General features: G+C 41.2%; 2 protein-coding genes across 5 annotated transcripts; one reads left to right on the top strand and one right to left on the bottom strand.

Annotated features, from left to right (window-relative positions):
- Positions 1-1,321: 1,321 nt before the first annotated feature.
- GTPBP8 (GTP binding protein 8) lies at positions 1,322-94,475 on the bottom strand. 4 transcript variants are annotated; one of them, XM_016200216.2, is made up of 6 exons: positions 94,137-94,475; positions 90,544-90,642; positions 88,587-88,717; positions 87,526-87,625; positions 85,534-85,652; positions 1,322-1,616 (listed from the first exon to the last, which is right to left on the bottom strand). In XM_016200216.2, exons 1-6 carry the CDS (start codon positions 94,473-94,475, stop codon positions 1,604-1,606), a joined length of 801 nt encoding a protein of 266 aa, XP_016055702.2. In that variant the 3' UTR covers positions 1,322-1,603. The 4 variants fall into 4 exon arrangements, with proteins under 4 accessions (XP_016055702.2, XP_087674288.1, XP_016055704.2 ...); XM_087818162.1 differs by lacking the exon at positions 1,322-1,616 and adding an exon at positions 78,822-80,486; XM_016200218.2 differs by lacking the exon at positions 1,322-1,616 and adding an exon at positions 78,822-80,455.
- On the top strand, positions 63,016-77,632 carry RMP64 (ribonuclease MRP subunit p64). Its single transcript, XM_087818160.1, has 9 exons — positions 63,016-63,130; positions 65,266-65,420; positions 68,629-68,708; positions 69,088-69,219; positions 69,653-69,730; positions 71,282-71,643; positions 71,957-72,018; positions 73,691-73,950; positions 75,991-77,632. The coding sequence occupies exons 1-9, from the start codon at positions 63,028-63,030 to the stop codon at positions 76,451-76,453; spliced, it is 1,695 nt and encodes a 564-aa protein (XP_087674286.1). The 5' UTR covers positions 63,016-63,027; the 3' UTR covers positions 76,454-77,632.
- Positions 94,476-121,896: the final 27,421 nt, after the last annotated feature.

Here is a 121,896-nt window from a genome sequence, read left to right as displayed (position 1 = left end):
TTTTTGACACTGGCAACCTCACGACTCATTTACTGCATCACTTACCATATGAAGAAGCCACCTCCCTCCCACACACCTCCTAGCCCGCTGTGAATGGGGACCACCCTACGAAGACCACTGTCCCACCCTTTGAAGACCACTCTTCCAGCTGCAGGCTGACTTTTACTAGAATTTTACAGCAGGACAGTCCCTATCTTGGCCGTCTGTTCAACTCTGCCAACATACACACCATGCCCAACGTGGGCCAGTTGTGCTAAACACCTCCAGTTTCTTCCAATGGAAGATGCCACCAAAGCTGTAAGTAATCTTGGAGGTAGGGGGTGAACTGCACAGGGCTGACAGGTCTACGAGGCTGTTTCTTCTCAGGAAAGAGAGCTGAGTGGGTGATGATGAAGGGGTCTGGAGGTTTTTGAATAATTCACACTAGGAGAACTATCAGGAAGCAACAGAGCCCCCAGAAGGATTTTCTCTACAAAGAGATTCCCAATAGTTTAATAGCTGCGACAGCTTTCTTTGCTCTGCTCTCAAGCCTGGCAAGAGCTTGGGCTCCCGCTGTGACAGTGGGGAAGAGAGATCTGAGGGGCCAGACTCAGCTCACCAGCAGACCCTGTGTGAGGATTTTAAAGTTCTCCATTCCAGGATGGTGCCTGAAGTGATCGAACACCAGGAAGTCTCACATGGACTAGAAAATCGGGACCGTAGATTAGAAAGTATTGACGAAGGGAGAGGAAGTGGGTTTGGTCCCACGTCAGGGGTGCTGTTCAGGGGAACATCAGGACTGGGGCTAAGATCAAGAGCCTCTTGGTGGAATGACAAGGGCCACCTAATTCATAGGTAAGAACAAATCACAAGTAGGGAGAGTAGCACCGCAAAGGAAATAGCTGAGCCCAAGAGAAAGAAATACCTTCTCCATGATTTTTCCTCCAATTAATTGTGGCTACAGAGATCATATTTTAAAAGAAGAAACCATGCCTGTCATCTATTGGTCGTGACAATGTAACAATTGTTAACCCCACATCTCTTACCCATTCCTTGTGAAGAAATAACTGAACACAATAAGCTGTACTCTTTGCTTGTAGGATTCTTCTTTTCATTTGTACCCTAGACTTTTCAGCCAAAAACATTTGCCCTAAAGTTATATAGTAAATATCTGAGCTGAAGATTGCACAAAAGACTGCTGACAGCTCCAGCTCCTTTTTTTGAAAGACAATGCCCATTAGTTGAAATGCTAATATATAATCATGTATGTGGATTTACTCTGACTTGTCTTCAGAAAAATGCAATTTATTATAGTGCAGGGCAGCAGAAGGTCACATGGAGAAAAACGTGTGAAATCAAAACAAAAACCAGCAATAATTTCATGCTGTGAGTCATCCTAATACTATTTTTCAGCATCTGACGAAGAAACAGTGTGGCATTTAAATTAGCGTGCAAGGGGGAGCATCGTGCCCCTGCTTCCCAGAAGGTTACTAGTGGTTGTTGGCATCCTAATTGCTCCCCTCCTTTTGGCACTTACCTGTGGAAAGATAAGGAAAATCTGCCCATTCTCACCATCAGCTCAAGGTCAGTGACCACACACTTGCTGGTGAAGTTGGCCTGGCGACTACAGCAGCGTACTGTAGATATAAAAAACAACCACAGAAACACAACCTCAGTTTCCCCACTTATAAAATGGGGTATGCATCATCTCGACCTGCTTTACTAGAAAGATGTGGGATACTAAAAACAAAAACAAAACAAAACAACCCCCAAAGCCTAGTTAGATGTTCCACAGAAAGGCATGGCGCAAAGTACTGCAACTGCTACAATATGCTTAAAACTAAAGTATCTCCAGGACCCTAAATGATTTTATGCAGAAACTCATGCAGAAATTTCATTTTGAGCCTCATCGAAGTGCTTTTTAGTTATTAAGTGGAAAAGAATCTTAATTAAAAAGAAATTCAACTATAAGCATTCCTAGAGCATGGCCTAAAAGGCAGTGTTAAAATGAGGCTCTTTTTCAATCAGATCAGCTATCATCGAATTCCTCAGGTGCTTTGTCTTTGCCTCTTGGTCTTCCTCTTCTGGAAACCTGTAATCCCTTCAGCCTCTCTGTGTGCGTGTGTGTGTGTGTGTGTGTGTGTGTGTGTGAGAGAGAGAGAGAGAGAGAGAGAGAGAGAGAGAGAGAGAGAGCGTGCACTCAGGTCCCAGGGAGAATGCAGAAGCTGTGCCTGGATTGCCAACTCAGGCTGTGATTTCCTTTGTCCCTACTGCTGGAGCCTCCTTGGCTGATTAAGTCCTAGGCTTCTCCCAGTTTTGTTGGCCATGAATGGAGCCTCTCCAGTGCTCACTGGAGTGCAATCCCATTGATGCTTCCTCCGCCTGCCGCCCTTCCTCTCCCAGCCCAGCTGAGCTGATGGATTAATCCTGCTGTGTGCTCATAAACCTCACAGGCAAAATGCAAACTGGGGTAGCAAACAAGGGCCAAGGTTGGAAGGGACCACAGAGACCTTCCCTCTAGACTCAAACTACTCATTCTGCTTAATTGGGGTTAATTGAGGCCCAGGACAGAGCAGTCAGGAGCCGAGGGAGAGGGCAAGCCTAGACTTTCAGGGTTTTCTGCTCTTCCCACCGCAGGCATTCTCCGAGGGAAGCCTGTAAAAGCTCTGCTGCTCCTGCTATGGGACAATGCACTGTAAACACAGAATAACCGCCATGAACAGTACCAACATATCCAGCTGCATTTTTACAGCCAAGGGAGGGACCTGGTAATCAAAATCATAGATCTTTGTTTGTATGATAGAGTTGTACACCTGAAATTTATATGATGTTATTAACTGCTGTTACCCTAATAAATTTAATTTTAAAGATAAAATAAAATCATAGATCTTTGTTGGGAGAAACCAAGGGGTCTAGAGTACTTTCTAAGAGTCAGAAAGCTACCTGTTAGCTACTGATTGATCTGCCTATGATTTTTATTTTCCTGCCATATCCCCCATCTTCAGGTATATGCCCCAAACCCTTGAGTCTGTAGATTATCTACCCACAGATTCCTTCTCAGAGACTCTGGCTTCTGACAATTTTCCTGTTTAGAGGCAACACTTTATAGCATTTATTACTTTCTGTCATCATATTATATATTTCTTTGAATGTCTCTTCTCACTTAGCATCCTTAGGACAAAGACTTTGTTCTGTTCACTGATGTGTCCCTCTCCAGCACTTATAATGCTACGTACTTTATGGTAAGCACTAATTTGTGTGTGTGTGTGGAATGAATGAATGTATGAATGAAAACTATCTTCCTATGCACTAGCTCTGGGAAGGAAAAAACAGAGTGTACCCTTGGTTGGATGGGGAGGGAACATCTTTGCTTCCAGTCTCTCCCCAGCTCCACCTTCACCCCTCATCCCCAGAACTCCAGTCACTGTCTCCTGGTTTCCTTTCCTTCTCCTCAAAATAATCTGGTTCATCATCTTCAAGTCAGAATATAAATATTGATAACCATTTAAGAGTAACACCTTCCAGGGAACATTTTAGAAAAACTCTAAACTTAAGCCAAAGGGATGAGTCCCTAAAGTAGAATTATAGGTACTGGCCAAAAGACGGAAGAGGGATAAGAGGTAGTGGACCTTCAGGGAGCCTGTTATAATCCAGCGCATCCACAACTTTTGGATGCTACTGGCCACTGAAGTGGAATTCCAGAGAACCTTCGACACTGACCATGGAATCGTGTCCAGAGAGTTGCCAAATCTCATCAGCAATTAGACAGTATTGGAAAGGATTGGAGAAAAACAGGTCACTCATACAGTGATGTTCTCAGTGTAAATTAGCAAAACCTTTAAAAAATGCATTTTGGCAATACATAATGAGACCCCAAAAATATTTAAACCATTTGATCTTACTCTTGTGAATTTATCCTAAGAAAATAATCAAGAATAGGAGAAAAGCTTTACATTCAAAAAGTGCATTGTCATATTATTTCTAGTAGCTAAAATTTTGGGTGAAAAACCTAAATGACAAATAACCATGAGAAAAAAAAAAGCAACGTAAATGACATAACAAGGACAGATTTGAGTTACAGTGTGTCTGATCTATTTACTAGCTGTGATAACTTGGGTACATTATTCAACATCTCCAAGTTTCACTTTCCTTGCCTGTAAAATTCCTTCCCTATAATAACAGTGCCTGATTTGTGAAGCTGTAAGGACGAAATGAGATCACTGCAGATAAAGTACCCAGCACAACGCCAGGTACAGTTATCTCCTCTGCTCCTCTCTTCCTCCTTCTTCCCTACCCCCTGCTATTATTATTATTATTATTATTATTATTATTATTATTATTATTATTATAGGAGGCATTATATTTTTGTGGAATGAATTATGGATCAAACACCTAATCCTCCAACAGTCTAGTTAAATGACTATTACAGCAGCCATATTATAGCCCAAAGTCCCGCTACGAGTATACATCTTATCAGCACGGGCTTGGGATTTGATTCCAAACAGGCAGGCCTAGAAGATATCTTTGTCCAGGGATTGCCTCACATATTCATCCTTAATTAATCAAAAAAGAACTTGGTTTTGAAGAACAAGACAGCTGATCCCCCTTTTCCAGCTGTTTTGCTGGGTACATTCTATGGAGGGGAGAGATTATGGGAGGAGTGGGAAAGGCAGGATGTGAGGAGGGTCCACTTAATGAGATAGCTTCTTCTGTAGCTTCTCAGCTGCTTCTGAACTTGAACTTGTTCTGAGCCATGGAACCCCTGAAAAAGCTCTTATCTTCTCCCCTCCTCCCCTCCTCTCAACCCCCAACTGAGTCCTCACACCTGATATTTTTGCTGGTTGCGCAGATCTCGAAGCTCTCAAAGAGCAGGGATGCCTAACTGGGGAAACTCTCAGAGCCATCATTAATGACCATCCTGATCTTGGACCTCAAAAAAAAAAAAAAAAAATACACACATTGGCTCAATGTGCACAGCTTCATCATTTTCCCCACTCCCACTTCCCCTTGTGTTTACCTACCGCAGATTAGGCTCCAAATCTGGGATTTTTCTCTTTGTAACTATTCATGGGGTGGTAATTTGATCTTTTTGGCTCCTTGTCTATTTGTTTTATTGTTGGAGAAGTGTGTGTGTGTGTACACGCACGTGCTGGTGAATATTTTACAGGGAAGTTCCTGGGGCTGCCCCCTGGTGCTTGGGAATGGATGCCCATGGAATTGTGTGGGGGTACACAATTCTTGGATAAAGTTTGTGTATCTTGAGCTTTAAGTATCTGTTCACATTTGTATATCTGAGTATTTGGACATATTTGTATCAACTTTTATGTTAGCCAAAAAGAACAGCCTGCCAAGAGAAGCAAATGTTTCCTGCAATGATATAACTCCAAGAGTGAATGAAAGAGGGGATGATGATATACACAGATTAAAATTACACACCATACACTTTCTAGATTATGTAAACTGAATGGTGTGTAATTTCCTACATTATATAAAACAGGCAGGGTCCTATTGTGATCGTCATGGGCCCTAACTACTTCTGACTTCGAGTATGCCTTCCTCCACATAAAAGCATTAAAAATTATCCTTTATAACTCCATTGGTATATAGTATATTCATTTTTTTCTTCAGATTTTATGACACATTAAAACATTTTTGCGAGCTCTTAAAAGGATGGTGGCTTCCTGGCCCTGTGCCTGATGTGTCCAGTGGATGTCCGCAAGGCACTGGGACTCGGCTGTGGCAAGAGACTGGTGAAGGGGCCCCAAGGCCCTCCCAGCAAAAGCTCCACAGCTGCAGCGCTTCATTTCCACGTACCGTGAGCTTAAGGATTTCTTATATCAAATCTATGATGGACATTTATTTACCAGCGGGAATAAGATACTGTAGTGGTAAGAAGCATGGTTCATGTACTCAGTTGGACTTAGAAGTGAATTCCAACTCTTCCACTTACTAGCTATGTGACCTTGAGTGATCATTTAACCTCTCCCAGCCTCAGTTTCCTCATCTATAGTATGTGGAAAATAACACCTTCCTTATAGTGTTGTGAGAATTTACAGAGACGATGGATGTAAAATGCCAGTGCCTTGCACTTATACTTTACTTCTTATTTCTGGTTTGGAACTTTTGCGTAATATGAGTTTAGTCACCAGGCTCAAAGTTTGATTAAATCTTGGGGTAGATATGCACCCAGGCGAGTAAGAGTCAGGTGTTCCTGGTGGGAAATGTCTCTTGATGCTGTGAGGTACACTGACTGGTTCTTCTCTGTCAGCTAGGTGCTGCACATGCAATGCCTCATTTGATCTTCTGAGTAATGCTGCAAGATAGTTACTATAACCTTCATTTTTACAGATGAGGAAACTGAACCTCAGAGCAGTTAGGCAACTTCCTCCAAATCAGCCTGATGGGATTCAAATCTATATCATTCCGGTGCCAAAAGCTGAGTATGCTTTTTCCACTAATTAGGATCACAATCCAGTATCTGCAATTTCCACATCTAAAAAAGAGCTCTAAAAATCACAGAATGTTTTTTCCTTCAAAATTCTTCTGGTAAAACACTTGGTGTGAACTGATGAGGCTAGTCATACCATTCATTCATCTTGGTTAGTGTGATTAAAGTTAGGGCTTCCCTGTGCACTTTTTTCTGATATAACATGCTATTACTTAAAGTTTAAAAAAGAAGCAATAAGCCCAGAGTAGAGCACTCCCCCACCAGCCCTAGCAGTGCAGGGCCCCATGTGTCCTTGAGATGACCCTGTGGAGGGAGTGAAGGCAAGCATGTCGGAACTCTGAGCCATAATCCTGCAGCTAAGACAAAGCGATATTCCATGTGGGCTGATACTGAATTTCCAATCCAGGTCCCAGCAAAGCTGATGAGAACTGGCTAAGCAGCTTTTCCCAATAAGCAAACTTGGGCCATAGCAGAGTAAAATAAATCTCCCAACTTGGCTATGGAGGGGAGAAGATTGAATCCTGCTGCTGACAAAGGGGCTCACTGGGACTGCTCATGGAAAAGGCAAGAGTGAAAGAGCCGGCCAAGTCTCCTTTGTTTAGGGTAACAAAGTGTTTGCATTACATGAGACAGCATATATGTATGTGTGTATGTGCGTGTCTAGTTGAGTACCTCTCAGTACCAATTCCCACCCTGCCCTTTACAATACTGGGATAGACAGAGGTATTGGATGTTCATACTAGAACTATACTGGTCCAGGAGAGAGAGACAGAAGAGATTCTAACTCTAAGGATGAGAGCCTAGGGCTGAAATCTCTCTCCCTGGAATTTTCCGCCATAGTGAGTGATGTGTTTTATCTCTTTCTTCCTGATGAGCTGAAACTCAGCCAAAAATATAGCCTCTCCAGGTCTCCGAGATTTGGAATCCCAACGTAAATGTGACATGGGAAGGGGCTGATGGGTTTGAAAATGGAGATTGCTGGTGGAAACTACCAGACTGTCATCTGTGAGGCCCAGGAAGGGCTGGTCGCCCTTAGGGAACTTTCAGAAGTGAATCTGGTGAGGCCGGCACACATGCACATGCACTAACAGTCCTTACAGGCGGTGGCTGTAAGGAGGAGGGTCTGCAGACCTCATCCAGTGCAAAGAAAACCAAGTGGGGAGCGATCAGTTAGCCATCAAAGCTCTCAAAGCAACCCCCAACTCATATCTCAGTTCTCTGCCCTTATTCAAGAAATGGCCGAGGAGAGACCTTTGGCTTCTCCCTGTTTGGGTGATGTCATTTCCGTGCTTGGCCTTTGCCTTAGTGAAATGATGGGATCCATCCCTCACATAGCGCTTTTCAGACAGGAACAAAGCCTAATCTAACGTACTCTTGGGCTTTGCAAAAGTACACTGTGTACCTCGTCTTTTATTTCTGGCATTGTCTCAGTTGAGGAAGGGGAGAGATTGGGAGAGGAGGTTCATATAAAAGGGGGTAGCATCGAGTACGGGTGTTTGATTACTCATTAGGTTCTCTGTCCCTTAGATGAAAAGGTACAAAGAACAGCCCATCATTTCCAACATCTTGAAGCTCAGAGGTGCTGGGAGGCCATCAGGGGCAATTACTAGTGATGTACTAGAATATTCACATTTCGAGAATTACACATTTGAAAAGAGCCCTGGACATCATCAAATACTACTCCTTTAATTAAGGGATGAGAACACTGGTGCCCAGAGAGGCTAAGGGACATTCTGAAATGACTGAAACCACACAGTTCATCTAAATGGTCACAGAGGCATCTTGGCATAGTCCAGACTCTGGTACCACTCGCTATACACCTATGTTTTGATAAAAGGGAAGAGAATCCATTCACGCAAACTTCTCTTTTCTCACATGTCAAACGAGGAAGCTGGATAATGCCAAGTGTTGGCAGAGATATGGGCACAGAGGACGCTTATGCTCTGCTAGTGGACAATGGATAGTGTAGCCATTCTGGAAAGCAATCTGGCTCTCCTTTGTCAAATTAATATTTACATACCTGTGAGCCAGCAACTTTACTCCCAGATATACTATCCCAGTGAAATGCTTACAATAGCCCACAGGGGATGTATACAAGGGTGCTTATTCCAGCACTGCCATGGTATCGGGGAGTGGACAGGTGAAGCGCGGTGGAGACCTGCCCACCCTGGAGTGCCGGGGGCAATAAGGAGCCACAGAGAGAATGAGTACATGGCGATGCATGGTCTTAAACTGGTACTCCAGGGGGGAAAGTATAAAACAGAACGTGTTAAACACCAAATTTCATCGAATTTAAATACCACTTACTGTACTATGCACCATTACTTTACGTTTTGACTCAAAAAGTAAACATTCTGCCCATTAAACTATGGCATACAATTGATTGCGAAATGGATCCTCACGCCAGAGATTAAAATGTGAAATCCAATTATGCAAATAAAAATACACACAGAGTGATATTTATGGCAAGAATATATTCAAATATACATTAAACACATTGCTTATGGGGTGTAGTGGTGAAATGGGAGTGGCGACGGGGATAGAGGGGAATAAACAAATGAATATAGGAGCTTTGCACAATGCCAAGAAGATAAAGTGGTTAACTCTGAGCAATGGTGGATAAAAATGTGAAAAGGTGGGATAACACCAGTGATGGGCTTGAAGTGAGGACTACTGAGAAGACCCAGGCGCAGTTCACAGCATGGAACAGAGTTCACGAGTTGTTTCTATTCTCTCTTCACCTTTGTATTTTTTAAGGGTTTTTAAACTGATTTTTAGAGAGAAAGGAAGAGGGAGAGGGAGAGAGAAGCATGATGTGAGAGTGAAACAGTGGTCAGCTGCCTCCTGCACCCTCACAGGGGCCCGAGCCCGAAGCCCAGGCATGTGCCCTGACGGGAACGGAGCTGGCAGCCTTTCGGTGCACGGGACAACGGGCGGCCAAACGAGCCACACAGGCCAGGGCTCATCCTTGTATTTGAGGATGCTGCCCAGGACAGGAGTTGAAGGGGAAGGGTCACTGTCCTGAGTGTCATTTATTCCTTAAATACAGTAACCCTGACTTTGCTTCACATTCCGGCTCCAGCACACTGTCAATAAATGTGGCAACCAGCAATCTTTTGCTTTTCCGACACCAGAAGTCCATTTTATTATCTGCTTATAGGAAGATTTAAAGCACAGCGACAGAGATAACGACGGCAATGATGATGGAGATAAACGAAATGCAGACTGAGGGTTGCCAGAGGGGAGGGGAGTTGGAGGGCTGAGTAAAAAGCGAGGGGATTGAGAAGTTCCGATTGGCGTCACAGAATAGTCACAGGGATGCGACGTACAGCGCAGGGGACACAGTCAGTAACACTGTAATGACCATGTGTGGTGTCAGGGGGCACTGGAAATATCGGGGGAACATTTTGTAAAGTATATGATGGTCTAACCACTACGCTGTACACCTGAAACTAATACAAAATAATATTGAATGTAAAATAAATAAATAAATAAACAAACATACATTTGATTAAATGAAAGGGGAAAAAAACCCAAAAAAATACCATAAAAAGTGCAAAATCTTAAAAAAAAAAAAAAAAAAGGCAGTGTTTCAGGAAAACTTATTTTCCAGAAGTTCTTTGAACAATTTTCCAATTTCTTTGGAGGAGCAATATGAAATCAACCCAGTAAGCAAATAACATACAGATTCTGCTGGGAGCCTCTGGGAAATGGATTAACTTCTTGGAAGAGGCTCACACATCCCCACGAACACGGTCAGCCTGAAAACACGGGGCGTTTTGTTGAAGGAGCATTAAGGAAGGCAAACCATAATGCTTAAGCTACTCCGGGGAAGAGCGAGGACTAGTGAGGTGCAATAAAAAGTATACAAATTGCGGCTTTGGAAATGTCTTCCCGGGAGATTGGGAAGGGGTACAAAACTCTCAGTGAGCCAGGTAGGTTCCTAATGAATAGCTGAGCTGTCTCCCTCACCAAATGAGTAAAGGCTCCTTAGTCTAAGGGGAAAAAATTGATCTTGGTCTTTAAATTAGGCAACAGCAAAGTAAACGTTTTAATAAAAATGATTAAGGTGAGCCACACTGCGAGCTTGCTGACACTGGAGACAGCACCCGTGCCCATGCTGGCCACTGTGAGAAGGACCCTGAAATCACTGTCTTTTCTTATGGCAAAGAGCACAACTCTGGACCTCCTGCACCAATGGGGGTTTAATAATAAAACACTGCCACCCACAGTGTCTGAAAGCCCAAATATGCTATTAAAAGGTATAAGACACAGGGGATGAGTGTGGGATCCAGGCCTCTGTTCCCTCTCAAGGGGACAGGGGTTGGGGAAAGAAGCTATTGTATCTCTAAGTTTCTGGATGCCTCTTTCTTTCCCTTCCTTTGCCTTTCTCTTGAATTTCAGCTCAATGGCTCTTTCCCTCTGTGTGAGGATTTTCCAGAGTCCTTCTGAGCTCAAGAGTTTTATTATTTAATATCTGAGGCACAGCTGATAAGAATCTTTCTCTCCATCTCCTAGATTCACAAAGTCTTGTTGGAAAGGGTAAAGGAAAAGCTGTTTCCCTTCACATTTCTAGACCAAAGACATTTGGAGGAAATTAACTAGGATTTAAATCCAAAAAATGACCATATTTTTGGCTTTGTGTTGTTTTCCCCTCACTATAAGGACAGTAACAGCTGGTTCTTGAGTGGACAGTCCAGCTAGTGGGCAACTCCGCTTTTCAGGTGAATATTCTGGGTGGGCTGAAAAGTGGGCCAAATCCAGGTAATTCATGATTTACCTGTTCACCCTTAGTTTTCCAGACTTGGAGAATCTTGAAGCTGGGAAGGGCCTCACAGATAATCTGGTCAGCTATTCCCAATTTAGGGTCCTTGAGCAGGTAGGGGATCCTCAAAGGCATAAAAAAAAGTGTTTAAAAGCTTTTCTTCAATAACTTTAAAAGTCTATAAGGAAACATACATTTAACTTTCAACAAACTTCCCAACTGATGACAATGCCAAGAAATGCAGTTGTTAGCACTGAGAGCTTACGCAGATTTGCGGCTCTGGTTGGCAGATGATGACACTGCAAAAATATAGGAATGGAGCCTTATTGGTGACAAAATTGGAAACCCAAGATGTAGGTTAAATCTCACTTTGTAGGTTTGGTAACTGAGATTCTCAGTGAGTTGTGAAAAGTTGTATTGAATTCAGAAACTCCTCGGGCAATAAACTAGCTCTCTCTGTCCTTCAGTTCAAGTAAAGCCTCTGAATGAATAAATATTTTAATGTTTGTTTGTTTAGTACAAGATTATGTTTGAGTAAGTAGCATTTCAGCTTTTCACATGTTTACTCTGCTCAGAATACGATGCTGGAGAAGGAACTTGAAGTATAAGATGGCCTGCTTTTTCCAACTTTCCTTGGAGACCCAGGGTCTGGCCCAAACCTTACAATGAGATGAAGACAGGTATGGACTCATTCCCTTTTTATTTTATAGGAATAGAGCAGATACCAACCCCAAACGTGAAATCCTGTTTGTCTGGCAGTCTTTACTGATGCACTGAATAGTGCTTAAGATTTAGAAGTTTCCTTTGCCAGTATTAAACAAGCAACTGAAGTAAGCTCTACATGAAATACTCTGAGAACTGTGCTGTGTATAAGTCAACCACACAATCTCACAAAATAGAAGTGTCCATAGAAAGCAATAATTCCAGTACTGGGAAGGTGTCTATGCTGGTAGAGGCATGTGTGGGGAAACATTCTGCGTGGATAGGGAGCTTGAAAGGGCAGGTGAATTTATTGATAGATTTCGTTCTTCTTCATCCCATCTGGCAAATCATTTCTGTTTATCTGGATGCTTCATAAAAGGCACTTGATGGTCAACATACATTAAGAGTAGGTAATACTGCCATTGATTCCCTAGAATTTCTTTGCTGAGCCTCAGTAGCTGGACCATGCAAAGAGGTCCGCGTCAGGACTGCTAGAGCATGAGAAGTTTACACAGTTCAAGAGAAAACTGAGCCCCTCTTATTTAGCCCCTTCATTTCTGTGAGATCTAACCATCCTTGGTCTCACTTAGATTTCAAGAGAACTGAAAAATCCAAGAAGAACTTGAAAGAGACTTTTCAAGGTCATTATTTTGTCCTTAAGTTCTGAGACAGAGCAAAGGGATGGAAAAAGGATTAGAAGAGAAATGCTTTTTAAATTTATTTTATTGAGCTATAATTCACATACTGTAAAATTCACCATTTTAAAGTATACAATTTAGTGGGTTTTAGCACATTCACAAGGTTGTACAACCATCACCACTATCTAATTGCAGATCATTTCACACACACACACACACACACACACACACACACACACACCCCACCCCAAAAAGAAAACCTGTAGCCATTAGCAGTGTTGTTGGATGGCTTGTATGTAGGCCTGCCTCAGGTATGCAACATTGCTAATTCATTTGTTCATTCATTCAACAAACACTTATTAAGCATTGACCAAGCTCTAGGCATGGGGTAATTTAGCCCTACCCCTTGCAGCAGAGCTACGTACCCAGCCACAAGATGTCGAACATTATCTTAGGGAGCACAGTGTCCTTTAGGGTTACAGTCAAGTCCGCAGGTGTGAGGCTGTGGCAGCTAGGCGTGGGTGGTGAGGGCTGTGAGGGGGGATTGTGATTGACAGCAACTATACAGAGGGGTTATATGTTCTGCAGGAAGGTTTGCTCTGCTGCTTAGGTTCCTTTTAAATGCTCACAGGCTCCTGGCTTTTAGAACCATTACCTCCCTGAAGGAGCTGTTGGCCAGCAAACCAAACCCTGCGCATTCCCAGCCACCTAGGCCTCTCGCCACTGTCCACATTTCCTGCTCAGTCTCCGTCCAGCTGCAAAACTTCTCCCCATCTTTGACAATTTCCATTTTCTTTCACTTAGTTTTCATTTGCATATCTCTTCCCAATTATTTCCCCTATAAATCCCTTTGACTTTTATCATTTCTTTTTTCTTTCACTTTTCTTCCTTTTTACAAGGCTTCCCCCTCCACCCAAAGTACCCAGCAGGCTTGGGTGAGAGAGTTGCCACGGGAGTTTCTCAGAGGTGAGAAAGAATGTCTTTGCGCCATACACACTCACATTCAGAGAAGGCGTGAGCTTGGTGGTCTCTCCTTTCCTGCAGTGCCATCATTTATAATTACATCAATATAAAATAATATTTATTAAGCTCTTACCTTGAGCCAGACACTGTACTAAACTCTTCACAGCTTTATCTTATTTATTCCTACACATCAATCCAATAAGGTCGGTGCCGTCAGGCTCTCTAGTTTACAGAATGGAAGCCCAGTCTTGGAGTGGTTATTTGTTTAATACCATAAGTGAGGACCTGGTAGAAAGTCACCCAAAGCCAGCTCTGTTTGAGAAGCCTAAGTTGTGACTTTATAAAGCCTTACTTTCTAGGTTTCTATCTTCCCTCCAACCCACCTCCCACCGAAGCCAGCTCCCTCTTGCTTCCTGAAGGGGACGTGCAGTGGAGTTGGCCTCTTTCCAGCATTTGTGAGCTGGAGGATGCTTGGCAGGGGCTGAGCCCTGAGCTCCATGGAGCATTGTAACTGCTGGTACTAGGGCAATAAAATCTTAACGGTCTCCAGAAAAGACGCTGTAAATTCTTCAGAGTCCCACTTTGGGTGTAAAGGTTCACGCCTCCCCCCTCCTCTTCTCTCCACCCCCACCCGGAGGAACTCCCCAGGGTTTCATGAAAGGGGCCATGCATTAAAACAAGGCACAGAAATCCCAGCAGCCTCCAGCTGCAGCCAGGGCTGTGTTTTGTATAAGAAATGTCCTTAAAAGAAAAAAACCCTCAAAACTTAGGAATCAACTTTGTTCAGGATCATAGACACACAGCTTATGCTTTGGGGAGCAGTATAGAGAAAAAAGCGCAGAGGAAATGGCCAAAGAGGGCAACAGAGGGCAAACGAAGAATAACCCTGAACATGTAAGAATGGGCAGAAGAAACTGTGTGAAAACAACACCCGACAGGTTGTGGGATTTTTCTTCCCTGGATTACTTTAATATTTTTACCTGGGCCCTGACACACCAGCTGTGGTCTTTTTGAAAAATGCATTTGGCTGCTGGGAACTGAGCTGGGACATAAGTATCAGCAGAGGCCGGAGAGGGAATGAAAGTTCATTTCTTCCTTCAGGGAGCAAGAGAACAGATCTCAGGAGCAGCTGGGGGGCTGAGGCATGGAGAGTAACAGCGGGGTCCCTTTTAGAGTCCCCTTTCTGCCCCAGACAGACAACTAACTGGCTCACATCTAGAGAAAGTGTGAAAGTGGGACAGTGACCTAGGAAAGTGACCACTGGGACAGATAGCTTGGTGTGACCTAAATCCCAGCATCATACGAGCAAAGTTGCTTTGACTCCTGTCCCCCAGGGAGAGGCAGTCCAAAGGGGAAGAGGAGGGCTGAAGGGCTGAGCCCAGATCCAAAATATATGAGCTCATGTCAAGGATGGGTGAAAGCCAGGGGGCCTGGGGCTTGATAAGCACAACAAAAGGGTTTATGTGTCTAGTGTGATAAAACCCAAATGTATTTGTCCAAATCCTGCTTCTTTCCTAGTCTCTAAACCCCTGTGCATTTCACAGGAAATTAAATCTGTGTTTGTCAGATTCCTTTACCCTTCCTTCGTTGAAGGGAGGATCGGTTGGAGTTGGTTTATGTACTAGACTCTGCTAGGATTTGTTTCTGTAACGAACTTCTAATGCTTTTCTGATCAAGAGTGAAGTACAATGAAGTACAGTGGTAGGGCCAGCAGCCACTAGGTCAATCCTTCACCGGCCAGCAGAAGTGTGTGTGTGAGTGTGCGTGTGTGTGTGTGTGAGTGTGTGCGTGTGTACGCACAGGGATGTATATGCGGGGAAAGGAGAGGTATCAGAGTGGATAATTTGCATTACAACTGTGTGCTGAACCCCTAATCTCACATTTGAGCCACAAGTTTAAAGAGACTTTGGGAGTTGACTTGTTCTCCTTTTTTCCGGTGTCATTTTGGGAGGAATGTGTCTTTCTTTAAAAATTTCAGTACTTCAGGCTCCTTTCCCAAGTCAGACTAGACTTCCTCTCCAAGACGTCTGGAGGCCTTACTGAAGACTAATGTGTTTAATCCTGCTGCACTTAGCCAGCAGCAAAGAGAAGCTCTTCTATTTTCCTCTGTCTTTCCTTGAGGGGAGGAATTAGGTCCTATGCATTTCTGCCTCTCAGTCTATAGCAGAGTGCCTGGCATCCAGGAGGCGCTCATTACTGTTTGTAGGAGGGAAGCAGGAATCTTTAAGGAGCACTTTAGCCACCCCCATGAGCTCCTCCTTGTGCCTCCTCTCAATATGTTCTCTCCGAAGCCCCAGACTTCTCTCCTTTTTTCCCTGATACCTTTTTAAAAATTACCTTTATACAGATGACTTCTAAATTCCCTTGGTCTCACCCCTGCAGACTGCTTCCTCCATCTCCATCTCCTGGCTCCTTGGGAACCTTTGTGTGGGAGGAGAGTACGGGGGAAAGACACCCTGTTGGTATTTCAGAGCAGTGTGGCTGAGACTGCTCCTCCGTGACCTTCTCCGGGCGGCTTCCCTCTTTGCCCGAGTCTAGAGCAGGAGCCTCAGACTTCTCTGCTGCTCTCGTCTGGTGACAGAGTGGGGCAGTGCCGTCTGCTTAAGTCCCAGGGTTAAATGAGGTTGGGGGCACCCCTGGGCGCTGGGATCTGGGGAGGAGCTGGGCATGGGGGAGGGAAGGCATCTGAGGTTGTTAGGTCTGAGACGCGGTCTGGGGCAGGGCTTTGTAAACAATGCTGTTGTACAGGCGTTATGATTACTGGTGAGCATCCCATAGTTTGGTTAGACTCCAGGCTGCAGTCCCTCCAAAGTGCCTTTTCTCCCAATCCCAAACTCACAATAGTGTGAGGCATATTTGTCTCCGTTTCCTGTATAGAGAGCTGAGTCCAACCTCTTTCTTAACCACAAACTGCTTGACCCTAAGAAGCTGCTTCTTGCCAAGCCTCCAGCGTCCAGTCCTTAACTTACCCCGTGGTTCTCTAACTTTAGCACTCCATCAGGGTTCACAATCACGTGGAGGGCTTGTTAAAACATAGGGTGCTGAGTACCCCCTCACTTGGCACCCCAAGTTTTTGTTCAGTAGTTCTGGGGCGAGGCCTGAGATTTTGCATTTCTAACGAGCTCTCAGGTGATGCTGACGCCGGGAAGGGGGGAGGGCGGACAAATCTGACCAACTGGCCCACTCCTTAGAAACCACTCATCCAAGGTTTCTCTCAAAGTAAGTGCTGCCATTGATTGAACTTGATTTCTGCTCAGCTCTTTAGTTGCTTTATCTCACTTAATCCTCACGACCACCCTGTGAAGTCGGCCCTGTTCATATTCCCACTTTTAAAGAGGAAGAAACTGAGGCACAGAGTGGTTTTATATTTCACCCAGTGTAAGTGGTGAGGCTGTTTCAGAGCTGGGCAGTGTTACTCTGTCGCTTGTGTATTTAATCACCCTGCCATACTGCCTTAAGGGCCCAAGCTTCCCCCCCCCCGCCCCCCCATGGACTTCTTCTACCTTAGAAACGGGGTTTTGCAAACAAGGTGCCCTTTCATTCTGAAACCCCCGCCTCAATTCCTCTTTGCTCTGGCTAAGTACAGCAGGAGCAAACACACATTTAATCTCCATTAAGGCCTTCAGACTTTTTGGAGAGGAAGTAGAGTCTGACTTGGGAAAGAAGCCTGAAGTACTGAAATTTTTAAAGAAAGGCAGTTTTACTGCCTCCAATAACAGGGCAATACAAATGAGTGACTGAGCATTTCCAAGAATTCCTCTTAGCCTTTTAAAATAAAATAAATACATATGGCTCATTTGCATACAGACAACTGTATTAAAGAGCAAGAACTGATTACTTACTTGAGTTCTGGTTAAAAATACATTAGAATGTTGCAGCTGATTTCTTAGAGGCGCCATATGGATTAATAACCAATATTTTGATACATGCAGCCTTTAAGATCATCCCATCCATCAGGAGGATTGCTTTGCATTTGCTTCTAGATTCGGGTTTTGGTGTCTGGCAAAACCCACAAACATGAAATTGTTATGTGAAGGCAAAATGTGACGCATCCTGGGCAGGGCTAGGATTTGATTTTAAATAAAAATAGCTCAAACATCTTGGTGCTTTGCCTCAGCAGGGGTTCTGACACAGAGTTTGTAGAAGTTACAGACTTTCCCAGAGATTCTACTATATAATGTGTCAGGAGGAGGTCTGGGAATCTGCAATATATATAATCTCAAATTTTATTTTGTTCTTTTTTTTAACTTATTTTTTTCTACCTATGCAATTCAAATGCACCACACTGTGAGAAACTGCCAGGTTGTGGGAGGAAATGGGGACCTGGGAGGTTCTCAGACACTTCTGTGGTTCCAACCTGCCCATTAGACCCACTTGCAGCTCTATTAAAAAATACCAACTCCTCACGCTCCACGAAAGACCAGTTAAGGCAGAAATTTTAGGAGTGGATATTGACATTAACAAACAAACAAACAAAACAAAGCACTCCCTGGGTGATTGTAACGTCGGGGAGCAATGTTGAAAAACCACTGGTAACCTGATTTGGAGCAACACTATCCAGGGTATATTTTGGCTGAGGGTAAAATAGAAAAGTGGAGGACAGGATATGCTGTGTGGGTGGATGGGTGTGTATCTTTTCTAGATCAGGGTAAACTCCTGTTATAAAAGACCCTAATTTAGGAAACAGGTGCTGCCCAGGTAGAAAGCCTCAGCTGGTCCTTCCTACGCGACGATCCATTCTCTGCCCGGCCGGTGGTGCAGGGCCCCTGCCCAGGGCCTCTGCGCGCCGCTTGCTTCAGGTGCCTTGGGCAGCGCCTGCTGCTCCCCTCTGCTAGGCCCTGCCCGCACTTGGGCCTCAGGCTGGGCTGCTCTCAGGCTGCTCAGGTCTGGCAGCCACACAAACCCCTGCAGCCAGTGGTTTCTGAATATATCCCTTCAGCTTCAGCCCAGGGGCTCTGGCTTTTCTGTTTGTTTTCTTTTTTCTTTCTTATTTAAGAAGCTCAAGAGAACTTAAAAGCAGACCCTTGAAAGCTAAGCATTTCTAATCACATAAAGGTGTCTCTGCAGGACCTGGGCTGAAGAGGGCTTGTTTGGGGGCTTTCATCTTCCTGTGTAACCCCTTCCTTCTTCAAACAATCTTTCTGGGCTCTTATCCACCCAGCTTCTTTGCTGTATACACACCCCCATCAAGCCCAGGTTGGGGGCCGAGAGGGAAAGGGAGCAGAGGGGTTGGCCCAGGGCCTGAGGGGGCAGGGAGGAGGCAGTCGGCCCCCATGCTGGGCCCAGGGAGACTTTGTGAGAAAGCCCCTCTCCATCTGCAGCCCGGCCCGGTGGGAGTCAATTAATTCTGAATAACCTAAACCGACAGAGGTATTTGCATTCACAACCTGACTGATGACCGTATAAAATTGATTTATGAATTAAAGTGCTTCCCCTCCCTTTATCCCGATTCAGGCTGTAATTGATTATACGTGCTGCAGCGAAATTAAATGAAAGAAAATTAAAAAGAAAAGAAAAAGGAAAGTGAAAATAAAGAGAGACCCTTGCTTGGCGATCCAGCATTCTCAGGGCTCCCCAGGATTAGCCGTTCTATTCATCACTTATCATTTTTTTATTTAAAAAGTTACTTCCCCCTTTGTTTGTCTTCACCCCACCCTGCCCCCAACTCTGTTATCGCCAGTATGCTCCTCTCCGGCCTCCTCCCACTTGCTGATCCTTCGGGATGCAAGGGGCCATTACCCTCATTTTCCCTGGATAGGGTGGGAGAGAAGCAAAGAGGGGCTCCAGGTAGCACTCACTGTACCCACAAAAATTTGAGGAGTGAGCTAAGGTGTCTTTGATCTCTGCCTCTCCTTTCTGTGACTCATTTTGTCTCTTTCCTCATTGCCCCCCGCTCCACATGCACACAATCAAAATTTCCTTGCAGGAAAATCTCATTAATAAGTTCTCAGAAGGAAAACATTATGATAAACTTTAAAAATAAAATCCTCACCCATGGATATTTGAGAGAGGACGAGAGAGAGAGGGAGAGAGAGAGACAGAAGGAGAGACATCGATGTGAGAGAAACATTGATCAGTTGTCTCCTCTACATACCTGACCCGAGGTCGAACTCAAAGCCTAGGTGTGTGCCCTGAGCAGGAAGCAAACCCACAGGCTTTTTGGTGCACAGATCAATGCTCCAACCAGACAAGCCACCCAGCCAGGGCAATGATAAACTTCCTAATGCTTCATTCCTCTCAGCAGAAATTCACCAAAGAATAGTCTTCAGAAAAAGGAATACAACTCTGAGTGTGAAATTTCAAGCTATTACGTAGGGGACAACCGTTTTCTTGCAGGAAGGGGGGTCTTACATAGGGAAGGAGGGGAGCTGAATTCAAATTATCTACACAGTGTAAGGACAGACTTTGGAAACAGACCAAGACTCTGACAATTAGTTAAGTGTCCTCGAGGGAGTCACTTAACCTTTCTTGCTTTCCTAGATTCCTGTTTCAGAGATAACTGCCTAAACTTGAATAATGTATGTAAATCCCCCTGAAGTATGGCAAATGCTGCGCAAACATTGGAGCCTGCTTGCTTATGCTGCTGGTTTCATTGCCAAACCAGATCTTGAGAACAGACTACCTTCTTTACAGCTGTCTCCTCCGAGATCCTGGCTCATAAAATACTTCGTAGCTAAACCATCGCCTCAGTCCACCCTCCCCGCTTCCTCACCTTTCCCCTCCCACCACAGGTCTGCCAAGATTCCATCCCCAGCTCCTGCTACTTCTGTTCCTGCCTCAATTGCTGTCTTAAAAAGTCCACCTCCTGCTGTCCCACTTTCACTGTTTTGACAGGTACAGTAGCGACTCCCCTCCTCTAACATGTTAATGTGCAGTTTTAAGGGTAATTGCATATTAAGTGCTTTTGGCCACATCTCACAGACAGTTAAATAAAGTGGGGAGAGGTTGCTTGGGCCTATCAGGAAGAAGCCACTCTGCTGACACCCAGAATGATGCTCGCATTCCCCAACGGAGTTCTTCTGGGTGTGGAGTTTGAACTCCCAAAGAATTGCCACAAAACAAACAAACAAACAAACCCCCCTCCCCCAAAGCTGAACCCTCTTCAGGGAATGTTCAAGAGGTAAGTCATGTGACAAAAAATTTTCTAATATACATTCAGGCAGCTCTAAGTGGAGCTAACCTGGAAAGGAAGCTTTGCTAGCAGAAGCCCCCCACATTCACAGGGGGAAAAACCCAAATACATTTTAAGCATTTATGTAAGTCAAGAGGATAGCCAATTAACACAGAGAAGGAACTAATGGAAGAAATCTAAGTGAAACAAAGAACTTGATGACTAATTCCTTGAGGCTGAAACAGGATTTAAAAACACAGGTGGGCCCTGGCTGGTCTGGCTCAGCAGATAGATTCCTGGTCAAGGGTGCTTACCTCTATTGCAGGTTCAATCCCCAGCCCTTTGGGGCCCTGCAGGAGGCAACCTATCTATGTTTCTGTCTCTCTCTCCCCCCCTCTCTCCCTGCCTTTCTCTCTAAAAATTAATGGAAAAAATATCCTTGGGAGAAGATTAAAAACAACACACACACAAAACCACAGTGGGACAGAATGGTATTAAGAAAAGGGTGTTAAGAAGAGTGTCTAGCTAGGTGGGGATTAGCTTTAGAAGATGAAAGCGGTCTGTCTGTGGCATGTGGCTAGAAATGGCATCTCCAAGTGACTTCTAGGAGAGTAGTACAAGTTCCAAGGCCGGAGGATAGAGCCCCTAGCCGAGGCTCCCTCTGCTTCCCCATGGGGCCATCTGAGAGCTCATCTTGCCCTGGTCTAGGATCAGCCATCAAGCAATATGGAGGTAACTATAACCCTCACCTCTGCCCAGAAACAGAGGTGAGGAATCAGTTACCAGGGCCTTGGCGCCAGCTAGCGAAGAAGCCAGAGGGGAAGTGTGGGGATAGGGAACGTTAGGAGGCTTGCTTCCGCCGCTCAACTTCAAGATGAGAAAAGCATGCACACGGGTGTTTATAGTGGCTTTGTTCATGCCTGCTAAGGCTTGGAGGCAACCAAGGTGTCCTTCGGTGGGCGAATGGATAAACAAACTGTGGTACATCAGACAACAGAAAATTACTCAGTGATGAAAAGAAATGAGTTATCAAGCCACGAAAAGACATGGAGGAACTGTAAATACATATTGCCAAGTGACAGAAGCCAATATGAAGACACCACATTCTGCACAATTCCAACTACATGACATTCAGGAAAAGGCAAAACGAAGGGGATGGTAAAAACAACTCTGATTAGCATAGATGAGACTGATGAATGTCAGAGGGATGGAGGAGGGTGGGTGGGTGGAGGGGGAGAGAATAACCGAAGAATTTATGTGCATATATACACAACCCAAGGACATGGACAATGGTGGGGAGAGGGACTGGGGAGGGGGAAGGAATGGGGTGGAACGAGTCATTGGGGAGAAAAAGGGACATCTGTAATATTTTAAACAATAATAAAATTAAAAAAAAAACCACAACTCTGATTGCCAGGGGTTAGAGAGCAGGGGGGATGGCTGAGGGATGAATAGGTGGGACACAGGAATTTCTTAGAAGAGTGAAAGTATTGTTTGATACTGTCATCGTGGATGGCTTTCCTTACTCATTTGTCAAAACCCATAGGATGTATAACGTAGAGTGGACCCTGACATGCATGAAGACTTTCATTAATAAATATGTATAAATATTGGCTCATTGGTTGTAAGACATGTACCACACCAATACCAAATGTCAATGACAGGAGAAAGTGTGGAGGAAGGAGGAGAGGGAAGGCGGAGGGAGAGGGAGTATATGGGAACTCTCTGTGCTTTCCATTCAATATTTTGTCATTATCGACTTTTAGCTGTTGTTAGAAAGATCCTACATAAATGTCCATTTATTTTATCAACCTTAATGGCAGGCAGAAGTGACCTCTGAAGACAAAAACAGCTTGCTAATATATAGAAAAAGATACAGCTTGAAATGGGCCCCAGTGGCTGTCATTGCAAAGGGGACATGGCAAGCTCAGGATAGGCCACTTGGTGTGACTCTATTCTTACTAGCAGACTCTGACTCCCCTTAAACAGTGACTTCCTCAGAGCTTTCAACGACAAAAAGAACGAAAGGTCAAAACTCGTACTTATGGTAAGGAGGGCAATCTGCAGAGCACGGATGAAGAGTTGTTGAAACCACAAAAATGAGATCCTGGAATCAGTTTTGTCGTAATAGCTCAATCAAACATTCCTGGCAAGTCCCTCAGCCACATCAATGCTTTCCTTTGGACATCTCCGCCTCTGGGGTTGCATGGGTTTGCTTTCAATGCCCAGAGCAGATGTTTCTCCTGGACTCTTCTCTACAAACATAACAGAGAACGCCTCTTCTTTTGTTGAGAAAACCCAATCTTACTTCTGGTCTGTAACTTTAGCATCTTCCAAAATTCTAGGCAGTCCTCCGCAGATGGTCCCACTACCACACAAGGGCCCATGCTGGACTCTCACTCTCATCCCTGCTGCCATCTGGGCTCCCGTCCTTACCTAAGACTGACTTTCTACAGCCAGAATCTGGTCTCGTCTAGACCAGCTTTTCTCCTATTCTTGCTGTGACACGTTGTTGACTTGGCCCAGTTTCCCAATCAGTTCAGTGCTCTTGGACTCAGCCACCATAATTCAGGGAAATACATCATTTACATATACCACTCTCCCTAATTCCGCTCAACAAATGTGTCTGACCTACAAAATAAGACTGCAGGATTTGCAAAGAAAAAGAATAGCCCTTTTCCTTGGACCCTTGTTCTGAGCTGAGCAGTGTGTCGGTTACATGAGAACAATTCCGAGCCAAGATAATAAACGAGGGTTTGGCGGTGAGGTCCTGTCTATATATGTAAGTGCCAGGAGAGCTCAAAGAAAGTAATAGATACCTGTGGGAACGGCTTGTCAGGGAGAACTTTTGGGAAAAACGAAGGTGTAAGATCTAACTGAAAGATCGTTTGGTCTGATTATGTACTTCCCTTGATTCAGCAAAGCGCTGAAAAACAATCATGGTTTGAACCTTCAGGAAAAGATATGATCAAATAGGAAAATCCACCCCGGGTGGGGGGGAACCCACAGGAAAAAGGAAAGGAAGTAATAGCAAAAAATTTCATCAACCATGTATTTTTTAACTGAGTTATTCAGTGTACTTTCCCCACTTTATCTGATCATGAGGCTGAAACCGGGTGATTTCAGGCCACCTCCTACATATTATTATCCTTTCCTCTGTTATCTGGCCTTCACTTCCCGCGGTGTTGGAATAGGAAATTAATAGGATACAGTATAAAAACGGGAGGACCCGAAGGGGAGCTGCCAAATACAGCGTCTCAAATGAAAAGTTGTAAATGGTTTAGAGTTCAGGGCAGACTTGGAGAAGTCAGGGGTTAGGAAAGAGGAAGAAGGACCATGCTCACTATGTTTAAAAGGTAAGTCACTTTCAACTCTGCATTGTACAGGCTGGCACAGAACCGGATGCTTGGCCAATGATCTCCGAGAAACAACCATGTACTCAGAGCACGGTTTATGCTGTTAATGGCCTCTCTTTGGGAAGGAGGATGATACTTCATAGAGTATTGTGACGATTGGGTAACTGATGCATATAAAGCATTTAGATACTGCCTGGCATATGGTAAGGACTATAACTATTATCATGTGACAAAGACACACAAAAAGTAAAAAAAGCAAACAAATACCCAGTCACTCTTAAAAGTCGCTTGGTATATATTTTTAAGTGACCACATATTTATTCTTTCGAAAATAAATGATATCTAGGATGGAAATGAGACAGGTTAAAAGAATGTTAGTCTGGGTTTAATAATAAATCTATGTTTTTGTTCATATGAAGAAATAAACCTTAATAATTACATTAAAATGATCTTTGATGGAATGATATTAAGACGTCCAAAACAGGCAAATGTTCCATCTGTTTAAAAACACTACAGTTTTTCTGATTAAAGAGTGGGTTAAGGGGATAAACCAACATCACTAAAAATCTGGACTGGCTCTATTAAAAGGACCACCTTCCAACCTTGGAGCCAATGTTCCAAACCTTCTGGAAGAGTGAATTGACCAGTTCCTTGAGTTTCCCTGGTGGCCCCCATGAGTCCTTGGGTCACACCAAGGCTCTACTTGACTTGGATGGATGCCGTCACCATGTAATGGCCCCTGCTGGTCTAGCCACATGCTGGTAGATACAGGGAGAGAAAAGGGTTCCTTGACACGCTCCTCCAAGGCTATGCATTCGGCGGAGGGAAGAGCAGCGGCTGGAGAACTACGGCACCCTGACAATTTGGAAAGAACTGTGCCTGAAACCGCCTCTTTAAAGTCTGTGCCTTTAGTTCCATGACACTAAAAAGTAGGGACACACACCTCTTAATTGCCTGAGTGACGTCTCTTTCTATCCCTTCCAGCTCTCAACATCTGCCATTCTAATACATGGTGTTTCTAAGCACAGCCTCTGGTCCTCAGTTCCTCGTGGTCATCCTAGAGAGGGAGACTCTTTGCATCTTATTTCAACCCCTAATTGTCTTCTAAATAGACACATTTCACATCTCCAAAACGACTTGAACTTTGCTTATCTTATCTAGAGATATTCCCCCCAGTCCAAAGGCAAATCCTCCATAAAACAGGGCTGGACAATAGAGCAGCAAACTGGCGAGTAGAGAGTCAGCACTACCACAGGGAGAAATGCGTCTCTGCAGAAGGTCATGAAGGATTTGAGGTGAAATGCAATTTTAGGGAAAAGTAGTATGCTAAAAAAAATGTGCTAAAAATATATCCCTACTATCAAAAAGCCAAAATTAATTTTGAAAGCTGTGTGTGTGTGTGTGTGTGTGTGTGTGTGTGTGTGTGTGTGTGCGAAAAGCTGAAGGCTTATGCAAATACTATATTAGAAATGAAGAACAAATGGAGAAAGCCAAGGCCAGTAATACAAGACAAGGAAAATAAAAGTCAAAGCCATAAGTTTGTAGGTACGTAATAAGCAATTCTGGTTTTAAGAAACAACCTGGAATTTTTAAAAGTCATTTCAACATTTCCAGCTTCACGTGATAGTCATTGCAGAGGTAACTGCTTTATTTTTAATTTGAATATCTTTACTATTAAAGACTACATTCCAGAAAGGTAAGAACGTTTAGAATACAAAGATCCTGGAAGATCATTTACAGGGGGCTCTGTGGTGAATCATCCTTCAAGGTGTGATAATGGTGTATCTTTCCAATTTTCTATTTGGGCTAAACAGTCTCAGCATGTAAAATCATCATTAGTGGAAGAAGAAAAAATAAACATCCCCTATTAAAAAAAAACATGAGACTGCTCAATAAGTAAGATCTTTTGTAAAATTTAAAATTTGATTTAAACTCTGAGGATGAAGTTGTTAAAAAGTTGGCCACTTTTGATTCTGAAGTGGGTCTTTGTAGCTGTTTTTTGAACCCCTGGAATAAAGAGGGCTGATTTGCAATGGAATCTCCCGAGCTTGCAGTCATATATTACAATATGTTGTAAATCCAGAGGGTACAATATAGATTTCACAGGGGGCCCCGGGGGTTAATTGAAATTCCATCTGCTTCTTCTCTGTGGCAAACTTAGTATCCTGGGATATTAGCTCAGGATAAGATATGAAATTTACAATTTTTTATTTTTAGGCTAAAGTAGAAGTTTGCCTAAATCTGTTGCTTCCTACTTTCTACATCCTACCTTCAATGAGAAAAAAAAATAGTTTACAAGAAAGGCTTTATTTTCCCCACAGCTGCCCTTGAGAGCCCCCCCCCCCTTCTTTCCAGTGCATGCCGGGCAATGCCATGTATTCTTAGACTCCCAATGGCCCCCATTACTGTCAATTAGTTACGGAATGCTACAGGGATTCATGCCTGACAGCTCAGTAAAGGCAGGAGAAATGGGCTCAGTAGGGAGTGAGAGGCCTGATTCTTTTTTGTGCACAAGAAATACCTTTCTCAGCAAGGCTTTTAATGGCCTTCCCCTCTTTCTTTCCCTCTGCCCAAGCGCTATGCCCCCCATGATCCCAACACACATCATATACACATGTTCACACACTGAGGTGTTTGTGTGAATATTGCACAGGACTGTGAGAACTCTCAGAGCTGGGGGCTCTGCAACATCCTTAGAACCTCTGAAAATCAGAGCTTTTACATTCCCATCTATATCTTTGCTATAATCTGATTCCTAACTTCCTCTCTTCAGAAGCTTTCTTGTTCCCAAGTGCCTCGTTGCCTCTGGTTTATTAGTGTATTTGCCTTCTGCAGCTCTCCCTCCAAAAAACAAATGCACCCTCTTGGGCCACAGAGCCCGCTGCGTGTCCTGGCCGTGGCTGAGGCGGTGGGTTGTGGTTCGCATCCCCCACCACTCCCACGTCCTCCCGACTTCTTTCTCTGCCTCTTGCCTTCCTCTCCTCTGCTTTTCCACACCTCCCCCTCTTCCTCCTTCTACCCCTGCCTAGATCATTCCATTTACTCTGGAGACTTGAGGCCAGGGATTTTGTTTCACTCGTTTTTGTTCTTTCTCTTCCCTTCCTTACCTACCCCAAATATTTCTTATAACAGGACAAAGAGGCTTTGTTTTGTTCACCAACAGGTCTGCACTCCATAGAGCAGCACCTGGCATAAGCTCAGTAATATTTGCTGAGAATGAATGGGTCAAGAAGCACCTAAGGCCATCAGTGGTTTTTTTTTAAATCTTCACCAGAGGATATTTTTTCCATTGCTTTTCAGAGAGAGTGGAAGGGAGGGAGGGAGGGAGGGAGGGAGGGAGAGAGAGAAAGAGAGAGAGAAAGATATTGGCGGAGAGACACATCGATTGATTGCCTCCTGCTGGCATCCCAACTGGGGCGGAGTCTGCAACCAAGGTACATGCCCTTGACCAGAATTGAACCCAGGACCCTTCAGTCCGCAGGCCGACACTAATCACTGAGCCAAACCGGTAGGGTGGCCATCAGGGTTTTTAGGGTTAAGGAGAACCCAGCATCACACCAGAATGGTTCGCCTGCTCCTAGCCTGCTGTCTTTGCTCTTTTACATGAGTCCCAATCTTTTTTTATCATTCAAAATGAAGATCTGCTTAGGAAAAGTCTAATAGGAAAATAACAGATCCCCACAGCAAATTATAAACACAATGCTTAAAGCAATGACACTTCTCCAGATTGAGTTGAGAAAGAAGACACAGTGAAGACAGTGGAAGGTGATATCTTAGAGGGAAACACTCTCTGGGGCAACTCATGCCTGGATTATACAGCGTCCCGGTCCCTTCCTCTCCTGGAGCCTGGCCTTGTGACATGTTGAGAGGAGTCACAGGGACAGTAGCAGGAAGACACTCCCAGCCTGTCAAATCCGGAAATCTGTAGACAGGCAGAGAGAGAAGGTCCAGGAAGGGGGCAATGTGAGGATAACAAGTGGGGGCTACAGGATGGAATGTAAATCTTGGCAGGATTTCCTGTGTAAGGCTTCAGGCACCTCTTTCTGAGCTCTTACAGTCTTGGGCATTATTGGGCGAACACTGCCCAGAGCAGGACCCTGGTCTGCAAAAGGCAGGTATCTTATAGTATTGTCAACCCATCCCCACTCACATATCGCTTTAGGACTGCTGCAGATTCAGCAAGCTTCACGTTCATGCCACTTGAGATGAATTTGCAATGATGTCTGCTCACCAAGTCTGCTTTACTTCGGTGCTTTTCAAACTTTAATATGAGTATGAATCAACCAGCAAGATCATGAGAATGAGAATGAAATGACTGAGGAGTGTCCTGAGATCTCACATTTCTAATAAGCTCCCAGGTGAGAGGTGACGCCCTTACTGCTGGTCCACTGACACACTGAGTGGCAAGACAGTACTTTATCAACGTGGCAAGAAATGGAGAGCGCTTTGTAAAGATGGACTGACACTAACCTGAATTAAAGAAGCAAAAGTCGCAGTAATAAAGATTTTGATTCCTCAGACAAGGAAAAAAGATGTATTTGTGCCTATGATTCTCATATCTTCCCTTTGGGCAAATGAGTGTAGGAGGTGCTCATAAACAGTTAATTAACTCATGATTGAGATATATTAAAGCTGTCTGTCCAAGGTAAATTTCAACTTTTTCTAGCACTTGAATCAGATTTTTATTTTTATGTTTTGCTTTAAACAGTGGAGTTACTTCATCATGGAGAAAGAAATTAGCCGTTGTATGATAAATAAGGTTACTTGGAATACAACTAGCCATCTACCTTGCCTCTTTCCTAGGTAGGAAAGAAAAAGCAAAATAAAAGAGGAAGTAAGGTATATACAGTTCCATTGGTAGACAATGAATAAGATTTTGTTTGGAAAAAAGTACAACAGAATATCCCCACCTGCACATACATAGGTAATCCTAAACCACAGGGACTCAATTTCAACTTATATTTATCAATGCACAGAAAAGTCCAGATCTAAAAGAAACAGACAGTCTAGTTAGAAAGATAACATAACAAAAATTAAGCAATAATTTAAAATATAAGCTGTAATTTTACATAACTTCATAAACAGCCATGGGTTTATGGGAGTTAAAGGGAGTTCATAAAAAGAAGAGATTAATTTAGATTAAGATGGTTGAGGAAGGGATTTCTAAAAGGAAGGACTTGCATTAGAATATAAAGGAAGGTTAGGCCAGGAGAGGTGAGAACAAGAGGGATGAGTGCATCAGAAAGGACAAAACAATTATATGGATCCAAGAGAACCAAGTGTTTGGGAGCTTATGAGCAGAACAGTTTGCTGGAGTGACTCATTTGTTTAAGGAAAATAAGGTAGAGGGAGAAATGACAAAGTTGGGATTGAAGGTCTTGAATGTTAGGCTAAGAATGTTAGACTTCATTCTGTAAATAATAATAACAGAGAACTATTGAATGTTTTGAATAGAAGGGTACATTTTAACAAAGGTGTTTTAATAGGTTAATTTCGATAGTTCAAGTGTAAGGGATAAGGGGTAGAATTAGGATGGTGGCCGAGGAACTGAATATGTGGACTAGAGGGTTGATCTAAAGGAACCAGAGACTTTAATGACTGATGGAGTATTATTGTTAATGACGGGCGGTAACCTTGAGGCTTGAAGTTAGTAGAATAGAAAATAAACAGTTTTGGGGGGGATAAATTAAATTTGACATATTTTCAGTTTTAAGTAATAGTAGGACAGACAAGTGGAAACATCCAATAGACAATTGGAAGTGGAACAGTGTGACCTTGCTGAGAGGTGGTCATAACTGAAGCCTTGGAGTGAAGACATCTCCAAGGAACAGCATGCAGACACTGAATCCTGGGAAATGCTCAGATGTTCATTCTGGATGGAGAAATAGCAGTAGCAGAAGAAACTGGCACACAGAGTATTAAAGAAGTGAGAGGGACAGGGAGTATCAGGACAGAGGCAGTGGCCACGGCATAAAATACTGCAGAGAAACTCAGAGATTAGACCAAGGGAAGGCTTCAAGGCAATGGTGCCCTTCCCAGTGTGGACAGCACACAGAGGAAGGGTGGAAAGGGGGTGAGAAGAGATTAAGAATTGAGCAAGTAATAGCAAAGTAAGAACTTATGGTGGAATTCCTTTTAGATAAAAGAAAAATGAGATGGAAACTGGAGGGAAAAGTAAGAACAAGTGCTTTTGTTGGTTTTTAATTTATTAAAGCAATGGCATTGATTTCTTTGTTTATTGATTAAGGGGAAGAGAAAAAGGGGAGAGAAAAATTGATGTTATCTAAAAGTTGCAAAAGGACAGGAATTTGAGGTGGTAAAATCTCGAAGGAGACAGGCCCTCTGGTAGAGGGTGAGCCTTATAAATGGCAAATAAAACCCCCAAACAACCCTGCCTCCATATATCTGGAAGAAGAGGGATGCAGAGGTGCAGGATGCAGAGGGATGCTCCTACAGATCCCATCACCTCAATAAAGTAGCAAGTGAGATTGTTTTCAAACTCTGGGTCTGGAGGTAAAGTAAAAGAATGGAGAATGTTTGAACTAGCCAGGTGTATTAAGAAACTGGCAAAAGAATCAAAGCATTGTTAACAACAGTTGCTATGAGTGTGGATTTGGCAAGTAAGCACAAGCAGACACCTCAAGACGGTAGACAGTGGGCATGACTTAGGAAATTGGAAGCAACACAAGAGACTGGGGAAAACGAAGCTCCAGAATGCAAGGTGCTGACGAAGGCAGCAGGGACGTGGCTGCCCATTGAGTCTGCGCGGGTTGCTGCACCTCAGCTGGCATGATCCAGAAGCTGCAGCACCTCAACGTGGGGCAGATGATTAAAAGTGCTCAACAAGAGCATCCGAGAGACTATTTAAAAGCCACTGGCTGAGAATCACGGAAAGGAAAGGAACTTAGGAAGCACCATACTTTTAGCACCGGGCGTGGGCGTGTTGGGGACACAGGAGCATGAGGCAGTGTCGCTGCCCTCAAGGAGCTCTGGTGCACTTGGAGAGAGGAGACAAGCACATCGGGCCCTGGGAGCGCATCCACGCTGTGCAGCAGAGACAGGCCTTCGGATACCATGAAGAGGAGCTGGTGGGGGCAGAGCTGGCTGAGAAGAGTCCAGGGTGGCAAACGCGAGTCATTCCCTCTCCTGCCTTCCTCCCGCCCTCCCCAATATTCACAGCCAAGCCACAGGGCTGCACCCTTAAGAAGTTGGAAATGGAGCCAGGGGAAGGAGAACTGATTTTCTTATCGTGTGAGAGAGACCTGGAAGTTATACTCATCTCCCTGCTCAGAGAAAGGGTTGAAAGCAACACTCATCTTCCTTCTATGCCTGGTGTGGGGTACTCTGCTTAGCAGAGTAAGCTTTATTAAGAGAAAGAAAGGAGATTTTTGAGAGGTGAAGAGAAGTCTGTAGTCCTTTTTTTTTTAAAAAAAGTATTTACTTACTTATTCCTCCCCTCAGTTTTATTGAGATATAACTGACATATGCCAACATAAGAAACATCCAAACCTGTAGAACATTTTTATGAGTTTATTTGAGCCAAACTGACCACAAGTGCCAGGAAGCAAAAATCTCAGCAGATTGAGAAAATACTCTGGAAAATGGAAGTTTTACCACTTATTTTATACATCAGAATCAAAGGGGAAAGTAAGGGGGTTACATGAAATCCAGTGGTGATAGATTAGGGAGACAGGAGAAATCAAAGCAGAGAAATCTCTGTGACTGGATAAAAAGCAAAACAGACAGACATACACCTCTTTTACAGTGGTGGGTACAGGGCAGTTAATAACTGGCACAGCACACAGAGGTGGTATGTGGAGGAACAGGGCAGCAGCGAGGGGTCCTGTGGTCTCCTGCTCTGGTGGGAGATTGTGCCCTGAGGGGTCTGGAAAAATGGGGATTACTCTCACCTTCCAAAGGTATGTTATCATTGGTGCAAAAAGACATTAGACAGGTTCAGTTAAGGTAAAGACTGACCTTTGTCAAGGAAGATACAGGACTAGGACATGACTACCAGCCATGACTTGCTTTGCGCTAGGAAGTTTTAATTTCAGACCATCCTATGTGGTTACTTCAGGTCTGAGTTTGTAAGGCCACCATGCAGGCCTTCCCTGGGCTTGTCAGGTTTAGTATATGGCCCTTTTTCATCCACACATGTAACACTGTATTAGTTTAAGGGTACAACATAATGATTGATATATGTATATGCCGCGAAATGATTACCACAGTAACATTAGTTAACATTCATCACCTCACATAGTTGTATTTTTTTCCCTTGTGATGAGAACTTTTAAGATCTACTCTCTTAGCAACTTTAAAATACACACTACAGCACTATTAGCTACAGTCACCAAGGGCTTGATGAGGAGGCAGCCGGGAGCCACTCCACAGCTCGCAGCCATGCCTGCGTGAGGCGCATTCCTACGGGCTGCTTCTCCAGGACTCCCTCACTCCTGTCCCCACCCTTGGGGTCTCCTCCACTTCAGAGAATGCTCCTCAGACCTTTCAAGCCTGAGGAGAAATCCTGGCTCTGCTACTCACCAGCTGTGTGACCTTGGGCAAGGTGCTTAAAACAACAGTTTCATTTCCCTCCCCAATGGGGTAATAATTCTTGTAGGGGAAATGCAGGGCACTAAGCAATGGCTTGATGTTATTGTCATTTTCAGTTACTGTCTCCTACCCCTTATCATCATTTCTTGGTCACGAAAACGATCATTTCCTTCATTCATCCATACATTCAGCCTTCCCCTGGTCGGATGGATTTGGCTCAAGTCATCAACCATTTGCCTGGCACTAGACTAGGGGCTGTTATTGACTAATGCCTCTCTGATCCAACACACACACACACACACACACACACACACACACACACACCCCTAAGCCACATTCAGCTCTATTGAATCAGAATCTTGGAGAGGTGAGGCCTGGAATCTATATTTTTAAAAGCTTCCACCTCTCATTAAGAATACTGTACCTATTTAGACTTATGTACCTATGAGAATACATAACAGTATTGTTTGAAAATAGATGAAAACATAGATGAATTATTTTCTATCAGGCTATCTTCAGATAATGTAGGTGCCTCAGTGACAGACATAGGAACACATTTGAAAGGAATTTGTCCATTTGGGGACTGAACATTTCACAGAAGTCCACCATCAGAAATAATGTTTTTATTTGTTGTTTTCTGTACACTAAAACAGTCTAGAGTTCGGGCTTGGATTTGCTTTGGGTTTTTTTTTGTTTTTTTGTTTTCCTTTTGTTGAAAATATCCATCGCTCCATCGTGGATCTCCACTTTACCTGCCATCATGTGATTCATGTCTTTCCAAAGAGTCAAGAAATGTGGCACCCACTGAAGGAGGAGAGAAGGGGTGTCTAATAGAGGAAGGAGGGATTGGAGGCGAGTGTGGGTGCTGGGAGAGGAGAGGCAGAGAGCAGAGGCGGGGACTGGCCGTGAAGTGAATGTCCCATATGTTCAATTCTGGCAGGTGGGCGTTAAAGTCAGCAAGTGGGCTTTGAGGAAATAATTTTTCAGATATTTCTAATGCCTTGCTCAGTGTCCTGCACTTTTAGGGGGGTGTGTGTATGTGTGTGGTGGGGGTGGCATGGTTGTCTACTCAGAGTTGAAAATAAAAAAGCTCCCTCTATTGACTCCTGAATGGCTGAGATAAAGAGAACCACATGGGACTCATTGTCAGAAGTGAGAGCTCAGAAGCTGGCCTCCTTTCTCCCATTATTGTGCTATTCTCCTCCTTCCCCCACCCCTCCTGCCTAAAAAAACGTCCCTCCTGCCCCCACCCAACTCCATCTCTCCTCCCCATTTCCCCCCAACAGCCCAAAGACCCTCTTTTCAAGCTTCTACTGCCCAGGCCTCCTCAGTGGAGCCCAAGACCTCCATTCAGAGTCACTGGTTTGGGTAAAATCCCTTATTCACTCCCTACACACACCCCTGCCCTGAGCCGAGCCTCGGTTCAGACCTCACAGAACAGAACAAAACCAGCCCATAGAATTGATGGCCGCTGCTGGAGGAGCCCCCCCTCTCCCCCCAGGGGCTCCTGCCCAGGCCGCGCCCATTCTCGGCCGTCCCCTCCCCCCTCCCTGCGCCCAGCTCCCGCTGGGTTTCTGTAGTTAACAAGTGCACACTGTTATTATTGTGCCCCCTATCATATTTATCCCCTTTCAGAGCCGATCTGCACTTCTGTTGGAGGCAACCGACGCATCTTCTGACACTTTAGCCTGTCTGCCTGCTCGGGGGGATGACGGTCGTGGCAGCAGGGGGAACCCCTGCTTCCAGGCCGCAGCAAGCAGCACAGACGCGGGGACAAAGCCCCAGAACAAGGGGACTGGAGTGGAGAGAGAAAACATTGTAACTTGTTAGTGACCCAATGCCAAAGAGGCGAGGGGAGGAGGGCGCCAAGGAGTCTGATGACAGCTGTAGTTAGGAGCTGTATTTCCTGGCAGGGCGGCAAGGCGGCCAACGTTGTTACAATACTCAGCCAAACTTTCGTTTTCACAAGTTACCTAAATTTTAGGGAAATCAGAGAGAAACAGAGAGAATGAGAAAGCCTGAAACCCAGGGAGATTCAAAGAAGAGTATCGACAGAGAGGAAGGAAAAAAGGGAGAAAGAAAGAAAAACTTACTTTAGGTATTCTTGATGTAACACAATTGAAAGTGGCCAAAGGACTTGGCAAAGGTCTCTTGACCCCTTTTTTAATGTAAAGCTCAGGAAATGTAACCAGAGTCCCCAAGCTGCGGTGATTAAGTAAACTTCCCAGATTCTTCCGCATTCATTTCCATTAAGAGAATTTTGTGGTCATGAAATAGAAGTGATGTCTGAAAGTGTTGTTTCAATTAATGGCTGTAGAGAGTGCTGAAATATCAATGGAGAGGAACTTAAAGAAAGGGCAGCTAATTAATTTTCACTTGACCTCCCAGAGAGTGGCATTTTTATTCCAATTGTACATGTGAGGAAAGGGAGCTGGACAGCACTGTGATCCGCACAAAGCCCAAGGTGGAGCGAGGGATCAAGAACATCTGCCCCTGGGCCCGCGCCAGCTCAGGAGAAAGCCAGCCTCCATCGCGCGGTCCTGTTTCCAGGGAAGGATGCATTTAGGCTGACGGCGACATCTGAACACAAAATTCCAGCACACTCCTTTAGGAGAGCCTGTCTAGCGCAAGCGAAGGGAGAGATTAGCTTGTGGGATTAGTCATCTCCTGACTTGGTTTTCTTTCCTTATAAGACAAAAAGAGGAATCTCGTGAAAAGGCTACATAGTGGGAGATGCTCCAAGTCTTCTCTGACAATGTTCTTTCACTTTTCTAACTAATGTGCTGTATTCTTGAAAATATCATCCTTTCAAGTTGCTCCAAGCATTTACAAACATTGATCACGGCTCAGGACAGGTGTAGGTGGCATGTATTACACCCTCAGCTGTCAGGTGGAGAAACAGGTTGAGAGAAATTGAATCTCTAGTGCGAGGTTACTCAGAAACTCTGAGGTAGAACGAGGTCTAGAATTCTGCATCCCTGGGCTGAAATCCACCCACCTTCCTGTAAGAGCGAGGTCATCCGACATGTCCTTCAACAAAACTTCCAATGGCCTAATCTTATTTTTATACCCAAGCTTTCCCCTTGTCTCCTTCTTGTGTAAACTTAAAAGGTGCCCATTACACCTTTTCCCATCTCTCCTGAGATGGGAAATCTAACATTGTCACAGGTTTTACTTCAGAATATACCCTTCAACCTTTACTTTACTTCCCCATCTTACAATTTCTCCTCACACTAGGCTTGACTCACTTCTGTCTGCAGCTAGAAGCAGGATACCTGCCCCAATTTACCTTTCTCAGGATTATAGGTACCCCTACTGGTATTAGCACAAAAATATTGCTCCATGATATTTGTATAGTGTTTTGTAGTATATAAAAAGGTTTCATATAGCCTTTCGGTTAAACTTCACTACAGCCATGAGTTTTACAGATAAGAAAACTGAGTCAGGCTTAAAAAGGTTATGTGTCCAAAGTCACAAAGCTAGGGAGTTGTGTGTGTGTGGTCAGGGGTGGGGAGTTGGTGGGAGAAGATGAGAACCAGGTCTCCTAGGATTCACGTAGAGAAAATTTTAAGCTAGTGCTGGAGAGAGCAGTTGGAGAATGAATTTTCTCTGTTATACTGATGAAATTGGCAATACAGTCTCTGAAAATAATTCAGCCTCACAGAAAATCTGAGGGTTTGATAGGGTAAAGTATTTCTCAAGTCTTACCAAGGAACCTAGAATCACTACTTAAAAAATCAGAAAGACTGCAACAAAGATAAGGTAGACTTTTATTTATTTTGATGCATGAACTTGAGATTTGGGTGACGTTGAAATGTTCCACTACTTTGTGGGCATACTTTACTCAGTTAACATGTGCAAGTTTGGGGGTCAGAAATACCACCCATTGTTAGAAAAGAATGTGTGTTCTGTAGGGAGATGTTGGGTGAAGTGTTCTGAAATATTAATCAGGTCAGGTGCTCAATAGCATTGTGTTCATCTATGTCTTTACTAATTTTTTGTCTGGTTCTATCAATTGCTGAGAAAAGAGTATTAAAACCTCCACTGCGAATGTAGACATTCTTCCTTTAATTCTGTCCATTTTTACCTTGTGAATTTTGAAGCTCTGTTATAAGGTGCATACTTACTATTTTATGTCTTCCTGGTGAATAGAGTCATTTATCATTATGAGATGTCTGCCCCTCTTTATCTGGAAATACTCTTTGTCTTGAAGTCTGTTTTATCTGATATTAATACAGCCATTCCACCATTCTTATGCTTACTGCTTGCATGGTTTATCTTTTCTACCCAGTTACTTTCAACCTGTGTTGTCTACTCAGAATCAAATGCATCTAAATTCCTATTTACATAAGAGTCTTTTGTGAATTTTATTAGTTTGAATAAGATATTAAAAGCATGATCATCTCTGGGTGAATCAATAAGGGGAAATTTCTGAACCGGAAAAGTTAAAATTGGGTGCAGATGGCCCATTTGACAGAAGTGGCCAGTTCCCTTGATATCGGTTAAAACCTCCTCCCTCTTCTCATTCCGACTTCCTCCTAGTCTTTTCACACTTCCGATGGCCGTCTTTTCCCCTTCCTCTCCTGAAATTAAATATTAGGCCATGATCTTGTCACCTTCATCCATGATCATTAAGTTTTCTCACTTGGATATCCCGGTCTCTCCTCTCCAACCAAAAGGCTGAAGCAGGGACTCTCATTGAGTTCCTTCTTCTCCTGGGACTCTCCATGCTCCCTTTGTCTCCCTTTTAACCCCGTGGTTTGGTAACCTTTCTTGTGTGTCTCTTGAGATAGCTCACATTTTTCTTGCTCCTTTCTTCCTTTGTCAAATCCCTCCATAAAACTCACTTCTTGTTCTCGGTCTCCCAGTTTTTCCCTTCTTTCCAGGCACATCGACTCAGCTAGATGTCTCACTGTTTGTTCAGCGCTCTGTTTATGTCTAAATCAAACGGTCAACGCCTTGAGGCTGGGGATTCATTCCTAGAGTTCCATGCTTTGCAAAATGCCATCTGCGCTTACCACACGCTATAAATAATAAATAATCAGACCAAAGAATCAGTAAACTAGTGCCAGATCACTGATTAGCATAAGTACTCAACACATCGAGAGAGTTGCTGCTGCTGCTGCTGCTGCTGACACAAAACCTTTTTCTCCAAGGAAAACAGCAATGAAAAAGAAACTTGGAAAAGATACTTGGTCACAGTTCAATTTGGACGAGGTAGAGGACAATCTGACTGTGAGGGAAGGCTCCCAGGGCTCCTTCTCACCCTCTGTCTTTTAAAGAAACTTCCATGTGGACGGAGAGCTCTTTAGGTCTTATTCTTCCTCTGCTCCCAGCCCTTGGCACAGTGCCTGACACGAAGTAGCCATGGAACAGACATACTCTTGAACCGCTGACCTGAACCTAAAGAATTAGGGGGACATCCAGGTCTTTCCAGTGCTTAGCTATGGATTTCTTCTTGAGCCAGACATATCCAATTGCTACAGGAACTGGATTAAAATATTAAACCATATTTGATATTCATAATTTGACATTCGAACATAGAGAATTATGTGTAACAGGCTTTGATTAAGAAGGCAGATGGACACACGCACACACACACACACACACACACACAGTTGTGTGCTGCATAACAAAGTTTCTGTCGAGGGCAGACCATATATACACGGTGGTCTCATAAGATTATAGCGGAGCTGAAAAATTCCTCTTGCCCAGTGACAATGTAGCCATAGTGATGTCGTAGTGCCACACATTACTCGTTTGTGGCAGTGCTGTTGTAAAAATACTACTGCACTGCCAGTTGTATAGAAGTACAGCACAATTATAGTAGTAGTCTGTACTATCTGGGCTTGTGTAAGTGCATGCTGTGATGTTTGCACAACAAAATGACACCTAATGACACATTTCTCAGAATGCATTTCTGTCATTAAGTGGCATACGATTGTGTGTATAAGTTTCATTTGCCATACATATATGTTTATATGTATATGTTTATATATGTACAGCAAATGAAAATATATATAACACATGAAAATGAATATAGTTATATTTATAATTTCAAAATAGTTCAATGAAAAGATTTGATCTTTAAAGGGCTATATCCTCAGCTACACAGAAAACACATCACAGAGGACTTGCACTGAGGGTCCCAGTGGGTGGGGGCTGACATTTCAATGTACTGTCATTATATATTCCAGCTGTGCCTAGGCATATACCTTTCTAGTTTACTCTAGAAACACCTCTACTGTATCATCTCATATGAGGAATGGAGTTGGAGTTCTCCATAATGTTTAGGTGGTTTGGGCACTGATCTCCTCACACTCACATCCAAAGAGGTCGAGAATGAACATTCAGCACACATTTCCTGAGCTCCTTCTATAAAGCAGTTTCTTCATGAGTTAGATGGGTGCAGGCCCTTTAGAAAGACTGCAGCAGGGCCCTCAAGTCCTGCAAAACTTGGAAGGTTCTTACGATGTAGCATTACTTTGGGTGAAGTAGCTTTACCTTGGGAGCTGAAGTTGAGGCTGATGCAGACTTGACACTATGGCCAAAGTACCTTGCCTGCATCTTCTCAATTCCAAATAGAGAAAACTCCCCTCTCATCCTGAATGGACCTGCCACTAACTGGCCTAACAGACAAAAACCTTGAGGGCAGAGACAGGGCAGAAGCAAAAGAAAAGACTGAGAAAATAAAGTAGAGAGAATGTAGGGGAGAGGAGGCAGAGACAAAGTGCGGTATGCTCATGGTGTAGGGTTGGTCCAGCATGAATCTTGGCCATGCTACAGGACCCAGTGTTTGTGGGGATTTGTGTTCTCTTTCTTGGCCTGAGTGGGCTCTTGTAGCACCAGGCAATAATTAGCTAGACAAGGAGGGTTCAGATGGAAAAACAGTGGCCAATTAGGATAGTTTCAAGCCCCCAGAGAGCTGGGGCATAAGCCTCTTGTTAGGAAGTCTAGGAAGATGATTTACAATATACATTTTGGATTTCCTAAAGAGTACTCAGCTGCCACTTCATTTAGGGGGCTCTGAATCTGTGTCCTGTCTCAAGTCTAGGACTTTGCTGAAGGGCCACAAGTCTCTATTGTGGTGATTCCAGTCAGACTTCTATTGAGCAAACCTAGAGCTTTTCTGCTTTCACAAATCAAGTAAGACTTTAGTAGACTGTCCATCTATGCAGTTACAGGGACACCAATATTAGCTAGCACCAGTGATCTCTGAGGTTTAAACTGTTCTGTTTATTGTGTATGGCTCTGTTGCCCATTGAGGTAACCACATCCACCTTGTCTTTGGTCACTGTCTGCCATGTAGCCCCCTGCCGTTCCTGGACCCCCCCATCCCCACTGAATTCAGGGGGACAGTCAGATGGCAATACAGGGCAGATCCTTGATGTGCTGGAGTTCCCTTCATGAACATATTTCTTATAGTCTTGGTACTAGGAGTGTCCTCTGTGCTCTCTTGGGGGACACAGTTGGAGTGGGAAGGTCTTACAAGGTAAATCCACTCTAGCATTCAGATCTGATCAAGCCTTTGGAGACCTTCCTATGTTGCAATCTAAAACTTTTTGGTTTCAGACTCCATGGCATTCTTAGAAATTGTTGAGAACTCGAAGAGTTTTTGTTTATTTGGGTTATATCTATTGTTGCATATTGTATTAGAAATTAAAACTGGGAAGGTAAAAAATATTCCTTTGATACTACACCATGACCTGGTCTTTATAATCAGAAATTGTATCTTCTATAAAATATGGGAGATACTCTACAATATGAGTTTCCCATGCTTCTTTCTCAAAGAAATTTAGGAAATCTTTCACATCTACACCTTGTTTTTAACTCCATTTCCTTGTTAAATAGGCCTCCAATGTGGAGGACTACAAGGAAACATCTGGTTATTTTCTTTTCTTACCTTTCTCTGTCAATAAAACTCCTTACAGGCCATTGAAAGGAGAGACCAATCTTTGAAGTCAGACCGGGATGCACATTCAGGTCTGTAGTCAGTGAATTAGGGGACAGGTGGTACTGGGTTTTAATGGCGTTACCAGATCTTCCTGGTTCACTTCAGGCTATCTTGATATTAAAACTAAAATTCTGCATCCCAGGAACTCTCGCAGTCCTGGGCAAGCTGTGATGGTTGGTCAGCATACAACCCAGCAGAACTGTTATGAAGACCACATGCCATGTAAGAGTGCATCTCGCCTAATGGAGCTGCTGTCCTCAGGCAGGGTGAGTGAGTGTTAGAGGACAACTACCTAGAAAGTGTTTTCAGTTTTGCTTTGCTCTGTGTCTGCACTGTTCTACTTTATTACCAACTATGCAGAGTCACAATCTGTTCAGCAGACATATCTAGACTATGAATTGGTCTTTTAAGTCATCTCAGCAATGCAATTAATTATTAGGCACAAAGTAAGGATTCTGAAGATTGATCTGATATGATCCTTCTTCCCCTAGACTAGGCCCCCCCCCCCATGGCTCTTTAAAGGAAACCTCTGTAATCCCCTCACCGAGGAAAGTCTGCCTTGCGAAAGGAGGGCCTGATTCTCCTGTAACTTGGGTTGGAACGTTCGCTGCACTCAGAGAGGCAGAGGATCAGTCAAGCTCTGCATTCCATCCCCTCTCAGGGGACCAGCAGGGATCTGCTCTCTCACAAAGGCTTTATTTAGACTGGCTTAATAAGAACCTCGCCTCTTAAAACATAACGTGAGTTTAATGCTGATGACAGGGGTTGGATGGCAAGTGCAGAACCAAACCTTCCACTCCCTGAGAAGGTTCAGCTGGTGTCATCACAGCACGAGTTTCTCTCTGCAAGTCTGAGAGGTGCAACCCTGACATGTAGGAAACAGTTCTAGAGGGGCCTGCTTGGTCTCAGGGACTCATTCCAGCTCTGACACCTCTGCCACAGCTGCCCCGTTATGCCAGGCAGAATAAACGACTCTTGCAGAGGCCAGGCTCAGGATGATATCATCCTTTTTCCATCTGGAAAAAATCGAAATCACCATCATTTCTGATAGTTTTGTAGAGAGTGAAGGCTGTGATTTAAGAAGTTATGACTTAGGACAAAAAATAACCTTTTCCCGATTATACCAGATGGTACACACACAGCACCTTCATTATCAGCTCTTCAACTACATACACATCCCTTTTCTAAGTTGGCAGGTCCTTCCGAGTTGGAATTAATAAACTGAATTCTTCTTAAAACAATACATACTCAGTGTGCTGGGTGGGAGAGAGGGATGAGCTTCAGTTCTTCCTTTAATTCCACGCGGCCTCTCCCTACTCGTGAGTCATACTGCACGCAGCAGTAAGCAGAACAGGACTGGGAACCACCACAGTACCTGGTACGTAGTAGGGATAATGAATAAGGCCTGGTTTCTGGCGCTGGCTGTGTTGTTAACTAGCTATATGAACCCGGTGTCATTTTACCTCTTTGGCTCTATTTTCACAGCTCCAAGTGAGGAATTGGGTTGGGTAACTGTTGAGGACCCCTGCATCTCTAAAAACCAAAGCATTGTATGCTTCAGCAGCTTTTCTACCTTCTGATTTCTTTGTGCTCCCCTCTGCCTCTCCCTAGGAACCGACAGGTTGATGGGTAGGCTAATGGGATGGCCATGCTGCGGATGAGGTGAGGACGGTGATTAAGACTGGCTAGGAAAAGCCACAGTGTTCCTTTTCTCCTCTTTACTCAAGTCCTATTTTCAACTGAAGCCTCCCCAAGGCTTTGGCCTTTTCTGGATTCTGACTTCGTAGGAGCCTCCCTGTTAATTTTCATATTCTAACCCTCAGTCTATCACCTCCAGCCTTGGGAGATGGTAACTGACCGCAAAGTCCTGGGAAACTGCGTCCATAAAATCGAAGTCCTAATTGGTAGCAGTCATCTATTTTCAGTGCAGTTATGACTTTTGTGGCTCATTTCAATCTAATGATGCTTTTACAACCTGCTTGAAAATTTCCTGAATAATTAATACTCTGTTCTCATGGGCTGGTGTGAGCCAATGCCAGCATACCACTGGCCTACAATGATTATAAGTAGGAACCACACCTATTTCTTTCATCAGTCATGGTGTCAAAATAGCACAGTGCACACAGTAGGAACTCAAGTGAAGCCCTTGATTGACTGAGCCTCTTCATGCCTTGATTAGTACAATCTTCCTTACCTTCTACTATCCTCCCAAAATTCATAGGTTGAAGCCTAATCTCCAATGTGATAGTATTTGTTCGTGGGGCATTTGGAAGGTGATTAGGTCATAATGGAGGAGTCCTTGTGAATAGGGTTAGTGCCCTTTTAAAAGGGATCCTAGAAAGCTTTCTCACCCCTTTCTGCCATGTGAGGCCACAGTGAGAAGACAGCCATCTGTGAGCCAGGAAGGGGACCCTCACCAGATGCCAAATCTGTTGGCACCTTGTGATTCCATTTCCTCCAGAACTGTGAGAAATAAATTTATATTGTTTATAAGTCACCCAGTCCAAGGTATTGTTAGAGCAGCCCGAACAGACTAAAACAGTCTTCATAATCTTTCTCGTGGAAAATAATTGTAATAATTTTCCAACCTGGTCTTGGCCCCTGGCCCCAACTCATTCTTTTTATTGTGATATTCTCTTCAGGTTACCAATTAGTCTAGTTTGTTTTTATTTTGGTTCCTTTCTTCTTCTGGGACTTTGGTTGTTAACGCACACACATATGCCCATGAAAACAAAATCACCTTTAAGCTTCCCAATGTATCTTAGAAAAGAGAAGGTTTTCCTAGAGCTAAATTTAAGCAGCACAAACTCCATCTCACACTGGAGTCTTCTTGTGGTCTATGCCAAGCTGTGATTTACTCAAGGATTCCTTCTTGAACTGCCATCCATGATGATCTCTGGAGACTGACCATTAGGTCAAAGGAAGATTTTAGAAACTAACCTATGATTAGCAAATCAGATATTGACTACAGAGAGCTTTAATAATTTAAAGACCCCTCCATCTGTTGGACCTTTCTTTTAATTCTTTTTGTTTAACTTTTGCCCTGACTTTGTTGTGCAAGTTTGCTTTGCAGGGCTGTGCCAGTTGTGGCTCTGGGACAAAGTGTTCCTTTTTCCTGCAGAGATGTTTCATCTGGAGCCAGCCTTGACTTTTCTTTCAGCCATAATGTAAGCATGAAAATACTATGAAAATGAACTGCACAAATAAGGTTTTATGGCTTTCTCCAGCAACATAGGAAGCCAGGAAAGGCAATAACAGAATCCAATCATTCATCTTCCTTTCCTATTAACTTGATTTTAATTCCTCTTCCAGAATAAATATTTGACAAATTTCTTCATTAGTGTGGAGTTGGAGAAAGTACAATAACTTTGGTTCAGGTGGGTTCACACTGCTCTACCCTGGCAATTCTGGCCTGTGGGGTTTAGTGTTGGGTTTGTGATTCATACCAGGCTATACAGCAAAGACTAAATAAAGGTTGCTGAGTGGGGGTCCAAGGTTGAAGCAGCCAAGAGCAGACATCATAGGTCAAGGCTGAGGTGTGCTAGCAGAGATGGGCAAAGGACAACACTGTTTCCACTAGCCAGACTCGTTCCCAGAAATACAATCCATTCTCTGAAGTGGAAAAATATAAGACGTCCACTAAAAATAGAGTGAACCCTTCAACAAATTAAGACAAGCCATGATATTCACAGACTTCTGGGGTCAAAGTATTAGGTGGTCCTTGCAAGTCAGATTAGGGAGCAGTGGCACATCTGCACATTCCAAAGAGGACACATGAGATAATTCTGAGAGAACACAGTCAGGGCCAGTCTGAAGCAAAATTATGTGATTTATCTTGGCTTCGCCTATTTCTGTTATTCTACCATTTATCTTGCTTCTCAAGTCTTATGACTCCCCACCCTTTCCGGGAGCCTTCCAACTCCACTCATTTATTGAGACACTGAATTCTCAATAAAAATGCTTCCAGGAGAATGTCATGTGGTGAGTTTGATTGTTTGGGACTCAGATTTAGATGTAAATATTGCCTTCTTACTGCTCTGTAGTCCAATAATGTACAAACCTGCCTACATACTTAGAATCACTTGGGGAGCCTTTTAAAATATCAATCCAGCCCAGTCAGAGTGGCTCAGTTGGTTGAGCATCATGATGTGCTCCAAAAGGTTGCTGGTTCGATTCCCCGTCAGGGCACATATCTGGGTTGTGGGTTCGATCTCGGGTCAGGGCATGTATGGAAGGCAACTGACTGATGTTTCACTCTCACATTGATCTCTCTCTCTCTCTCTCTCTCTCACTCTCACTCTTCCTCTCTCTAAGCATGTCCTCTGGTGAGAATTAAAAAATAAAACAAAACAAAATATCAATCCATTCCCCTCCCTTCTCATCTTGCTCCAAGGAAGCAGGGCAGTGAGGAGAAGGGAGTGCTATGATGATGTATATGGTGGTGGGAAGCAGCCTGGCGGTTGAGCAATTACATGGGGAAGATTCAGAGGTGACAACTGAAGGAGGCAGGTGTGGGATGGGCTACCTTCAGCAAATAAGTTAATTGATTGAGCAAATATATTGAGGATTACCAGGTCCACATTTCTCACCTTCTGAGACAAGACTTTCAAACATGAAAATAGGAAAAGCTAGAAAGATCCCGAGATGTTGGACTGAAGCTAGAAGTATTGGTATAAACTCATAAATTTTTAAATACATGTACATAGATATAGAGGTAGTTATAGATATATGGAGCCATAAGAACAATAAATCCACAGATCTTGGCTTTTAAATACCTCCTCCATTAAAAGGAGCCAAGTCTCCTTAGAGGAATGGCTAATTGTAGGGCTGGGGCAAGGACAGAGCAAGATGACCCTGAATCATCTTGTGACAGAAAATAAATACTCCAAGAATGGTATGGACATGTCACTAGGACATACAAGTCCGCTCGAAGGAGCACTCGCCGCCAAGTTCAGGAACACTTAAACATCAAAGTAAATAATCAAAAAATTGGGTGGGAACACAATGAATATAACAAGACTCCGTGAGTTCACGTTGATGTAAATAAATGTATAAACAAATGAAGGAGAAGAAACTGTTCCTTGCAGGAGATGACAGCTAAGTGTGGAGGTCTGATGAGGAACAGTACTTTGGTGTAATATTAGAACATCTCCCCACAAAATACTAATAAAATACAAGGAGAATATTCTGACCTCACAGTGGACAACTTGGCAGAAGTAAATCTGGTCAGGTAAGCGGGTTAACCTCACCAACAGCGAACAGGCTGGTACGGTATTGCCTCCTAATGTGACACACTGAGAAGAGCACAGCATCCTTTCTCCAATTTTTCTGCCAAGAAGGCAAGACTTGAGTCTGAGGAAACGTCTGACTGATCCAAGTCAAGTGTCGTCTTGGCGAAGGAAAGTCTATGCTCTTTAAGACCACCAAGGACACAGAGTCAGGGAAAGGAGGGGATACTGTTCCAGAATGAAGGGGGACACTGAGACAGTGAGTGCTCCTGGAGAGGAATGAGGAAAAGGAACACTGTTGGGGTGGTGGGAGAAATCTGAATGAGGTGAGTGGATTGGAAGTTGGTGTTTCGTTGGTGTTGACTTTCAGGTTGGGGTGGTGTTGTCACGTACCACAGAAGAGTGTCCCTGTTCTGTGGAAGTAGACACAAAGTATTTAGGTGTCATGGGTCAGGATGTCAGAAAAACAACTCACTCTCTCTCTCTCTCTATATATATATATATATACACACACACACATACACACAGAGACATATATACATAAAAGCAAATAAAAAATATATACTTCTCTACATATTTATACATACAAATGTGTGTGTATATATGTATGCATATATGTGGGCCAGAGCTACTAGGATTAGCCTAAATACACAGAGCCCTAGGTGAGTAATTAAAGAAATAAAAAAATAATTTCTAATATTTTCCCCATCTTTATTTCTCTTTATTTGGATCAAACACACCATCATGGACCCATTCTACCCCCTCAGAGTACCCTAAATACCCCTCTTTGGTTGTCATGTTAGAATACAAATCCACGACCCTACACTATCATTCGTTTATACTGATATCTTAAAGATCCTTCAAAGCCACAAGTAGCATTCATCCACACAGCAAGTGTTTAATGAGCACCTACTACATGCCAGGCCCTGTTCAGGTTCTTGGGACACATCAGTGAACAAGAGGTAAGATTCTCTGCCCTGTGGTGCTTCTATGTCAGGTGATAATTTATGTGCGTGGTCTGTGACAAAAGGACAATAGCCATCTGGCTGGTGCCACCTCACCGAGTTGTGACCACGTGACAGCGGTGTTGAGATATACTGGGTTTGTTCTGACTCAAAATAGAAACTGTTCATTTTGTGCCTGCTGGCAAAACCTTCTCACAACACCAGGAAACCTGAAGAGGCTCTTTAACGACATAACCAAGTTTCCTTCATGATCTGCATGTCGTTCCTCTCCTCCTTTGGGCTGTGGGGACACATGTAGCCTTCAAAACAGTCAAACATGCCTCAGCACTGGTTCTGCACTGAACAGAGCCACATGCTCTGGTGGGTCTGGGCTGGAAGTCAGAATACCACCTTCTGATTATTGTAGCTTCCAAGTGTGAGGACACAAAGGAGGTGCACACAAACCCTCACAAATGTTTGGGCACTTCTGTCTTTCCCCCAGTGTGACTCTGCCAGACCCTGCCAACGGGGCTTAATATGCTGTCAATTCAGGAGAAGTGAGGCACCGATGCCTTGGTCCCTGGAGGAAGAAAGGCAGTGCCAAAATGCTCCCTGTCCTCCGGGTCAGCGTAGGCGGGAGCCCTGGCCGCGGCCTTGAGCCTGGCTTACCCCTGGTCGCCCTGGCACGACCCCAGCCTGACCCTGGCTGAGCCAGCCTCTCCCTGTATAAGAAATGCATGTTAGGGCGGTTGGGGCAGGGGTGAGGGTTGTTAGGTGAGAGACTGAGCTAAAGGTTTCTTATACCACAGTGTAGACATTGTGGTTTGGTTGGAATCACATTTAGGTTTATGTGCACTTGGTTTTTATGAAAAAACCCAGGACCATTTGCCCAGGAGTGAAATGAGTTGACCCAGCTTAGCCACAAATGATATTTTGGCTAGAGATAAGCTCCTGAAGGGAAGGGGGAACCTCCCTTCTCTAACTTTATTTTTATTTATTTATTTTAAAATGGATTTGAGAGGGAGAGGGAGAGGGAGAAACATGGATCGGCTGCCTCCCGAATGCCCCCTACCCGCAAAAGTGCCCTGACCGGGAATGGAACTGGCAACCTTTTGGTGCAGGGGACGACACCCAACCAACTGAGCGACACAGGCCAGGAGTCCCTTCTCTAACTTTAAAGACAGTGTGGTAAGGGAGGAGGAACACCAGGTTCCGCTGCTGCTCTGCCGACTAGGTGTGTGACTAAAGGCAGGCCACTCTGCCTCTCTGTGCCTGTTTCCTCATGTCTAAAGTGGGTTGGGGTGGAACAGATGACCTCTCAAAGTCCTTCTAGCTCCAACATTCTACAATTCTTTGCAAGCCTGTCTACATTTGTGGGGTTCGGTGCAAAATGAAAATACAGGACCCCTTGTTAAAAATTCTTAAGAATTTCAAGACAACAACAGCAGAACCTTAAACCGGGCATAGGGCACTTCTAAGCACAGGCCTGCACACCTCACCAGGTAGCGTGCCATGAAGCGGCCTTGATTCTATGGCCCCTCACCACCCTTTGCTCATTACACTCAATGGAGAATCTGTTAATACAGTGGGAAAACATGGGCTTGCAGGCAGAAAGACTTGCTCTTATTCTTGGCCCTGTGGACTAGTGTGTGATCTTGGTCACTCGCTTCACTGCCCCTTGCCTCAGTTTCCTTGTGTGTATGACACAGGGACAATCACACCCACCTGGCTGAGCACGTGGTGGGATTGAGGAAACAGCATCACCCACGGTGCAAGGTACCACAGAATCCCATTAAACTGAATTCCTTCTGAAAGCGGGTTTCACGGAGCCGTTGCTTTTTAAGGCAATGTTGTGTGCTGCTGGAGAGATGGATTCAAAACAGACTTTCTTTTTGCCAAAATATGTCACGAGTGGTTTTTTACAGTAACAGCATCTGGGGTACTCTGCTCTCTGGACCACACACTCGACGATTTAGGAAGTCATTCCATTCCCAACTGTAAATTATCTCTTGGGCCTGTTACTTTTTTCACTCAGTTCCCCATCCTCCCACTCTTTCCCCCTGCTATTCAGGACTGCAGATGGGTTTTGAGAAAAACCATTTGAGTTTCACATTTATTTCATGGCTATTATTGGACTTGTTTGCTTTTAGTTCACGTGTATCCACACGTGCAGTTTTTCCCTGCTCTCGTGTAGCCAGATGACCCGCCGCCTCTCCGTGGGTCCCTCTCTGCTCTAGTAAATACACTGGGTGGAAGTCAGATTCCACCGCGGCAGGAATTATCATTCATTCTTACACAGGGTGGGGCAAAAGTAGGTGTACAGTTGTTCATAGGGAACACAATACAATGATTAATAAATAACAATACAAGAACAAATTGTGTTTTGAGTACTCACAACTGTAAGCCTACTTTTGCCTCACCCTGTATTCCTTCCCCCCTTCCTTCCTTCCTTCCTTCCTTCCTTCCTTCCTTCCTTCCTTCCTTCCTTCCTTCCTTCCTTCCTTCCTTCCTTCCTTCCTTCCTTCCTTCCTTCCTTCTTCCCCCCTCCCCCCCTCCCTCCCTCCTTCCCTCCCTCCCTCCCTCCCTTCCTTCGCTCATCATATTTGAGCACTTAATATGTGCCGGCCATGTTGCTCTGCACTGGGAATACACAGATGGATTATGACCTTTGAGAAGCCCAAGCACAGGTGGGAGAGACAAATGAGTGAACATATAACTTGAAATACAACCAAGTAAGTACTTTTATAAGAACTGTAGGGTATAGGGTCAGGGGAGAATGACTCCCATGAGTTCAGTTTCCACCTGTGTAAGTCAGAGAAGGGGGCATTTGAGCTGGGTCTTGAAGGGTGAGTAGGAGTTTTCACGAAAAGACATGTTCATCTGAAAGGAATCCTGGAATCTGACTGCTGCTTTGCCATCCTTTACATTGTCTCTTGTCACTTCCCTGAAACATGACTTGGGACCACCCTCATGTATCTCCAGCTTCAGACTGGGTGGGCCGTGCCACAGCACCTACCCCCTTGTTCCAGCAGATCAGAATGTCTGGAAGGGAGGTCCCTTCACTCTCCTTTTCACCAGAGTTATGTGATTCTTCACTCCCCCCTCTTTTCTTCTCTCTCAGAGAAACAGGGCATTTCTCCTTCCAAAGCCATCCTACCTGCTCTAAGACGTGCTTGTAAAGTTCTTTCTCTCATAGCTTCAAAATCCCCTACTTTCCAGTTCCTTTCCCTCTGTCAACAAACAAGATCCATGCAGCCTGAAAACAAACAGGATCTTTGCAAACCCTGCTATTCCCTGGAGCTGTGGGGTACCGACCATCTTCCAGTGCACCAGCACCCGTGCTGAGGGAATGGGTTTTGGGCATGGCGTTCTCACCGCTCCTTGTCTCCTTACCTTCTGGCAGTCTGGCTGCCAGCACCCCCCCCCCACCCCCCCCCACACATTAAATCTTATCTCTCAGAAGTCAACAGACCTCCAAGTGAAGGAATCCACAGGCCCGTCTCCAGCCCCCGCTCTCACGCACTTCGGCATCACTAACGTCCTTGGAACGCCCTTCTCTCTTGGCAGTGTGCTCCCCACCCTTCCCTCTTGCCTCCCCTACTACCAGCCCCTCCTCCCTTCCCTCATCCCAGACCCCACGCCTCAGTCACCCATGCTGGCCCTTGGTCTCAGCCCTAAAACTGACTCTCACACCCTGTCTGGCTTCTTCCTCTTCTCTAAGCCTCATTCACGCCTTTCCAACGCCTCTGTGACATTGTTATTGGCGTGGTTCACTGACACCGCAGCTGCTGAGCTCATGATCTCTTCCCCAAATCTTGATAGTTTGCCGAGTGACACTGCCATCATTCCAGTGCCCAGCATTAGGATCCCAGTGACATTATCTCTTCCTACTCCTCTCCCCCTCATCCCATTTCCAGCCAGGTCCCAATCCCATGTGCTGTGGTTCTGAAACGGCTCCTGCCCCTTTGCTGCTGGCGAGGCAATGGCTTCGCCTCGCCCTTGCGCTACTGGGCTGGCCTGATAATGCGCCTCCATCTTTTCAATCCTAGATTAATTAATCTTTCTAAAACTTCCCTCTGGTGGCGTCGCAACCCCCTTCCTTCCTGAACTTACTTACATTTGCTCCGGACATTAACTGAGTGTTTTCAAATCAACCTCTAATTTTTCTATTCAACAAATTCTTGTTTGATGTCTAGTATGTGCCAGTCGCTAGATGAGGAGCTGAAGGAAAAAGAGATGAGTATTTGCCGTGAAGGGTTGGAATCCACTTTAAGGGAAGCCCGCTGGGACAGGCAGGTAACGAGGAGAGCTAGGATGCAGAAGGAACAGCCACGGGCTCGGACAGAAGGGGTCACAGCGTGTGTGCACGGGTGTGCACGCACGTGTGTGTGTCTAGGGCTGTGAAAACGCAGGTGGTGTCTGGAAAGGATTTTGACAGGGAGAAATGAGAACAGACCTTTGCCACGTGAAAACAACAATTTCAACAACAGTGTAAAGATGGGAAAATACTATGCACATTTGCAAAACAGTAAGTCAGACTTGCTGAAGCACAGAAGTTTAGTGGAGACTAAGTTTAATTTATTCTACTTGATAAGTATGAAAATCCACATATTCTTTTAGGAAATATACAGTAAGTGATATAACTTAGGACTTTGGCTTATGCTTCAATAAACATTTATATGAGTGCTGTGTACATTTGTCGGGACACACGCACACACACACACACGCTCACACACGAGACCACGCTGGGCAGGGAGGTGTGGATACACAGACCTTGCTCTTGAGGAACTCAGCCTGTTGGGAGTGGGGAGTAACTGTGCCTTTATGTGGTGAGCACTATTAGTACACGTAAGATGTGTGCAGTGCCTCTGGCAGCCAGAGGAGGGAAAGGAAATTAAGTTGGCATGGCCTGTAAGGAAAACTACACAGGTAGCCATGCCAGATAGGCAGCATTCGATTTAGGTTTTCAAGAACAAGCACGAGCTTGCTGATGAAAAGGGGGAAAGTAGAGTGTTTCAGGTAAAGGGAACAGAAAGAAAGGTGTGTGTGCATGCTGGGGAGTGTGTGTGAAGCTGTGTTCACAGAAAGGCAAGTTGTCTCATGGGCCGGAGCAGTACTTCTCAATTGGGGGGGGGGTTATACCTTGGTGGTTCTTATTGGGGGTGACTTTGTCCCCCAGGGGACATTTGTTAATGTCTCTAGACATTTTTGATTCTCATGACCTTGGGGAGGTGCTACTGGCATCTAGTGGGTGGAAGCCAGGGATGCAGCTAAATATCCTACATGGGATAGCCCCTTACAACCAAGAATTATCCCATTCAAAATGTCAATAGTGCTGAGGTTCAAAAACCCTGGGGTAGAGTATAGCAGTCCTAGAAAGAAGTGGCAGGAGATGAGACTGGAAAAGTTGATTGGTGTTAATTTGTGACAGGTCTTAAATGATATATAATACAATGGATCTTTCTAGAAAGGTACAAGTTTTATTTTTATCCATTTAATTGGTTTCCACTTAATAATATAAATGGTACTCATTTATATTTTGTTTAATAAAAAATGACAATGCTCACAAGTGACTAAAGAGCATTTCTTTACAAAATTCTATAACTAAAGCTTTTTTTTTTCCTTATGGAAAAGTATCCATTCATATTCCCTCCCTGGTTACTAGCTAGATTCCTCTGCTCTCTGCCTTCCTCCCATTCCTACCCCCACTCCTACCTTCACCCAAGGCATACAGGGTTATTCACTGTGCCTTCTGGCCAAGCTGACCCACAAAGTGCAAGGGCTGAGCTCTGGGTGAAGGTGGACTGGGTCCCTCTGAGACTGTAACCAGGAACTGATCACTTGTCCAGAACCAGAGCTAGGTACAGATTCTCAGGAAAGACTGGCTCTGGTCTAGGACTAATACTGGATGTTTGTGAACAGAAGGCTGGGGATCACTTTTTCTAAGTCGCATTCCTGTTGAAAAAGCTAAATTCATGTTAACATCATCTTAGTTCAGTACTTTCTGCCCCTGCTCTTTTGCATTATGAGTCCCTTCCCTACCCCCAGAACTGGGTGTTAGAACCACTTGATGCTTAGGAGGTAGATAATTGGCTGGAGATTACTTAGAACACAGGACTTCCTAAGCCTACTTTCAACCTTCTAAACAAAGGTATCTGCCCAGAAATCACTTCCCAGAGTATAGGGGACGAAGAAGGTTATATGGCAGACCCTTCATTCTGATCAAAGAAGACTGATTACCAAAGACTACTAGTGGTTTTCAAAACTTTGAGTTCAGGGAACAATTCCATACACTGGAATTTTTGACAGCATGCTTAAAGGGATTAAGTGGAATTCATCACCAGACTGTGATGGTGTTCAGACAGTGAAGTAAAAAGGATATTACCTACGTGCCCAAAAAGAAAGGTCACAACTTAAGGTGAACAATTCTCCCAGCCTTTTACTCAGAAAAGTATGTACCGAAGATTAGGGTTGCCAGATAAAATACAGGATGCCCGGTTAATTTAGAATTTCAGATAACGATTTTTTTAGAGTAGAAGTATATCCTATGCTAAATTCATTAATTTGAAATTCAAGTTTAACTGAGGCCCCTGTATTTTTATTTGCTAAATCTGGCGGGCCTACCCCGAGAGAGTGTGAGATGGGAATCTTCTGTGTATTCAGTCAGCATCTGTCCCTCCTGCTCCGCCGGGATGAGCAGCTCACCTCTCTGGACATGACTGTTGTTGAAGATGCATTGACATGGCCCGTTGGCCCAAGACAACTACTTCAGCTAGTGCTCAGCTGAAGAAATCATGATCTGCTTTAGCTTTAGTGTTGGGGGGGGGGGGGGGACACACTGTCTGAAGTGGACTTACTAAGAGATATTGGTCTCTGATGTGGTACATTTCTTAAGTATTTTCTTCATTTGATAAACATTCATTGAGTACCTGAACTGTTCTAGGCACTTAGGACAGAATGAGGAACAGAACAGTTTCTTGTTAGGACTAGAAATGAAACATTCCTTTTCTCATGACTCCTAGATGCTCATGGAGGTAGCTTTTCAATGTTAATGTCAACATCCTTAATTTTTACCCTAGAATGGACCTGAGTTAAATGTGACTCCACATATTGGCTTTGCCACACTTGAGTACCTTGTAACTATTTGAATACACCTGCTTTGCACTGATCATGTTTTCTTATATACTCCTGAGGCAAAATTCTTATTATGCCAGCATCTGCCATAGATTTTACAAGGACAGCAATAAATACTGGTGTAAAAAAGAAAGCGTTTAGGAGCCTGATTCTCGGAAGAACTTTTTGCTCTTTTGGCATATGTGCATGTATGTTTTTGTGAGTGGATCTGGGGGCACAGAGGATGGGTCTCTTGGAAATGTTGGGTGTACAGAGACCATCTTGTTTCTGAGTGAACCCTAATTTAAAACAATTTTTTTCTTGACCAGTTTAGTTACAAAAGCAAACACTTAAAAGATTCCAGTAACTACTTTTTGGGCAGAAAAGATGGCCGCTGCTCAGAGCTTGGTTCAGCAGCAGACACTGAAATGTGACTTGGCTCCATCCCTTGGCATAGGACTAGGGTGTTATGTTCCACTAGAGGCCTTGGTACCTTTTCAGAAACTCACCAAATCAGGCACAGACTTGCTGGCAGCCATAGTAGAGGGCTCTTACTAATCCATGCCCAGCTCTCAGGAGGTAACTGGCAAGAGAAAAGCAAGCAAAACAAGCAACCAAATCCCTATACACCTTATAAATCTGACTTGGAAATTTTGCCTCAAGGCTGTCAGAGGAGAAATAACGATTCCATTTTCTCCAAGCCCAGTTCTTGACATTTGGTCTTTAATGTAGAAAAAATACTATACATCGGATGATCTGATTATCAACTTTTTTTTTTTTTTTTTTAAGTCTAGCCACTTCCAGGGTCAGGTGGCTCTGCTCCTTGAAGACAGGCTTGGGTTATGCCACTCGTGGCCAAAGCTGGCCCTTTAGATCCTGTGACCTGCTTCCACTTCAGGGCCAGGCCTTGAAATCATGTGCATCTACTTTGCCTATGAGAAGTTTGTTTATCTGAATCTCCTCTTCCTGGGATAAGTAGATTGTCTCCATTCTGTCTGAGGTTGTGGAGCTGGGATTCCACTGGCGGGTTGGAATGTAGATTAGGTTCCTTGGTTTGGTTTGTAACTGAAGTCAGAACCGACGATTTAGAGGGTAATCTGGGTACAGCTGCTTGCTGCCCTCTGGTGGAAAAGGCGGGTATTGAATGAGCCGTGACAATTGGAGAATGACTATGATTTGGACATAACAATTATTCTACATGGCAGAAACTTGGAAACTTTTCCTAAACAAATAATTTTTCTCAGGGAAATAAGTTATAGATCGATAGCAAGTGTCATAGAAATGACTTTCACCCATTCAGGGGACTTGTGAAAGTGAGAATAACAGTTCAGATATTATCAACTCTTGATTGACCTCTGTCCTTTACATATGGAAAGATTTCTGCTCTTCTCCTCCAAACACTCTTCTCTCCTGACCAAAAGCAGTAAATAAGACAGGAGGAGTAACCATTTTATTCCTTCTCTCTGTCCCTATTTTTGGTGTTAGTGCTAGGCAATGTCTTTCCTCGAGGCAATGATTCTATCTTGTGGCTTTGCCATCCCCCTAGGGCTTCAGCCTAACTGCTGAAGGGAAAGAGAGAGTTGGAAGAGGCACAGCTGCTTCTTTACAGCACTGGTCTGGAAACGGCATCCATGGGCTAGAACTCAGTCACATATATGGTCACTTTAATTCAAGAGAGGCTGGTAAGAGTAGCCCAGCTGTGCACCAGGAATAAGAGAAGCATGTGGTTTTGTTGAACAGCTAGCAGTGTGACACAAGCTGTGTAAGCAGTTCAGGTTTGATCATGGAATTAATAAGCCATTGATGGCAAAGGAGTAAAATATTTTTCATTTTAGAAGTCATTCAATCAGCAGCAAAGAGAATGCTATGCAATGTTGGATGGATAGAAATGTTATTCAGTGAGACAAAAAGAGGCACCAGTTTTTGGGAGAAGTGCGGAAGCTGAATTCAACTTGGGACATGTTGAATACGAGGTGGTTTAGGATCACCAGGTGATGATGCAGATATATGCTCTAGTCAACTACTCTGAAGTCTAAGGCTCAGGAAAGAAACCTGAACTGAGATACAGACTTGTGAGTTTTCAATTTATGGACATAGCCATGGGATTGGGTAGAAAACACCAATATATAAGGAACAGACAGAGGAAGAGAAACTGGCAAAGGGACTGAGCGGGAACATCCCAAGAGAGAAGAAAGAGCAGCAGAGCGTGGTGTCGTAGATGCCATGGAAAGAGATTATTATTTTGAGGAGGCAGTGGTCAACAGTGTCAAAGCAAGGTAATCAATTTTATGAAAAAGAGGTTGTGGGTGAACATGCTGGCTATTCTGTCTGCCTTCTGTTTTCTCCCCTTCTCTGTCCCTGGAGGCTGAGCCCTGGAGACTTTATCGCTTGGGCTCCCTTGCCCTCTGCCTTCCAAGTGAGCTTGGCCAGTGGAAGGCAACGGCAGGTCAGAAGGCAGAAGGGGGCAGGATATTTTTCCCATTCCCTCCATGCTTTGGTGTCTGGTCTTGGGAAGCAGGTGCATTCCACTTTGTCTTTAGTTCCCACCAGGAGTCCTCTTCTCCCTGGTTCTAGTTCTCATTATTCTAGTTCCTTCTTTGTCTCTTCATTCCCAGGAATGATCACGAATTCCCACTGTCCCTGCTCTTTGAGAGCATCACCGTCACATGTTTGGTGCCTACATCACTGTAAGTAACCCCTTCTTTTGAACCATCTGGGATGGATTCTGCTTCCTACTGGCATGCTGATTGATACAATAATTTTAGCAGTAAGTTAGAAACCAAATTGCAATGGGTTGAAATCTGAGTAGGTGGTGAAGGAGGAGTTAGACTTCCAAGGAGTTGGGCTGTGGAATTAATCTCTCACTCCTTTCCCCCTGGGGAAGAGAAAGGAAAGAGATAGGACAACTACTGGAGAAACTCTGAAGTGGAGGGAGGAGTTCATTCTGTCCCAAAGTGGAAGAGACTTGTTTATGTCTAAATGCTAATAGAAAATGGCCAATAGAGAAGGGCATATTGTTGATGTTTGAGAGTAGGGGATTCATTTATTGTCTGAAGTGTATGAGAAGGCAGAAGGATTTGGGGCACAGAACACAGATGGTGGGATTTGCCTTAGGTGAGGGGTGGATCACCTTATCCACTGTAACTGGAGGAGGGATGGAGGACAGGATGGGTGGGGGGACAAGTAAGTTTGGAGGTTTGGTATTAGGAAGTTGAGAGAGTTCTTGCCTGAGGACTTCTGTGGGGTTTTTTGTTTGTTTTTTTCTGTAATCACAGAAAATTCAGAGAGTAGAATTAATATAGGGATGGGTATTTGCTAGGCAAATGTGATGGAAGTACAATGAGGTGAGGAAATTGAGAACACTGGCAAGTGGTGGCCTAAAGGAATGTAAGCTATATAGAAATAAGGTGAATGCAGAGAGGTACTGATGGGGGAACAACAGGGGTTAAGGACTGGTGATTCAGTGAGGTTTAAGATCAGATTTATAAGGAGTAATCTGAGTAAGATCTGAAAATGTAGGAAAATTTGTCAGAAGGGGAAATGTCTGAATTTCTGATTTCAGAGATGGAAGAATTTTGGATGACAAGATTTGGGATATGACTCAAGAGTGCACGACTGAAGTGCAGTGCATGTAAAGGTCCCGGGAGATGTGGACAATGACGGAGCACTTGGGATGGAGAGAAAGGAAAGTATTCGAAATCACTATTTCAATGAAGGGGAAAGTGATTGGGAAAACATCTCCCCCTGTTCTAGAAGCTGCTAGCATTTTTCTTGTTATCCTAATCTAACATCCCACTGCTACGTCCCCCTCAGAACCCTGGGCCTCATGTGATTGTGCCACATGGGAACCCTTGCCCCAGGCCTAGAGCTCAGCTTTCTCCTCCACCTCCTCTCCCATGCCATGTCAGGGGCTCACTGCTGAGAGAGTCTCAGCTCCCACTTTCCACATGGTGGGGGAACTGGTTCTGGGGATACAGCAGGGGATAAGCTCCTACTCTGGCTGGCAGGGCTTGTTGGCGTGAGGGTGACACCGTTTACAAGTCCCTATGACTTGAGCTAGGAGTTAAAGGTCTGAGCGCGTCATTTTTGGTAGGCTCTCCAGTGCACTCAGAAGCATCACTGCTATTTCTGGTAGCATAGTAGTCATCTGGCCTCTTTAGGGCTTCAGAAAGCATTTCATCCCAGTCACCCTTGGGTGATGAAGCATGATGTCACAGCACAGCATGATTTCTTACATCTCGCTTCCCCTTGGAAAGGAGATCACTACTGTGTTCAAAGCTAAGGACATGGCCAAACCAACCTCGGAATCCCAGTTGGAGGGGCTGTTTCTTAGGATTACTTCCCACGCCAAGTATCATATCAGTCAGAGTCCATTAGTAAAACAATCACAAGTACCTTACCAGAGAAAATATAAAGAATTGGTTAAACAGATATTTAAGAACTGAAAAGCACACATGCTTCACAGAGATAACTACTGAGATCAGTTCCATACAACCCCTGGCACTAGGGAAACAAGGGATAGAGTCTGGGGTTATGAGAATTTAGACTTTTGGAGGAAGGGATCTGCAGAATTAGGACCCAGATCTTTGAGGGCGGAAAACCACCCAGTTGCTGCTAGAACCTCTGTGGGGTCAACTAGTTCTGCGAGTGTGTCAAAAAGAGTTAGGGGCTAGAACCCACTGCCATTACCTGAGATGAAGAGCTGTTGTGTGGCAACACTGTCCTCGTAGGGGACCAAACAAGAAGGAACAAGTCCCTTCTCTCGTCTCCTGCCTTCCGACCTCCCTCTAGTGGTACATATTGGTACAACTACCTGCTGGAAAAGACCTAGTGGTTTTGCAGTGTCCCAGCCACAAAATCACAGAGCAAAATATAGAAGCGTGGGATTGAAGCTCAGAGGCTGTAGCTAGATGGGCCAAAAGTACTTGCCTTTGAATATATTGGTGCATACACACACACATACACACACACGCTCCTAAGACTTTGGTACATACTATTTTGGCATTAAAAATATTTTTTCTCTCATTACAATAGCAATACATATTTATTTCCTTTAAATAGAAAATACAAATGAGCTCATAGAAGAAAAAAGACCCATCCTACTGCTGGAAAGATAATCATTGTTAATACTTTCATTTAGTTTCTTCCAGATCTTTTTCTCAATGTGTAGACATGTATTTTTTCATGGAATCACATTATGCATAGAGTTTTCTAAAGTGCTTTAAAAATGCTTTCCTGTATCACCAAAAATTGTTCACATCAATGCATATTTCCTTATTTACAATGGTTTCCAAATTGTTCTTAGAAAGTGTCTTATGAGCCATCTTTAGGAGCCTGGGTAGGAGGCCCTGTGTTCTACCATATACTCTTATCCACTACAATTCTACTGCCCAAATATTAGGAAACAACTCGTTCACTGTGTGAATACCATTTTCCATTTTCATGATGACATCAACAAAGGATCACTTATCTAAAATTGTGTCTAAAGCCTAGTAACATGGGACAACATGCTTTTCACTCTTTGACAGTACCTAAAAATTATTTTAATCTATATTTCTTGGATTACTGATGAGATAGACAAGGTTTTATATATTTAACAGTCAGTTGTGTCTGTGGCAGTCTTTCTTTGAAGACCAGAAAATTTTAAAGCGTGCCCCTAAAACCTTACTTTCTAACGTATATAGCCCATGCCTCTTGCACATACTCCAGTTCAAGAATGCTCTGATTTCAAATACCCACCGCTTACCTGGAGCCCCATCTCCCTGCCCTCTACTCTTGGTAATGATCACAAATCCTCCTCCACTGACAACACAGAAGCTCTTTTCCAGGGCCCCCTCATTTACCCATTACCCCACCCCAAACATATCCACATCTAAAACTATCTTTATTTTTCTTTCTGGCTCAGAGAAAAAAGGCTTTTCAAAATTTGTCAACCCTCTACCTAAGCACTTGATCCTATCTCTGCTCATCTCCTCTGGGACCTGAATGGTGCCTGGCAAACAGCTGATGCTCAAATAGTTGGTTGAATAATAAATAATGGGTCTTGCTCCATCAACCCCCTCCCCTTTATCTCTTTAGCATGTCCATCTTCTCTCACTCTTTCAGCTCTTTTCCCTTAGCCTATATGTGTGATCAAATTCCTGTCCGTGACGGTCAGTTTCATGTGTCAATTTGGCTAGGCTCTAGTACCCAGTTACTCAATTAAATTGTGGCCTAAGTGTTGCTGTAAAGATACTCTGTAGATGTGATTATGAGCTACAATCAGTTGACTTTATGTAAAGGAGATTATTGGGTAACTTGGGTGAGCCTGATCTACTCAGTTTAAAAGGCCGGAAGAACAGAACTGAGGTTTCCCTGCAGACAGGGAGGAAGAAATCCCACCTGTGGACGGCAGCTTCGGCTCCTGCCTGAGAGTTTCCAGCCTGCGCTTCCTGATGGCCAGCCCTACAGACTTCAGACTTGACTATCCAGCCCCAACAATCATGTAAGCCAATTTCTTTCAATAAATCCCTTAAAAATTACATATACATATATCTCCTACTGCTTCTGTTTGACTGGTGGAACCCTGACTGATAACATTATCCTTAAAATCAGAACAAAACAATACCGTGCTTGATTCTCCATCCTACTGTTACTATATGAACTGTCTTCCCTTCTCATCTAAGCCTTTAAAACATCCGATAATCACCATCTCTACTTCCTCTCTGCAATCACCCCTGAGCTATAGTCCCATTTATTCATCTGGTGAATCGGACATATTCTTGTGGACATCCCACGGGCAACCTCAAACTCAGTACATCGAAAGTTACCTCATTAACACTGCCTAAATCCACTTTTCAATGGTATCTCACAAACTCAAGGTAAAAATCTGGAAGTCATACTAGATACCTAACTATCAAAATACCAGACATCCAAATAAGTCATACTGTCCATCTGCAGAGCCAGTGTCTGAACTGAGTCCCTCATGATGTCTTGCCTCAGCTTTTGTAATGCCGTACCTCCAGCCTCATCTTTAAGTCTGTTCTCCAGTGTGCTCCTCCTCTGATGCAAGGTGACTGAAATTGCCCTGCCTGACTCAGTGACTCCTTTATCACCTACAGCAACCCTGCCCACCATCACAAGGTGCTTTAAAAAACACAGATTAGAGTCCTACTCAGACCTAATGAATTCAAATTTCCAAAGTGGGGCCTGAATACTATTTTTAAAAGCTATCCGGGTAGTTCTGATCAGCCAGATTCAAGAACCACTGGTCTTCAGGGTAAAATCCCAATTCTGCCCATGATCTGACACCACTACTCCCAGCTTCATCCCGCAGCACATCACGCTCCAGCTACACTCACCCAGCACAGGTGCGTCTTCCAACCCATGCTGATGAACACCTCTCACCAGGAATGTCCTATTTCCTTATCTGCCTGGGAAAACACTATTTATTCTTCAAAGACTCTATTCAAGCACCATCTGGTCTCTTATTCTGCCAGTGAGTATTGATAAACTCATGAAATTGGACACATTAAATAGGTGTGGTTCTTCGTATATCAATTATACCTCCATAAAGCTGTTAAAACTTATTGAGGTGCTACTATATGCCAGGCTCTGAGCAAAGCATTGATAGAAAGATCGGTAAGCTAGTGCTGCCTTCAGTAAACTCTCATGCCACTGGAGGATACATACAAATATACAATTTAATACAACAAAGTGAGGTAAATTTTGTGAGAGTCTGTGGTAGGCTGAATAACGCCCTCCCTCAAATAATGTCCACATCCCAATCCCCAGAATCTGTGAATATATTACTTTACATTGCAAAACAGATTTTGTAGATATGATTAAGATTCTGAGATGGGGAGATTATCCCATTATTTTGGTGGGCTCAATATAATCACTAGAGTCCTTTTAAGGAGGCAGGCAGGAGGGTGAGAGAGAGGGTGGAGGGAGGCTGGAAGATGCTATGCTACTGAGTTTGAAAGTGGAGAAGGGAGACATGCATTGAAAAATGCAGGTGGCCCTTAGAAGCTGGACAAAGCAAGGACGTGAATTCTCCACTAGAGCCCCCGTAAGGAGCCAGCCCCGCTGACTCTAGTCCAGTGAGACTGATGTTGGACTTCTGACCTTCAGAAATGTAATGTAATGATTGTATTGCTGGTTTTAAGTGATTATGTTTGCAGTAATTAGTTACAGCAGGAACGGGGAGCTAAAACCGAGGCCAACACGGGGCACTGCAGCAGTGCCTAAGTGGCTCTGGAGCGGGGAGGAAGGTTCGGGAAGAATCAATCACCAGAGGCGCTGACACCGGAGCCGAGGAGGGGAGGCTGTGCTTCAGGACGGCCCGGGCGGAGCAGGCACGAGGCGCACAGGGCGCGCGGGACGCGTTTCAATAAGGCAGTGCTGCTGACATTAAACATTAGGGATAGAATCAACAATATTAGTTCTGGGAAATGTTTATTTGTATGCCAGGCACTGTTCTAAAGCATTTACAACTCTGAGGTGCGGACTATCATTGTCTTCCTTTTACTACAGGGATACTAAGGTTTAGAGGCGGTAGGTAACTGTCCTGAAACCACAGAGCCACCGGGCAGAGCTTCCATTAGCGCCTTGGCGCTGCGTCTCCAGAGCCCACGAAGTGCCCGCACCCACGGCCACAGGCGCCCGGCGGCTGGGAAGGCGCCCCAGCGCCGAGGCCGAGCGCACGGTGGTAGCGGCGCGGCGAGCGGAGCAGCCTCCGGAGGACGGAACGCGGGGCCCGCCCGCTTCCACGCTGCCCTGAGGCGCCCGCGGGCTCGCTGCGGCTCCAGGCAGGGGAGCTTGGCCGTCTCAAAGCAAATCCCTCCCGTGTCAGACTCTACTTCGCACGGTCTCCGCCTCACTGCTTCCTTTCCCCGCAATGTCTGCGTCAGACGTGGGGGTGCGTGCACCAACTCAATCTGGGCCCCAGTTAACACACCCGTGAAATGCCGAGAAGTTAGCTCCAAACTCGGCTGTGCCTTAAATCCCCCGGTGGGTAAGCATCTCGGGGGCCTGACGGTCGTACCGGGACAGGCGCTCCCCCAGGACACTCCCGGGCGATGCTGTTCGCGCCCAGGTTTGGGTGATAACCCGGGTCCTTTCCGGGACTCAGGGTTCGGGCCCCGGTTCCGGGAAGGACGCTCCGCCCCGCCCCGCCCCGCCTCCGGGCCGCCCTCTTCCTCCCCCGATTAGTCTCCTCTCCCCCCCCCCGTCCCGCGGCGGCCCCGCGGTTCCCGCCCAGCTCCGCCTTCCCCAGCCCCTCCCCCGCCTCGCAAGATGGCTGCGGCAGCGCGGGGCCCCGAGCCTTGGAACCGCGTGCGCATCCCGAAGGCGGGGAGCCGCAGCGCGGTGACCGTGCGGGACCCCGGCGGGGCGCTGGGTGAGTGACGCCCGGGAGAGGGGCGCCGGCGGAGGTGGCGCCGGGCGGCGGCCACGTGCGCGGGGGCGGGGCCTCCTGGGCGCGGGCGCTGGGAAGGGCCGCGGGCCCCGCGAGGGGGCTGCGCCCCGCGGTTGCCGAGGGGCTTTGGCGGGCCTGTGGCTCCGCCGCCCCTCCGCGGGCCCGGCGGGGGCGGGGGAGGGGGGAGGGGCAGGCGCGGCCTGGCACCTGGGCTCGCGCCGGCCGCCGGAGCCCCGTCTACCCTCAGTCAGTTGCCTGCCCTCCGCCTCGGGGCAGCCGGGAGTCAGGCGCTCGACTGACACCGCGCTTTCCGGGCCTCGGGTTTCTCATTTGTAAAATGGGGTGTCCTCCCTGCCCGTCACAGGTTGTTGGTAGCATCTAACGATGCTCTTTTTAATCTTTTTGCAATCACCAACAAGTTACCGTGTAAAATCGCAGCAATCTAGGTTTCCTGAGACAGTTTCAATTTTAAATGCTCTGCTCTATGATCACCCTGTGTGACTAGTTTATCATTATATTCCCGGAAACCAGTACAGTACCTGGCATACAGTAGGCACTCAAGCAATGCAAGCAAAGAGAATGGTTGCGTACTACTGTTGGCAGACACTGTGCCCTGCTGTTGGGTTTAAAATTACGGTCACAGCCTGGCCCATGCGGCCTAGTGGCTGAGCATGACCCATGCACCAGAAGGTCGGGGTTCAGTTCACGGCGGGGACAGGCCGGTTGCGGCTCAATCCCCAGTAGGGGGCGTGCAGGAGGCAGCTTATCAATGACTCATCATTGATGTTTCTCCCTCTCCCTCTCTCTGAAATCAAGTAAAAGTAAATAAATGAAATTATGGTCACTGACTATATTTAGAATAGACATAAACAAGCATTTTTTTGACCACACAGAAGTTTACAATTTAATCTGTCGAACAGCAATATTTATAGTTAAAAACAAGCTTGTGAAAAGTACTTGGCAGCATATATGATAGATTAGTTTAAAGATTTCTTTCAATTTTTCAATTGCAGTTGACATACAATATTATATTACTTTCTGGTATACCACATAGTGTTAAGACATTGATGTAACTTATGAAGTAATCACCCTATAAGTCTAGTGTGGGGTAGAGTGCTCTTAAAGTGTTTTAGCAATGTATGATAGTATTGCCATTTTTAGGCAGTAGGCCATTGTAGTTAGGAGGCTGGCTCAGGAGCCAGATTGCCTAAGTTTGAATTCTGGTTCTTCCCCTTGCTGGGAAAGAAATTTTGAGAAGTTGGAAAATGGTGAGACATGATATAAAGTCCAGAAATCAAGGGAATGTCTGTTAAAAAAGTATGTATATCTTTATATCACATCATATTGTATATCTTTACATACCATGATTTCAATAGTCTTTCATAGGAATACTTTGTAGTTAGTCATTTGGTGCACACTTACACCTTATGTACCTTGAAGGCGGGGCACATATTGTATACTTCTCTAAACCCCCCATTTTGTTGTGCAGAAAAGCAAGACAGAATGAATGGGTAAATGCATGCTCTTAAAAGTCAAATATACTGTATTTGGGTACCACTTTAAAATAAGACTATATTAAGAAAAGAGAAACTAGCATGGTAATTGGAAATTACTTGATGAATGCCTCACTGAACAGAGGCTCAGCGGAGATAACTGCTTCCTAGTCGGGAAAGCTATGTGTTCTGTATGGCTCTAAGGAGAGCACTAGCATCCTGGATGGAAGTGACACAAAGGCAGATTTCTACACAACATCGAGAACTTGCTTTTGTCCCAACTACCTGAAGCCTGAAGAGTTTGCCTTGGGGGTGGGGAGTAAGTTGGTGAATTTCCACACCTAATAGAAATCCTGTTAAGGAATTTTTCAAAAGAGGAAGAAGGAAGATAATCTGTAAACCACTAAGATTGCGGGTTTGATCCCAGGGCACATAAAAGAATCAACCAGTGAATGCATAAATAAGTGGAACAACAAATCGATGTCTCTTTCTCACTCTCTCAAATCAATAAAAAAAATAAAATATCTTAAAAAAATAAACTAAGATGCTTCTTTCAGTGTATTTTTATGTAATACACTTAATGCAGAAATACATATTAAAGCTTATTAAAGTTCTCTGCTTTAGAACTTTGTATTGCAGCTGTAATTAAAGAATGTTGGCGTGTTACACTGTCACTGAAGAGCCAAACCTTAGATGCAGAAACAGATGTGTTGTGTGCAGTCCTTTACAGCAATCACAACAGAATGGGCCGCCACAAGCCCCATTTGGCTCTTAAACAGGTAAGGAGGAAGCCCTGTGTTTGAGACTCAACAGGTTTACTTGATGAAGATGGAGATTACACTACTACTTAATATGTAGTTGTTTATGGAAACTGAGTAAATTACTTGTGACTTATAAGAACTTTCTTTCCCAGTCTTGTTTCTAGGGGGTAATTTTCATAAAAAGTTTTCATTAGACACAATCTATTATAAATTACAGTGCCTTTGCCTAGTTCAAAGTACAGTGATTTGATCAAGACAAAGTGTGGAATTAAAAAATAACTTCCTGGGCATAATCAAAATCATAAAATCATAAAAAGAACAAAGTTGTAGTTTATCTATTGCGGGTTATATAATCTAATTGGTAGTATATTAGAGTAAATGGGTATATAACAAATTGTGTGAAGTGTTTCATGTAGTTTTTAGAGTTTAAGACAAAACTGGGCCCTCCAGTTTAGGGACTGCACCAAAGAATGGAGCCTCCTAAGCTGAGTTCTTTATATTCTCACTCATTGATTCACTTTATTATTTCTGCAAGTATTTTTTGTAACTTTCTATGTGTCAGACACTATGCTTAGTACTTGGCATACAGGGGAGAAAAAGACACAGTCTCTAAACTTGCTGACTCATGTTCTCTGGTTAATTTTCTACTCCCATTATTTAAGGTAAAAAAGATAAAGATTTGTCCATCAGAGAAAGATGAGGGATCATGATCTTAAGTTTTTGCGACGGGGCAGCTTTTATCTCCTTCTGAGTCTTTAATTCCAAAACCAGACTTCGAATGAACAAATTTCTCCTCCTGGATTCCACGTTGTAAATAATTATCCAGTCAGAAAAATGTCCTGTTCCACTTTCTTTGCTGCTTCCTTTTCTGTAGCTCTGCCATCTAGTCAGTTGATCAGTCAAAACTGTCTCTGCACCTAATCCCTTCTTTTAGTTCTGGCTGCATCTTTTTTTAACCTTGTGGACTTTTAGTTGTCTTGCTATCCTAACTGATCTTTCCTCCATTCTGGCATATTCTATAAAGCAAAGTCAGATTAATCATCCTAAAACAAAGCTTTGTTTTTTTTTTAGTCCTCACTAAGGATAATTTTTTCATTGCTTTTGCAGAGAGAGTGGAAGGGGGAGAGAGAAAGAAACATTGATGTGAGAGAGACATGTTGATTAGTTGCCTCCTGCACATACCCTGACTGGGACCAAGGATGGAGCCTGCAACCGAGGTATGGCACGGGCCCTTGACCGGAATTGAACCTGAGACCCTTCATTTCAACGGCTGACGCTCTAACCACTGAACCAAACCTGCTAGGGCACAGCTTTGATTTTTAATGGTTCTCTTCTGTCTCCTGAATAAAGACCAAACCTTGTAGGTTGGCTTACAGGATCCTCCAAGATCTGTTCTCTTTGGTTTTCCTGGTTCAGGCTTCTCTTTTGGCTTCATCTATTTTACACTCCAGGTAACCTGAATTCTTCATGAGTCCTCACCATGTTTGTTCTTCACCTGAGCCTTTGCTTACCTGGTCCTGTATGTTTGGAATGCCTAGTCCCTCCATCTCCACCTGTTAAAGGCCTCCGCATCCTCCAAGTCCCATTTCAAGCCTTCCCAGCAGTAATAACTTTTTCCCAAGGGGTAACATGAGTGTTTATTATGGTAATTTCATTTTAAGTTGCATCCTTCTGATTAGTGTTGTTGAACTCCTCTTGTTATGATTCTTGGCTATTTGGGCCTCCTGTTTGTGCTTCTCTTAGGGCATTTAGCGCAGTCTGTGTTGCAGTACAGGTATTTGTGTACATGTTTTATGTTCCCTACCATCCCTTAGAGTAGAGAACATGTCTCATGCTGCTTCTGCAACTATTACTACTACTGCCTAATATCTGCCTAACATATCAGTTTACAGAGAACTTTCATCTACTTTAAGATTTATGTTTTCTACCTTCAAAAGCTAGATACCAGAATTAGCTTCACTCTAACAATGTTCCCCAGTGGAGCACAGAAAAGTCTTGATTCCTCTCTGTGTGACAGTACTTTGAGTATATAGAGACTGTTCTTATGTTCCTCCATGTTCTCTCTTCCTCGCTAAACTTCTCAAAAATCCTACCCCCCAACTTTGTTTGAATCATAGCTCACTTACTGTGTTTCCCAGGTGCTTTACCATCTTAGTTTGTCAGTACTTCTCTCAAAGGATGGTGTCCAGAATTAAAAAATGATACAGAGCTGATCCCGTGGGATTTAAGGATTGTCGCCACCATAGTTCTGAAAACTATCCTGTTAAGAGAGAATCTATAACTTTGATTGGATTTTTTGTAGTATATACATAGCTCTGGCAAGATACTATCTTTGCCAGTATCAGTGACCATCCAGGTCTTGACATCCTTCAGTCTGGATGCAGTCCCATGCAGGCTCTTTGTGTGATATTTCCTGAGGACCACAGAATTCTTGCCACATTTTGTACAATGGATATCTTTTACCCTCTTTTCAATAAAAAATGTTATTGAATGCCTACTCAATGCTTGGTACTCAGTACACTGGTGGATAAAATAGACAAAATATATTGCTCTCATGGAACTTAGTTGAGAGGAGAAAGGCAGTTAATCAAATGCCAGATGATAAGTGCTATGGAGAAAAAGAAAGCAGACAAGGGGGAGTGCTGAGGGGACTGCAATTTTAAATAAGGCATATCAATTTTTATTTTACTATTTAATTTACATATATGTGTATGTTTCTAATTTACTAATAGATTTTTAGCAACTAGAGATTGGGAAGTGTTTTATGTACGGTTTTATTTCTCAGCATACCTTGCACGTAGTAGGTGTTCAGTTTACATCTGTAAGTGAATAAACTGGTCACTTTCCTCATTTCTGTGGCACTTACAGTTGAAATTTGTAGTTAATTATACCATATTAATAGTTTTACTATTTGAAATCATGTTGCTTTAGAAAAAGTATAATTGTGAGAATAATCTTGTACTTATTTTGATCCACTTTATAGCATCACGTATAATAAATTCTTAGTTATAATCTGATTTGAGAAATTTGTTTGGCTGAATAAATGTCAGATTTTTAACCAGAAGCAATCACTTGGGTTATAGAGTTCTTTACCCTTAAATAAAAGGTATTCTGTGGTATTCAATGTACTTCCATACTTTGAAATTTTGGATTTCTTTGCTTTGCTGGTCACATCAGTAGCTTTGTTTGTATTACATACATATGAATTGCTGCTTTTCCCCTTCAGGTTGAACAGTGTTTAAAACGTTTGAAAAACATGAATTTGGAGGGTTCAGTTCAAGAGCTCTCTGAGTTGTTTTCTTCCAAGTAAGTGTTTTGTGATGGGCTTTGTGGTGAGAACTCTGTCTTGCTGTGATCTCCCTTTGGATTTTTTCTGCTTGGTGTTGGATTATAACCATATACATCAGCTGTACAAATGTTGTTTTAATAAGGGTCACCTGGTATTTGTGGCAGTCTCCCTTTGTTGGGTTGTGGGAGGGACCCATGTGACTTGAAATCTGGGACGTGATAAGATTATGTTGAAACATCAGTGTCCATAAACTTCAGTGAGTCATTATTGAGCAAAACCACCTCAAACTGAGCTTAAAGCACCTCTGCACTTGAAAACTGCTATACAAGTGCTTCATATTTAATAGTGAAAGTTTTCTAGTTTTAATAATGAATGTACTTTTCTATTTTTGTCAAGTGAAAACCAGCCTGTAGCCACCAAAGCGTGTGTCATCCCTAGCCAACCAGTGGTGGAATTGGTGTTGATGAAGATTTTGGGAGCCTGCAAATTGTTACTTCGCTTATTAGACTGTTGTTGCAAGACATTTCTGTATCCTTCAATCAACTGACATACCTTCTCAATTGGAATTGCTTGGATAAATTTAGTAGTATTTCTGTTTGAAAGCTAGGGGGTCTGTAGGAGTTATAACGTATGAGAATTCTTAAAATTTTGCTTCTTGGCCGCCTTTTCCTGGGAATTGCCTGACACAACCATTGCCAGAGATTGCCTGTCTCGCTCTGGTATGTATTATCCTAAGGGCACCGACAGAAATTCTTAAGCTTAGAAACTAAAACTTGGACACTAAATTTAATCATGAGAGCTCTAGCAGAGTTTAAGTTTCCACGAGTTAAATAGAACATGTTTTAAGGCTTTAATTCCTCAAGAAAATTCTTTCCATTTCCAACCTCATTCTTTCATAAGTGTAACTTAGAAAATCCAAATTACTTTGGTTTTGTTTTCCAATTTTAACTTAATTCTCCAGCCTGACTGTGAAACACCTCGGTTTGCAAGAATTTATCATTTTAAACCTTGTGATGGTTGGGCTAGTGAGCAGATTATGGTATGTATGTAAACATCTCTGAAATCCTTCATTTCTTTTTCATCCCTTTAACTCAGCCTAGGTTTCTCATTGTTTTTCATATTTGTTTTCCCATGGGATGCTGAAGTTGTGGGAGTTCTGTTTCATTTGATCAGAGTTTATGTGGGGTGGATTTGGAAGCTAAGTGTTGATGGTTATGTCAAAAGATTAGGCTTTAAATCTGAAGCCAAGAGATCACCTCAGCCGTACACAATTTAAGCAAATGAATTACGATGATTAGCAACTGCAATAATAAAAAAAAATGGTTGCTGTACTCACACAGCAACTGGCCCATTTAGAATGAAAGTATTCCTGTACAGCCTGTATCACTTGATTGTTTTTGCCTTTAGATTTCTAATTTTTAATGGCATGACCTTCCTTATGTGCTCCAGATTATTTTTTGCCACCTGCAACACCACTGCTTTTTTCTTTCTCTTTTTACTAAATACCTTTACTACTTAATTAACTAGAGCCATTTCTGTATCTTGCAAACAAGATCTGTGAGTAATACAGAGACCTCTCCTGCTCAAGGACTAGAATGTAACGCATCTGGAAAGAAATACCGTTGTGTTTTGAGGTATAGTTAGTTGATATAAAGAACACTGGTAGCTGCAAACCAAAGAGACTTTCTCTTGAATCTCTCAATATATATTCTGAAACTTATTTGATGGATAATTGGACTCTGAATCTGCCCATTTTGTAAAGAGACCTGTTTTGGGCCATTTTAGACAACTAGAATTATCATCTCTAATTTGAATTAAAACTAAAAGCAAACAAGCCCTGGCCCAGTAGCTCAGTTGGCTAGAGCATTCCAATTCACCAAGGTTGTGGGTTCAGTCCCTGGTCGGGGCACATACAAGAATCAAATGAATGCATAAATAAGTGGAACAACAAATTGATGTCTCTCTCTCTCCTTCCCTTCCTCCTCCTCTCTCTCTCAAAAACACAAATAAATAAAAATTAATTTTTAAAAACCCTAAAAACAAAAATTCTGCCTTTGGAAATTAAAAACCTTGCTTTGCTGTCTTAACCTGTATGTCTTAAATACTATTTCCAGTCAGCTTGTTTGTATTCTGCTTATTCTTGGTCAGAGGTAACAATGTTAAAATTACCAATCATATTATTTTATAGTGTCAAACATTCATTATTCTTTCCTATAATGAAAATAACTAAGTTTTACTGATGACAACAATAAAACATGTTTAAGAAATTTTAAAAAGTAGAAAAAATGTGAAGAACCTGAAATCTACCTCAAATCTCACCACCTAGATAATACCAAACTTAGGATTTTGATGCACATCCTCTGAGACAGCTTTCTGTTTAGTACTTTATTTAGTTTTAAGTACATTTTGTACTTGGGTTTTTCTGTTAAGGCTAGACTATTCTGGTTAATTTGCAAATATGTGCTATAGAGTTTTTTTATCTGTAGGGGCAGATTGATAGGCATTTATTTTCAGCTTTGAATTGTTGTGGTTATGTAATCTACAAATTATAATTACTGGTTAATTCATGAGCTCCTATTTCTTTCTCTAGGGTTCTCTATAAAGGTGTTTTAAAAAGGCTGGTTTCTTTATATGAGCCACTGTTTGGATTGCTTCAAGAGATCTCTAGGATTCAACCATTGCCTTACTTCAAAGATTTTACCTTTCCTTCTGATATTGTTGAATTTTTAGGACAGCCCTATCTTGAGGTCTTTGAGAAAAAAATGCCTACAGCTTTTGCAGCTAAAGGAGTAACTAAATTGCTAAATAAGCTGTTCTTAACAAAAGAGAAATCACCAGGGTGCAGTGAAGAAACTTTACTTAGGATTTCCAAAAAAGCTAATCAAATGAAGATCAATACACAGACTAATGTGGATCTTGGACAGCCAGTAAAGAATAAGAAAATCTTCAAAGGTAATAGGCTTTGATATAGCACATACTAAAAAGAAAAATGTTGAAATTACACTATAATCATGGATTGTACAGAAAGAAATATGTACCTTTTAATTTTAACACACATTATCTTTAGAGATGTATGGTAATACCTGTGTTTTCTAAGCTTGAGCATTTAAAGTTGTTTGTTTCTGTTGTTGTTTCATAGTTTTTTGCTTGCTTCCTTCACTTCTTTTGTAGTAATTTGGCAAGAAATATTGTCATGCACATAAGAATTTGTTGATTTGAAAATAGTATGCCTAAGTTATTGTATTTGATCTTTCCCTCTCCACAGAAAAGTCATCAGATTTTGATGTGAGGGCTTTCTGCAAACAGCTGAAACACAGAGCTATTCAGGTTTGGCTTATTTTAATATAGCTTATGATTTCTTCTAATTTACAGAGTAGATGCCACTTACCAAGAACAGAGATTGAATCTTACTTGTGTTTTTATCCCTGCCTCTAAGCTTAGTACCATCTTAGTTCGCAGTCTGTGCTTCTGAATGGAGGCACTCCAAGGAATTTTAGTGCATCCAGTTAATTCAGTTAATAGAATGCCTTCAGACAGATTTTAGTAAGAGGTTTGCTAAAATTTTAAAGTGACCCTAGGATCCATTGTAGGTGTGGATTGTACTGTAGCTAAGAGTATGGGCCCTGCAGTCCGATAGAAATGCTTTGAGTCCTGGCTTCGGTTTGCACTAGCTGTGTGACCTTATGTAAGCTTCTTGACCTGCCCATACATATGCTTTCTAATAGTATGTATCTCATAGGGTTGAGCCAGTTTTAATGAATGTAAAGTGTTCAGCACAGAGTCAGGAGTATGGCAGGCACTTATCTGGTGTTAGATGTTATTAGCAACTTTCAGTATCATCCTCCCCCTCATCCTTTGTCATGAGGCTTCTCTTTCTTCCTGTCAGGTTCAAGCTTTAACATGATCCCTCTTAGTCAGTGTCTGTAAATTGTTTGTTCTGGACCTAGCAATAATATATATCAGTGTCACCCTCTTTTATCTGGTAACCCCTTGACTTCTGTTGCCCAAATTGAGGCATAGAAAGGACAGGAAACTTGCTCAGGCTATGGGGCAGAGCTGGGGTTTGAATGCAGGCAGCTTGGTTTCATAGTCTGTTCTTTACCATTTACACCAGTCCCCAAAATAGTTTTGTCAACTCTGTGTTAAGCACTGTGACTCTCTGTGGCCCTTGAAACTTCTGTAGTCCGTTCACCTATTCCTAGGTTTTGAAGCTGATTGGTCAGCATCCCTCTTATGCATGACTATCACTACCACATTTTTAGCAATTAGCACTAATGTACTTAGTTTGCTTTCAAGTAAGACTTCTTTAACCAATCACCAACACAAAGCATTAGTAGGGTCTACTGTTATATTTTCTATCACTTTTTTATATTCTTGAGGGTGAGAAATTTGGAAGAAGGTAAGCATTGATTGAAGGACAGAAGTAGACCTAATAGGTGGCATATTTTCACAAACTATATAAGTTGATAAAATTCAAACCTGACTTGATACAGAAAGGTGGATTGAAGAGACAAAGGTACCACATCAAGAGATGGTTGAATTGGAATTGGAAAGGTTACTCAGTTAAGTATTTTTTAACAGATGCTCAGCAGTCATCCCTGTCTTCACTTCTTCAGTGACATTTATAATCCATCACTGAGGAGGGTGGCTTGGGGTACAGAAATCAGTGAAGAACAAGTTGTGGGAGTCCAGTAGGACACAGGAGAAGGGCTCTTCAGTGATTTTCCCCCACTGATACGCTTTGACCAATAGTTAATCATGTGGAGTTTTATCTTATGTGTTAGAATATTTACAGTTTCCTGTGTTCAACTGAATTCAGTTGTAGAGGGGATCTGTTGCAGCACAGAGGGGAAAACATTTTTATGTTAGGAGCAGTGGATAAAAAAGTCTTTTAGGACAAAAGGAGTACAGTGAGCTAAAAAAATGTTTTTTGGTGTTTTTTTTTTAAAAAGACAATTCAGTAACAAATCATATATTTTCTCACCTTCCCATATTTCAGGAGGCGAGCTTTGAATTTAAGTATCCTCAGCCCCAACTAAAGGCAACCAAACATTCTTCTCAGAAAGTGATAGGAACTTCCTGTGCCAAAAGTTTTGTGCAAAGATTCCAAGAGGCTGAGACTTTCATACAACTTTCTGAAGAAATCCAAATGGCGATTCTGTGGTGCAGGAGCAAAAAACTCAAGGCTCAGGCTTCCTTTCTGGGCAACAAACTTCTTAAAAGTAATCGCCTTAAACATGTGGAAGCTCAAGGTTATAGGTAGGTATATTACAAAAATTACATTCCTTTTTTTGTTGTCATTTAGGGCAAAAATATATATCTAAGTCAGCTTTCTTTCAAATGGGATGTTCAGTAGCCCGAGGGGGGCTAAAAGTGAGATCCATTCAAACTGCAATTTTATTTGCTGCTTTTGTCGGACAAAGTTATATCTCTGGGAGGAGTAAAGTAAACTTGGTTAATTGGTTTTATTCATTTATGCTCTTCACCACACCACCCATTCATTCAGAAGCAATAGGAGTATCTGGGGATAGAAATGTGTGTAAGACAGACTTAATCCTCACAGAGCTCTAGCTTTAGTAGGAAAGATGGCCCGTCTGCTCACAGCTCCAGAGCAGCAGGATGAATGTGTGGGAGCAGGAGCAGAAGGTACCTGCCTTCTACAAGTGCACACACCAGACTCAGAGGTCAGTGTCAGGTAATGTTCGTTCACAGGATCTAGACTCTCTGTGTATTGATTTCTTACTTTCATAGAACGGATGGTCATCTTTGTGAACCAGTCAGTATTGCTTGAAATAATACATGAAGTTAGACACTTTAGGGTTTTATTTTAATTGAAAAAATAATAGATGCTGATCATAATAATATCAGCCACAAATGACTAAAGATCCATATATCCCCTTCACAGAGGCAGTCCTTTTGACCAGTTTTAAAAAATTATTTATGTTCTTATTGATTTCAGAGAGAACAAGGGAGAGGGAGAGAGAGAGATGGAAACATCAATGATGAGAGTCATTGATTGGCTGCCTCCTGCATGCCCCCGACTGGGGATTGAGCCCGCAACCCAGGCATGTGCCCTGACCGGGAACTGAACCACGATCTCCTGGATCCTTGGTCAATGCTCAACCACAGCCATGCCTGGCCGGGCTCGTCAATTTATTTTGTTTCATAGATTCCACATATAAATGAGATCATGTGATATTTTTCTCTCTGGCTGGCTTATTTCTCTTAGCATAATATTCTCCAGGTCCATCCATGCTGTCTCAAAATCTACTTCATGTCCACAGTAACTGGGATAGGCAGTATTATTCCCATTGTATAGATAAAGAAATGAAGCATTTTGTTCAGGGTGTTGGAGATTTAGAAGTCAATTCAGATCCTCTGGTTCTTCTGTTTTCATCCTGTTTCCATTTCAACTGGGAAATATACCTACCCTCTCCCCACTTAAAAATCTTAGCTTATATTAAGATAACAGTTTGGAGACAGAGATCATGAATTACTAACATTATAAAGGGCTTCCACAGAGTTCTATATTTGTTTAAAAAGGAAGAGGGGTGGGTGTTGGGGTAGGAAGTACAGACCCATGCTAATCTTTTTGAAGTCTGTCGCACAGTGAGGCAGCTAGCAAGGTACCCGATGCACTTTGTGGCAGTGCATCCTTTTCAGAGCAAAACACCTACAGCAGTCAGCTATTTGAGTTCTGAATCCGCGTACTTGAGGAGGACAGATGGATCACAAATTGGGTAGCTTGAGGCACTCAGCTTTCTGTGCTCAAAGCCCTGTCTATTCTTATGTAAACTCCCTCTTCACTGTTATTCCTGTTTCCTTATTCAGTTCCTGCTACAACTCGGAGTTGTTTATCCAGAAATGGGCGCATGCACCCTCACAGACTTTTTCCTGTTGGAGATACACCCTTTCCCCAGTTCCACACCTATTAATTACATTATGAACAGATCAGCAATTATCAGGAGAAAGCTCTGGCACTAAAGTATGGAGGTATCTCACCGTTCAGCTACCTTGCCAGGTAGTGGCAGGAGGTGCTTTACTTTGGGAATATGACTGGGACACATTTGCCTACAACCTGAATGGGGGACATTGTGCTCTGAAAACACAGATTTGGGTTGAAGCACCTATTTCCTTATTTTTCATCATGATCTGGGGTTGTACACAGGCATGGGACTTAGATAAACTGTGTATTTTTGCTGGAAGTTGGTAAAAAGGAGATAAATTAAAAGTTTTTGGGAATGTTTTCTTTGCCATTTTAACAATCTCAGATTTTTCCTTTCTCTCTGTCCTTTAAAGTTTGCCCAAGAAACTAGAGTGTATGAAAACATCGATTTGCAACTGCCTTCTACGTGGCTCGGGTAGCAAAACTTCAAAGCATCATCCGAGACTAAGAAGATCACAGAATAAATTTTTACTGAGACAGAGAAAACCACAGAGGAAGATGCAGTCAACGCTTTTAAAGGAAATTCAGCAGTCCCCTCAAGGGACTCAGAGTTCTACAGATACCAGTAAATGGAGATTCTCACACTGTGCAGTTCATAGAACTAACCTCTATCCTAACAGTAAGCAACTCTTGAGTAGCAGAGTTTCAAATCCTGTCATACAAACCAAGGAGAAACAAAATCATGAAAATCTTATAGGAAGCAGTGACAGTAAAGCTGATTCATGGACAGTGATGCAAATAAAAAAACATAATACACCAGGAACCATTAAGGAGACAGATGACATTGATGACATTTTTGCTTTAGTGGGAGTTTAGATGCTCACTGTGAGACTTTTTAGTGACCAGCAAACTATTCCAGTATTCTGCTGTTTTAAGTGGAACTCCTGAGATGTGGAAAGATCTGAAAGCACCACTTGGACTCAGAGATTTACTGCCATATTGTATAGCAGTTCGTTTGAATTCAATAAACATTTATAGTAGCTTTGTGTCATTTAATTAGCGGATATCTGAATGTTAATCAAATTTGACTTTGACTAAATGCCAGGTGTTAAGATGAAAAATACCATATCGTACCCTTGAAAAGCAGATGAAATTCCTTCCCTGACTGAAACTAGTAGGTCCCTGAAAAACTGGATAATTTTATGACTTACCAGGAAATTAGGGCCTGAATAATTAGGTTTGCAAAAACCTACTCGGAGCCTTAAGATAAATGGAGAGTTAGAGGTGGGGGGGGGGGGGGGAGGGGTAGCAAGGAATCACCCAAAAGGCCATTTTGGTCTTACTGGCTCTGTTATAGGTAAGTCCACTTCTGAACACCAAAGTTTGTAGCTGCTAGTGGGAGTGCTGTCTTGTTGATACATTAGAATTGACCAGCTAAGGAACTCAGAAGTTTTGCCATTAATTGTTTTATCAGGGAATGGTCACAACCATTATTTCACTTTATTCACCTTATTTCATAGAAGAGGATATTAAAACGCAGGGGGCAGTTGATCAATGATGTTTCTCATTGGTATTTCTATCCCTCTCCCCCTCTCTCTAAAAATCAATAAAAATATATTTAATAATAAAATGCTTTTGGAATTGTTTATAGGATTTTGGGGTTTATTTATTTATAGGGTACAAGTGACTGACTCCAGAAAGGATATGTAACTCATGGTTATACGTGAAATACAACAGGATAACAGTACAAGTAGGTGAGAAAGGTAAATGAAAAAGTAAAACTAGGAGACACAATAGACCCAGATATGAGGCTAAACATAAATTTATAATTTGGGACTGATGCTGTCAACTAATATTTGTATGTTGCTTGTTCAACTGTTCTAAGATGGTAACTCTAATGTATTTTCAAATGATGTAAAGTTTGAGGTAATTTTTCAAACATTCTAGCTTACTAGAAAGGTTAATAAGCTGCTCTTTGTTAAGTAGGTTGTAGCCTTAAGTTTTATGTTATATACAGACTTACAAAAAATAAATAAAACAGTGCCTTTGTATGTACTGCATCCTTCCTTTCCTCAGCCATCCTATCATTTTCTTCTATTTCCTTTCCCTTCTTTATCTGGCCTTGTTCTTTCCCTGTTCTGCTTTCTGCATGTTTTCCCCCTTATCTGTACCAGTGGTTCTCAAACTTTAGGCTGTTTGAGAATGACCTAGTGGGTTGTTTAAAAGTGCTGATTCTCAGTCTCTCCTAAGATAAACACAGCCAGGGAATGGAGCCAGAAGTTTGTGATTTAACTAGGAGCCCAGGTGATTTTGGTGCAAGGAGCCTGAAATGTAGTCAGATAAACACTGGTTTAGTTTCCTTTCCCAGAGGCTGAACACCCTGATTTAATTCAGAGTTCTTAATCGGGTTACCTTACAGTTTATTTCTCCTAGCTTCCTACCAAGTGGCAGTAGCTACTAAGTGCCTTAAAACATGGACAATACCAAGGAGATCTCATTCATGACAAGTCTAGAAATAGCCATCAGCTTCTAAGACTCTAAGACTTAAGGTCCAGTCTTCTGCTTTTATTTGCATATGACTCTACTGAGCTAGTCAGTCTCCCTGAACTTAGGTTCCTTCATCTGAAATGGCATTATTGTTCAAGAATCATAAACTTTTACAGTTAAGAGACTGGAGATGATCCCTCATTGGAAAAACCAGAGTGGTTCAGTGAGTTGTCCAAGAAGGTAAAACTATAAAGCCCTAATTGGACTGCAAGCCTAGCACTTTTTAATTTCATTAATATTCCTTTGGAGTAAGTTTCTTCACCTTCCCTTTCTCATCTTGTGCCCCTTACAATTCTGAGAAAAATCCAAAAGACTTCGTATGATGTGCCTACAAAATGATACTTTGTATATATTTACAAGGAAAGTAGTATTCTATATCAGTTAATTTTCCAGACAAATTAAAATGTTTTAAAATTTTTTAAGTGAAATCTAAAAACCATAACTTACCTAGTAAATTAGATTAGAAACTAGTTAGTGTCATCATAGTGAATGCCAATTTAATCACTTCTGGTGGCATTAGAACACTCAGGTCATTTATGAGAGAAGAGTGGTGAAACTTCCAAGTGTCTTCAAATCCTCTTGACCTTATTTCAGCCACTGCCATGATGACCAATTTGGAGTAGGACTAGACAACTGCACCTTGCCTCCTGCTCCAGGGACCTCTCACTTCCTACCTCCTGGCTTCTGACAAGCTGCAGAAACTGCTTGGCCCTTGGACATGTACAACTCCCCCCTTCAAAGACAATTCAGAGGCACATTTCATAAGGCTTCTCAGGTCCCTCAAGATCAAGCACTAGTGCCTATGTAGTATCCAACTCAATGCATCCTTGATTAGCTTTCCTTCCTTTGGTTTCATTTCTCCATCACACCCCTTTCCTGGGATCACTTAAATAAACAACTGCACGCAAATCTTGGGCTATGCTTTTAGGAGAAACAAGGGTAAGACAAGCAGTAAAGTAACACTGGCAGGCAGAAAGATAACTTCTAAGAAAGATAATTCAGTTGTCATCATATATTTTACTTTGCAAATACCTATATAAAAATGATTTTCTTTTTTTTTTAGCCCAACACGCTGCTGGTTAGAATAGACCAGTGCTATCAACTATAAAACTGAAAATACATTCAGAATTGAATTTTCTAAAGCCCCAGAACTGTTTTACAGTCTTAATTTTTTATCTAGTGCTATTGCTATAACAATACTCAGCCTCACTTTGAGAAGCTAAGCCACTTACATGAATAGGTCAGTACCATCTTCACAAAAATCCTTTCCATTAACTCTAGTTCAAAGTAAGGCTTTATCTTTCCATTCTGAATCTTAATGTACTGTTTCTAAACAGTCCTACTGACTTTGTTCTCATCCTCTGTAAACCAGTTTAAAAGAGTTTTCTTATTTTTTGTCTTTCACTAGAGAAAATGTTACTTCCTCCATGACGAGATATCTGATAAACCTGCCTGTGTGTTTTACTGTATTCTGGGGTTGGTTTCCCTTTACAAATATGCATAGTATGCAGATGTCCTTTTTCCATATAATATACCACATTAATCTTCATAGCTTGTGGGGTTAAAGTTACAAATGAAGCTCAAAATCAAGTAATTAGCACAAGGTCCAACATATAAAAAATAATAGAACTGGAACTTGAATTCTACTCTTCTGATTTTGAATCCCATGTTTACCTGAAGGTAACTGATTCCAGCCTGAATTTATTGGTGTTTCCAGCGTGGACCAACTGAAATTTTATCAAGAATAGTGTTTTGTTTTTTCAAATATTCAAACAAGGACTCAGAAAAAAGATAAATTATAGCCATACATAGGAGCATTTATCTTCAACCTGCCTATCAGTGCTTAGCAGAAAAGTAACTCCTTTTTTATCTTCTCTTTTAATATTTAAAATATATACATAAAAGACATTTTCCTTAAAAGGCAAAGCCCAATAAATAACATGCCAAATTCTTCTCTACACAGCAGTAAACAGGTTTTCACCTTTATGGACTTCTATATGCTGCTGGTTTGTCAGTTTGTTAAAATATAGGAAAAACTGCTAGTATCTGTTCTAATAAATGGCATAATTTAATAATTTATAAACCTTTTTCCCCCTAGGCACAAATTCATTCTTGCTTTGGGAAGATATAGGTTTTAAAGCTGAACTGATCCTCTGCAATTACAGATACACAACATTTAAAACAATGTTGAAATGCTAGGTGTTTTACTCCAGCTGGCATAAAAAATGTTGAGTCTTCAGCTAAACTAGATGCCGTTAATTAGTCTTAAGATTTCCTGTTATATTTGCTATAAAGCATCTCAACAGATGGATTCCAGAATAGGTCACAGCACTGTGAAAAGAAAAGAAAAATCATTTTCTCTCTTACTTCAGAGGCAGTAACAGATCTGAATTCATCTAACTTAAAAAATTGTTTACAAACTGTGAGTTCCATGTATGAAAGACAACATCTTAATTTGGCCTACCTTACCTCTCTTCCCCAGCCTCTTGTATTCTAAATCTAGTGGGCCACACTTTCTGATCTATTTCCATCATGATTCTAAAATTTCACCATACCTACTATTTTGTTTTTTATTTGCCAAACTAAAAGTTTTTTTTTAATGGAGGAATAATTGACATAACTATATTAGTTTCAGGTGTACAACATAATGATTTAATATTTGTAGATACTGCAAAAAGATTACAGTAAGTCTAGTTAATATCCATCACTGTACATAATTACAAAATTTTTTTCTTGTGATGCGTACTTTTAAGATCTACTCTCTTAAGGGTAGGAGGGAGGGAGGGAGGAAGGGAAATAAAAAGAAAAAAAGATACTCTTAGTAACTTTCAAATATGCAATACAGTAAGTAGTATTAGCTATAGTTCTATGCCATCCTGTATATTACATCCAGGACTTATATTACAACTGGAAGCTTATACCTTTTGACCCCTCTTCACCCACTTCTCCCTCCACCCATCCCCCACCTCTGGTAACCACTAATCTCTTCACTTTACCTATGAACTTGGTTTTCTGTTGTTTAAATTCCACATATAAATGACATCATATGGTGTTTGTCTTTCTCTATTTCACTTAGTATAATGCCTTCAAGGTCCATCCACAAATGGGCAAACGGGCAAGATTTCATTCTTTTTTACAGCCAAATAGTATTCCATTGTGTATTTAACCACCTCTTCCTTATTCATCCATTGATGCACACTTAGGTTGCTTCTATATCCTGGCTATTGAAAAAATGTGGTTGGTGGACATGGGGATACATATATCTTTTCGAATATGTTTTCATTTTTACTGGATAAATATCGAGAAATGGAACAGCTGGATCAAATGGTGGTTTTATTTTTAATTTTTTGAGGAACCTCCATACTTTTTTCCATAATAGCAGTACCAATTTCCATTCCCACCAACAGGGCACAAGGGTTCCCTTTTCTGCACATCCTCTACAACACTTGTTTCTTGTCTTTTTGATAACAGCCATTCTAATAGGCATGAGGGGATATCTCATTGTGGATTTGATTTGCATTTCCCTGATGATTAATGATGTCCAGCATCTTTTCATGTATCTGTTGGCCATCTGTATGTCTTCTTTGGAAAAATGTCTATTCAGATCCTCTGCCCATTTTTTAATCGTATTATTATTATTTTTTTGCTATTGAGTTGTATGAGTTCTTTGTGTATTTTGGGTATTAATCGCTTATCAGATATATGATTTGTAAATATTTTCTCCCATTTAGTAGGTAGCCTTTTCATTTTGTTGATGATTTCCTTTGCCATGTAGAAGCTTTTCAGTTTGATATAGTCCTACTTATTTATTTTTGTTTTTGGAATCAGATCCAAAGAAATCATCACCAAGACCAATGTCAAGGAGCTTAACACCTATGTTTTCTTCTAGGAGTTTATGGTTTCAGGCATTACATTCAAGTCTTTAATCTATTTTGAATTAATTTTTGTGTATAGTATATAGTAGTTTACTTTCATTCTTTTGCATGTGGCTGTTTAGTTTTCCCAACACCATTTACTGAAGAGACTGTCCTTTCCCCATTGTATATTCCTGGTTCCTTTTTGTAAATTAACTGACCATTATGTGTAGGCTTATTTCTAGTCTCCTTATTCCGTTCTGTTGATCTTTGTGTCTGTTTTTATGCCAATACCATGCTGTTTTGATTACTACAGCTTTGTAATATACAGTAGTTTAAAGTCAGGGAGCATGATGCCTCCAGCTTTGTTTTTCTTTCTCACGACTGCTTTGACTATTCAGGGTCTTTTTGGTTCCATATAAATTTAGTATTGTTTGTCCTATTTCTGTGAAAAATACCACTGGAATATCTTTTATTTTGCTTTTTATTTCCCAGACTAAATGTTTGATCTTTTAGTTTGTACTTCTGATGACAACATGCAACCACCTTGACCTTTTTTCATGATTTTTAAAAAAGTACCATCACCATTATTATCTTTATTATTTATCTGTTGTACTTTCTCCATCATCCACATCCATTCATCCGTGTGTCCACATCGAAATGACCACATGGTTCCTCAGGATATATGGACTTTTATGGATACACTATGACTTTTATGGATATTAGGTATGGTGTATACCTGTATATAAAACAGTTGAACTCATTTTTCCTGCATTGCTAGTTCCCTTCTTGATAAAGTACAGCATTTTGGACTTTTTGACCAAACCCACCTGCTTGAGAATAGCCCATATGATTCTTGGGTTATAAATGGAGTTATACATATATAGTTTAAAAGAAGAGATACAAGTTAGATAGTCCACACACTAACTACGACACGAACTCATATGCAACATTTCTGTCAACTCATGATTTTCTCTGTTATTACAATTAGGTCTCATTTTCTTGGAATTTCAGTACACAGAAAACCACAGAAGCTATTATACTATGCCTACTTACATATTTCTTTCTTACAGTTTGTAACAATAGTGTGATCCCAGCATCAATATTTAGGAGCCTTTCACCATTCACCCTTCACTCAGCTGGGACAGAGTTCAGACATGAAGGCTAGCACTTAACTTTTGCCCACAGGCTTAAAGGCCAAACCTCTCTGGATTACATGTCTATTCATATTTCCACCTTTCTCCTATCAAGATCATATAGGAAGAGAAAGAAATAAAATCTGATTTATTTTACAATAATTATTCTGTGAATAGGCCAAACTCCATCTACAAGGATGAACTGGGATTTGGATATGATAGTAAAAGCAAGGATTATATATAACACTACTTTCAGAATTGGGTTTTGAAAACCCCAATAGAGTATAGCCTACCAATTTCCTGTATGTGGTCACTGTGGTATAGTGAACACTGACGTTCTTGAAAGTCAGCAGGCGCCTGTGTCTCAATTCTTAGATGTAAGTGCTGTGTGGCTTCTATAGTACCTGGGTCACCTATGGTGAGTAGTACAGGGGCAGCAGTCATTCCAGGGTTATAGAGCAGAGAATGCTGGCATATCTGAAAAAGGGAATTTCTGCCATGGCTGGTGTGGCTCAGTTGGTTGGAGTCATCCCGTATACCAAAAGGTGGCAGGCTGAATTCCATGTCAGGGCACATACCCAGGTTGCAGGTTTCATCCCTGGTGGGTGCACATGTGGGAGGCAACTGATCCATGTTTCTCTCTCTCTCTAAAATCAATTTAAAAAAAAAGAAAAAAGAAAAAAAAAGAAGGGACTTCCTCTAAAAAAGTACTAGGGAATCTGATATTCTGGGTAGTTGGCCTGACCCCTGCCATTTACTGACTGACCTTTGGCAAGGAAGGAAACTAACATTTATTATACTGTGTGTACTAGATTACAATACATTTTATTTAATCCTTCTAACAATCACATTTTTACTAGTGAGAAAAGACTCAGAAAATGAAATAAATTGCTTTAAAATCTATAGCTAAGAAGTAGAGGAATCATGCAAAACCATGGCCTTACACTAAGGCTTATACTCTTTCTATTATAGCCAATACCTCTCTGAACTCACTTCACTTGTCTGACTTGTAACCATGAAATAGGAATGCTTACTATTTCACAGATCAATTAAGGGCTTTGAATGATCTAGTGACACAACCTTCCCCAAGACGATCAGTTTTCAGATAGTTCTATTAGTTCTTAATGTCGAGCCACAATCTTACTTGATTAGGCTGGTGACACAGAGCTCATAGCAGTGTGGGACTACTGCTTGATCATTCCTTTGTTTTCAACACAATAATTCTATTAATGTAGCTCAAGAAAACATGGTCAGTTTTTCTGCAGCCCCATTATACGTTAATTCAAACTCAGCTTCCAGTCAATTACATTTTTTTCCAATATATGCTGCTATTAGGCATAATTTGCCCATCTTATGTTTGTGTTGCCTTTTTAGCTGAAGTATCACTTCCTTATTATTAAATAGTTAAAAAACACACACAGTTATCTTTCTATTACAATGCTCAGGGCTCTTAGAAGAATTAGGGTTTCAATCCTGTCCCTAGGAGTTTCACTGTATATATGGAACACAGACAAGTGAACAGGATAAATACTCAAAGGTAAGTAAAGGGAGAAGAGAATTTTGTAGGAATGAATGAAGAGGAATTTTGTCAGGCATGTTCATAATTACAAACAATTTACATGTGATTTGCACTGGTAGGACGTAGAATGACTGCTTAGAGGACAGTTTCATATATAACTGCTACTTGGTTTCATTATTTTCTTATAACAACTCCCATAGTGTCTTTCACAAAGAAATTAGAGTAAGAAAATCACAGAGGAGTGTTACTCTATCTCTGCAACAATACAGGTTACTTACTGTGTCCACAGTATACACTGAAAGTACAAACTCATGTTTCATTGCTAAACCACACCTAGTATCTCAAAAATTGCCAGCTCATGAAATAAACATTCCGTCTGCTACCATTACTTAATTTTAATTTATATGAAGAATTTCTTCTTTACATATGGTCCTTTTAAAGGAATATTTTTTATCTCTCATAGCCTGATTGAGTTTTCTTCCATATAGTTAAGTTGTTTTTCTTTGGAACTGAGAAAGGGATAGTAGTATCTTTATTGTGGCGGTTGTTTAGCTGATTCTAAAAAGTAAAAAGTTTTCACTTCTGCTGTGGTATAGGGTTGAGCCAGGCTGAGGAAGAAAGAGAATGAAAAAACCTACAAGGAAGATACAGCAAAATTTGCAGAAGGAAGAAAGAATAGAGGGAAGAAAAAATTAAAAGTACTTTTGGGTTGTACTAATAAATCATGGCTAAGTGCACAGTCTTCCAAACTTCACTAATTTTAAATGATATGACAGTTTAAGACACACTGATTTGCACTTGATCTTAGCCAAAAGGCCGAGATATGATAAGAAACACTGACGTAACACAGTGTAACAAAGTTGTTAGTATATAAAGCTGCGAAAACAATTCAACTCTTACCTTACAGGAAACAACTGAGGAAAACATCCTTGGGTTTTAGTGTCAACAAACTTCTGGATCTGAAGCACTTGTTTTAAAAGATGACCCTTGGAAGGCTTGTCAATTTTTGTTAATACCATCTGCAAGAACACAAATATTTAAGCATTAGAAATAAAGTATTTTAAAATATACAGTTTGACACATTTTAGCTATAAATTTTCAATAACTAGGTTACCTGTGCAAGTTTCTTAATCTCTTGGTACTTGTTTTCTCTTCTATAAAATAAAAGCAATGTACACTAAAGGAGTTACTGTGAAGATTAAACGAGTTAATGTACACAATGTATAAAGCATACACTCTGTGTTTGCTGTTTAATGGTGCTTTAACTACAAAGGACTATACTGCCTTGAATTTAAAACCAGTGGAAAGGACCCTGGAGCCATATTTGCTACTCCCATAAACCAAAGGTTTCATATGATCACTATATATCCGTGGTCAAAGACATTTAAGTGAGTATAGTATTATTAGGTTGATTCATATAAAACTGCCAACTTATAATGATTTTTGACCTACAAAATGGTTCCATCTTACATGAAATAATTTAAATGAAAAATTAGAAATCAGGCTATTTGTAGGTTGTATCCACTATTCCAAGTTATATATAGTTATATTCCAAGTAAGCCTAGAATTTACTAGGCTTACTAGTAAATAATTACACTGAATAATTTACTTATTCAAAGACGATTACATATTAGAGGGAAGGCCAAGGCATGGCTGATAGTAAAATCAATTAAAAAGTAAAACCTTGATCTATCAGATTTTCCTGGGGAATTTCTATAAAATTAAATTTCCTGACTCACCATTTACACTTTTCAGTTATAAAAAATATAAATGGCAGAGGGAGTAAGTAGCAAAAAGTGTGTGGTTTCTAATGACCTGTGAATCCCACCAAATGGGAGTCTTTCCTCATAAAGGCAAATGCTGATATTTAAAAGGAAATATAATTCCTCTATTACAAACTCTTTTCAAAAAAGAAAGTAACATTTCTTTAAAGTTAAAACTGAAGAAAATATATGATTTCATAAACTGGTACCTAAGATACCAAATCAGGAATACTATCACTTAAAAAAAACCCCAAACCAGTTTGGTATTATTTAGGCATTTTTACTGTGTAGACTACGTTTATCATTCCTTCTGCTCCTCATAACTGTAGGTTATCACTAATATTCCACAGGGCTTTGCAAACCCCAAGAACTCCGTAACTACAACAATACAAAAAAGTTTCTGACTTGTAACATGATTTGATTTGCATTAAACTCCACTGTTACATTTTAGTGGTTTTCTGGCTTTTTTTAAAAACCAAATTATAGTCAATGGGTTCTTTACTTCTCCTTAGAAAGGAACTTTAAGAGTGCTATTTTATTTGGAAAACTCACAAAGCAAAATAAATGTGGATACCAACCTACTAATCTGTATTCTATTCTAAAGCAAACAACAAAAACAACACTGGTAAGATATTCCTAGAAGAAATTTTGTTTTCTTTAAGAATACAGTATAAAAATCCTACTTGTATGTGCTGGAGCCTGCCACGTTCTTGTAGTGGTTCTTAAATTCCAAATTAGCTTAGTAAATTTTCAGTTGCAGTTTTATTTACATACTGATAAGTACTATCTGCCAAACTACTATTAAAGAGCTACTAACTTGTTTTAGACAAATGTTCACATTGCCATTAAAAAAGCCCATCACAATAAAAAGCAGCTAGGAGCACTAAATAAACAGCTTTAAAAAACTTTACTTTGACCATAATTGTGAAAAATTAAAGCTGAGAAAAGGAAAAGAGAATAAAAATAGCACAGAACTTATTTTATTAATGGCTAACAATCGAAAAGATAACTCAAAAGGTACTCCCTTATCGCATGAAGAGGCAAGACCCACTTATTCATTAAAGGACACACACACACACAACAGAACTGGTATATCTAACTGCAACCATGATTCAAAAGAAATACTTACCACATAAGGTAATGCAAACTCTTCACACATTTCTATGGCAATATTGTCTGCTTTTTGAATTCCGACAACACTATCCACTAACAAAAATGTTCTCATCAAACTATAAGAATGTAGAAATAAAGATTAATGACAATATAAAATACACCCCCCCACCCTCACTATGCTAATAAATTTTCCTTTGACTAATTTTCAATCCAAAATTTAAAAATTTCTTTAGGCAAAAGGAATTCTCAGTTTACCAGAAAGTCCATCCTACAGTCCAAGAGTTAACTAAATTCACTAAATATTAATTTATTTCAGTAGCATGTACTGAACATGACTCTATACTTAGAACTGGATACAAAGGTGAATGAGCCCCTTCCTCTAACAGTCTGAAATCTAGTGAGAGAAAGAGACATGAACCCAATTAACTATGTTATCATAAAAATGTCTAAATTTTGAAATATTATTTTAAGACTAACAGATAACACAAAACAGACACATTTTATTTTGTATTTTCTTGTGTAAGTATCTCATGTTAGTTTCTATGTAAAGCTACAACAAGCAAGATACTTGTTAACACATTTTTATACTTCAAAAGTTAAACATAAATTTTCCTATATATGTGCAAAGCTTGTAACATACAACTGCCACTTGCCTCCTCAGGGAGATCAAAAAAGGTAACATTTACAGAGGATTTGACTTCAGAAATACTTTAAGAATGATTAGAATTTACAGAAGTTTATTTATAAATGCCACATTAACCAACAATGTTCATTTTCAAAATTAGCCATCTAAGAGTTTGGTAAAAAAAATTAGTAAACTCTGCTAAAGTATTACTTGTAGTCTCAATTTAGAAAAACACTTAAATTTAAGATTAAGCTAACCTACAGGAAAGAAACAAAGCAAGCAGTAACTACCAAGGTCCTAAATATTGTGCTACAGAATATTACAAGAATAAAATGGGCTTTCTAAAAGAAGTTTGATAAAACTACAGTGGTTATCATGTGTAGAATGCTCTATTAATGAAAATATGCTTTGGGGTTCAATGTATAACTATTATAAAAAATGTTTTTCCTTACTTCTTTCGTTCTTTTAGATAGGTCTCTACCATATCAACAAAATCTTCAGGTGCTCTATAGCCATAACCTGGCATGTCCACCAATGTAAAATATTTTCCAACTTTGAAAAAATTCATTTTCTTTGTGTGTCCCTGATAAAAGTAAATGGAAAAAATGAAAACTTTCTTAAAATATCCACCATTATATATTTCATCTCAAAATGTTTTCTATTCAATCATATTTATTAACATGTATAAGTATTCTGTATATAACCCCAGCTATGCTGATAATTATACAGGAAAAGATAGAAATGACTGGAGATAAACTTAGATGATACTACTTTTCTCCAATTCATAATTTTAAGAGAATATGTATGACTTAAGAAGAATTTTAGATTCCATATTAGAAATATGTAGACAAAACTTTTTGCAGTCTTTCCTATTTCATTAGCTCTCTCTCAGTTAAAAAGTTAACCTGGTGTGACTACTAGTCAATATTCTCTGATGAGTAATATTTCTCTAAGGAGAAATGAATTATGTTATAGTAAGTTAAATTACACACTTACTTACTGTTAGTCATACAGTCATAAAACCTAGATGCAAAGCCTGATAGTTTATTATGCCTAGATTACTGCTTCCCTAAAATCAACATGTTTTGCATGTTTCATTAGATGGGTTTTAGTGCCTTCATTAAACCATTTTTTAAAAAGCATGTACAACACTACAAAATACCTGTGCAACTAAAATTCATGTACAGATGATAAGTGGTTTATGATAAGTGGTTCATAATTTTCTGTCACTATGGACATTTATTAATCCAAAAAGGAAAGATTAAGATAAATAATTTAAAAAGTCAATTGTTTGGAACTTAGAACAAATATTTTCACAGGAAAGGTGTTATAACTGGTACTTAGCTTCCTAGTCCACTGTCTGTCTATAGGAAAATGATTTTAGAATTACAGATGAGGAATGTCAGAAATACATTTCTTGCACTGTCCTCTCATAGCAGGAAGGGAAGCACCCTACCTAGAAGTGAGAATTTACCTGGGTTATTTGGTGAGGTAGGGCAGGAGGATTAATGAATGACAACAATCATCAGTGATAGAGCCAGGGAATCAACTTCATGAAGAATTGGGGAGCAAGAGAGGACTAGTGAAGCCTCCTGGAACAGTTCCAATGCAAGGAAAGGGGGCAGTTAGCATTGGGTTGGTGGGAATGTTTTGCTATGGATAGATAATAAGGTGAGGGGAACTGGGGGTAAGTACTGAAGAGAAGGTATCTTAGATATTGGTAGAGTCTGCATCATTGAGAAGGAAGTAGAGGAAATTAGAAAATGACAGAAAGCTACTACAGCACACTGGCTGGGATAATAAGCACATGATTCAGCCCAGGGTAGACTGGGTATATGTATGAGTTAGCAAGGTATAAAAGATTATAGGAGGAAAAAAGACACTTTACAACTGTTTCCTCTGAAATCAATGTAGAACTAAAATGATCATTCTCGGAAGCAAATATAGAATAACAGTAGAAATACTCTTTGGAAAAGACTTAGACCAAGGAAGATTTCCTCAAGATACTACTAAAATAAATCCAGCCCGGCCGGGCGTGGCTCACCGGTTGAGCATCAACCTAGGATCCAGGCGATTGGGGTTCGATTCCCGGTCAGGGCAAATGCCCGGGTTGCGGGCTCAATCAATGACTCTCTCATCATTGATGTTTCTCTCTCTCTCTCTCCTTTCCTCTCTCTGAAATCAATAAAGATATATTTAAAAATAAAATAAAATAAATCCAGAGGTATGTCCTTTTCTTCAAAGAAATACACAGGCATTGATGAAATAAATCTCTTACTTTACTACTTGTTTGAAAGAAATTACTTTTCTAGGAAGTTGGCAATTTATGATTTCTTGTACCTCCTAATATTTATTATTCATCTTAGTCAACTCAGAGACAGTTCAGACAGATTTTAAATTTCAACTTACCGGGGTTTTAGAGACTCTGACTTCAACCTCTGGAGCCAATGAAAACAAAGCCTTTATTAGAGAGGATTTCCCAACATTGCTTCTGCCTATAAAACATACCTTGTACAAGAAATAAAAAAATGAAAAAATGAAGGGGAGCTGGGTGAAAAAGGTGAAGGGATTAAGCAAAAAAAATACACTCACAGACAACAGTGTGGTGATTACCAGAGGGAAAAGGGGGGTGGGGGGAGTTAGAAGAGGGTAAAGGGGGATAAATGGTGACGGAAGGAGACTTGACTTTGGGTGGTGAACACACAATACAACATACAGATAATGTATTATAGAATTGTACACCTGAAAACTATATAATTTTATTAACCAATGTCGCCCCAATAAATTCAATAAAATTTTCTTTTTTAAAAAAGAAAAAAGAAGATAGAGTACTAGTTTAATATATATATACTTATTATATATAATGTATTAGCGGCAAAAACCTGTCAAACTATTCAGTCTTGCCTACCCAAAAAAAGTGGCTTATGCTTAGTCAAATCTCAAATTTTAACATACAGCTACTATCTACTCAATCATTTCAATGTTCCAGGTGCTATTCTAAGCATTTAACATATTTTTCTTATTTACATTTTATAATATCCCTATGAGATAGGTAATATTATTATCCTCCTTTGAGGTGATCAAATGAGGCAGAAATAAGTTAAATAACTGGCTCAAAATTATACAGCTAGAAAGTGAAGGAGTTGAAATTTGAACTCAAGACATCTATATCCAGAACCTGTGCTTTTAATTACACTATGCTATTCAAGAATATCTGCAACATTTATTAAGCATTCTATATTTACAAAGCTTTTTGAAGTCAGAACAGCATTTCCCCACAAACTTCCAGAGTACATTGTAATTTAGAGGTTATTCCTGTCTTTTGAGCTCTCTTTATCCAGCTAAGCTTTTCACCTTTAGTCCTCTATAGTTATTTCAGGGCACACATAAAGTAATTACTAAAATTCTGTGGCACACCAAAAAATACATTATATTTTTTGCTGATCTGACCCCAAAAAAGGTGTATATATATTTTTAAAATATGTCTTTATTGATTTCAGAGAGAGGAAGGGAGAGGGAGAGGAAGAGACAGAAACATCAATGATAAATCATTGATTGGCTGCCTCCTGCACGCCCCCTACTGGGGATTGAGCCCATAACCCTGGCATGTGCCCTGACCAGGAACAGAACCAAGATCTCCTGGATAGTAGGTCAATGCTCAACAGCTGAGCCACGCTGGCTGGTTGGTATAATTTTGATCATTCACAGTGTGGTTATTGTTGTGTTAGTGGTTGTCATTTTTTTATTTGAGAATCTTGCAGCATACCCACACTGGTCGATGCTCTAGTGTAGAAAGCAACAAAATATTCCTGATCGTTACTATTAATATACATGACTCTGCTTTTTAACATGGTATTGAAGGGGGTACAATACAAATCAGTGGTTCTAAGTGAAGGCAGTAGGGGTGTGTTTTGGAAATGTGTAAGGAAATTTCTGGTTATCAATATGATCAGGTGGCATTTAGTAGGCAGGGGTCAGGGATGCTATGTATTATGCAAAACTGGGGCCAGTTCTTCAAAATGAATTGATCTGAATCCTGCTTAAATTTCAAAATGCTCTGCCAGATTAAATACAATGATGATCTATAGATAATAAAACTAAATTTTAAAAAACAAATTACACAAAAAGTCCAGTAATTTAAAAGATTAAATTGAAAAGCAATGCTATCTCAAAATCATTAAATGACATATGTGCTCTTAAATTATAGCAGCTGTAAATATAGTAGAAGAAAATTTTCAGTGCAGTGGTGCAGCTACTACAAATAGAGCAGGTCCCTGATAACATCCTTTTGTTCAAAGTCATTTTGTTATAAAGTTGATGAGAAAAAAACAAATTCAATTCATGGCCAGGGCCACTATCTGTGTGGAGTTTGCATGTTCTCCCCATGTTTGTGTGGCTTTTCTCTGGGTACTTCCACATCCCAAAGATGTGCACATTAGGTGAACCTGGAAGTCTAAATTGTACCACTCTGAGTGTGGGTGTATGTGAGGGAGCCCTGCATGGCATTCTGTCCAGGGCTGGTTCCTGCCTTGTGCCGTTGTTACTGGGGAGATGATGAGGGAACCTCGGTTCTTGTCTTCTTGAGGAAAAGATTTCAATCAAGAAATTCTTGCTTTTTTTTGTAGAAAAGAAAGCAAGAATTTATTGGCTGCAGCAAAAATATACTTAGGACAGTGAAACAAAGAAGGTACATAGAAGTAACAGGAAAGCCTAAGTTGGGCTGTGTTGGCTCACTTTGAAGTCAGAGAGAGAAAAGGGAGCCTTGGAGACGGGTTCAGGGGGTAAGCCTGGGAAGAGCTGCCACTGTCCATTTCTCCCTGGGTCGAAAGTCTCTTTGGGTCCCTTAGATGGAAGAAGAGAGGAGACGGCACTGGCATGGTCTGGCGGGGCGGGAGCTAGGACATTCATTTCTAGGGGTTTTAAAGGATAGGCGTTTAGGGGAGAATCAATAGAATATTCTTCAAGCTTTATACTGATGTGCCAGAATGAGGTTTATTCTCTTAATTTGTCTGTTTTAATGTGTGGCTTGAAAATGGCACTAATTGGATTTCTGTTATCTGTCTCCAACAACAGGACAGTTTAAGCTATTTACCCTCTGGCTGGGGAGGAGAGGTGCAAACCATTTACCCTTAAGTGTCCTTGGTTTAGGGAAGATAGGATTTACTAGGTGGCTGCGAACTGCTGTTTAACTATGCTTCCCTATTCCACTTGTCCTGGAATTTCCCCAGCTTCTACTATACATAACACCCTGAGCTGCCAGGAGAGGCCCTGGCCGTTACCCTCAACTACAATAAACAGGTTAGAAAATAATTACCTTACTTGTTTTTATTAATCATTCTTAAACGTATGTATAGTTTACATTTACTTCAATGTTTAATAGTAGACATGTTTTGGGCCTTTAGATGTTATGTGATGTTTTTGGGACCAGAAATATGCCATAAGAACTTAACTCTTGTTTGTATCAATTAGCCTTTGGTAAAGCTGATTTCATTATACGTTATATCGCCTCAAGTCTCAGGTTCCAAGAAACTATTACTATGTAAGTGAGGGCTTACTGTACGTAAAGCGATCTGAGTGGGTTTTGTGTGTGTTTTTTACCAGACCTAGAACAAAATATTATTAAACTAAAGTACGTGCATAAAATGTACAATCATGGGATGTCAGTAAAGTTGTTTTAAAAAATCTACATTATTGCCATCTATGCATCTCTTTTTTTCCACAGGATAGGAAATTTACATTGGGTGAAAATTACATATTGATAAGGGCCACATCATTTGTGAAAATTATACTTTTCATATTCTTCACTTTGTTTTCCCTGCTTCAGTTAGGGAAACACTAAAAGGACACGTTTTTGAACACTTAGCTTCTTAGAGTCTTCTACACTCATTACCAAAATAATTAAAACTAGCTTTTCTTACTTACTTAAATAGCGATATGCTTCCACACAGAAAGTCTCTCTCGTTTTGTGACACCAGGTGACAGAAAAACTCCTCAGCTCTCACCTCGGGGCGGAGGAGGTCCGGGGCGTGGTCCAGACGCACCGCAGAACTGAGGTACTCGATACGGTTTCGGGCGGTGGCCGTGAAGAAGCTCTCGGCTCTCGCGACATCCTCCAGGCTCGGGTCGAAGATCCTCAGCTGAAGAAGGTCCGGCTCGGAGTCCGGCAGGAGATACCGCTGGAGTTCCTGCAGTGGGAACACGAGCTTCGTCAGTTGCGGTTTTGGCAGCTGTAGAACCTCAGAGAAGGCGTGGGGCTTGCTGTAAGCTCGGCTCAAGCGCCCCAGCGCTGCGGGCATCTCCAACAGCCTGCCCAAGCCTGGCAGCAGCATGGGCGCAGCCATGTTTCTCTCCCAGAAGCCCCGCAGCGGGACCTCATTCCCCCAGCGTCGGGCTGCGCGTGCTAAGCCTGCTGGGAATTGTAGTCTCGTTAGGTCTCGCCTTCCCTCCCTAGCCCGACGGTCTTTGCCTGCAGTGGGCCGGGGACAGGCCTTGCTGGGGGGGGGACACCCACTAGGTGCCTTCCACACTCTGGCCTTGATGACGGTATCTTTGACTTGTATGTCGCTGTGGGGAGGCTGTTGACCGATTTCCAGTAGTCAAGAGACACACCTGGCTGTGTGGCCCTTCCCTCTCAAGGGAAGGAAAACGTGTGAAGCTGTGGTGGGGTTCAGGCCCCTTTACTCTTCACAGTTTCTGGTTGTCTCCCGTATCTTTGACCTTGACATACACATCACTAGGGCTGGTGAGAAATGTGGTTGAAACTGGCATCTGGTTTACAGGGAAGGGACAGTTTCTAGTTCCAAGGCTTCTGTATAGCTGCAGGCAATGTCATTCATTTTTAGAGATTTCTTACAGAATAAAAGCAAAAACAGTTTTGCACAGGTGTTTCAGAGTTGTTTCGTGGAAGGTACATAAAGACATCTTATTTCAAAAGTTTATTCTCAAAGCAATTCAAATTCATCAGCGCGGGAATGGGAGATAAGGTATCAGGAAATGAATAGCTGAAAGATACTCACTTGAAAGACTAGGCTTTCAGCCCGGCCGGGCGTGGCTCAGCGGTTGAGCGTGGACTTAGGACCCAGGCGATCAGGGTTCGATCCCCGGCCAGGGCACATGCCCGGGTTGCGGGCTGCAGCCGATCAATGACTCTCTCTCATCATGGATGTTTCTATTCTCTCTCTCCCTCTCCTCTCCTCTCTCTGAAAACAATAAAGATATATTAAAAAAAAAGGACTAGGTTTTCAGAAATGTCTGCACCAAACAGCAGAGCAATCTTAAGGCACAGCCTCTTGAGCGAATGATTCCTCAGGTTGTTCAGTAACAAATCAGGGCAATTCTTGAATGAATGTCACACAAAAGTTAGTGAACAAGACCAATGACTTAGACAGTAGCCTGTCCTGCTGTTGGCCGCCTTATTTTTCATCTTTGCATCAGACTTTGAGGCTTTCCTCCCTCCCCTACTCTCCCCCATGATAAAACACTTTATTGTAAACATCCAGATATTTTGGATACATATATCATTGTATGTATTTTAACTCAAAATACTGTTCTACAGCCCCCCCCCCCGCCACCCCTCCCTTTTAACAGTATATTTAGCAGGCTTTCTGTATCAGTACATCCTGACCTACATGATTGTTTTTAATGGGGGCATATTATTTTATTTATTTCCCCACTGTAGTCCTATTGATCACTAATTAAATTTTGTCATTACAAATAATGCAACAGTGAACACTCGTAAATAGGTATCTTTTCACACTTGTGGGAGTAGGATAAATTCTTTGAAGAGGGCTTGATGGTAATAGGATATGTACACTTATATTTTTCCTATCTCTATTGAAAAATATCATCTAAAAGAATTGTAGCAGCCCTCGCCAGTTTGGCTCAGTGGTTAGAGCTTTGGCCTGCAGACTGGAGGGTCCCGGGTTTGATTCCACCCAAGGGCTCGTACCTTGGTTGCAGGCCTCGTGCAGGAGGCAACCAATCGATGTGTCTCTCTCACACTGATGTTTCTTTCTCATTCTCTCTCTCTCCCTCTCTCCCCTCCACACTCTCTGAAAAAGCTATGGAAAAAAATATCCTCAGGTGAGGACAAAAAAATAGTAAGAATTGTATCAAATTACTCCCTAATAATAAATTACCAGAGTGGCTCAGTTGGTTGGATGTTTCTCATGCACCGAAAGGTTGCTGGTTCGATTACCCGTCAGGGCACATGCCCAGGTTTCGGGCTTGATCCTGGTAGGGGCCATGCAAGGGGCAGCCAATGAGTAGGCCACTGGTAGATTTTTGGCTCTCACATGATGTTTTTCTCTCTCTCGCCCTCTCCCTTCTTTTCTCTTTAAAAATCAATTTAAAATCTTTAAAAAAATTATTATGGTACCAAAACAGACACTATAAAACTAGGGCGTTAGTTGCATAATCTTGCCAATCTAATGATGAAAAATCTTATTTTTTTGTTTTAATTCATATTTTCTTATCTCTCATCTTTTCCAAATATTTTTCCCAACTTATTTATCTTTTAACTTTTTTCTCCCCCCATTTTGACTTTTTAGTAGTACTTTTTGCTGTACAGATTTTTAATTTGTAAGTAGCCAAACTGAACAGTCTTTTATGTATTCTAAGCTTTGGGTTATGTTTAGGATATTCTTCTAAGCTTATAAACAAATTAACCTATCTCTTCTAGTAGCTTAATTTTTTTTATAGTTAAATATTTAATACATCTGGAACTTAATAAAAAGAGTTCATTAGGAATTTAGCTTTATTTTATTCCAAATGGTTAGCCCATTGTCTCAACGATATTTATTCAATAATTTATCTTTCCTTCACTGACTGATAATACTACTTGTAATAAATTTCCAAGTATATGTGGGTCCATTTCCAGACAATTCTGAACTTTGAAAATGCTTTGATATGTGCCATTTCATTTCTAAACCTTGGAGTCCCTGGTTTGGAATAAACCAGAGCATAAAGTACTATTGCCAATTCTTAGAAGGGCTTTAAAGGTGCTCAGGGATTAGTAAACATCACAGTACTCATTTTGTAATCCTACATAGTCTGAATCCAGAATCATTTGGCAGACAGTTTTTACAAAATAAATTGCTTTGTCATCCAAAGTTTGAGGAGTCAAAAAAAAAATAATCCACTGGAAATAAATATGAGAAGGAAAACCACTTAATTTATTTAATCACTCTTTTTCTCCTTCACTCAATTTTTTAAACTATGTAAATAAGGCATATAACACTTTAGGAAGATGGTTTAGGGTAAATAATACACTATGCTTTTCCTGGTTAAATGTGATCAAACTCTTCTCTAATTTCCAGTGCAGGCAGAGGGTCAAAGATGGGGCATGCATAGCAGTGAAGCCTATTAGTGAGAGGGGAAAAGCTAGAAATGGGGAGAAATTAGCTTAGGGGAACTAAGTCCATTGTAGAGCTGCAGTGGAAATCATGGGCTCCACAGGGAATTGTCAAAGTCCAGGAAAATTGGCATTGAAGGGGTTCCAGTCCACTGGATGCGATGCTGCAATAGTGCTCTCTGTGTTCTGGAAATATTCTGATTTATTGTTGGCAGCATCTCGGTTCCAGGTGGTCTGTGTGGGTGAAATAACCCTAGCCAGGGATTAGTAAACATCACAGTACTCATTTTTTAATCCCACATAGCCTGAATTCAGAATCATTTGACAGGACAGTTTTTGCAAAATAGTCATCCAAACTTTGAGGGGTCAAACAACCCACTGGAAGTAAATATGACAAGTAAAACCACACAATTTATTTAATCATCCCTTTTCTCTCCTTCACTTCATTTATTTATTTTTTATAGTTTCTATGTAAATAAGCCATTGGAAGTCAGGATGTTGTCTTCTGGGTGTTAGAGCTGAGATTCAGAACAGGATTTAAGCCCTTCTGGGGAAAGAGAGTGTGGATTAGGAAACCAAGCAGCTACTGAGTCACGCAGATTGTGCAGACATAACAAAGATGTGAGATAGGGCTTGACTTGATCTAAGGGCATTTTATACTCCCCCCTCCCCCCCCCCCAGAGCACTGCAGAAAGCCTGCTCTTGGTCTAGTTCCACAGTAGTGAGGTCAGGATGTATTTTGCTAAACTGATAACCAGGAGAGGTCAATACATTTAATATGACTTGAGAAGATACTTTACACACATTCTTCCTTTTAATGCTAAACCACCTTTTAATGCTAAAATATGTCGACCTAAATGCCATAGTTAAACTCTGTCATGTTCATCTAATGAGAATAGAAGGAACATAGGTAGAACAGTGGTGGGATCTTACCATTAGGACATGATCATCTCAGCTTTCCTTCCATAATGTCTTTCTCTATGATGAATGGTCATTGGGTCCAGAATGATCTCAATATATGTACAAGTCCTGTCATTATCAAGTTTATGGAATCCATCTAAGATATGAAAACAAATGTAGGCCTAGAATCAGGGACATCAGAGAGTCAACAAGCATAGCATACACAGATTAACTCTCATCCTATGCTAGAAAGGGTTTGAATGCTCTGACAGAAACAAGATTCTAAAAAAGGTACTTCTAGATGCAGAGAGGTAATGGATTAGATCTCAGTAGTTTACACAAGACCCTTCCTACCTTATTTCTCCTCTTCTTTTAGCGACAGTAATTAACATTTATTGAGCGCCTGCTATGCCAGAATTAATTGGGGCGCCAGGGATAAAATGTGAGAAAATCATGGTCACAATCTAATTGGGACCTTAGGCTCTTGTGTTAGGTAGAAAATATTATATGAATGAGAGTAACATGGGAAAACTTTCCACATAATTTAAATTGCTGGAATTTTGGTAACCACTGTCAGAATGAATGCTTTACATTTGAAATATGTTTAATTATGTTTGTTCATTTAAAAGATTTACATTAGATATCACCTAACATGTTGACACAAATTTATGGCACATACATACAACATGATGTGTGACTTGTCCATGTAATTTCGAATTAGATTATAAATTGTTGTTCTTAAAATTTATTATCTTACCATCATTCAAGAAACAACAGAGCTCGGCCTGACATGGCTCAGCAGTTGAGCATCAACCTAGGAACCAGGAGATCGGGGTTCGATTCCTGGTCAGGGCACATGCCTGGGTTGCAGGCTTGGTCCCCAGCAGGGGGCGTGCAGGAGGCAGCCAATCAGTGACTATCATCATTGGTGTTTCTATCTTTCTCCCTCTCCTTTCCTCTCTCTGAAATTAATAAAGACATATTTTGAAAAAAGAACAAAAAGAACAGAGATAATTGATTGATTGGTTGATTGATTGATTGATTGATTTTTGAGAGAGAGAGAGAGAGTACCATTGATTTGTTGTTCTACTTATTTATGTGTTCATTGGTTGATTCTTGCATGGGCCCTGACAGGGACTGAACCACAATGTTGGTGCATGGGGACAATGCTCTAACCCACTGAGCTATCTGGCTAGGGCCAGAGATATATTTTCTGTGATACTCTTCTTTGGGAACTGATTAAATAATTTAGCTTTGCTTTATATTACATTAAAGTACCTTTAGAAAATATCTGTAGCCCTTGCTGGGTGGCTCAGTTAGTTGGAGCATCGTCTCATACCCCAGAAGATTGCAGGTTTGAGTTCAGTCAGGAACATTCCTAGGTTGCGAGTTCAACACATACCTAGGTTGCAAGTTCAACCTTTGGTTGGGGTGTGTATGGGAGGCAACCGATCGATGTTTTTCTCTCACATCAATGTTTCTCTCTCTCTCCCTCTCTCTCTCGTCTCCAATCAATAAAAAAATCCTCGGGTGAAAATGTAAAGAAAAAGGAAGAAAAATCTAACTTCAGATAGGTGTTGTTTTTTTTTTAGCTTTCTTTTAAGGTTGTGCCTGCTGTACTAAAAGATTTCTCTAAAGAGATCTGGAGATTAAATATCAGACGGTGCTCATGTGTAGGAGGTGAATTCTTAGAATGATTTGGGTTTGGAGGAGGAGGAGTGTAGTGCTTCCCTTCCCTCAAGGTTGTTTTTCTCAATAGAGAGAAAAACAATTGTTTTATGTAGCTAATTTTTATCACTTGTAATTGTGTACTTGATTTCTCTACCATACTACTTCTATTAAAATATTTTAGAACACTTTTCAACTTGTGTTTTTATTCAGGTTTTTTTGTTTGTTTGTTTGTTTTTTGCGGGGAGAGGGGAATAAGAAAAAAAGCATGGACTTTGCTGTTGTCACTGATAACTTTTTTAAAACATTTTAATTTGTATTACCCATTAGGCAAGGTTATTTTGATGGGCAAGTTTACTTTGCAGTATGCCTCTAATTTATATCTCCATCACCTTATTGGAAGTGAATGGATGAGATGGCATTCCAGAGGCAGAAAGGTTGCAACTGTCTAATTTGCTCACAGGTAGATTGTATTAGGGGTTCCCAAGACTACTCCCCAAATTTGATAATTCACCAGAGGAACTCGCAGGTCTCAGCATATGGTCATACTCATGGTCATTTATCACAGTGAAAGAATATATATATAGCCCTAGCCCTTTTGGCTCAATGGTTAGAGCGTCGACCTCTGGACTGAAGGGTCCTGGGTTCGATTCTGGCCAAGGGCACGTACCTTGGTAGCAGGTTCATCCCTGGCCCTGGTCTGGGTGCGTGCAAGAGGCAACCAATCAATGTGTCTCTCTCACATCGATGTTTCTCTCTCTCTCTACCCCCCTCCCCACTCTCTTTGAAAAGCAATGGAAAAAATACCCTCAGGTGAGGATTTAAAAAAAAAGAATATATATAAAGCAAAACTGGTGAAGGGAAAAGCACTCAAGGTGAAGTCTGGAGAAAACCAGTGATAAGCTTCTGTGAATCTTCTCCCAGTGGAATTACACAGGATGCTCTTAATTCTGCCAGCAATGAGCTATAGCAACATGTGAGAAATGTCTACCAGGAACCCTGGCCTGAGCCTAGGACTCTAGAGTTTGGACTGTGGCCTGGTCATGTAAGCACATAATGCCTGTGAGACTGACTCTAGTCACTGAAGTTCCAGACTCTCAGAAGGAAAGCGGATTGTTTGTATAACCAGTATAGGTACAGTGAGCCACTGTTATCATTTAGGGAAAATTTTCTAATCAAGTTCTCAGATGCCAGCCAAGGACCACTCTTGTAAGCAAGCAAGCCTTTCTAAGGATAGCAGTTGCAGGCCTACTATGTTAACTCTGTTCTGCATATAAATAAAAGGTAAGACAATTTTTTACATGAAAAGGTTCTCATCTACAAGATTACATATGTGTAGGAAAGTTGTATTTGAGGTTCTGCTCTAAATATAAATGATTTCTGTGGAGATTTTTAAGAAAAGTGGGAAAAACCTGAGCCATTTTAGTGGAAACTGGCAAAACTATAATTCTTTTTTAATTAAATGTATTGGAGTGACAGTGGTTATTAAAATTATATAGGTTTTAAGTATACAATTCTATGATACATCATCTGTATATTGCAATGTGTATTTACCACTCAAAGTCAGATCTCCTATCACCATATATTTGACTCCCTTTACCCTTTACTATCCTCTTACCCCACTTTCCCTCTGATAACCACCATACTATGAATTTTTTTGTATATTTGTTGCTTTCAGTTTTATATTGCACATATGAGTGAAATCTTATGGTTCTTGACTTTTTCTGACTTACTTGGCTTAGCATGATATTCTCAAGATCCATCCATGCTGTTGCAAATGGCAGTATTTCATCTTTTCTTATGGCTGAGTAGTATTCCATTATATTTATGTACCAAAGCTCCTTTATTCAGTCATCTATCAACGGACACGTCGGTTCACGTTGAAGAAGGTTATAATGAAAGCTGCTGCATCAGCTCCCTGTAACGAAGTACGGGGCCTCTACAGGATAATTCAATGAGTGATAATGATTGAATTGGTATGAACAGCAGATCCTAGGTTGATTAGGTGAGCCCTGGGATACTTAGCTGGAGTTGGGTGCAGCTAGGCACTGGAATATTTCCATCAACCTCCTGGACTTACTCCAGTGGGCTCTTGTACCTGCTGAGTCTGCCCCTTGAGTTTGTTTGTGGGGGTGATGGTGGTTCTTCGACGTGGTCTGAAGCTGTCCACTGGGTGTGCTGGCTCTGGGGCCTCTCAGCAGATGCAGGCCAAGGTCAGCCTCATCTGCCCAGGGCCATTCAGCATGAGCTACAAAGAGATCTGAAGATCGTTGCTACTTGTGCTGGGTTTGGAGATGCCCAGGCAAGGCCAAGCTGTGAACCAAAGCTGGCTGCTGCTAGTGCTGGGCCTGGGGTCACTTAACAAGAAGTATGTGGCACACTGAGGTCAGATGCTGCTTGTTTGAGAGATTTTAGGAAAATCTGAAACATGAGCCAAGACAGGACATTTGTATGGAAATGCCACTGGAAACAGCTTAGGTGAGGCAGAAAGTTGGGTGGGGACAGGACCTCAGGGAAATACCAAGTATGAGCCAGGTTGATGGAGTCTCAGATACGGTGCCTGCTTGCAAATTCTGTGGGAGGGATGCTTATCAAAGGATCAATGGCCTCTGCCAGCACTTCTGTCTGGGATAAAGCTGCCCTCCAGTTCTTGCCCTGATGCCAGGTAATTCAGTTCCTTCCCGAATGTCTGTGGTGCCTTTCAAGCTGCTGCCTCAGTGCTGTAGCTCAGATGGAGTGAGAGCAAGTAAATCTGTGGGGGGCCCTTTAAGAGGGTCTGCCTGGGTCTACAGCCACCCTCTGTCTACCTCAGCCTCAATCCCTGCTGGTTTTTACAGCAAGAAGTTATGGAGGCTTCTCTTCCTGGCACTAGAACCATGGGCTTGGGGACTTGGTGTGGGGCTGGGACCTCTTGCTCTTCAGGGGGGACCTCTGCAGCCAAGATATCCCTCTTAATTTTTATCTGCCCCATATGGGTGTCTTTGCCTCTCCTACCAGTCCCTATGTGGCTTCTTCTTTAAATCCTTAGTTGTAGGACTTCCATTCAGCCAGATTACAGGTGGTTCTGAATGATAGTTGTTCTACAGTTTAGTTGTAATTTTGATGTGATTGTGGAAGGAGGTGAGTACTGCATTTTCCTACACTGCCATCTGGACTGGAAGTTCCTGAATTCCTGTAATGAGAGTATTAGACAAGGATAAGTAAACAAACTTTTAAAAAGTATGGCAGCCCTGGTCAGTATGAGAGCCTGTGTATGGTTAGAGCCTCAGCTTGCACACTGATGGGTCGAGGGTTTGATTCTCTGTCAAGGGCATACACCTGGGTTGCAGGTGTGGTCCCCCGCCCCTGTTGGGGCTCATGCTTGAGGCAGCCAATCGGTGTGTCTCTCTCACATCACTGTTTCTCTCTCTCCCCTTCCCTCCCTCCCTGCCACTCACTCTAAAAATCAATGGAAAAAATATCCTTGGGTTAGGATTAACAAACAAATAAACAGCAAGAAAAAGATATGGTAGGTAGATTATTGGAAATAAGATGGCTGAAATAAGATAAGTTTCAAATCCTTCAGATAATTCTATATGTTGTCTTTGAAACAAAGTTTAAAATAAAAATATGTAGCCTTTTAACTTCTTACAAGCTTTATTGGAAGCAAGAGGCAGCTAAGGGTATAAATATCCAGAATACAGGGATTAGTATATTACCAAAAAATATAGCTAACCCAAATAGAAAGGGAAAAGGCCAGGCAAAATATACGAATAGCCAATTCACTGAGAGACAAATGGAATTTTGTAGAAAAAAGAAAAGAATTTATGGTATAGTTATATAATGGCTTATGAATTATATATGTCTCTTCCAAACACAGATGGACCATCAAGAGAACACCCACACTTATGTAATAGTAATTAAATTTGGCCACCTTTGATATTTTGCCAACATTTGGTCTTATACACACCATAGATTTACATTTAAAATCTTTTTTTGTTTTGAAGTTATATTTGTTAAGGTAGGAGGATAGAACACTTTACTTAACAATTTGTTATCTTGTTAACTTTAACATATTTAGATATATTCCATTTGCACTGTCACCTTGGCCCCACAAATATTAGGAGTCAACCTGATAAAGGTGGGAGAATAGTAAAAGAATATCATAGCAGGCCTTTGTGCATATTGTGGAAGACCCTACAAGTACAGTAATGGTTAAATGTGTGTTAATTTCCTATTGTTGCTGTGACACAGTACCACAAACTTGGTGGCTTTATAGGAACACTAATTTATTGTCTTACAATTCTGGAGGTCAGAATTCCAAAATAACTTTAACTGGCCTAAAATCAAGGTGTTGGCAAGGCTGTGTTCCTTCTGGAAGCTCTAGGGGAGAAACATCTTCCTGCCCTTTTCCAGTTTCTAGAGGCAACCTGCATCCCTTGGTTCATGGCTCCTTACTCTATCTTTGAAGCCAGAGGAGCAACATCTTTCAGCTCTCTCTCTGACTCTCCTCCCTTCCTGATCCACTTATATCAGCAAACCAAATTTAAGCATTCATAAAACACAGATTATTTAATACATGTCCAATAGACAAAGATAAATGCAGCCTACTCTTTACACAGCGGCCCACACCCTTCTCCCCAAAGTGTCTCCCAAGACATTCTAATGGTCCTGGTGTCCTCTCTCTGGTGGAGGTGTCGTGAGCTAGTGATAGTGATTTGCTCTTGAAGATGAAGGCATGACTGCTTGCATTCCCACTGCCATTGGTTCCGGGGTTCTCCTGAAGGATTAGGGTTTACAGGTTAGCGTGTGGTGCAAGCTCATTTCTAGTTCATTCTCCCCAAGGTTGAGCTCAGCATCAGGAACCCATTCATAATTGTTTTTTCCTTCTTAGGACAAATTTGTGAGAAGCAGGGCACCACTTCATATAGGTTTGACTGCTTTATCATGTTCAGCCAAGTAAAATATAGAAACACTAAATCAAGAGAAAACGATCTTATCTACTTCCTTTTCTCGAGACAGAGCATTGATCATCTAAACATTTTCAACAGTCTTATAACCCTTTTTCTTTTCCAAAGATGAAATAATCATAACAGTATTCTTTAAAAAATCCCCCTAGACATGTTTTCAAATCATATTGAGCCGCTCCAAAATCATTAGCAGCATATTAAATAAGAAGGATTAAAGCATACAAGAAAGAAAGATCACTAATAGGAAAATAGTCACAGAAACGTAATTTAGACAGATATTACTGCAGCATGAACTATCTCAAGGAAAAATATATCCATGTAAGACTTCTGACTTTCAAAATTCTTAAATTTAATGTATGGAATATCTGAGCTTTTATGTTGTATTAACATAATCAGTGTTACAAGTGACCAAAATAAACAAGGATTTTAATGGAAGAGATGGAAGAAAGTTGTTACAAAAGGAAGCAGCTACCAAGTGCAAAGGTTCTTCAGCGTCCAGTACTGGTGTTTTTTTTTGCTGCTGCCCACAAGTTAAATGACATAGTGATTTATTTTAAAATCATACTTTTGAAACCATAACTTTCTTTTTTTCTTTTTCTAATCCAATACAGTGGAGATTACTGATATGATCAAGTTTAGGAATTATTTTAAAGAAGGAACCAAGAAGATTTGTTGATAAATTGTGAGAGATGAGGAAAAGTAAAGAATCAAAGGATAGGACTTCTATGTCAGACAGAAATTTAGACCAATTCTCCCACTGAAGACAAGTAGAAAAGCTAGGAGAGAAAAAAAAAAATCTGCTGTAAGGTATCAGAGAATTCTCAAGGTAATGAAGAATTACCTGGCAAGAACCAGAAAAACAAAGCAATACAGATTGGTGAGGCTGGCACTTGGAACTTCCCTAACCTTGGGGATATTTGTTGATCTAGAAGTGCTGGCTGAAAGGTTAAGTAGCGTTCTTACAGTTTCTTGGGGTGGGGAGAGATGGAAAGAGGGAGCAGAAAATAAAACCATTCCTCACATAGACTGCAACCTAGCTTCCAGGCAGCTAGTGGCCTAGGAAATCTGTCCTTAAAATTGGATTAAGATGTTCACAGATTCCTAAGGTTCACAGATTCCTAGCAGAAGTAAATGAAAATCTTCTTTGGAGAAAGATAAAATTACAAAGGCATCAAATTATTTCTATCATTTGAAAAACAAAACACAATGCCTGGTACAGGGGAAAGCCAGACTTCACAGAAAGAACCAATGGAAACAATAGATAATAGAAATTGAACAATGTGGGGAGAACTGGAGTATATTATGCCAAGTGAAATAAGCCAGTCAGAGAAAGACAAGTACCACATGATCTCACTCATGTGGAATGTAATAAACAAAATAAACTGATGAACAAAATAGATCCAAAGACACAGAAGCATGGAGCAGACTGAGGGATCTCAGAGGGAAGGTGGGGAGGGGTGAGAGGGTGGGGAGAGATTAACCAAAGAACTTATATGTTTATAAGCATAACCCATGGACACAGACATCGGTGTGGGGAAGGCCTGGGGGTGGGGTGGATGCCGGGTGGAGGGGATCAGTGGGGGGAAAAAAGGGGACATCTGTAATACTTTCAACAATAAAGATTAAAAAAAAAAAGAAATTGACCCACAGCCACTTTAAATATTTGAATGATCAGACAGAGACTTTAAGTATTTTTTTTTTAATGTCCAGGAAGACAAAAGCAAACATTTTGATGGAACACTAGGCATTATAAAAATGACAGCAGATTTGAAAAAAATCAAATAGATGTTCCAGAACAAACTAAATATATACAGTAACCAAAAATTAAGTGACAACTGAAGTTCAAACCCAGGAAGTTCAACATTAGAGGCTGAAGTCTTAATAGGAAAAATTATGACATTCTTAAACTTCCAAATTTAACTAGAGTTCAACCAACTTAAACTAGTTTCTAGTTATGTATTAAAAACATACATCATCTTATAAAAGATAGACAGTCTGGTCAAATATGTAATTTGGGAGCAAAATTTTTAAGCCACTGATAAAATAAAACCATAATAAAATGTCCACTGAAAATTAAATGAAATTGCAGAAAGATAGCTCCTATGACTGACATAATTTTCACATTCCATATTCTTTTACTAGAAAGTAACACAAAAACCATTTTATTAATTTAATACTGTTTGAAACATGTAAAGTGATTCCATTTGGCTATTTCTTTTTTAAATTTCCTTCTTGACTAGAATTTAGGGCATTTTGAAGATCAGATGATATCTGTCTCTTTTCAGAATACTTTGCCTGGATGTTAGTTTCTAGTCAAAATATATGACTCGGCTTTTCATTCTTTTCAATTCATTTCTGTATTTTTCTGGACTTCCCCTTTCTACTTGTCACTCATAGATAAAAATAACATAATTGCTTCTAAAGTTGTTTTTTGGTTTTGTTTGTGTGTGTGTGTGGGGGGGAGGGAATGGGGGGAGAATTGCCATTTATTACCGAAGTTGCCAAAATCACCACCAAAGATTCATGGGTGTGTGTGGGGGCTGGTCTATGAAAATAATGAAGAAGCTCAAACACTGATTGAGAGGCTGGTCATAAATTTGGAGGGAGAGGAAATGGTGGGACTCTCAGCTGTCCTTCCTTTTTCTAATGTCACACAAAAAGTGTTCTTTGGCCAGCACTCCTCCCCTGCTCTCATGTCCTGTTTCTCTTTGGGCCTGGGGTAGGGTAGGGGGGATGTTGGAAGAGTGCATAGTGTGGATGGGCCCCAGGAGGGGAATGGGTAGTGGAGTGGAAGCAGGGACCCCCAGTTTTTTATGCATCTTAATACAGAGCTCCTCCAAAGTTAAATTTTCAACAAGATTTCTATTTATTAATTTGGTTTTATTTGTGTTTTTAAACCCTCACCCAAGGATATTTTTTTCCATTGCTTTTCAGAGAGAGTGGAAGGGAGAGAGTGAGGGAGAGACAGAGAGAAACATCGATGTAAGAGAGACACATCGATTGGTTACCTCTTGTTTGCGCCCCAACCAGGGCCGGGGATCGAGCCTGCAACCGAAGTACATGCTGTGGCTGGATTTGAACCCAGGGCCCTTCAGTCTGAAGGCCAATGCTTCAACCACTGAGCCTAACTGGGTAGGGCCTAATTTGGTTTCTGGGGAATGAAAGATAATTGGTTGACTGGGTTACTGCTGTACTTGAGACCAGAATTAGAGTAGCTCATTTCCCAATGTTTACCCACATAGCTGTGAAGTACTACCTGACTCCCTTCAAGAAGGACTTTATTGTTCTAGTGTTGGTAGTGTTGGCAGTTCAGAAAGACTTCATAGATTGCCTCATATGAGGTCACGATCCTTTCCTGAGCTATATTTAATGACATACATTCAGGAGTATTAAGACTGGCCATTTCAGCTCAACAGAGGATATCTCTAAAGGGCAGTTCAAACTCCAGATCTCCCATGGGTTAGCTGAGCCTACTGTGGGCCTATCTTCTAGTTTGATTTCTCCCTCTACCCATCTAGTTTCTGTCTCTTCAGTTCTATAAGAAGTGATCTAAGGTTACTTCTTAATAATCATCCTTCACACTAAACTCCATTCCACCATTTGCTTCCCAGAGTACACAACCAATGACAATCTACTTCAGATTTATCTGGAATGAGTCTTTGACTCTATCTTCCATTCATTATTCCATCTATTTATCCATTCATCCACCCACCCATCTATCTCTACTGGTTTTATTAAGCCTTCCTGGCATCTCATTATTATTCTTTTCAGTACTATTTCTTCAGGTTATAATATCTATACTAGTTATCAGTTAACCAGTTGTTTAACTAGTCTCCAAAGAATATAAATAAATGTGCAATGTTTAGCCTGTTAGCATACTTTGTGATCAAATTCTCAAAGTGCAGCCGTTATTGAATTTGCTAAATCAGTTTATGAAAACACTAGCTTTGGTTTCACCAAATTATCTCCAGGGGGCAGCAGAGAATGCTCTTAAGGCAACAAGGATTAGAGAAGCACAGTTTCTTTTTCTCTTTCTCTCAGGTTTTCTTCTAAACAAACTATGAAGTTGTAAGAGTGCCCAACTAGAAGAATGAGTGAGTGAATAGATGATTTAGGAGGGGTGAGGAGTGTGGAAGATGGATTGGAGACAAGACAGAGTTAAAAAAATACTTAGTAATTAGCGACATAACTAAGAAACAGGTTTTGGAGTGAGATTTCTTGGGCTTGAATCCTGTTTCCATCACTTATTAGCTGTGTGATTGGACAACTTACTTAACCTCTCTGGCTTCAGTTTCTTCAACTGTAAAATGGGGTAGCAGTGATGCTTACTTCATGTTTGTTGAGAGGATTAAATGAGGCCATATTTATAAAGTGTTTAGAACAGGGCCTGGGTGTTAGGCTAAGGGCTTGATTATTGACTGTGGATATGATCATCGAGGTCTAAAATTGATACTTAGTAAAATATAAAATGTGGTTAACCATTTCTGTTTCCTGGTTTTACTTTTTATTTGCTACTGCACACATTTTGTTTTAAAGCGTCTATTTCTAAATTGTTCTTTTTGCACAATCTGTGATTTTTATATTGAAAAATAATGATTAACCCTCATCTGATATATCTTTTACTAACTTTCAAAGGGGAATTACGGAGGTGATAAAACATCAACTGTATATTGCAAGTGAAAAATTTCAAGGTAAATATCAATGATATAGTAGAATGTAAAAATAGATAATACATTTTGTGAGGCTCTTTTAACTTACTCATTAGTACATCTAGTGACTGTACATGGAAGGAGATCCAGGATTTCAGATGCGTCTTCAGAGCTTGAGTCTATGAAGACTGTAGAGAAGTGAATTGGAAAACAGGAAAACAGGATATGGTCAGGAGAGCAGCCATTTTATGAAGTAATTGAATTATAGTGCTCTGTGGTAAATCATTAGTTTCATATCTCTAATCACTGTGCTACGAGGTCAGGGAGGGAAGTAAAATAAAGAGTGGAGTGTTATAGAGCGTGAGTTCCTTGAAATTCTTCACACTGATAGGGGTTGTTCTTTCACCTCTTTGAAATTGTTACATCAGTACTTGGGCAGCGGTAGGACAGGAGAGATTGAGGGACTTGGGATAGTGTTTAGTAGTATGTGTGAGTATGCATGTGTGTGCACGCTGTGGAAGGCTAAGTCAGGACACACACCTAAGAGAGTTCACATAAAGTAAAAATGACAACGCAAGTAGGTATTGGCCCATTTTTGCAAAGATATACCTCCAGAAAGTTTAGCTAAGGTGTTAGAGGCAGGCAAGTACTTGAGTTCTAGGCAGTAGAGACTCAAATTCAAGAGGTGAAAGAACACGCAGTGGAGAACGAGAGGTCAGGAATAAAAGGTCATTAGTGTCTGTGCAGTAAGTAGTCAAGATCCACGCAAAGCTTCTACATAAAGGAGAGGCATGTCAATGGCAAGACAGCAATGCCCTCTAACTGGTTTGCTGTTGTGGCTAAGTCTGAATCTGACACTGGAGACAAATACACCTGAGTAGGGCCTGGCGGGTGTGGCTCAGCGGTTGAGCATTGACCTAGGATCCAAGAGATCGAGGTTCAATTCTGGGTCAGGGCACATACCTGGGCTGCAGGCTCAATCCTTAGTGTGGGGCCTGCAGGAGGCAGCCGATCAATGACTCTCTCATCATTGATGTTTCTATCTCTCTTTCCCTCTCCTTTCCTCTCTCTGAAATCAATGAAGATACATTTTAAAAAAAAATACACCTGACTGGAAAATTTTTACTTCAAAAGCATTTTTAAAAAAGCATTTATGGGCAGATAAGTCAATTTTTGAGTAAATCAACTGCAAATTTGGGGGCACTGTGTCTTAAAGCAGTTCTAACTTACTAAGGCTTACTAAAGCTTACCAAGCTCACCACATTAACCAGCAATAACATTGTTCTGTTAGCCTTTCATGTGCACTGATTCTTAATTGGTAGTATTGAAGAGGAGTTGGAAGACTGGTGGAGTAAAAGTTTTGTGTTTGTGGTTTGTGTTGCACCTTTCTTTTTGTCTTGTCTTGTTCTTCTGCTCTGCTTTTTGGGTCCTGGTGCCCAAAGGGCACAAATAAGGAGAATCTGGGTCCCTTAGATTTTCCAGAGATGTGCATTTACTAGACAAGCACCTTTTCCTCTTATATTGACTTTCATGACATATCTTTAGTGGCTGGTTATGCTAACAAACACTTGGTCCCTTTATTGGAGGGGATAAAGGAGGGGAGTAGGAAGTCTCATCCTGCCGAATCTACTTCTAGAATTCTATGATTTTTGACACCACTCACTTGATTCTAAAACTGCTGATTGTAGATTGTGGTCTGATCTGAGATAAGTGCATTGGAGTATGTCTATGAAAGTCGTTGCCTAAAGTTTCAAACCAGAAGAGTTGAGTGGAAAGAACACAGGGCTAGCAAGCATGAAACTTGAGTTTTACTTCCAGCTGTGTCACTAAGTCACCCTGAGACATTAAGCAGGCCATGTAGCCCTTCTATGCTTTAGTTTTGGCTGTCATTGAGCAATGGTCACCAAGTTTTGATGATATAAGGAAATGCTCATGTAAGTATAATATAAATGGAAAAAACAGGTTCCTGACTTGATTAAGAAACTTACCTAGTATCAATGGACTAGTAAGTGCCCAGCAGAGACTCAATGCCAGGTCTAGCTGTTATAAGCACTCATGGTCTTAAATACTGTGAACTTTAAAATCAATGTGGTGGAAGCCAGAATGTTATATTTGAACTGATATTTCATCACTGATTTTCTGACATATGGTACAATATTAGACAGCAGGGAAGTTATTTTTGCTATAGTCCCTCATTGTCACATAGCTCACATCTTCAAGTATTGCGTGCCCTCAAGCACCTGATTTCACTGTGTTAACCAAACTGATCCACTGAAAGGGAAGCTAGAGAAGAAGAGGGGGAGAATATATACAGTTTACTGTTTGGCAACAGGAAAGATGAAACTGTTAACTTAAAAAGAAAAAAAATGCATGTTGTTTAGTCTTTTCCTGTTTGCAATGCTTTCTTCCCCTTCCTGGAGAGTTCTGCCTTGGGGTAGAAAATTCTTAACACATAAAGAATTGCTTTCCTCTCAAACATAATCTAAATGTTTAAATCCCAAACATTAAGGCAGAGGTTTTTTGTTGTTAGTTTTGGTTTTTGTAATTCTCAATTACAGCTCTGTGACAACTGAAGATGAGTGTTTATTTGTGATTTGGTTCAAATGATCAGTCCAGCTCTTCAAAAGTGAAGTGAATGGAAATAAGTATGAAATTGTGATAAAATAATACTCCCCCTTCCCCCCACCAAGAGTCTATGACCTAACCTCTGAAACTTGTAAATAGGTAAATTTACATGGGAAAAGGAAATTTGTAGATGTGATTAAGTTAAAGATTTTGAGATAGGAAGATTATTCTGGATTATCTGGTTGGTGCAATATAATTCCAAGGGTCTTTATAAGAGGGAAGTAGGAGGGTTACAATCAGAGAATGTGACATCCGAATAGGGAATGGGAATGTTGCAGCTACAAGCCAAGGAATGCTGGTAATCTCTAGAAGCTGGAAAAGTCAGTGAACAGATTCTGTCCACATGTCCAGAAAGAATATAGCTTTGCCCACACTTTGATTTTAGTCTCATAAGATCCATTGTGTACTTCTAACCTCTAAAACTATAAGATTCATTTGCGTTGTTTTAAGTCACTCAGTTTGTGGTAATTTGTTACAGTAGGGATAGGAAAGCAATACACCTATGATACATCTAGAGTTGTAAGTATTATAGACAATAATTTCATGCAAGAATTTTCAAGGAAAATATTTTATTACAAACTTTGTTACTGAGGCTGTCCACCTCTCCAATCTGGAGGAGCCTCCATAAATTATCATGCCTGGGAAGTTTAAAGAGATGGGCCAAAAATAGACAAATATTCTGGTTTGCTTTTTAATCCAAGCTTAGACAAACCCGTTTATCTTAGGCACGTTCCATGCTTTACTGTAAAGTTTATCTGCGTACAGCAGAAGTGAGAGGAGAACCAATGAGCTGAAAGACAACTCAATCAATCTGCTTCCTCCGTCTTTGCTTCAATGCTTCATACAGGAAATCTATTGCTGGGTCAAGTTCCAGAGAAGAGTGTCTTCTGTTCCAAGTTACTAATCAGTCAAAAACACATAGAGTTGAAGGAAGGGGCCAGGAGGAAATGAGTGTCCCGCTGCTGATGGGCTAAGAGGATCCAGCCCGAAGTCGAGCAGAGAGAGCCCCACCATGTCTGCAGCTCCTTTTATACCTGACTGAGTGAAGGGCGGAAAGTAAGAGCACAGAAATGCCCTGCTCTTGGAGAACTTCTGACCTACGGCTACTACTGATGTTGACTGTCTTCTTTGTGGCTGGTAAGTTTGAATTGTCTTTGGAAGAGTGACAGGAGAATGACTAGTGAGAAAGCTGGTCTCAGATTTTCCTGAGCTTTCTTTGCCTTTCTTATGGAGCAATACAAGATAAATACAGTCACAGATATGGGGATGGGGTTGCTCCCAGATTTGTTTCACTTTATAATTCTTATTTTCCTCTTTGTTGTACTTTTAAAATTTTGTATCCTGCTACAGTATACTCATCTCTGTGATTTGCCTCGCTGCCCACTTCCTTATTTCCCCCTCTCCCTTTTTTGAACCAGGCTGAATACATTAAATAATTTCTAGTAGCAATCCAAGTCATCTGGGTTCTCTTTATCTTCTCTTCCCTTTAAAAAAAATTTAAAATAATAGTCTTAATCTATTTAGGTCCATATTGTCAACAGTATAAATTAGGAAAGTTTATTGCTTTTTATCACTTTCTATGACCAGGTGCTTTTTAAAATATAATATACTCAGAGTTTGGTGGTGCATCTATGATGTATGTCTGTATTTAGTTTTAAGATGTGCAGGTTGTAAAAGACACTTTCTGAACTAGAGAACACACTCTTCAATGTCTAGGTTCCTGTAGGTGTTGTAGAGGACTTGGGACTATTGTGGGGGTGTCCTGGTTTCACTATAGAGGGTTGGTAGGAGTTGATGTGGGAGGGAGTTTTCAGGTTTCACTTTTAGTAAATGGGAGCAGTGGCAAGGAAACAGTGTAGTTGGTTTTAAATTTTATAATTTGATCATTGAAAGAAGAAGAGGTGTTTTTTCTCTCTCGTATGAATGACTTAAAAATATTGCCTATCTTCCAGAAAAAAAAAAATCTGTTTTTCATGTGATAATCTTCCTGGTGAGCACACACGAAATAACCATACTGTATTACTGTACCTTTCTGTGCAGAATTTTCACATGCTTTTTCTCCTTTGATTTGCAAAGCAACTCAGCGAAACAGGCACAAAAGACATTTCTCCGTTTTACAAAGATAGAAACTGAGGCTTAGAGAGGTGAAATGATTTGTCCCACACGAACAGTGTATGGCAAAGTCATACCTGGGTGCAACTGTAAGCGTCTGTAAGCAACTGTAAACATTCGGATGGGCAATGTTCCTCAATATTTAGCCACTCTACTTTTCACATTATAAAGAGCACCGCTATTTATAGCACCACTGAAAAAAAAAAAGGTAAGCTAATATTATAAACTTAGTGAAATATTTACTCATAAAAAAATCCAGTGATCTGAATATTTTAATAGTTGAGATCTTATTGGAGAAAACGTGTAAAGAAAACCATTCAAGACCCAACTTGGCAGGGAAGCCATTTATGTCAAGCTGCACTATGACTTGGGTGAAGAAAAAAAATCAAGATTAACATAATATAGTCTATAATAGTGTCATGACTTTGCACGATGACAGATGGTTACTACATTTGGTGTGGTGAACACATTGTAAGATACATAAATGCCAAATCACTGTGTTGTACACCTGAAACTAATATTGACATACAATATAATATTGTATGTCAACTATACATTAAATAAATATTTCATCCCCCTGCAAAGATTAAAACATAATTGATAATTTTGAATTTCAGTGGTTTAAAGGGTTGAATTTTAAAATGATTTCTAAACACAACTAGGGATACTGCATATATCAAATATCTGAGTCTGTGCTTACATAATTATAAAGTTATCAAAATGTTTAGAATCAAGACGCAGGAAAGCAAATTACGTGCAGTGATTTCACATGATAAATTCACCATGAAATAATTTAGAATAATGAGAAGCAAGCCACTTGGGGCATTAATTTGTCTTTATTACTCATACTTCTTCGCTTATTAATACTTCCAAAGGTAAAAAACTCACTTCAATATACAAGGTAAATTTACAAAGGAGCAAGGGAGCTAGTGACTTTAATGTAAAAGATAGCATTAAAAAAATCTATTTACTTTTATCTTTACCCATTTGTTTATAAATTCAAGATATGTGGTAGTTGGTAGACAAAGTTTATTCAGACAATACCTGAGGGGAAAGATTTAAAAACATCTTAAGTGGTCCAAAATCAGAACTCTGTGTCTGGTCTCCTTTCTTTGTGTTCCCTATACCCCACACCGCTTCTTCCTCCTTATATTAGCCGGTTGTCTTCTAGTTTCTTTTTGTGTTCAAATTATAGTTTGCTATTCCAATCAGTATGATTCTACGTTTTATAAACGTCACTGATGATGAGATTATGTGTGAATTATTGAAAAGGAATTCTCTCCTTTTTTTCTTCCTTGGGCTTATTTTGACTACTTATCATTATGTTCCACTAGGGGGCAGGCAGTAACAAGAAGAGATAAAATCAAGCCGCTGTTTAGTAGCTTCAGCAGGTTTGCAAAAGATGGAATAAAAGATTAAAAGCAATTGTGAAATCATATCCTACTTAATAAAAAAGAAGTTGTAAAAAAGAAGGGGTTTGTCCTCTGTAGTTTCAGTCCTAGCTTCCTTTCCTGGTTTGTGATAGTTGCAAAACATTTTACAGTAATGTTTTCTCTGAACATCCATGCTTAAGCAATTAATGAATTAACCAAAGTCATTGTTAAGAACACTGAATGTGTATGAAGGGTGTGTGCATGTCTGTGAATAGTGCTTAAAAGTTATAAGCAAACTAAATTAGGGAAATCAAGGTAAGATGACAATTTAAGAGAATGTTTTATTTATTATTATTACTTTTTTAAATTTATTGATTTTTAGAGAAAGACAAAAGGAGAGAGAGAAAGAAATATCAATTTGTTGTCCCACTTATTTATGCACTTATTGGTTGATTCTTGTATGTGCCCAGGCTGGGGCTCAAACCCACAACCTTGGCATATGGGGACTCTGTTTTAACCAAGTGAGCTATCCAGCCAGGGCAAGAGAACATTTTAAATCAGTCAGTCTTGAAATTGTCTATGAATCATGTAAAAATCCAAAGATGGGAGAAATTACAGTGAGATGGAGTTGAGAAATTATAGTCGGATAGAGTTGAGAAATTACAGTGGGATGGAGTTGCCAAAGACTTTATAGAGGAGATGGGTCTTGACCTGGGCCTTGAATGATAGGTTTGGATCGATGTGGAAAGGTAGAGATACAAATAAGAAGGAGCAGATGTGCAGCATGAACAAAAGCAAGGTGGTTTGGGAAGAGAAAGAACTTTGGTCTGATGGAATGGAGATTGTGTGTTATATGATCACAGGAAATAAGGCTGAATTTCAGGGGTCCTCAATAACTAAACAGAGGAACTTGGATACTGTGCATAAGCATTGAGGCACCGTCTGTTGTTTTGTGAACAGAAAAATTATAATAAAGCAGTATTTTTAGAGAATGATGTGGCAGCAGTGTCCCCTTCAGTGGGAGTGGCACTTGGTAAAAGATTTACTTTGCAGCAGTAGTTAAGAGCTCCTACCCTTGAGTTTCCATTTTAGAAAGTCCTATGATTCTGCTGTGAGACATTGGTGGCTGAGAAGGGAAGTTTCTTTGCAGGGGAAGATGTTAAATTCACTACAGGGAGGGAGGAGAACCAGGAGGAAAATTCCTATAGGTACCTGGAAATACAGCAAAATCTAGGATTTGTGAAGCAGCCATGGAGTGGAGGATTCCACAAAGAGAGTCCTCATAGAGAGATAAAAATGGTAGAATAGGCATTAGATACTTTCGTATTTGGGTCATAAGAGTGAAAATTATCTCTTTCTTCTCAATGAACAGAGAGCAAGATCTGAGAAGAGGAGGGAGGGGAATTTTTAACCTTAAATAAGAAGAGGAAAAGTCTTTTGAAATTGAGGAGTAAGATGAGAAGTTAGATATAAGGATGCTGATAGGTTGAGAATAGAAATAAGGAGACGAGACAGTTTTACAGTAGCCTCCCGATAACGTCATGAGTATTTCAGTCAATGGTGCTAGTTAATGAAATAACTCAGTGTCGTTTGGTTTTATGTTTTATCTGAAAAATCAAACTGCACAGTGACTAAAATTCAGTAACCACTGACACACTTTCCCAGTGTGTGTTACCACTGACACACATTTGATAACTTCTGATTAGGATTAGGGAGATGATCTGTGGTTATGAAATAGCTTTGGATGTTGTAACAAAACTCATGTAATAGTCACAACCAGTTAATTATTTCCAGGAAGAAACAACATTGTTCATGCATGAACACTGAGCAAACAATTTTGACATTTTTTTAGCTGGCGTTTATATGCCTTGTCCATCCAAAAAAAACCTAGGAACAATCTTAAGAACCAAATCCTATTTGTGTTTATGGAAAGCAGTATAGAAAAGTACCAGAAACTAGACTGAAAGGTCTTAGAAGCAAACCATTTTCTTTAAAAATATCTGTTCCTTTGAGTTGTTGATGCTGTTGCAGGCTCTCCAGGAATCAAACTTTGAGATAGAGTTTTGAGTAGAGAATGTTTATTAGGAAGGACAGTGGAAGAAACACCTGGAAGGAAGGGCAAGTTTGCAGAGGGTGAAGTCCATTTGCAATTTCAACCCTTGACAACCTTATCTGATTCCCATGGGGAGCTGTGGAGTTAGAAAGGTCTTAGAGAGGCCCTCCATTGAATCAATGTGGCTGGACCTTTATATCTTTATCTCAATCAGTCATTGAATGTGGGATACCCTGAGAAGGGCCTGACTTTGGGCAAAATCGTTGAGTTGATCTCTGAAGATGCTGAGAACTGCCGGCTGTCTGCCGATAGTGCTTCTAGTAGTAACAGCAAAACGTCATTCTTTGAAGGAGATTCTGAGTGAATACACTATGTCCACCATAGCTGCTATTTCCATGCTTTTCATTCCTTCCTGAATTTTTGAGTTTGTCTGGTATTATTTCCCTTCAGCCTAGATAATTTATTTTATCATTATTAGTAGTGTAGGCCTGCTGGTGGGGAATTCTTTTAGTTTCCTTTTATCTAAATATGCCTAATTCTTGAAGCATATTTTTGCTGGATTTAGAATTCTGGGTTGCCTTTTATTTTTTAGCACCTTAAAAATGTTCTTTCACCATTTCTGATGAGAAGTCAGCAGACACTCAAATTATTGTTTCTCTGAATACAATCTGTCATTTTCTCTGGCTGCTTTCAAGATTTTCCCTTTATTGTTGTTTTTAGTACATATTATGTGTCTATGTATGATTATTTTCATATTTTCCCTGCTTGGGGATTACTGAGATTCTTGAATCTGTAAATTTATGCTTTTCAGCAAATTTTGCAAAATTTTCAATCACTATTGCTTCAAATAAATTTTCTGCCAACTTCTTCTCTCTTGTTCCTCTAGAACTCAAATTATACATATGCTCAAAGAACTTTTGCTACTTCATCACTGTTCCCTGTGGCTATTATGTTTTTTAAATCTCTTTTTTCTCTGTTTTATTCAGATTGGATAATTTCTATTGATATTATTTTAAGTTTTCCAACAATTTCCTGTCTCATCTCCACTCACCTGTCAGGCCCATTCAAGGAATAATTTATTTTAGATATTGTATTTTCAATTTTAGAATTTTCATTTATTTTTTAACTAGTTTATTTTTCTCTGTTTTTATTTTTCTGTTTTCATTCATTGTGAGCATATTTTCCTTTACATCACTGAGTGTAGTATATCTGATTTAAGGTCCTCGTCTGATAATTCCAACATCTGGGCCACCTTAAGTTTGGTTTCCCTTTAATGTTTTTTCTTCCAAGAATGAGCCACATTTCATTAGTTCTCTGTATATTGAGCAATTTTATTTGGGTAGTGAATACTGCATCATAGAAACTCTGGATTTCGTTTTATTGCTTTGTTGATCCCCCCCATCCTGAAAACATTTAACTTGGTTGGACTCAAATGGTGAAGTCTTCCTCTTGGACAATGTCTTAAATCTCAGTGCTTTTACCTTTAGCTAGTTGGCGTCAGGTGTGCCCTACCATGTGTGGCTTAGAGTCAGCCAGAGAGGTGCTGGTGGATTTTACACACAGAATTTGGAACTCTTTTTCTCTTTGCCTCTCAATTTCCAGAGACAAAGGTTGCCGCCAAATTTGTTCTCTTATTCTTCAGAAAACTGTGAGTTTTCTATTAGAGCTTCAGCTGCCCAGTGTGATTCCAATGGCAGCTTTCCCCAGGACTAAAAGTGGTAAAAATGGAAAAAAATGGGAACCCACACCCTCAGCCATGAACCACTTCCTTCTTCCAAGGATTGACATTCCTCAAGAATCTTCTTGCTTTTTCCATTCTCCAGTGGCTTCAGATAGTTGTTTTCATATTTTGTCCAGAACTTATAGTTGTTATATGTGGGAGCTTATTTTGCTATAAAGGAAGTAGAACTTCAAATCCATGTATTTTTAATATCATTGTGCCTTTACTAACTGACATTGATTTGTCTGGTTATATTGTCTTTGGACATTGAGATTGAATGTATTATATTATTAAATGCCTTTTTGCTTTTTAAATTTCATCTATGCATTGAATGTTTTGGTGTTTTTCACTTCCTTGATAAAATCTCACTCCTCTTTCCCCCAATTTCTAGATTCTTACATATATTTTTGTTGGCTTCAAAGGTATGTCATGAGATATAATTGTGCCATCTTTAAGAAATTGCTTAATCTCTTTAGACAGTAATATCTTCATTTGTGAAGTGAAGGAAATGTATGAAACTATTGAGAAGTATAGAGCTTTCATAAAAGAAGGAATTTAGAAACTTTTAAGTTAATCCTATCATTTTATACACGGACAAATAAAACCCAGGAGTGTTCAAGGAATTATTAAAGATATCACTGAATCTTTTAGTGCATTAGCTGAGCTTGAAACTCCTTCATAGCACCAAAAAGTAGCAGGGAAAAGAGACCTGACAAGTATATGTGGGAAAATCTATGATTTTTAGATGTGATGCACTTGAAATGACAGCAGGCATTGGAATGGAAAGAAATAGCAGCTAAAGAGTTGAGATTTGCCTGGCTGGGCTTGGCTCAGTGGTTGAGCATCGACCTAGGATCCAGGAGATCATGGTTCGATACCCAGTCAGGGCACATGCCTGGGTGTGGGCTGGATCCCCAGTCAGGGGCGTGCAGGAGGAATCTGAACAATGACGACTCTCTCATCATTGATGTTTCTATCTCTCTCTCCCTCTCCCTTCCTCTCTCTGAAATCAATAAAGATATATTTTTAAAAAAAAGAGTTGATATTCTTGTTTAGGAAAAACAAGTCAAAGCTAAATATGGGTCAGTTGTTCTGTTAGTCAATAAGTAAGGGGGTGTCTGTCATGTGACAGACACTGTGCTTCATGCTAGGGATACTTGAACAAAACAGACATAGATCCTGCTCTCATGGAGCTTAGAATCTGCTAGGAAAGCTACATAATAAACCATTGCAAATAATTAAATCATACATATTGTGTAAAGAGAAATAGGAGGTGACATAGAAATGTGTAATTGGCATATCTAATGTGCTCTGAGTGCTAAGGAAGACTTCCCTGTGGAAGTGATGTTTAAGATGAAGATGAACAGAAAACAGCTAGCAAAAAGAGTTGGGGAGATGAGTATTCCAGACATGTCAAACAGCCCGTATGAAGGACAGAGGGAGTTAAATTGTGACTGAAGTGGTAAAACAAGGAGAAATCAACTGTGTAGAGGCCCAGTTGAAGCTCTGGGGCTGGGGAAGAATAATGAAAGAAGGCATAAAGAGAAAGAAGAGCAGGCGAGCCTTTGGGAATACTACACCACTGCCCGAGGAAACAGGCAGGCTTGCAGAGAAGAAGACCAACAGGGAGATGGACAGCCTAGTGGTGGTCGTGAAGGAAGGGGTTTGAGGAGAGGAGGGTGATTAATAGCATCAGAATGTGGCAACGAATCCAGGAACAAGCACTGAAGAAAGACTGAAAGTTTGACTATACCCCTTCAAAATTGTGGTTTGAATGGAAGGGTTTGGGAACCACAAGATTGCTGGTATCAAGGAGAAGGTGGGTGGGAGGAAAATTGAGGCCGTGGGCACAGGGCATTCATTCTAGAAGTCTGGCAGCAAAGAAAGGATCAAAGATAGCTAAAAGGAGGAGGCAGCATCTAATTTCCCCCCTATCAACATAGGGGAAACCTGAGTGGGTTCAAAGAGTATCATTTGAGAACATTCAGTGATTCTGTAAAGGTATTTTTCTAAACTGGGTTATACATATGTAGCTTTAAATTATTTGGTGATTTCTTTCTATCTTTCCCCAAAGGTTTATCTATTACATAATATAAGAATATCTAATTATATGATGCATTTTGTAATACTGACACATTTTTGAAAACATATCCAAATACTAAATATTGGTAGATTCAAAATAATAAAATCTAGTTATTTTTATTCTCCAGAAAATCTTTCTTATCCTTTACTGACTCCTTCCCCAGGGGTTGTTTTAAATCGGTAATTTTAAGCAGGTTAACAGACAGAGTTGCCCATAGAGCCTAAAATATTATACTGTGGTGCCAGCTCAAGCTTATTTAATTGGAACTTTTCAGAGTA

This window comes from Miniopterus natalensis, chromosome 6 (genome assembly GCF_054644295.1).
Source record: "Miniopterus natalensis isolate mMinNat1 chromosome 6, mMinNat1.hap1, whole genome shotgun sequence".
Classification (NCBI taxonomy): domain Eukaryota; kingdom Metazoa; phylum Chordata; class Mammalia; order Chiroptera; family Miniopteridae; genus Miniopterus; species Miniopterus natalensis.
This window is presented reverse-complemented; position numbering and strand designations above follow the sequence as displayed.

What these genes read in the sequence shown, in the direction of transcription:
- RMP64 (XM_087818160.1), top strand. Translation starts at nt 63,028, where the DNA reads ATGGCTGCGGCAGCGCGGGGCCCCGAGCCTTGGAACCGCGTGCGCATC. An exon ending in TGTTGTTGCAAGACATTTCT is followed by an intron (nt 69,220 to 69,652) that starts GTATCCTTCAAT and finishes TTAATTCTCCAG; the next exon opens with CCTGACTGTGAAACACCTCG. An exon ending in TGAAACACAGAGCTATTCAG is followed by an intron (nt 72,019 to 73,690) that starts GTTTGGCTTATT and finishes CCCATATTTCAG; the next exon opens with GAGGCGAGCTTTGAATTTAA.
- GTPBP8 (XM_087818162.1), bottom strand. Translation starts at nt 94,475, where the DNA reads ATGGCTGCGCCCATGCTGCTGCCAGGCTTGGGCAGGCTGTTGGAGATG. An exon ending in CGGACCTCCTCCGCCCCGAG is followed by an intron (nt 90,643 to 94,136) that starts GTGAGAGCTGAG and finishes TTCTTGTACAAG; the next exon opens with GTATGTTTTATAGGCAGAAG. An exon ending in CCTCAGTTGTTTCCTGTAAG is followed by an intron (nt 80,487 to 85,533) that starts GTAAGAGTTGAA and finishes CTCTGAAGTAAG; the next exon opens with AGAGAAAATGATTTTTCTTT.